We start from the raw sequence: 144,179 nt of genomic DNA on the forward strand, positions 1-144,179 counted from the left end.
GTATTCTACATGTTTCTTCTAGGCAATTAGTTATTTAAGCCAGCACATGCACTAGCTGGTAGAGAGTTTCTTAGTCAGGAAATTTGCTTCCATTTTTTCTGAATATCTTGGCTACTGATAGGAATCATAGAGTGGTATTGGAAGAATGGTATAGAGCTAACATCAACCTTGGGGCCCAGAGTTACTCTTGGAGTTATTGATTTGAAGTTTATTTATTGCTGTCTTCATTTGGAGAGCTAGAAAATTTTCTTCTATGCTAAACTTTTTTGTTTTGTAGAAGGCTTCTCTTCCCTGCTTTTCCCTTTCCTTTCATTGCTTTCCTTTTCAGTTTTCTCTCTGTCTGTCACACACACACCCCCCTCACTCACACACACAAGGCTTCCTCTTACACTATAAAAATATCCTTCTAGATTATTTCACCATTGTTACAGAGTCTATCTTCCAAATCTGAATGGATGAGTTTATGACGGTGAGGTGGACGTTTATGTTAAAGCCATTAAAATGAAAATGTTGCGAACAGACGTTTCTTTGAGCAACAGGAAATGAGCCAGATTGTGATTGGATTTGAAGTTTATATTATTTCCAGGGATAAGGAGACTCTGATGAGTACAAACTGATTTGACTGCAGGTTTCCTTGTCAATTCTTCACATCCGTGAGTTATGAAGCTTTATTCTGACAGCGGAAAATTAATTCACTCTGCTGTCTTGATTGCTTTCCCACAGTGCTCCCACCATGACTCTGTGCACCAAGAAGAGTGAGAGTGGTTTTGCTTCCTGGTGGGTTGGCCCAGTCCCCATGAGGATGAGGAATCTGAGATGGGGAAGGCTAGTCAGAAGAGAAACATTTCTCATTACTTCAGTAGTCAATGGCAAAATTTAAGGTGAGAGATTTATCCATACAGAGATGTGGTGGGTTTTGCTTCCTTTACCCAGCATAAGAGAGAAAGGCTAAGCAGTTTCTGAACATTTTATTGCTAATTAAAGTTTAAGTTAAAGTCATTTCCTTCTTATAGAGGCCAGTGGAAACATTTATGATAGGAAGTCTTGGGCCCACAGCCCAGGGTGAGATGTAGTACAGAAATATTTTCCAGTGTTTGGTGTATTTGGTGGACATGAAACAAACACTGGGATGCAATCCTGATTTCAAAATGAAATGCCTGGGAAGGTGAGATTTCTTTTTTAACTCTAAATAATGTACTGTTATTCACATACTCAGGAAGATTACAAAGGACTTAGGCTCACCAGGAGCTAGGAATATCTATGAAGAAGAAGCACAGATGGTTTGGGAGTAATGGTTCTCACAGCTTATAATTTCTGAAAGTTTTGGTTGTTTTGATAAATTTCCCAATAGTTTATAAGTGTCATACACATAATAACTAAGTAATTAAAGAATTTTATTGTCTTTTGAAAGCTTTGTAATATAATTAAAGAGTCCTCTCCACTCCCCTGCTGTATAACATGAAAAGTCTTGATCTGGGGCTAATTGTTGATTCAAAATAAAACCATTAAGATCTAGAGGTGGTGGTGCATGCCTGTAGCTCCACCTACTCTGGAGGCTGAGGCAGGAGAACTGCCTAAGCCCAGGAGTTCTGTGTGTGTGTGTGTGTGTGTGTATTTCCCATCTAATTCCCTTTAATGGGGGAGGTAAGGGAAAGTCCCTTTCCTAGAATCTGGGCACTTAACCTGAAACAATTAATTCCAGTCACATAATTTCATAGAAGTCTCAGATTATCTGAAAATTTTACAGTTTTGCATTCTTTTGTGTTATATGTCTCAGTTGATTTTTGATTAAAAATGATTACTTATTACCAGAAGATCAACTAAATTTTCTTACTTGATCATTGACTTTTTTCAATTACCCAATCACTTGATATGGATATGTACGTGTATGGATGTGTTGTACATGCATGTGCTGTATACACATAGCATGAGATACATATTTTTGTCTTTAATCACTAGTCTTTCACAAAAAATACACATTTGTTTCATGTAAGAAAGAATTGTGCTTGTTTTAGACAGATTTTATTTTAAAAACAATGGCAAGGTATCAGCAGGTCTTAAGAAGAATTATGCTGTCAGACATGCTAAATGGAAAATGAGTTGAACATAGATAAGGGGAGAAACAGGGATACCAGCTAGGAGGCAATTGCCAAAGTTCAAGTAAGAGAAAGAGTAAACTGGACTAAGATGCTATAGAGTTCAGACAGAGAGAAATGAGCAAGTTATACTCTCAATACGAAGACAGTTTGACTTGCTGATGAGTTGGATGTGGGATTTAGGGAAAGAGAGGAATCACAGATGACTCTTTGGATTTTGGTGTGAGCACTTGCATAGGTTGGGGTGTTATTATCATTCCCTAGATCTTAAGGTCTTTCTTTGGCTCTTAAATAACTAGAAATTAACACCAGGCCAAATAGAAGTTTTTCTCTGGTGAGGTTTTAATATCCTTGTGTCTCAGATAGCACGAAGGGACAGCATACAGGAAAGGGATCCTGATGCTAGCTCCCTGAGCGGCCTGGCTCTTGGCTCCTGTCACTTCCAGGAAATTGAGACAGAAAAATGTAAAACGCAGGTACGACTGGGTGGGGCTTTTCCTGTGCCTGCGCATTGAGGCCTCACATACTAACAGGCATCCCATGTACAGAAAATGGCATGTAAGCCCTACTCTGGGAAGAGATTTTAGTATTATATTGAGATTATAATGAGGAAAAAGTCCTTGAAAACTACAGGAGTCCATCTTGTCACCAGCCAGCTGTATCTGGTCAGATTCTTAGCAGGAATGTTACAGTCCTGGTTCAGCAGCCTTGAAAGACATAACTAAAGGAGATAAATGGCTAAGTTCTTCCTTTTATGGCTAGGAATTTGTTCTGGTCTGCTAAATTAGGAAGGTCCCCACCCTCTGTTATGTGAAGTGGGTCAGTTTCTTCAGGGAGACAAGAAGGTAAGGGAGGGAATATGTCCAGACATGTTAGGCCCATTGGGATTTTGGTTACCATGTCTCTTGTCTGCCACGACCAAGTCTCTTTCTTATACTGTCTTAGGGCCATTTACTGAGATGGGAAAAGCAGGGAAGAAATGGCTTAAGACGGAGGAAAAAAAGAACCTTGTTTTTGCTGCTAAATTTGAGGTGTCTATTTTACATTTTAAATTAAAATCATTAAGTAACAGCTAGATATATAAGTGTGGACCTTGGTGTAGAGATAGGGACTTAAGATATGATTTTACCAGTCATCTATATTTACATTATATTTAAAACTACAGTAGTGGGTGAGATATGTATAGAGAAGAGCAAACGTATAAGACACAACCTAAGGAGTATGTGTAAGTACAGAAAACTATAAGACCAAGTTCTTGGCCATTCTAACATTTAAGTTGGAAAAAAAGAGTTAACACACAAGACTGGAGAAGGAACACTTAATATGTCAGAAAACAAACCAGGAAAGTATGATTTTGCAGAAGCCTAGAGAGAAGTTTTGAAGAAGTAACAATCAACTGTGAAAATCTAAGAGTGAATCATTTGAGAAATATGAGCACATAAACACATTTCACTGATTTTGCAAGATGGAGGTCATTGTTTACCAGGATAAGAATGTTGGGGTTCAGGAGAGTGTGGGAGGGGAGGAAGTACACTAAGTACTTGCAACTAGTTTAGAAACTCAACAGACAAATGAGCCAGTAAAGGAAGATAAATATGTGGTCCAAAGAAGGATTTCTAACATGGGAAATAATGCAGGCTGCTTGCTTCCTGATGAGAGTGATTCTGCAGAAAGAAAATAATGATGCAGGCAGGAGCTGGTGACTGCATGAAAGTTATTAGATGAGTAATTGGTGTCGGGAACATGAATTCTTGTCTTATTATTTTCATTTTCTCTATTAATTAAAAGGTGAGATTATCCGCGAATGAGAGAAAGCAGGGGTGTTGGGGTTTTGAGGAGAGAGATATGAAGTAGTCTGAATAGGAAAAGGAAAATTTAATTAATAGAGAAAAGTATTCATGGTAGGGATGCTAGGTATGCTGATAGAACCTTGGCATTCTGGATATAATGGTCAGGGTTTCAAGGATTTTAGGATATATTAGATCATTTTGAAAAACTATGAATTTGAGCCACATACTAAAGATTTTTTGTTTAAATTAATGATTAAAAAAAACTGTTCTTCTTTTAAATTACTGCTACAAAGAAAGCCTAGTGTTGAGGTTGAAAATCAAGCAAATCTCCAGTAGTCTAAATGATTGATAGTTCTTGTTCAGATAACAGAAGTTTTCTGTACATTAAAAAACAAAATGCATATTTTTGCAAAGATTTGGAACAGTGATATGAACAAGCATACTCCACTCTCTGTGGAAACAAGATAAAGTATGACTGGAATGTTTTATTCTATGCTCCAATTACTCACATGAGGATATTCTCAGGAAACGTGGCTTGACTGAAATGTGATTTGAGAGAAAACCAAGAGCCTCGACAAATATTTCTAGTGAGCAGAATCACAAAGGTCTTGGAATGTATCCCTCACTAGCAACCAGAGTCTACTTCACCCTCCAGCCCATGGTTTTCATGCCCCTCTTGCTTCCAGTTATATTACAAGATATTCTGCAATCGCCTTGCAGATACTGGTGATAATCAATGCATTACTCTCTCATTATCATTCTTTATAAGTAGAAAAAATGATTGTTTCCTTTCTACAGCATTTAATGTATTTAAGTATAATAAACAATATTTGTTTTATTCTTTCCATTTAAAAATTACTTTCAAATTTATGTCATGTGGTCCTTAAATCAACTCCATTAAATACATATTATTTCAATAAAGTTCAAAAGATTTTGTGATTTATCAGTGCTCATACAGCTGAGGAAGAGGCTAAAACTGAATCAGCAAGCAAGTTTGCAGATACTAAAACTGCCTACTGGTTCTCATAGCATGAAGCCTTTCAAAATATTGAAGTGTATTAAATCTTGCATTTTCTATTATGCTTTTGCCAGACCCGAGGTTTCTCAGCTACATTTTGTGCTTAATTGCAATATTTTCCTGTTTTAGATCTTATTTTGTGTGTGATAAAATAAAAATTTGTAACTGAGGACATATCCAGAAATAATAAATGATAAAGAAATATAATTTAGCTCTGGAAGAGACCCTTACAAGTCATCTGGTGATTCCTCATCCCTTTACATATGAGAAAACTGAGTTCTAGAAAAATTGAGACTTGCTTGCTTAAGGTCGTTCAATTTGTCAATGGGATTATAACTGGGATTAACTCTCATGACAACTATCTCAATGTGTTTTCTATTTTGTTACACTGTCTATAGAAATTTAACTGCAAAAACCACCAAATTTGAGAGCTGCAAAGGACCCTAGAGATTGAGCTTTAACCCTCTTGTTTTATGAAGGAGGAAATACAGATCCAGAAAATTAAATTGTTTCTGCAAAGTTATATAGTGAGTGTTAATAGGAAGTTAGCATGGGACTGTGCCTGTCTCAGGTTTCAACTGAGGTACCACAAAAAAGTATCAGATAGCAGAGGATGTGCCAGACACCCCCATCTCCATGTGCTGACATTCAAAGAAAATGACACAAAAACATGGCTCTTGCACCTCTGCCAGGTTAAGTGCATAAAAACATATCAGAGACAGTGGAAAGGAAAAGAGATAGGTAAGGAAATTTCTTTGGAGAAAGCTCTTGATTTGATTTGTGCCTCCAAACTTTAGGGGGAAAGTTTGGGGTATGCTAACTTCTAAACATAAGCTTAATGAAGAGAGCTTCAAGAGAACCACTTGATAGGCCATACCCATACCTTGGTGGTAGTGTCAAAAAAGTGCTGCATTGAGATTGCATAAACATCCAGAGTTGGCAAAGAAAATGTCACCATTTGCTGTGGGTCAGATGTGGGCCATGTAAAGTCAAAGAGTCAACGTAGGACTTTGGATCCTGTGTCATAAGGCCACCTCAAGGGGCATCAGCAGAAGGAAGAAGATGCAATGTGGAATGCCCAGCAGCTGAAGATGCAGCATTCAGCCATCACTTAGAATAGAGGTTCATTCTCCTTTTTTTTTCATGAGATGAGGGATTATCAGAGAACCTCTGCAGAGCTCAAAAGGGACAAGAAAAACAGTTGAATTTTACCATCCCTCAAGGCCAGCAAGGACAGTCAATTTGGGAGGCGCCAGTCAAAGTAAAAACCATTTAATCATTACAGGTCAAGACAATTACAACAAGAGGGAGACAAAATTGAAGTTGCATTTTGTTCTCAGTCCAAGGGTCAAAATCTTCAGCATACGTGTTACAGGAATTTTTCACAGAAGTTCTTCTAGGACTTCCTCCACTGCACTCTGCTGTCTCAAAATAAAAGATGTGAGAATTGAAAGAAGAATCAATGTATTTGGGTTTTACCTATTTGCTGTTTGCCACAAAAATAAAATATTCTTGTCATCTTGGAGGGCTTTTACAAAAATCTTATTGCATAGTAGTTTTCATCTAATGTTTGTTGAATGAGTGAATGGATGAAATAAAACACTACCATTACTGGGAGGCACATGATAGGGAATCATTAGCTTCGGAGAGCAGGAACAGCTGCAGACACTAATGCCAATCAGAAGGGAGGCTAACATCTAGGGCACCAATGGAAGAAAGACAAACACCATGCTGTCTGCCAGGACTGGCCACTAGGCTCATCCTGATTGTTTGGAACACCAGCAGTGAAATGTAAACATGGATTGGTTGAGTTATTTTACTTAGATCAAGCTATGTACACAATGTGTGCTCACACTTTCTATTGAGAAAAGAAAGCATGGAGGTTGCTGGCCTGTTTTTAAGGCCATGAAACTTGCAATAAATCTTGTTATTTTCATCTCAGAAGGATCAAGAGGGGAAGCAGGAGCCCTGCCTTTTTCCCACACTGGCTGTAACATATGCTCAAAATCATCATCCCTGCCTTGTATCTCCATAACTGGACTTCACCCACCAGTGGGGCTCCTACCAGAGTTAGTGTACAATTATAGCACTTCCGGGAATCTGAAGGCATAGAGTTTTAAAATATGTGACTTTTAGCAAAGGTCCAAGGGATTCCAGACAGTTCTGTCTCACACACTGGATGAAGAACCTGGTTATGGATGCAGGCTTTTATTCTTAGGCTAATATCAATGTCCTGGCAACAGGCAACATTAATGCCACATCCCCAGAGCTATATCATGCATCTCTCAATGGTAAAACTAGGCAAAAACATACAGAAAAGATAGGACAAAGACTTATCAAAAGGGCAACTGACCATATTGTTGAAATTGCACTCAGGACATTAGAAAGGGAAACTTCTTATTTGTAGAGATTAAGCACCAGATGCTTGATGTTATAGCACAAGATCTTCAGTCTCAAAAACAAAGGGAAATTTAAAAAATAGGTTTTTAAGTTGGTGTTTTTAGACTTTGGTAGAAACTCTACAATCACATGGATTGCTTGTGGAAGTAATGTTTGGTTTCTGTCCTTGATTAAATTAGTCCTCCTGTAACATATTTTGGGTATCCTCTTAGCTAATCTAACCGCAGGTAGACAATGCTCCTATTTCTCATATTACAGGTCATTTCAGGGTTTTCTGTTTATTTGCCTTTTTTTTTCTTAATTTTTTTTTTGATGTAGGCGCTTTCTCTGTCACCAGGCTGGAGTGCAGTAGCGCCATCATGGCTCACTCACTGCAACCAAAACCTCCTGGGCTCAAGCATTCTGCCTGCCTCAGCCTCCCAAAGGGCTGGGATTGTAGGCATGAGTCATTATGCCCCTCCCAGTTCAGGTTTCATTATATAAAATCACATAACACCATAAAGTACATATAATGAAAAAAATGGAAATCTACAGTGCTATCTTAAAAATTTATTTAATCCTCTGTCATGGTAGCTTGCAAAAATGGCCACAATTCTTCACTAGTTCCTGTGTTCATGGTCTTGGCAATGCAGTTTGACAGCATGTGGTTCCCCATTTCCTAAATCTGGTTTGGCCATGTGTCTTTCTTTGCCCAATAGAATGCAGAGTAAGTAAGTCATGTTGTGCCCAGGGCTTGGGATTTTCCTAGGTCTCCTCACTATCTTGGAACTTTATGATCAAAGAGGATGAGAGACATACAATGTAGTCATTTCTATCACCCTGGCCAATAATATACACACTGCACACATCTGAGAAGGCCTTCCTAGATTAGAGCATGCCTGACCCATTAGCAACTGTAAGAACATAAACGAGGCCAGTGGAAATCAGATGACTATCTGCCAGACCCAAAGAGCTTTGAATCAAAAAACAAAAAAGATTATTTCTTTAAATCACTAAGAGTCGGATGTCTTACTATGTAGTATAATTAATTGGTACAGCAGGTTGTATTATTTATGGATTTTTTTTTCTTTTCTTGTTCTTACAAGTTTACATGCCATGGCTGGAAAACTCTAAAACTGTCTAAAGACTTACAGTTGGAAGAGACCACAGCCAATGGCAGAAATTATTTCTATAAGCCATTGCTCTGATTCACCGTAACTTTGGGAAACCTCTGCCTCATAAATATTACTATTTTTAGCTGCACATGGTAGTAAATGCAATCCTGTAATCCCAGCACTTTGGGAGGCCAAGTTGGGACAATAGCTTGAGGCCAGGATTTTGAGACCAGCCTGAACAACATAGTGAGACCCCATCTCTACAAAAATAAAAGTTAAACAAAGCAAAACAAAACAAAAAAAATTAGCTGGATACTGTGGCTCGCAATTGTAGTCCTACCTACTTGGGAGGCTGAGGTGGGAGGATCACTTGAGCCTAGAAGTTTGAAGCAGCATTGAGCAATAGTCACACCACTGCACTCCTGCGAGATCCTGTCTCACCACAGCCCACCCTGCCCCAAAAGTTGTTGTTTTCATGAACACACAGAAAAAGAAAAAAGAAAGGAGTGGAAAAGCATTCCCTGTTTCACTATTTTCCAACTGTAATATCACCATCCATCTGATTTTGGTTCATGAGACTTGAGGGTAGAACCTGTGTCTTATTCAACTTTGTATACTACATAGCCCTTACAGTACTGTATTAACACACAATAGTGGCTCAAATACAATTATCTGAAATTAAATCAAATTGATTTGAACCACTAACCATCATAAGGGAAGACCTAACACTTTCTTTTCTAGCAGTTGCATTCAGGCTTCACATGTACTACACAGCCTTCTTTTAAAAACTATTTTATTATTATTATTATTATTTTATCATGTAATTGATGATGGGAGAACAGCCTTCTGTACAGTCTTGAAGTACTTAGGACTGCCTAAAAGATTGGGTTAGGACTGTGTAAAATTTATCAGCTGTCATGGAATATTCAACCTAAGTTTAGGAAGATCTCTAAGATCCAAAAGAATTATATCTGCAAGTCATCTAGACAGACCTAAATGAAACTTTGGGGGTCCTGGATGGGCCTGGACTGAAGAAGAAACCTCCTATCCGGTATTTATTTTCTTAAGCTCTAAATTCATGAACTAAATTTCTTTGGATACAGGCTGTGGCTTGAAAACTTTCTCCTCAGGCCTTATTAAGTGAATTGAATATCCTAGAGAGCAGACAACTTTTCCAGGCTAGCACATTCTATCACACTCTAGTAGAATCATCAATATGTTTTTCCAGGAAATTGTCCATCAGCTTCCCCTTGATGAGACCACTGCTTACCTCATTATTTATCCTGCCCCCTGAATACACACACATCAACTGTCCTGAGCACATCTTCTGTTCCCTGCTTTCATGCATTGCATATCTTATTTTTCCTGCCTGGACTACACTTCTCTTGCATGTTTTTCTGGTGATCACATTTCAACATTTAAAGCTCAACTCGAGCACATCCTCTTTTATAAACCCTTTCCCATTGCAACTCCCTCCCCGTAGGTAGACATCTCAGCATCATCTCTACTTTGTGTGTGTGTGTGTGTATGTGTGTGTGTGCATATAATGCACACAGTATTTTGTTGTCTTTATGAGGAAGTTTTACCACTAGTTGTTTATTACCAGACTGTTACCTCATCACCTAATTTTTTTATATCCAGCTTACTGACTAGTAATGAATGTCTACTGAAAAAAAACTGGGTAAACTAATGCTATTGTATTGTCTAACATTCTACTTTTGAGAAGAAGAACTTAGGAAATTGTGCTAAATGTATGATTTGTCTTATCCAAGTTCTGTGGGTTTGTAGGAATGTTATTTCATTATGATTTGTTACTTAACATCTCCACAGTGGAAGGACAACTCTCATGAGAGGTAGTATCCTGTAATATCTAAGAGAAATATATTTTCCTTTTTAGCCAGAGGTTTGTGCTTTAAGCCAATAATGAAACAGATGATCATTTACATTGCCGATTCATGCTTTATGTGCTTAGAATCTTTACGAATGGAATGGAATTCTAGATATAAGTAATTATGAGCAATATGCAAGCAATGTACATAGTTATGCATATGTATAAAACTAATGAGTAGGTATAAATAATACTTTTTATATGTGGGAAAATGAATTTATTTAAGAGGCACACTGAATCAGGAAGAAATATACCATATGGCTTGTATTAGCAAGTGACTATATCATTTTGACCAGATTTAAATTCTCTTCATTTTATTTTGTTTTAATGTAAAAAATGAGGACAATAATACATAACTGTTTATTCCTCTAGAGATTATAAATAAAAATAGTAAAATAGAGTAAGCATTTTTATCACTTTAGAAAAATAGCAAGGAACACATATAGGAGATATATATGTAGCTATCATAGTGTAAATAATGTATTTCAATTTGAAAATGTGTAACGAATTGAACTTACATGATACCATTAATATTTCAGAATATTTCACAGCCTCTCATAAATATAACTCATATAATATAAAATGTTACTCATTCTCATTTGTTGGCAAACTTGAGGAATGTGCCATATCTTAAAGAAAAAATGATATTCCTCAAATATTTTAGCAGTTAGAGCTTGCTCATGAGAAGAAAGAAAATTCTTGTGTCTGAATTATTTATTATTTCATCATTGGTATGATTTCTTGAACAACATTTCAACTACGTACTACATTGTTATTTATACTATATCAACATAAAGGTTTAGCCAATGGGCAGCACTGGGGGTAAAATTGAGGGTAGGAAGACAGAGAAACTGGGTTATTCTTTCCCTTTTTTCCAGCATCAGGAGGCTGTCATGCAATATCTACATTATCCTTTGGTTCCCTCTGGACCAAATTAGCTGCCACCTTCAAAGTTCCAGCTTCCAGTGGAAAATCAATGGTATATGTAATCGCTGTGAGAGCTTTTCTTGATTCACTGGCATTACATAGGAAACAAAACAATTTCGCCTCTTTCAAACAAAGCACGCTCTGCTGCCCTTCAAGCTGGCAAAAACTCTATCTACAGTTGATGGGGCATATTCTCAGGAAAAATTACAAGACTATTTCTGGCTTTTGCCACATATATCATAATAAATTCCATATAAATCAGTATGATTTCATTTAAACAAAATTTAATTATAATGTCTGCTATGTCATTTGAATTGAAAGAAGAGCAACCTTCAGTTAATTACTAAAATTCCACAGGATCTTGGATATTGGCTTTTAAATATATCCAAAAGATACTCAGAGCCACTAAGACATTTTGAATGTGATGCCTTTCTTCTATCTCCAGTGCTGCTCCTTTCAACAATGGAAAATTTCACAATCCCTGTAGTTTCTCTTTAAAGTTTGGTGGAGATTGAGTGCTCCATTCAGGCACACTTCTTTCACAGAGTGGCCTTTTACATACAACGAAAACTTCAGCCTGGCATGGTGGCTCACCCCTGTAATCCCAATACTTCAGGAGGCAGAGGCAGGAGGGTCACTCAAGCCAAGGAGTTTGAGACCTGCCTAGGCAACACAGTGAAACTCTACCAAAAATTACTAAAATTAGCTGCGAATGGTGGCCCGTGCTTGTAATTCATTTTAAAAATTCTTTTTCTTTACTTTTGTCTGATTGGGTTAATTAGAAAGCCTTGTCTTAGAGCTCTGAAATTGTTTCTTCTACCTATTCTAGTCTATTGTTAAAACTTTCCATTGTGGCCGGGCGCAGTGGCTCGAGCCTGTAATCCCAGCACTTTGGGAGGTCGAGGAGGGAGGATCACGAGGTCAGGAGACCGAGACCATCCTTACTAACATGGTGAAACCCCATCTCTACTAAAAATACAAAAAATTAGCCAGGCGTGGTGGTGGGCGCCTGTAGTCCCAGCTACTCAGGAGGCTGAGGCAGGAGAATGGCGTGAACCCGGGAGGTGGAGCTTGCAGTGAGCTGAGATGATGCCACTGCACTCCAGCCTGGGCCACAGAGCGAGACTCCATCTCAAAAAAAAAAAAAAAAAAAAAAAAAAATTCCATTGCATTTTGTGATTCCCTAAGTGTGTTTTTCAGTTTCAGAAGTTCTGATTGGCTTTTCTTTAAAATATCTATCTCTTTAGAAAAAGTTTCATATATATCCTGAACTGTTCTAATAATTTCTTTAGGTTGGTTTTTATTTTTCTCTGGTATTGCCTCGAGTAGCTCAATAACCCACCTTTTGAATTTTTTTATCTGGTATTTTAAAGATTTCATTATGGTTTGAGTTCATTGGTGAAGAGCTAGTGTGATCTTTTGGGGATATTATGGAACCCTGTTTTGTCATTTTACCAGAATTATTTCTTCTACTTTCTTCTTATTTGGGTAGTCTATTCCTTCTAATCATTTTTGAATTTATTTTTGATTTGACTAAGTTTTCTTTTTTTAAGTTTTTTTTCTTCCCCTTAGGGATGTGACTTTAATGTTTACAATTTACTGTAGCCTAATTTGGCTCTTGGTGCTTTCAGGAGTGAAGACTCTGCATAAATTCCTTGGTTAAACAGAGTCTTTGTATGATGGCTTTCTCAGATGCTGGTTTTAGCAGCAATGTGCTCAGTGTGTGAGCAAGTTCACTGTCTTCTATGGGGTTGGAGTGGCAGAGGTCACTAGAAGCTTATCTCATTCCCCTGTAGTGTTTGTTTGTTTGTTTATTTCCCAATATTTTATTTGCTGGGTTGAATAGTTTAGGCTTCAGGCCAGTAGGAGAGGTGTCCTTGGGTAGAAACCAGTTGTGGCTAAAGCAGGTGGGTAAATGCAATACTTAACAGTGGACAGAGGTCTCAGCTTTGACAGAAGTAGCTGGGGGAGGTCTCAGTGAAATGCAGAGGTCTTATCAAGAGGAAGGGTGGAAACCACCTCAACTCTCCTACCAGCCCAGCAGGAACGATCCACTTCCCAGACATACTCCTGACCCAGTGTTCTGGTTATTCAGATCAGACAGGCACCTCTTTCCATCTGCAGGAATGTTGATGTTTCAAATAGAGAGGAACTGTGACTCCACCTTTGTGCAAACCTGAACTGAAAGGCGCTCCTCTCGTGGAGATGCAGTCACCCTGAAATGTTCCAGAAACACTGTCTATAGGTGCACCCACACTGAACTCCTGTGTTAGAAGCCCCAGTTGTGTCTGCAGTGGTGGACAAGCGGGGAAAAGAAGTGCTCTTCTCCAGGACCTTTCACAAGCACCAGGGCTGCCTGACTGTTAAGACAGAGCTGCAGTTGTTTCCCACTGAGCCCAGCACTGCAACTGGGCTTCTCCTGAAACAAACTTCCCACTAGTGGAAAGATCTGGGACTCAAGGTCTGTCATTTGAATTCTTTTGTTCAATGGGGTGTTCCCTTCATGTGGTCACTCCCTTTTCCCCTAAGACTAGGAGTCCCTGAGGGCCAGACTACTGTGAATGCTGTTTGTTCTCCAGTTCTAGCTGCCCAGTGTGGCTGCCACACTTCAGGCTGGTGCTGGGCATTGTCTGTAAGGGATCCAATGATGTCAACTGTCATCAAGGCTCCTGGCAGCAGGGACCAGCACCAGCTCTGATGGGGGTGGCAGAGGAGTGACATTCATTGGTTTAAGATTTCTTGGTTATAAATAGCCTTGGTGTGTTGGCTTTCTCAAATGCCAGTTGTATAAGTAATCATCAGGCTATATGCACAGACTCAGGACTTCCTGGTTAGCCAGGGGGGTGCAGTTAATTGTAATAGCTTAGGTCATGTACAAATTTTCTCCGTCCTGGGCACAGAGTTATTCTACCTGCAGATGCTGTAATGGAATGTCAGTTGGCCTCTAGCCAGGAGGTGGCACGTGCAAAAGAGCACCAGCTATGGTAGAGTGGTGGGATTTCTGCTTGCCTTATGTTACCATGGGGAGCTACTCTGGTTTCTCAGGTGATGGGTGGGGCCACAGAGCTCCCAAAAGTTTCTGTCCTTTGTGTTAAGCTACTGGAGGAGGGGATAGGGTAAAGCCATTCGGGGGCTAGGTCAGCAGGTCTGTGCTCTGGCTCTCCATGTGTGGGGCAAGCAGTGGCCCCTGTGGGGGTTGGGGGACAGTTCTCTGGCCACTGGATAATGTTCCAGGGATGAATGTAGTGACCTCTGCTGCATAGAAGAGTTCACACAGGGAGTAGGGATTAGCAGGTGGCAGTTAGATCCACTCAGCTCCCATGCATTTGGCAAGGCAGACCTCTCATCTGTGCTGTTCCACTAGCAGCAGCTAATTTCCAGGCAGACTATGGTCAGAACCCAAAACTGCCCCAGGCCATAAGTCTTCCCAGCAGAGACAGCAACTGCAGTTTTCAGGCACCATTCTTCGCAGCTATCCTACAAAGCCAGGGTGCCCAGCTTTGTGCTTGTGACTGTAGCCCACTTCCCATACAGCCCCTGGTTTCGGCCAAGGGAGTTTGTCCCCACTGAAGATTACATTGCAAATTTCAGTTGGGAGCTACTTTCAACATGTGACCACTGCCTGAGTTAGTTGGTAGATTTCCACGAGGTCCCCTGTGAGGTATGATTTCCCTCAATCTGTGCTGGAGACTGGAAATGAGTGCCAGGATCTTCCTGCTGCTGCTCCTACTTTTATATTCCCCACCACACCTTGCCACTCCCTAAATCTGTTTCAGGGTTGGGTAGGGTTAAGACTTTGCCCCGTGGCCTACATTGCCAGGTTCTTCAGTGGGAGCACTTCCTGGAGGTAGTCTTTCCCTCTCTCACACTTTGGGGACTTACAGCTTTTTTTGTCAGGCTCATGGTGTAGACTGCAGCCTCCTGGGTTTTTTTTTTTTTTTTTTTTTTTAAGAATCTGTGGATTATTTCAGTTTTCCAGTTAAGTTTTTGCATGGCTTCTTGGAAAAAAGTTCACAGTGTGAATCTCTACACACTATTTGTCTTTCTAAGTGGGAGACGCATGCTAACACCACCTCCAATCCACCATGTTGGAAAAAAAAAGAAACATCTGTTTTCTTTCTCCTCCCATTTATTCATTCTAAATCTCTCCAAAGGGTTTACTTAAAATTTTAGAGATAGAGACGCATATGACTTCTATATACTGCTTTTGAAAGAAGAGTAAAATCTTGTTTAATAATAGGGAGATCACTATAAAACTTTGTACTTTAAAGCTTTTTACACATTCTCCATCTAGAAAAAAATACAGGTAGCACCGAGGTCTCTGCAATAAAATGAAGGGAACGCACCAATATTTAGAATAGATTTTGTTTGTTTCAACTCACGAAGCATTTCTCTGCAGTCTTACTTGGTCTTCCAGCATGTTGAATGTTGCTCATGAGGAGAGTGATCTCACTTGTATGTTTGAGAAACCAAGTCATGTTGCTTTTACTGATAACAATAGACAAAGATATGGCAAACATCATGGGGATTTGATGTAGTTTTGCATCAACTTTTTATCATTATTATTATTATTATTATACTTTAAGTTTTAGGGTACATGTGCATAATGTGCAGGTTAGTTTCATATGTATACATGTGCCATGCTGGTGTGCTGCACCCATTAACTCGCCATTTAGCATTAGGTATATCTCCTAATGCTATCCCTCCCCCCTCCCCCCACCCCACAACAGTCCCCAGAGTGTGATGTTCCCCTTCCTGTGTCCATGTGTTCTCATTGTTCAATTCCTATCTATGAGTGAGAACATGCGGTGTTTGGTTTTTTGTCCTTGCGATAGTTTACTGAGAATGATGGTTTCCAGCTTCATCCATGTCCCTACAAAGGACATGAACTCATCCTTTTTTATGGCTGCATAGTATTCCGTGGTGTATATGTGCCACATTTTCTTAATCCAGTCTATCATTGTGGGACATTTGGGTTGGTTCCAAGTCTTTGCTATTGTGAATAGTGCCACAGTAAACATACGTGTGCATGTGTCTTTATAGCAGCATGATTTATAGTCCTTTGGGTGTATACCCAGTAATGGGATGGCTGGGTCAAATGGTATTTCTAGTTCTAGATCCCTGAGGAATCACCACACTGACTTCCACAATGGTTGAACTAGTTTACAGTCCCACCAACAGTGTAAAAGTGTTCCTATTTCTCCACATCCTCTCCAGCACCTGTTGTTTCCTGACTTTATAATGATCGCCATTCTAACTGGTGTGAGATGGTATCTCATTGTGGTTTTGATTTGCATTTCTCTGATGGCCAGTGATGATGAGCATTTTTTCATGTGTCTTTTGGCTGCATAAATGTCTTCTTTCGAGAAGTGTCTGTTCATATCCTTCGCCCACTTTTTGATGGGGTTGTTTGTTTTTTTCTTGTAAATTTGTTTGAGTTCTTGTAGATTCTGGATATTAGCCCTTTGTCAGATGAGTAGGTTGTGAAAATTTTCTCCCATTTTGTAGGTTGCCTGTTCACTCTGATGGTAGTTTCTTTTGCTGTGCAGAAGCTCTTGAGTTTAATTAGATCCCATTTGTCAATTTTGGCTTTTGTTGCCATTGCTTTTGGTGTTTTAGACATGAAGTCCTTACCCATACCTATGTCCTGAATGGTAATGCCTAGGTTTTCTTCTAGGGTTTTTATGGTTTTAGGTCTAACGTTTAAGTCTTTAATCCATCTTGAATTAATTTTTGTGTAAGGTGTAAGGAAGGGATCCAGTTTCAGCTTTCTACATATGGCTAGCCAGTTTTCCCAGCACCATTTATTAAATAGGGAATCCTTTCCCCATTGCTTGTTTTTCTCAGGTTTGTCAAAGATCAGATAGTTGTAGATATGTGGCGTTATTTCTGAGGGCTCTGTTATGTTCCATTGATCTATATCTCTGTTTTGGTACCAGTACCATGCTGTTTTGGTTACTGTAGCCTTGTAGTATAGTTTGAAGTCAGGTAGTGTGATGCCTCCAGCTTTGTTCTTTTGGCTTAGGATTGACTTGGCAATGTGGGCTCTTTTTTGGTTCCATATGAACTTTAAAGTAGTTTTTTCCAATTCTGTGAAGAAAGTCATTGGTAGCTTGATGGGCATGGCATTGAATCTATAAATTACCTTGGGCAGTATGGCCATTTTCACGATATTGATTCTTCCTACCTATGAGCATGGAATGTTTTTCCATTTGTTTGTATCCTCTTTTATTTCATTGAGCAGTGGTTTGTAGTTCTCCTTGAAGAGGTCCTTCAAGTCCCTTGTAAGTTGGATTCCTAAGTATTTTATTCTCTTTGAAGCAATTGTGAATGGGAGTTCACTCATGATTTGGCTCTCTGTTTGTCTGTTATTGGTGTATAAGAATGCTTGTGATTTTTGTACATTGATTTTGTATCCTGAGACTTTTCTGAAGTTGCTTAGCAGCTTAAGGAGATTTTGAGCTGAGACAATGGGTTTTTCTAGTTATACGATCATGTCGTCTGCTATTGCATAGATCATACAGCTGTTCCATACTCTTTCTCTCAGGGAAGAAAGTAAAACTTAGCTAGGGAAAGAAAACAAAACAAAAAAACAACAACTAGAAGAAACATTGCCGTGTAACAATGGTTTTCCCTGATGACTTTTAAAATACATTTATTTCAAAGATTTAAAACCACAGCAACATGATTTTCTTTTTAGACATACCAAAGGTAGTAATTTAAAACTAGTTTCAAAATGTGGTTCACTGATCTCTCCTTTCCCCAAGATTATCATATCTTTCTTGGATATATTATTCTGGTTTGATGAATGAGAGCACTGGAATATGTCAATGCTAAAGAGCAGTTCTTATCATAACTAATAGGTCATACTGAGGCAGGATAGAATTATTCCCTCCTCGGCCTGCCTATCCTAAAACTAACCTAGTGATTGAAGTTGATTGAAGTAGTAAGTGGAATATATAAAAACAGCAAGCATCCTACATATTATGCTTTTATTTTATTTATGCCTTTAGGAAATGTGCAGGTATTCCTTCCTCCAATGAATTCTTCCCCCAGTACCACATTGAATTTTATAGGGAGATACACTTTTTTTTTTTTGGTGGGAGGGAGAGTTTGCAATATGAGTTCCTTAAATTTTATTAGTATTAATTTCTGGCTGTTTATAGCAAAAAAAAACATGCTTTAAAATATGTACAAGTTACAATCAAATTGATGAAGGTTGGCAGCAACAGTTGAATATTAAAAAGTATTTATTAGTAACAATGAGGAATCTGGGATATCACCATGGAGATGGCTTTATCTTCATTGAGATCAAAGATTTTAGTCTATTGGTTTATTCATAAGAAAGACTTTGCAGGTAAACAGGAGGCAGCATCAATTTGGATTAACCTTTTGTGTCCATTTCACAGTCTTGGGTATATGAGCATGGACTATTTTAGCATATGATCTGGTATATAACTACTTTATATGATGGGTATGTATTAAATAGTAAAGGAGATGTGATAGTACAATTATATGGTATTGCACCAAAGTCTGTACCAGAAATCATTTTAAGAATGGGAAAAATGAGACTTACGCATCTATAGAAAATAAACAAATGTTCTTAATCTAATGCTACTTACCCAGACTAAAATAGAAATACATATTTCACATTGAAAACATTAGGAATACAGTTTTTAAGTAATATTTCTTGTAGATCTTTTAAACTAGGAGGAGTCTTTAGACTTTTGATATTGTCATCAAAATCATAGTAATGCAACCAAAATTTAATGGTGAAATCTAAAAGAACAAAAACAATTATATTTTTCATTTAATAATCAAAGTCTTACAATTACATTTAGAAGCAAAAGATTATGTTAAACGTCTCACGTTATTATCAGTTTTCCAAATATCATTAAGGAGCTTTAGTAAAGAAATTATTAAAATTAGCATGAAAATTTAGTTTAAAAATCACATTTTATTATTTGTGAATCATTATTTTGATACACAGCATAAAATAATTATGTACTGACATATTTTATTATAAAAATAATGCTTCTTTTTTCATATCACCCAGACTTTACATCTACCATCCATCACTGTCAACTTACTGTATTATCACAACTAATTGCTACATTGCCACTTTCTTGTTAATTCATTTTGAAATCTATACTCATTCCAGAGACTAAATGTCCACTGATGTTGCTGGCTGGAAGAAATGTTTCAGATTCTGCTTTATAATAGTATTGTATTGTGTTATGCAAATAAGATAGACTTGCCTCATTTTAATCACCAAAAGCTGCTCTTTCCAATTTTGTAACCATTAGCCATGTGTGTCGGTTTACATTTACATTTAATTAAAATAAAATCAAGATTTTATTTCCTCTGTCCTACTAACTACATTTCAGGGGCTCAATAGCCACATGCAGTTATTGACTACCATACTGGATAATAAAAAATGTTTCCATTATTGCAGAAAGTTCTATTGCAATGTTCTATTGCAGAGCACTATAAAGTGTCTATTGGCAAGCTCTTTTGGACATGCCTAGTAGAACTTTGTGCTATTTTTATAAGTAGAAAAGTATAACATTTTCATAAACAGAATTTTTTTTTTCTGCATAGAAACCCTTTAACAAACCTAGACATCCCAAACATGAAAGATACAGCAATAAACTAGAATGACATAATGTTTGGAGAACAAATACAATTTTCTTTCTTTATCTTTCTGACTTTCCAGTATTTTCCCTCCCTCCTATATCCACAATGATTTGATAACCCAGCCTTATGTTATTTGGCCATTTACTGTTTTCAGCATTTTTTATTTGTTTGTTTGTTTTGAGATGGGGGTTTTTCTATGTTGCCCAGGCTTGGGTGCAGTGACTATTCACAGGTGTGGTCACATTATACTCATTATACTACTCAGACTCCTGGACTCAAGTGATACTCTTGCCTCTGTTTCCAGAGTAGTTGGGACCACAGGAACACACCACTGTGCCTGGCTCAGAATTCTTCTTTTAAATTCATCGTTTAAGCTGCATCTCCTTTGTGGACAACACTGACTTCCATCCAACCAAAAAACAAAGTTTATACCCTATCTGATCCTGGACTTCTGATGACATATACAGAGTCTATGCTTATTTTTTATTTTTTAATTAACTCAAATTATTATGTAACACTGTGTTTCAGAAAATGTATTGGACACTGAGAAAACTGCTGAGCAAAATAGAAAAACTTGCTTTTTATAATTTAGATTATATTGTGTATATGTGAATGTGTGTATGCTGGAGGAATGTGGAGCTCACGTTTAAGTGGGGTAAATACTGACTTGCAGATTTCTTTCTTTACTACAGCCATAAATTATACAATCAAAAGTTTTTAATGATGCAAATTTATATTATTTCTGTAATTTACATAAAAGACAACATAGTAAATCTTATAAAAATGGAAAAAAGAAGCATATAAGTTCATAATAAGCATGTATTTCTTTAATCAAAATGTACATTTATTTTCCATTGTATATACATACAAAAAATAAATTAAATTCAAGGGAAAATAAGACAGAAGAGAAAGCATATATACATTTACTTATACATATGCACTTATGTTTTTTTGTGTATGTATACTTTTTAACATATCTTTTTCTCTCAAGGATACAAAGCTGGTCAGCGTAGTTTGCTTAATTAACCTTAAAGGTTTTAAAATTAAAATATTATAAATGTACCATCAAAGGATTCTAATAAATGTAATTATTTTATTCTTTTATTCAACACCTTTATTGAGCATTTATTCACCATGTATTATTACAGCTAAATATTAAGGACTAGTTTTGTCATTTGGGGTTCAACAATAACCTCCACACAGGTCTAAAATTATTTAAATTAAGTAATATAAAGAATTAGAAGAAAGATTAGGAAAAAACATATTTCTGCTTTGGTTTGCTTCTTCACAATTTTATCTATGAAATAATAAAATATCTTAAGTTATCCTTTTTCTAATGAAATAGGGCCAGATTTCAGCTTTCTGTTATCATGCACACTTACCTGTTAAAGCTCTTCAGCCTAAGTTTTAAAAATCTTGCTTGAAAATGACACAGGCATTTAATGAGTGTCTATTATTTCATTTAACATAACTTTAAGATTTCAAATTACATGAAAATTTTATTATAAATGTTTATTCCATTTAAATTGACTGAATTTGTTTAGTTTTAACAATTACCCTTAGATTACTTATGAAAACTGATATATTAGACCTAACTAGTCATCATTTCAAGTTATTTCTCTGTTAACCATTTTTATAGACAATAAATATCAGGTGTTCACTTAAGTTAAGAACCTTGAAGTTAAACATATGGGTATTTTACCAATAACTCAGAAGATAGAGTTGTTTTTATTAAATCAATACTAAATTAGTCCTACTTATCAAAGAGTTACATGAACAAAGATTGTTCTGTTTTAAGTTGGGTTCACAGTTTTACAACTTTAAAAAGTTTAGCAGAGACAAATATAAAACTGTTCCATCATTAACTCCAGACAAAAATGTATGCTGACAATTTGTAAACGTTTCTATTTTTATTTTACCAATACTTTAAAAACAAGCTATTTATTAAAGGTTTACTTAAGTCATGTGAAGTACAACAGAATTGAGAGAATTACTGTATAATTTACATTAGCACTAATTAAGCCAATCTGAATAGAACTTTCTAAGGGATTTCTGGCCAACTATGCCAAAATTTACTGCATAGACAAATCATACAGCATAACATATGTACTTATGTGTCAACACATCCAACATATATACACACACAAAGATCTTATTGCTTTAATTTAGGATTTTAGTAATGAGATAGTAATAAAAACTCAGTTTATAAAAGACTATTGAATCTAAATTATATTTCTGGCTAAAAGAGACATGTTTATATGGCTCAACTTTATTTTCTCTGATATGTCATCTAATGAAAGCTGTGGACTAAAATTTTGGGTAAAGCCGTTTGGTTTAAAAAAATCTCTTTCATCAGGTCATGGTGGTTCATGCCTATAATCTAGCACTTTGGGAGGCCAAGTTAGGTAGATCGCTTGAGCCCAGAAGTTTGATACCAGCCTGGGAAATACGGTGAGATCCTGCTTCTGCAAAAAATAAAAAGTTAGCTGGGCATGGTGATGTGCATCTGTAGTCCCAGCTACCCAACAAGCTGAGGTGGGAGGATCACTTGAGTCTGGGAGGCTGAAGCTGTAGTGAGTCATGATAGTGCCACTGCATTTCACCCTGGGCGAAAGAGCAAGACCCTGTCTCAAAAAACAGAGAACAACAACAACAAAAAAAAAACCTCTTTCACTTTTTCTGTCCTTTTTCTTTCAGTTTCAGATGAATTTAGAGTTAAAATTTCAATGTTTACATTTTAGGTAGGAGTGGCTGAATTATATAAAAAAAGCCAAAATATCGAAGTAGCCTTAATAATACATCTATCTATATAACTCTATCTTTTGTCAGTTTGGTTTGCTTGACTAGTCAACATGGGCAAGGAAGCACTGTAGCAGGTTTTTAGGATTTTCCCCCCTAAAAATCCTGCAGACAAAGCAATTTTTATGTTGGACAGGGACACCTTATATTATTGCTCTGAGTCCAAGATTTTGACCTGTTTGGTCTGAGAGCCTAACTTTTATAAACATTTATTCAGTTCTTTTAAGACTATTAATCCTTTAATTAACTCACTCTAATTAATTGTTAGTCTGGCAAACATAAATTTACATCGAAAGGGATGACTCCTAGGCCTAAGTTATTGGCTACCATGGAGCTGTTGTCATTTATAAAGTCATTAATTTGAAAGCCTTTTAAGCCTTTTTTTAAAAAGAAAAAAAAAAAAAACCCTTGGTTGGAACGCCATAAGCAGTGACTTTTATTTCAACACCTCCAGAAAAGTCAGCAGATTAAAAGTAGGCAGAAAAAATAGAGAGATAGAGAACTTATAAGACTCTACATGTTAACTGTATAGTTGTACTTTCCTAATTTGATACTAAGAAAAAACAAGCTTGGGAAACTCAGATGATCCCTATGATGGCCACTGATCCAAAAATGTGCATGAAGGAAAAGCTTTGTAGCAAGCTGGAGTCTCAGAAAACCTGGTATGCCTTAATGTTTGAGAATCTCATTTCATTTTTTATTGATCTCCTAAAAGCAAAGAAAATCCTACAAATCCTGTCAGACTGTCAGGAGTTTGAACTGGTGTTTTAAATGGTGATGACTGCCTTCATGTCTTTTAGCTGCATCTACCATTTAAAATGCTTATTTTTGCTCTCAGAAGAGTTTCAGAAACAAACAAGGGAAAAAAGCCAAATCCTGTATAGGCATGTGCTACCAAATCAAAATCAGAATGCCACAATTTTAACTCAGGCATGCAGAACAAAGAAAATATTAAATTAGGCATGCAGAAAGAACCAAAAGTAAATTCACCAAAAAAGACATTCATCAGAGACAGAATGTAAATTCTGTAGCAACCAGAGTATTAAAGTTATAAGGACACTTGTTTTTATACAAGAAAGGACTTACCAGAAAAATCAAAAAGTATTTTATCATCCAGGAGGAAGGCAACTGATAGTGGCAGGAGACAGACAAAATCCCTATGCAGAGAAGGACAGGTCCCCAGTAAAACCCCATCTTCAAGCCAAAAACAGCCCAAAGCTTGAAAACTAGGCTGCTGGTTCAGGATGAAGCCTGTGATACAGAGTGAGAAGTTCTATTCCTGTTGGCTTACTCTTTCCTGATTGGTTCTTTCTGAATAATGCTTTTTAACCAATTGAATGTTGCCTTTTTCAATACTACCTATGGCTTGGAACACCCCCATTTTATGCCTATAAAAACCCCAGACTCAGCCACACTTTGAAATACTACCCAACTTTGGGCAGGGGGCTGCCCAACTCAGGTCCCCCTCTTCACTGACAGCTGTTTCAGCGCTCAATAAAATTCTTTGCCTTGCTTACCAGCCAGCTGTCAGCATAACCTCATTCTTCTTGGATGTGGGACAAGAACTCGGGACCCTCCAAATGGTGAGTGTGAACGGAGCTGTAACCCTGTAGCACTCCCTTCCTGCTCACCAAGAATGGGAGAGGGAGCTGCTGGAAGCCACACACCCCCATGTGTCAGGCTGTGGACAGTGGGACTGAAATAGATGTTAACACACTGTAACACCCACTTTGGGGCTCTGGGGTCGCCGATGTCTGCAAGTTTTTTGGATGCTACTGTGTTCCCCTCATCTAGATGCCAGCGTCCAAGGCAGAAGCAGGTTGTGGCTTACCCCACCAAGCCACAGGCTGAGCGTGGATACTATGGTGAGTGAAGGATCTGGGCTGGAGCACAGACCAAGTGCAGCCTGTCAGGCTGAGTGAGCGGAGTGCTTTCTGTGGCAAGCCTGGAACTGAGTGAGGCCCTGGGCAGGGGGGTTGCCAGTGGCATAGGTCTCTGGCTGGTGAAGCGGCACCAAAAAAATCCTGCCACACAAGGTTCTTTATTAAGTTTGCCTTACAACTAAAACAAATCTCAAAGTTAAAAAAAAAAAAGCCTCTACCAAAAAATAAGGAGGCTCAGCCTGAAAGAAGACTAACCAGGGCAGAAGAGGTGAAATGTGGAAGCAGAGAGCTCAAAGAGCTCAAGTGAATATTGCACATCAATTCTAAAAATTGCTGATTCCTTCCCAAGTGATTTGTTTCACATCATTCTCTGGGCACCATTTATGTCAACCTAAATAACAATAGACAGAAGCTCTTTGGAAGAAAATTGTGTTTATTCAGGAATAGGTTATTGCAACGGGAATACGCATGCCATAGTAAACTGTGTGTTTTCAGAGAAGTAAAGGAAAACAAGGTTTTAAAGAAAAAAATGAGGCTTATGTAAATGTTTTGAGTATAATTATCTTTGGCTAAAAAGAATCAATAGCAAGGATGGCAACAGCCTGGGGTTAGACAGGCATTTGTTGGGCACATGTTCTCACAGAAGTAATTTTTGTGTAAGGTTGTAATGGCCTTTGTGCATGATTTTGGTTTTTGCAGTCTTTTTGATAATCCTTGTAATCAAGCATTTGTTCATGAGAGCCCTCTCTTTATAGTCTTCCAAGCTCTATTAGTCAGGGTTATTTATTATTATTATTATTTTTTAATACAAATGACTATTTTAATTCTGACAGTTTTCACAGACTTTATGTTTATTTGAATTCTTACAGCAATTGAGGATGATTGTTTTAGTTGCCACCTCCTCAGTCATTACTAGATTTTTGTTGTTATATTTTATTTAGATTGTGTAACCACTCTTTCTTCTCACTCCCATATTTAATGTCACCTTTTAGGCTCCAATCAATTGATGAATTATGGTAGGAGTATTTTCCTCATATACAATTTCTTCTTTCCACCTAGCATTTTATTTAATATTAAAATTAAATAATTAAATATTTATTTAATATTAAAATTATAATTTTTCTTCTTTAGTTTTTAGTGTGATCACTTACGTTGACTCATTTTGAAAATTAAACTATTCTTGCTTTCTTGTTCCAAACCTCACTTGATTTGGGTGAATTTTCTTTCTTATGAATTTTTGAATTTGCTTTCCTGGTATTTTTCTAAGCATTTTTTTCTCTATTTCTTGATGGCGATTGTCTTTTTTTTTTACTGTCCTTGTCAGATTGTTTGCCTCATAAAACAAGTTAGGAAGTATTACTTCCTTTTAGATTTTCCAAAAAAAGTTCAGAATTTGTATTATTTCTTCATTACATATCTGGTAGAATAGACTAGTGAAACTGTTGCTGAATTTTTCTTTCAGGGAAGATTTTACGTTGTTTATGGTAAGTTGCTATCTCAAAGGATTTGCTGAATTTTTTGGCATAAAAACATAAATTTATTGGCATAAAAATTTTCATAATATTTCCTTATCCTTTTATTGTCTTTAAGATTTGTGATAATGACACCTCTATTAACTTGATAATGGCAATTTGTGTTTTTTTCTTTCTTTTGGTTAATCTGCCTAGGTGTTTATAAATTTAATCTTTTCAAACAACCACCTTTTGATTTGTTAGTTTTTCTCTCTAGTTTATCTATTTTCAGTTTTATTGTTTTTCCCTGTTATCTTTATTTATTACCATTGTGTTACTTTAATCTCTTTTAAACTAGCCTCTTAAGATGGAAGCCTAAGACATTGATTTTAAACCTTTTTTCTTCCCTAATATAGAATTTTAAGGTATAATTTTTTTCTCTATGTCCTACTTTAGTGACCTTTCATCATTTTTGATATGTTGCATTTGTATTATCACTCAATGCAAAATCTAATTTCTGTTGTGTTTTCTTCATTGACTTTTGGCTTTAGAAATGTGTTGCATATTTCCAAATATTTGAAGATTCTATTATTGTTATCAAAGTCTGATTCAATTGTATTGTTTCTTTGTATTTCAATACATTATATATATATACTAGATATTGCAAATTATACACTGCAGAGTTTTTTTTTTTTAATTTCACCCTTGATATAAGATCCCTCCAGGAAATTATTGGCTAGATATTTGTAGAGGCAGACAGTCAGGAGCATAACCTAGTATTCATTACAGGCTCCCCTAAAAAAAGACATATTTTTGCCTCGGGTTTACTCAGCTCATCTATGCCCTCAGTTTTATTTTATTCTGGTACCCTTCACCTAACTTTATTAATCTAAGACTCTTCTCCCATAATCCCAGAGTGGATCTATTGAAGCTTTTTCCTTTGACGTACAATTTCAGATAAAATTCAAGGAGTAAGTCTCTCTTTTTTATATGGCTATACATATGTGTGTGTGTGTGTATGTGTGTGTGTGTGTATCCAGTCTTGCAACTTATTTAACATTCCCTAAGTCATGGTCCATTATTTCTTTTCCATGCATGAATTGGGCACAGATGACTCCTACGATTAGCAATAGTTTTTTTTTCTTAGTATTTCCTGTATATTCTAGGCAGAATTTGTATTTCTCTAAAGCCAGATATAATTTCCCATCAACCAAACCCTCAACCATACTCTTCTCACAAATTCTGCTGAAACCTGGTTTACAAAATGCAGCTAGCTTTATGTGTACTATTAGATAGTAGCCATACCTGAAAGTACTGCTTACTGAATCCTAGATGCCCACGAGATCTTACTGAACAAAGAACTAGAGGATTTTCTGTAGTTAATGAAACTTTTCTAGAAATTCTGAAAAAGAATTCTCTGGTTAGGATTGGAGCCATAAAGGAGAAGCATCATATTTATTTGTCCTTATCACAGAGATGTGTTCAACTAAACCATTTTTAGATTTATTGAATAATGTAGTTTTATCTATTTTTTGCTCGATATGATTATTTTTAGCACTCGTCTGACCACTTTAAAATTAGTGTAGTTTTTACCATACTGTAAGTATTTTTAATCACTCTTATACACTGGAAATCTTTTCTGGAACAAGATAGCTATATAAATAAATACATTTACTTAACCTCTCTCAGCTTCAGTCATATTCCCTATGTAATAGGGAGAATAATTTCTATTTCATATGACTTTTATGAAGATTAAATGAGAAAACATACATTAAAAACATCTAGTAAAGTGTTCAGGCCATAGTAATTATTTAATACATATCGGCTTTCTTCCCTGCTCCATTTAACTTTTTCTTTTGGTCATATATATGGGTTCTAGTAGTATTTCTACTCTCCATATTAGTAGACTAAATGATGCTAAGGAAAGTTTTAATACCTAAAGTCTATGATTTTTAACTAGTTTCATTTATTTAATTATTTTTGTCCTAAGCCCTTAAAAATACAATGTCATTTTTCTTTCTAAGAAGTTCTTTTACTTTACTCAGAAATACCTGATGGAAAACGGTTAGGGAAGTTGATTTTTATATAAATTTACAAATTTAATGTTTTATTCTTTTGCTGCCGTTTTCCAACCTGTCAAACACATCTGTTTTGCTTTTGCCTCAGTGAGTTCTCTGCAGGAGCCTACTTTTTGACATGATTATCCCAGGAATATCATTTTCAGCTTCTACATTGGCAGCTACCTCCTGAAATGCTTTAAGATATTTTACAGATTTTTCTCTTAGTGACCCTTGAGAGCTAGTTTTTCTTCAGGGGCAGGGTAAGAATCTTGAATTATCTGCTTGAGTGTCTTTATAATCGCTACGTTCAGCCTCGTCCTTAAATGAATAATGTATATTCTGTGGTTCCTGTCTGAAAGAAGGTACAAACTTCCATCTCCCTTCAGGAGAGAACTCTGAGGATTCCAAACTCTTGGAAGTTTAGCTGCTGATACCACTAAGCTGTAATGCATCAGCAAATATGTTATGGCCTTGGGGTGTCTTTTAGACAGTGATAAAATGTCAATTTCCCTTTGGGTTTGAGAATTTCCACAAGAGAATGCAATCTCTCTCCATCGAGACGTTTTCCTCCAGAAACCAAGAATTTCTGACTCACAGTTGTTTTACCACCTGCAAGTGTCACCTTTCCTATCAATTATTATCCTAGGTGACACATGACATCTCCAACTTCAGAACAACTTCACCACATTTTCTCCTCCATCAATATAATGCCATTCAGAGTGGCAGTCATTCACTTTGATAATCCTACTGAATTATAAGTTTCCTATAGCCTGTGACTTTTTCTTTGAACCCAACCTTTCCCCTGTCAGAATCAACAACATTGTCTTCTGTGTTCTCCAAGTATATTACACACACTTCCGTTTCTTTAAAACGGAAGTGATCTAATGCTTATCTTTAGCTTCTGCCATAGTTAAAATTCTCATCATGACATAACTGGATATAACTACTTCCTAACTTTTTTCTTCTGCCTCCTAGCTCTCCCCTTCACCAATTCATCCTCTCCACTGACACCAACCCAGCTTTTTAATATGTATAGCTAATTATGTTATTTCCTTTAAAAAATCCTTAAGTAGATCCTTTTTACTTTGTTACTGTATCCACATTGATAAAGGATTTGCTTCTTGATATGCCATAAAGTATTTGCAATCTGGCTTTTACATACCCTTTGGACTTTATCTTCTGTCACTTACAAAAATGTATAGTTCACTCATCGTTTAAAATCATAATGCTCTTCTGTGTTCTCCGGCTTTATTTATTGTGCTGCCTCTCTCTGGAGTGCCACATTTTTGCAATCTCCTAATTCTACCTTTACGGTCAGTTCAAATGCTAATCCTCATGACACCTCATCCACATCCATCTTCCCTCTAATAAATTCCCTTTACTGTTGATGTAGGATTTTTCTTCTTGGTCACTTTGTAAGCCGGGGACCCCTGGCCACAACACCTCACCAGGGCCTCAGTTGGTCACGCTGGCATGCCCCAGCTCACCTGTGTTATAGTTTGAACCTGCATTTGGCAGTTCCTAAGCTCTTATATTGCACCCAAGAAGAATGAGGATACGGGGGACATTGAAGGATGAGGAGGCAGACAAGAATTTTATTGAGTGATGAAAACAGCTTTCAGCGGAGAGAGGATGTGGAGTTGGTTTCCTTACCCAAAGGCAGGAAAGTCACCCACGTGGTTGGGTTCTGGGGCCTTTTATGAACTTAGAATGGAGAGTGCATGCTGATTGGTATGTGAGTATGCAAAAAAGTTTAAAACGAAGACACCACTCAAAGGTGGGCATGACAATGCAGAAAACCAATTAGGAAAGGGTAGGTATGTGTAAAATAGGTGAAGGATGAGGACCAATCAAAGGAAAACACTCCAAACAGGAAGACAAGCTCTTAAGCCTGTCTGAGGATTTAACTTGTAGCTTGGCTTTTAGGCTTTAAACTGCCTTCAGCTTGGAGGTGGGGTTTCACTGGGGACCTGTCCCTATCTGCCCAGACATTTGGTTGCCTCCTGCCACTCTCACTGTGTTTCTGAAGCTCTTTTTACACTGTCTATTAACAAGTTGCACAACTACTTGCATTTATATTTCTCTCTAAATTAAAGAAAGTGACTTGAAATAACTTTTAAAAGATAGCATGTGTTTTTGTCACTAATGCATAGCACAAATTCAACTACACAGCAAATATTTGCTGAATCAATGACTGGAAAAGAGACCATGTAATAAAAAAATGTGATATATTAGTTTGGAAAGCTACAATATATTTTATAAACAGATTAAAAACAGAGCACAATGGGTATCTGGGAAGAAAATAAGGTTGAAAAATAGAAGAAACCTATAAAAGCAAAACCTGGAGAGAAGTATGTGTGGGAACTTAGGAAGAATAAAACAAGGAACAAAATAAGGAAAAGTTTCAGTTTTGTATGGATGTGTCTAACGAGGCCTGTAGCCTAAGATTTTAAGGCTTGTTCTATCTCACTGTATCTGTTTCCTTAGAGAAAATTAAATTCGTTTAGCCAGATAGCTGCTTTGCTGAGACTCTTCTGGAATTCTTAATTAATGTAAAGTATATCAAGGACTCAATGAAGGTGTAGGTTTACTCTACTAGTATCATGTTTGAGTTGGCTAAGGGTCAGAACATTCAAACAGTCTGCTACTTATGAGTCTGCTCTACGAAAAAGGGCAAATCATGCAAAGAGTGGGGGAAAAATAGTGTTAACAGATGTTACTGATGGCTTAAAAGAGAGTGGAGAAAAGAAGGCAGAAAGGAGCAAAATAGCACACATTGTGGTAGAAAACTATCAAACATGGAGTCAGAAGCGCTGGGTTATATCCAGACTTTGCCAGTATTTATTTAGGGTACCTCGGGCAAATAATTTAATCTCTTCCGTTATCATCAGTAAAACTAAGATGTTAATACTAACTTATACGGTGGTTATAATTATTAAACTATGTTATGCGTGTAAAAGTAATCTGCAAATTTTAGCATACTATATCAATATAAATACTTTTTTCACAACTCTGCCCACTATAACTCTTTCTTTTTGAAATGTTAAAAAGAGCACACTTTAAGTGTATAATGATAAAAAACAAAGATACCGCTATCACTGTGGCTTTAGAAGTTTAAAAGACAGCAAGCAATTTTATTCACAATGTAAAATAAAATGAGTAAAAGCTTAGGCTTTCCCTCTAGTTTAGGAATTACTTTAATTTCTCTTTGGTCTCATGCTTTCCCACAGGCAATTTAGAATGTCACATACATTTAGAGTAGACACATTATACAGTGAAATTGTGCAAAACGTTTATGACAATCCTCATCTGAGACATAAACACTTCTTGTTTCCTGCTCGTGTTTTCAATAAAGCCATATTATTTCAAGCAAAATTAGTTGGAATATGACTAGCCACATGCTCTGTGAGACAACATATAATGGAGGCACTTCCTTGAAAAAGAAAAGCATGAAAAAGAGAGAGAGAAAATGGATCCTGTGAGCCTCTTTATTTAATTGACTATCTTTGGGGTCTTCCTGCTTTCTTCTCTTTATTTCCATTTAAGATGTCCAAGATGCCTACCTTCTTTCCAATAATAATTTCCTTTCTTATTCGTTCTCTCAATTGTTCATTTTTCTTGTCTCCTCCATTAAGAGAGAGAATCCACAAAGCAAGTTGTTTGGCAAGTCATACTCAGGCCAGGAGAAACATTTTTTAATTTTTCTTCTCAAATTAATGGAGTAATATAACCTTGAATTTTTTTTTTTTTTTTTTGAGATGAAGTCTCACTCTGTCACCCAGGCTGGAGTGCAGTGGCACAATCTCGGCTCACTGCAACATTCACCTCCTGGGTTCAAGCAATTCTCCTGCCTCAGCCTCCCAAGTAGCTGGGACTACAAGTGCATACCACCACACCCGGCTAATTTTTTTTTGTATTTTTAGTAGAGACGGGGTTTCATCATGTTAGCCAGGATGGTCTCGATTTCCTGACCTCGTGATCTGCCCGCCTCTGCCTCCCAAAGTGCTGGGATTACAGGCGTGAGCCACCGCGCCTGGCCACCTTGACTATTTTTATCTCCTCTTGGTCCCCAATGTATAAGGAGGCTTGAAAAGATTCCTCACCTTTTGGACATGTTTATACCTATTCACAGAGGAATGCATTTCCTAACGTATCAACAAGAAAAATATACTCCTTTCTATCCGTTTTAATATATATTACTCAAAAGTTTAACTTTTGAAATGTTTATTATCATTAAATTTATGTGCAACATGGGCATTCTTTAATGGTCAGTAGCTACAGGTGTCTGGTTTGGTAAATCACACATATTTACAAACAAGATTTTAAGTTCCTTTTAGAGAGGGTCCATGTTTTACTCTTCTGGTTATCTCAAAGTTCCAAGAATGTATAATAAAATTTTCGTAAATATACACCCAGTTGAATTAAATTTAACATATCTTCTAACTTGAGACAAAAATGTGAATCATAGAAATGTTATCTACTTTTGAAGAGAGTTTGCAATGGTCTGAAGAAACAGCAAAGACATTAGCATATTATCATCCTGTTGAAAGTATAATTGATAGGTGGCTCTCAAGATCATAGGCCAAAAGAGTAACATAACTGTGGCAAACAGGTCAATATGCATTTCTACTCACCTTCATCTTTTTCTGTCTAACTTGGGATTTTGATAGAAGCAAAAGCAGAAACATCACAATAGTTACATGTGTTTATCTTATGGAATTTTGTTACTTATTGCTATGCAACAAAAAATGTGTCAGACAGCCAAGTCTCTGCCATCTCTACTATATTCTTGATATAACTGAAAGTAATATTTAGCTTTACAATAACTCCTTAAGTTTTTTGCTTTTGTTTTGCTTTCTTCTTTATTATTTTATTTTTGTTGTCTAACTTATCACACACTATTTTCCACAAAGTGACAATCTTTTGGGAAGAGTATAATGCTGATTCTTGCTTTGGTGCCATTTGGGTCTATGCCATTGCTATACATTTCAGCCAGTAACACATTACGCAGTTAACATCACGTCAATACACAGCCCATACAAATGAGATAGAGTTATGTAATATTGCCTGAAAGTTTTAAGCAGATGGCAAGTTACTGTGACAAACACTTTTTAGTTGAAAACAAAACAAAAAAATCCTTTTTGGGTAAATGATGTGTGTTGCACAGTTAGATTTCAGCATGATTTTACCAGGGTCTAGCTAGAGAAAAGATGTGCAACTACATGAATTACACTTATTGAGCATTCCAATCCTTTGTACCTCATTGCAAATCCCCACTCCCTTCATACCACAGCTGCTGCTTGTTTCCACCACTGAGTTTTAAATAATTCAGTGAAATTCTTGAGAAGTGGAGAATGTTTTGCATAATTTTGAAGCTTGATTACTATTTGCACCAAATGTTGCTGATCAGCCAGATTGCCTCAATGAGACTAGTGAAGATTTCCTTTGAATTGAGATTCAAAACATATTCATTTTACTAAGTGCTTGAAAAGAGGAGAATCATGAAAATATCATTTCACATATACTGTAGTAAAATTATGAAGGTAGATCACAATACAATGTGCTTTTTCCTAAACCTTTAAAAAGAAATAACATTTATTTTTTGCAGCTATATTAAAATTTACCATTTCTTTTTTTGATAGTACTGTTTGTTCATTCTTGGGACTTTTTCTCTTTCTCTATTCCACCCCAAGAATGATTATTAATATTAAAGAGTCCATTATGATACCAAAAGTGGTAAACCTCACGTTTGAATTCTGTTTGTATAAATTTTTATTTGTAGTTTAACAGAACCCAATTCTTTAAAGGACATGAAAGGCAATTAGACCACAAGACTCATAAGAGATACAGAGGAGCACTTGGATTAGAATAGATTATATCCACTATAAAAATGATTATATTTTGGAGTATATTGACTAAGAAGATACCTCAGGTCCAGAAATAAAAGGAAAGGAAAGTGAACTGAAGTCATATGCAAGTTAGTTGAGAAGAAATATCTCTAAGCATCTTCCTTCATTGACTTAGGATGAACTAAATGTCTCATACACAGAGTCCCAGAAGACTGAGTCTGGATTTGACGATGGTGCAAAAGAAGTTCCTAGACTCAATTAGTTCTACTCACAAGCATTATCAAGGAGGGAGAGTACATGTCCAGTTCTGAGGAACTCTGAACAAATGGCTACCCTCATAGTGAAACCAACCCAATTGTCCTAGAGAACTGATGTTTACAATCTTTTAAAACAAACATAGAAATTGACCCTCCTGGTCTTAAAGCTTTAAACTGATATTTGTCTTATCTGAGTACCTTCCTCAGGAAACTGGCCCTCAGGCCTCCCAGATAATATCAAGGGACTGAAACTCACCAGATCACAATATCCAGACAAGGAGAAGTCAGACCCTTTATCCCTCATGATTTACTTATTCTTTCCTATTTCCTGTTTACCTACTTGTATTTACATTCCTTCCCACTGTATAAATCCCAATTTTAGTTGGTCAGGAAGATGGATTTGAGACTGATCTCCTATTTCATAAGCTGCAGCAACTGATTAATGCCTTCTTCCCTGGCAATACTCGTTGTCTCAGTGATTGTCTTTCTGTATGGTGAACAGCACACCTAGACCAAATACCTGGCGTTTTGGTAACAGATTTTGGTTCCTTGACTGGGAACATGTTGCTTTTAGCTTGGCTGCCATGGGACAGAAGATTCAGAAGCCCTCTTAAGCAGCTACCTGACCCTTTTTTGGCTGGAGGTGGGTTTTGTTTTCTTTCTCGTCCTGCCACTCCCATCCCCAACCACGTTCCTGATTGCCTAGCAAGAACAGCCTTTGGAATTTGTCATCTGCATCTGGTCTGGTGAATGTCACTTGTGGGTACCAGACAGTAGGATCTGCTTCTCTCCATTTGGGAAATTCTCCATTTGCAGGTTGAACAAGCCCAACCAATTGAGAGAGGAAAGCACCCCAATTGTTTCAGTTTGGACCTTCTTGGTGCTTGTTGGTTACTGCAGCAGTTGGATTGTGTTTTGGTGATTGTTTATGTGTCAATATAGTCAAGGGAACTCAAAATTTGATAAACTGATAATATTTTGTAATACTGTTTGGCTTTGTATTCTTTGCAATCTGCAGAAGTATGGCCTCTCCATGGGTCTCATTTTGCTACCAAATGAGAAAATGGATAGAATTTGTTTATCCTGTCTTTTATGCTGCTGTTCAGAATGGGTTGGGCCTGATTAACACAAGATGCTCTTCTGTGGTGTTGTCTGGCACGAGTGTTCTTTGGAGCCTTGGGAGGTTTGGCCTTAAAAAATCAAACTGCCATGGAAACTGCTTTACCCAAAATTTTGATTCACAGCTTTCTTTGGATTACCTATGGAGGCAAAGTTTAGCCACGTGAGCATGTTCATCGTCTGGTGAGTTTGTATTGCTATCTCATGGCTAGAGTTCCAAGGCAAGAGCTATTGGATCTGTGTGGGTGTATACCTATTTAGATGTATTTTTGTTTACGTACATTTATTATATGTTGTGACTACCAAATTAACTTATAAATAAAAAAACACTCATAAATTCAGTAAATAATCCAGGCAATTTGGTAAGATAAAAATAGGAATGTTTTCAGAATCATCAGTATACATACATGGTTTAGATTTGTCTCTGCTAGATATTTTGAAGTGTGAGAGTTTGGCATAGAAGGTTATAAAACTATAAACCCAGCCAAAACAAAATGACCTTTGTGTGACTTTTTTTTTCATAAATAAGACTAATTTAATGTTGTTGGCTTAATGAGAACAGCAGAATCTTCTGTGTTATTGGTGAAAATACGCAGGTAGTTAAATTTCACGTTCTTACTTAGGTGAACATCTGATATTCACAGGTTATAAAATGGTTAACAAGGAAATGATAACCAGCTTTGTCTAATATGTCAGTTCTCTTATGTAATCTAGATAAGCTGCTAAATATGAATGATATGTAGATGGTATAAATGCAATTTAAAATTTTTAAATTACTTTTGATGTTCCTTGGATATCTGGGTCATTTTCAAAATTGTGGAATGCTCTTATATATAAAATGCTAATATCTGATAGTTCAGGATTTCTTGCTTCCTAGGTTTATGGAAAATTTAAGGTTACTAAGAACAAGAATTGTAGTTAATGTATAACTTGGTATGTAAAATGTGCCAAAAAGATGTGTTCTTCTTGAGAAAAAGACTAATTTTGTCTACTTCAAATGTTATCTAAATATTAACTCAAATTATGGACTTGGAAAAGTCATTTATGAAATAAGGTAGAAAGGAACCAGTAAGTAGGGGGAAGAGATGTGAAGAAAATTATAAATATGCAGATGTACTTTTTGTAAAGAAGATTATTTAAAAAGGAGAATAATTGTGTATGAGAAACTTGTATGGTAAATTTTTGTCCTAGGACAAAACAGAAAGTCCAAGCATGTTATAGATGGTGTGTGTAAGGCATATGTACTTTTTCTTTTCTGTTTTTCTGTGTCTGTCTTCAGGCACATACAGAGAAAATAGAAAATTGCACACGTTTAAATAGTAAAATATTCTTTAAAAGCTGATAGAAAATTAAAGAAATTTGCTAGTTACCATTGTTCATAGTTAAAGCACTTAATCTTGATAAAAGTAAAATAAATATTGTAAAGACATAAACTGGCAATTTGGCAATTCTAATACAGTTAAGCATGAAGCCAGATTTAACGTGGATCCAAATTTCACATAAGTGCTTGCATTGCTTTGTTTCACACTCTATCTGCTATTTCACGTAGATAGTACTAGCAGTGAAGTACTTACTGATCAGATGCCTGAAGTGAATTTCATAATTGCACAAAATGTATAGTGGTATTAGTGGACTTAAGGATATTAATTTGTATACCAGGAACAAAATATTCACCTTGTGCTTTTTTAAAGGCTCTTGATAGTAGTGTAGCCTCCAAGGTAAACTCAGTAGGAGAAAATTTTGGGGTTTGTTTCCTGTTTGTTTGTGCTTCTAATTTTCATTTATTTGTTGTTTGTTCTTCTTTAAATTTTACATATACATATATATATATATATCCACTAATTTTTTACTTTCTAATGGAATGCTTGTATTTGATTCTATGAGTATTTTGTTTCCTATGCATTTCCAATAATTAATTATTTGCTCTATTTGTGTAAAATTCTTAAGCTACCTTTCAAGCCTCCGAACATGATAGAGCATAACAGTCATTTAAAATTGGATTGATATTACTTATCTCTGATAATTAAGAGAGCTATAAGAGCTTTGAGATTTCTGGCCAAAAAATTAAACTTATTTTTACAAATTTTAAACAGAGATAGTACATTATTCATTTTGCTATTCTGAAATGTAAATGAGAGTAGAAATGTTTAAATGGTGTTTATTTCCAAGGTAATTCAATTCAATTGAAATTTAATTGGAAAAAATCTTTTTAGGCAATGAGAAAAATTATGATATGGGCACAAAGTTCTAATATACCCATGAAAGTTTAAAGGAAAGGATCTTTTCCTTTAGGTAATGAGGAAAAAAACATGATATGGCTACAAGGTTCTAATGTTCAGGAACGATTGGCCTTGTTCTTAAGAAAATTATATTGACTGGAATTTCTTTCAAACTACTTTAGTTGTGTCTACCATTATTAAAATTAAGTGACATTCACTTGGATTAAATCATATTATAAAAAGTTAGACTTACTAATGATTTTTATCCTGAGTCTCTTGTCACAGATGGGCCTTCATGTGTACACTTTTGTAAACAAAATATGTACAAGTGTTACACTGGTTTGAAGGTTCTAGTGGTAAAAATAAACTAAGAAGTTTTCAATACTATATCTGGAAACCAATCTTGGAATTGTGGGATAAAACTTTTTTAAGTAGCTGTAAAGAAAGTATTGTGTGCTTTTCCTTACTCTGTTCCCATTTTGTTGTGTAGTATTTAAGCAAAAGTAGGCTATTTATCCTCATACTGAATTTCCCAATCTGGTACTTGCATTTACCATTTTTTATGAAAAGAAAATTTAATTGTCTTACTTTAATAGGATGGGAGTGGTGGGTCATGCCTGTAATGCCAGCACTTTGGGTAGCTGAGGCGGGTGGATTGCTTGAGCTCAGAAGTTCAAGACCAGCCTGGGCAACATGGCAAAACTCCATCTCTACAAAAAATACAAAAATTAGCTGGGTGTGGTGATGCACACCTGCAGTCCCAGCTTCTCCAGAGTATGGGATGGGAGGATGGCTTGAGCCCATGAGGCAGAGATTGCAGTGAGCCTAGATTGTGCCACTGTATTCCAGCCTGGGTTATAGAGCCAGACCCTATCTAAAGTAATAATAATAATAATGATAGAGTTTGGTATATAACCCATCATAGTTTTGATGCTTTTGGTCACAGTTCTGTCACTAGAATGCTAGCAATTGGACATAAGTAAGAAATAATCTAACCATTTTATAACAGTGTTTTGAAGTGTGCAGGCAGTAACCACTAGACACCAAATGACAGTGTTTTAATTTGAGATGTATTAGAGAGAATGATAGGACTTTCTGCAGTGTAAATGTTATGCGGTTAAGTTATAGGACTTCACTCCTGGGTCTGAAAAAGGCACAGACTCCAGCAAAATCTTGAATATTGGCATTCCAAGCCTCGTTTTCAGACTCAGGAGAAGGTGACAATCAAAATGAACTGCTTTCATGAGACACAGGGCCAGAAATTAAAATCATTTAATTCCTCTAGGCTCATAGAAGAGGTGGGTGTGTGAGACTGTAAGGGCCAATTCTGAGGGACAAAATCAGTTATGTAAGTTATTTTGTAGTGGTTGTTTGCAATCTTACATAGACCTTAAAAACAGCTCACCATTCTATATCAGTGCCAAAGATATAACACTGCTTCGGGGCCTGGAGAGCTAGGCCTCCCAGGCCAGGGGGTGGCCTCTTAAGTGGCAAAGGAAATTCCTTTGAATCACAAGCAATTCTGTAACCTTAGTCTGTGGCTTTTAGTTTTAGGGTCTATGTTACTTAAAAGGTTTTAAGGGTTCATGAAAGTCCATCCACCTCCATTCATGTCTGGTCTAGAATGTTTAATTGGCTATAAGTCTTTTGATTTAAGTCCCTTGGCTGTGGGGTCCCACCAAACGACAGGATGGACCTGCAGCAGGTAGCCATACCAACCCAGACATGGTATGACGCAAAATACAATCCTAAGCCCTCCACCAATTGAATATGCCCACTTGTGGCCAAGGGACCCCAGTTGCCAAGAGACAAATCTTACCTGGGAAAAGGTCTTGTCCCATTCCCTGCTGAGGATACAGGTAGCCCTCAGAAGTGGGTTGGCTTTAGCCCATTTAAAATGTTGTACAGAAGACCATTTCTCCAAATCCCTAAACACCCTGACATTTGAGGACCTTTTTCTTCTCTTGAAACAGAAGCTAGATCATACATAAAAAATTAGGAGATATATTAACTACTCTCTCTGAGTTTGTTTCCAACAGGCTCTAGTTTCCTACCAATGTGCCTCTTCACTCTTTGAAACTGGGGGACCAAGTCTTGCTGAAGACCTGGATATCCCACCAGGCTGAAGACCAACTGCATCCACAAGAGGTCAGCTCTGTTTAAGGTGCTGCTGACCACCCACTCATCTGTCAAGTTAGCTGATGTTGGGCCGTGGATTAACCATACTTGGGTAAAATCAGTCTCTCTGGGGTTCCCTCCAGGGGAAACAATCGTGGTTTTGTGAATCCTCAGTTGGTTTTAAGTTAATATTCATAGCCCAGCCAAAGACCTTAGATAAGAAGTTATAAAGGGAACATGTGGCGTTCAGGATTATTCTCTTAGATTCCCCAGGGGATTCAGTCTATATCCTTTGGTATTTTTAATTTCAAGTTATCTATATTATTAATCATCCTAGTCAATGTGGCTTAAAATGTTGTTCTAAAATCAGTAATAAAAGTACCCAGCTTACAGTGCTCAACAAGCCAGATGTCGACCAGGCACCTGGGAGTACTTTCAATTATAGGGGTGACATTTTTATTCATCAATATTATTCCATGATGCCCCTTCTGAGCATGAAGCCGTCAAAAAGAGATATGACCAGATTTACCATGACCGAGGGATTGATAAATCGAAAGGAGGTGCTGAAACTAACCCAATTGTCTTATAGAACTGATTTTACAGTCTTAAAGCTTGCAACTTGCATTTGTCTTATCTCAGTTCCTTCCTCAGACTACTGATCCTCAGGCCTCCCAGGTAGTATCAAGGGACTAAAACTAACCAGATCCACTATATCCAGACAAGGAGAAGCCAGACCCTTCATCCCTCATGATTTACTTACTCCCCCCTAATTCCTGTTTACCCACGTGTAGTTACATTCCTTCCCCACTATGTAATATTGAGCTGTGGATTAACCATATTTGGGTTAAACCAATCTCTCTAGCATTCCCTTCAGGGGAAATAGTAATGTTCTTGTGAACTCTCAAATGGCCTTAAGCTAATATTCAAAGCCCAGCCAAAGACCCTAGATAAGAAATCATAATTTTAATCAGTCAGAGAGATGGATTTGAGACTGGTCTTTCATCTCCTAAGTTGCAGCACCTGATTAATGCCTTCTTCCCTGGCAATACTCATTGTCTCAGTGATTGGCATTCTGTGCAGTGAACAGCAGGACCTAGACCAAACCCCTGGTGTTCAGTAACAGCATCAGCTGGAATGGTCAAGTCATCACACATGACAAACACAGACACACACATACACACACACACACACAAGTAGGTCACATAAGTTGATAATTCTGCTCTTCCAGGAAGTTCTGTCAAAGAGTCCTACATTTCCAGGGGTTTTTAAGACCTGAAATTATTGATACAACATATTTATGCAATCTTTGTTTTGTTGCTTCTGAAAGAGTCTTTATGCCAACTCTCATTATCTACACCTACTCTTCAATCCTCGCCAATAGAAATTTTCTATCTATGCTACGTAGGTACTTTTCTAGCAACAACAAGGCTACATCTAACTGTACCATCTTTTTGGCAGTATATGATTTATTAATTTTATCCCACATAAATCTGTTATTCTATGTGAATAATCCATGAAGGGAGGAAGGATCTTTGTTTTATTCCCAAATAAAATTTGGATTTATTAGTAATTAATCCCAAGCAATCTCTGAATAGATTAGGCCCTCAAAAATTTTTGTTGAATGACATAATACAAGAATGGATGTATTATTTCATTAAAAACATACAAGTAGATATAAGTAATATCATAAAATGAGTTTTCAACAATGAGATAATTTTGGCTTTTGCATAAAAATAAAGAAGATAATTTTTTTTTTGAGATGAAGTCTCATTCTTGTCACCCAAGCTGGAGTGCAATGGCGTTATCTAAGCTCATTGAAGCCTTTCCCTCCTGGGTTCAAACTATTCTCCTGCCTCAGTCACCTGAGTAGCTGAAATTAAAGGTGCCTGCTACCACACCCAGCTAATTTTTGTATTTTTAGTAGAGACATGATTTCACCATGTTGGCCAGGCTGGTCTCAAACTCTTGACCTCAGGCAATCTGCCCGCCTTGGCCTCCCAAAGTGCTGGGATTACAGATGTGAGCCACCGCACCCAGCTGAAGATAATTTCTATTAAAGGCAGAAGTCCTTCTGTTAGTGTATGGTCATTTACATATTCAACATCTAAGTACTCAAAAGTCACAAATCATGTGCTTCAATAAGAAATTAATGAATTTGTAACAGGTGAAATTGTAATTCAGGTAATATTAAGATGATGCATTTGTCAGGAGGAACCAGAAGATGGTTCAAAATTTCCCTTAAGGAGAGAATCTATGTTTTGTCCTCTTATCATTTAAATTGTTAAATAGGGTGAATAGTATCTGTCAATATTTGAAACTTTAATTTGTAGAGTTTATGGAATAAAAGTGATCTTGTTCCTCCCTGTCTTTATATTGGGTAATCATATATTAATTGACAGACTCCATAGAAAATACCTTACCTGAGTAATTTTGATATGGACAGGAGGCAGGGAAGTACTAGGCAGAATAGGGTGGGGTCCCTGGTGAAGTCCCACCCTCAAGCCTGGACCCGTGGCCCTAAGTGAGAACATGCATTCCTGTTTTCCCATCCTAATGTTGCCTTTTCCAAAACCACCCTGGAACACTCCAACCCCCATCCTGTACTCATAAAAACCCCAGGCTCTACTGGCAGAGTGGTAGAGTAGCAGAGAAGGAGAGAAGAGAAGAAGCAGCTGGACATTGGAGACAAGCAGCTTGAATTCAGAGGGATGGTTTGATGGCAGGACCTTGGAAAAGAGTTTGGCTGGGGATGGTCCAACTCCAGAGTAAGACCAACTTCCCACTCCATCCCCTTTCTACCTCCCCATCCCCCTGGGAACCACTTTCATTGGCAATCAAATCCTCTATATTTACCATCTTCAATTCATTTGTGCAAACTGATTCCTCCTGAACACTGGACAAGGACCCAGGTGCAGGTGCAACAGGCTGTCAAACTGACCCTCCACTGAGCTGTCTAACACTTGAGCCATCCACAAATGGCTGAAGTGAAAAAGCACACTGTAACACACACCCTGTAGGGCTTGAGGGGCTGGGGAAAACCCCTAGATGCTGCTGCAGGCCCACAGGGAGCTCTACTGCTGTTGGGTGCTCAGAAGTATTCATACTGGCCTCTGCCCTGGCTCACCTCTGTGCTCCCCATCCCATGTGGGGTTGAGAGTTGAGGGCTGAGTAAATGAGTCAACCTTTACAGAAGTCTCTTGAAGGGGTCAAGGGAACCATTCTGTTTCAATTTTTTTCCCAACTTGAGACTGAATTACACTAATACATTATTTGAGGCTACTTTTCATCCCACTTGGGATAAATGACTGACTACAAAGGCTTTGTATACTGAAGTTGGATTCGGAGACTGCTGCTTCTGTGTTTTAGGAACACTTTTAACCTACTTGCTTGCTTCTGGAAAGAACTCAATGTGGTGAATGGGTGAGTGGTCCCCATTGTGAGCCCCATGAAAGTATTTATGCAATTCAATGGACCTGTATTTAATAAGCATATTCATAAACTAGTAAACAGTAATGAATAGAAAGCAATTAGGGCAGCCCTGGACTCCTATAGCTTCTTTAGCTTTCCAGGGAGCACATAGGAAATTTTAAAAAAATGAACTAATTTTTCATCTACCCTATACTGTGGGAACATGTGCTGGGCTCTGGGATACCAAGGACTTATGCCAAATCCTCATTTTTTTCTTCTTTACCTGATATTAAGGGTATACTTGTTGTAGAAACAAGGAAAATACATGACAATTTATCACTTGGAGAAGGACTTTATTTAGAATTTATAATGGTAGCTCTTTTCAAAATAAGTGACATGAAAATTCTGTCTCTACTTGTTTCAAATCACATCTGAAAGTAAATTCTGGGTGTTAGAACACTGCGATAATGAACGTACATTCAAAAGAGGTGGAAAAAACAACTAGAGATGGGAATAATATGTACTTCTAAATGTATCATATAAATATACTACATATGTTATGCATATACAAGTCAGCACACTAATAATTTTCTAATCAATTTATATTCAGAAGAAAAGAATTTGGACCAGATCATGAAGCAATATGAAAAGGAAAAAAATGCCATACATGCTAATTCTAGGTCTGCCATCAACTAACTCTGATGTAAAGCAAATATCAAATTACCTGAGATTCAATACTTTTATTTATAAGATATGAGAAGTAACACCTGACTCAAACTGGGATATCGAATGAGATGAGACATGTGGATGCTTTTGAAATGCACGTGCAATCAAGAGTGACATAGATTATAAAAAAGATAAAAAAGAATAGAAGGAAAAGAAGAAAAAGAAATTCTAGGAAAACGACTGTTCTCAATGTCATGGTCTCTAATTTCTTCATAATATATCATTTTTCCCTGGTCATTAAGACCATGAAATTAGCCAATCACAGTTTTCAGGGAATTTTATGAATTGTATTTTTAGAGAAGTCCCAAAGGCTTGAGATTCAGTGGCTTCTATGGTGTAAGTTTAAATGTCTTGACTTTAAGAAAAAAGCCAAGTTGGTTCAGACTGCACTCTGTAGAAAATAAAATTTTTAGTAAATAGAAAAAAAATCATTCCTTAAATAATTAAGAATGTCTGCAATAAATTACACAATGAATCCCAAGTCATTAAAATGAGTTAATAATCCAATTACATTTTATCATCAAGGAATGTCAGTATTGTACAATCAGAATATTTAATCAGTAGAAGAAACAAAATTACCCTAAATAATCTCATTAGTGCCTATGAAGTAGTCAATAAAGAAGAAGCTCTTCTGTTTAACATTTATCCAGCTTTCTGATCCTGATTGTCCAATTAAGAAACTTGAATCATTAATTCAAGTGATCAATACACTTTTTAAATGTAAAGAAGATAATCAACTGTAGCCGATTCTTGCATTTTTAAAAATGACAATGTCAAAATATGCCAATATTTGCAGAGGTGACTAGAAGAGTTTGCTATATAAGATTTCTTTATAAACATCCTCCCTAATGTATTTCATTGCTATTTGCCTTCTCAGTCCATACGGAGATACACAGAGCTGGTTGAAGTGCATATGTTGAAAAACAAAAATGCCAAAATGAATGAGCTTTATTGAGACTTCACTGAATAGATTTTTTTGGATGTTCAGATGCTATTTTCTTATATAGGTGAAAGTACACACCTATATCAGCAAAGCATTTAAAAAGTAAATTATGTAGGCCACTGCTTGCTATAAAGGGCAGAATGATACCCAGACTTTGATAACACATAAATGGAGTCTAAGGTCAGGCCACCTCCTAGTTTAGCATGGTTCCATGGCCATTCAGACACCCAAGAGAACTAGTTGCAGAGAGCATAAGAAGTTGAAGACCCAGTTGCCACCTCCCTGTTTCCATCATTGCATTTTTCGTTTGTTTTTTCAGAGTCATACTTTCCCCAGGCCTCTCCATGACAATGATCCTTGTGCAGGCTCATTTCTGAAAGCCACATGACTCCTGTAATGGGTGACATTTGAGATTCCTTGTCTTTTAAGATTTAAAGATTCTTTTGATGATGAGACACAACACAGGGACATTCAGAGTACTGGCCTCTCCAGAGGTACTGGCCTCCCTGCCAAATGAAACATTTTCTGGGAACTATCTATGATATTTCTTAGGTACCATTGAATGATTACTATGTATGTTTTATTTCAGTAATCATTAAATTTTTAGACAAAAAATTACTTAAACATTCTTTTGCTTGTACAATGTACTGAAAGTGTCTGGCAATTTAATTTAATTTACTAAAATAATAAACCTTGTTTAGATATATTATTAATTACTGACATCTCAGTTGTTTGTTTGCATTTGTAAAGTGTGCCACATTTTCACCAAGCTTTAGTTATTTTGCATTGATCTATGCAGCAACCTCATTAGGTAGTTTCGTTGTTTTCCTTCAATCACATGAGAAAATTAAAAGTAGAACTCTAGGAATGCTGGTAAAATATTTTATTTGCAAAGTCTAGAAATTTAAGTTCTATTTTTGTTTTATTTTTTAAATAAGTTACTGTTTTTTATTCTTACTGTTTCACTTTTACCAAAGTACTTAGATGTGGACATGGATAGGGGTAATCCACTTCTATTTTTTTTTCTGGAAAAAGCTGGAGGAAAGTTTGTATGTATTCCTTAATGTTTGGTTATAGTTTCTAATTCTAATTTATCTGAGCATCGGAGGTCACCTAAGCAGTTTGAAATATATGAGAAGGAATTAAAACCAAAACAACACTAGAACCTACTGAATAAATCTGTGATAAAGTAACCTATTTACAGGATAAATATTTATCAATTAAAATTGCTTTTTTGATGATTTATATGAAAGAAGTTAGTATAGATATTATTAAGACCTCTAATAATTTCCTAGTAGGCAGACACATTCTCTCAAGCGAGACAAAAACAGGCTTTTTCAGAGCTCTTCAAGTTCATATGTCTGAGGGGACCATTTTGTCTGGTTCAGGTCTAGATTCACTTGGCTGCTATCACTTCTCACTAGGTGAGAAGTAATAGGAGGGGGATGGATAACTCAGTGCATTCTTCCAAGGTCAAAATTTTCCTAGATCCTCATCCCAAAAATCTACACCAATTTTAAGATTATTAGAATTTTACTAGCCAACTACGGAGAGGTTATGTAACTTTTCTTGTTTCATTTTCTGGTTCATCCAATTCAAACTTTGTGTAACTTTAAATATACAGCCATGCACATGTAACAATGTTTTGGTCAATGACAGACAGCGTGTGCGACAGTGGTCCCGTAAGATTATAACACCATATTTTTACTGTGCCTTTTCTATTTTTGGATACTAAAATATCTACCATTGTGTTACAATTGTCTATAGTATTCAGTATAGAAACATGCTGTATGGGTTTGTAGCCTAGGAGCAATAGGCTATATCATATAGCCTAGGTGTGTAATAGGCTTTACCACCTAGATTTTTGTAAGTACACTCCATGACATTCACATAACAACAAAATTGGATAAAGATGTATTTCTCAGAATGTATCTCCATTGTTTAGCAACATATGACTACATTAATTCCATTTTGTTCTTAAATTTATAACTACGCATCTACAAAATTCTTAAGTTCAAGTATATGTATGTGCCTAGGTACAGCATACTTAAGAACTTGACACACATGTAAACATACACATGTAGTGCTCCAAAATATAGCTTTAAATAGGTTTACATATGCATATTTGTTTGAGACAGGGTCTCACTCTGTTGCCCAGGCTGGAGTGCAGTGGCATAATCATGCCTCACTGCAGCCTTGACCTCCGGGGCTCAGGTGATCCTCCCATCTCAGCCTCCCAGGTAGCTGGGACTACAGGTGCATGCCACCATTCCTGGCTAATTTTTAAAATCTTTTGTAGAGACCTGGTTTTGTCATGTTGCCCAGGCTGGTCTTGAAATCACAGGCCCAAGTGATCTGCCTGAGTTGGTCTCCCAAAGTGCTGGGATTACAGGAGTGAGCCACGATGGCTGGCCCATAATATTTGTTTTGTTTGTTGATATGGATATATGTTAGCAATTTTTTAAATATACAAAATGGCTAGAGGGAAAAATGATATGTTTGAAATGGGTGTGGGTTAATTTAAACAATAGGATTTTATGACAGTTTTAAGGCCACATAATACATTTTACTGTTATAGCTAATTTCCTTTAATATCCAGGTGGTATGAATTATATTATTTGTAAAAAACACATATTAATTTTATTTGTGAGAAATACATAAAATTGGAGAAATACCATGCTAAATTAAGGTCATGAACATGTGTTTCTCCTTTAAAGGGCATTTGATGGCATTTAGGCTTTATGTAGTTAAATATTTCTTACAAAAATTTACCATAGAAAAAATGGCATTGAAATTAAATTCAGACAGAGAAAACTCATAACTTGATTTAATAACTTAGTTAAGACTGTAGTTTGAGCCAAGTGAAAAGGAACTGCATAAAAATTTCTATACTATATGAAATAGAGAGAAGTACACATTAAATATTAGTGCAATGAAACATCATTAGAGTGTGATTACAGTCAGTGCAAATTCAAAGATGACAGGGTTTCTTGTGGGCATTTACACAGATTTTTAATCTTGTATGTGTATAACTACACAGAATAGGCAGAGTCAAAGAAAGGGAAACTGAAATAGATATTACCAAATAGAAACAGAAAAGATTGGGTATGTAATAATTCAATAACTTCCCCACACTCAAATAAGCAAGTAAACTAAACTAAAAATAACCAGCAAAAACCTGGTCATACTGATTATTCCATTGTTATTTTCCAAACACATAAGTCCCACAATTTTCTTATTATAAAACAATAGAAATTATTTCCATTGTGTTACTAAAATATGGTTAAATTTCCCTAAACATAATAAAACTCTAGAAAAGCTATAACATGTCCCTGTATTATTATAGACTATTTTTTTCATTTATATAAGTAAAGCTTAATAGGAATGCTTCAAGCCGAACTTTGAATGTAATTTCAAATTATTTCTCAAAAGTTTAAATATAATTATCTTAACCATTCCATGATCTTTGCCCTTGAATGAAGACTTATATACTCTCCAATTGATTTAAATTTCTTTTCCCCCAAATGAAGTCATTTATACCAAGAGGTTGAAAAAATGCTCACAAATCAAGTTAGAGCCCTATTTAATATGCTAATGTAAAATGCTGAGCTACGTAAGGGCTAGCAGGCAATAAATGCTCCCATACAAACATTAGTTCATGGCACTGCTAATGAGTTCACCTCTATTATCTTTCAGACTGCAGCTCCATTAGCAGTGTTGTAATACTAAAGATAATTAGTGCAGGCTTGTCAACTTGAGTTTTGCTAACATTATGGCTTTTATTTTGTACTATATTTTTTAAGGGTCCCTGTGAGAGTCTGTGGATCACTTATTGGCCAGGGAGAAGCTATTTATTCTGGCCTAACAAAAGCACAGTTTAATTAAGCAGCATTCTGCCATTTATTGTGTACTCCCGACTACAATTTTGATGTTGGTCTCTAAATGCTATGATTTGTCAGATTCAATTTCTCTGTTCTAATTTCCTATCAGAGAAAATGTGATACCAGGCATGGATCCAATTTCCCTTTTCTATTAGCATTTATATTGACAGAGTTAATGATTTTATTATCATCTTTGGTTTGTTGCTAAACGGCAGACATCATATCCCTCCTTGTGGATGGTTACATATATATATATATATATATATATTATAAACTCATTGTCCCAAGGGGAATTGAAACTCATTCTATTACGTTTATCTTAAGGTGGCCAAGTTAAGTGTTAGGTAAGAAATTGGAAGAACATTAGGAAAATGATAGTATTCTCAAGTAAGAAGTAAGATTAATATTTTTTCTGTATGAATAATATACCCAAGTGGATAGGCTGGCAAAGACTCTGTAAGACTCTCCCAGTAGGTTGAAATGTAATGCCTGTGATTCCTGATACTGCTCTGGAAATGGAATGTTTGAGAAAGTGTAAATCCTATGTATTTGTATTATTTAAGAAATATTCCAGTGGCTCCATAGCTCAGGGGTTAGAGCACTGGTCTTGGAGAAATATTCTAATGGGACTATGACTCTCTTTAGGATTTGAAACAAAATTAAACATATCAAGAGGCAGTATACTTCTGCATTTACTTCTTACCTTTTGGAACTGAAATTCCTCAATAACTAAGATATTCCTCTAATTTAGCTGTTTTTAAAATATTAATTTATTTCCAAAATATTCAAGTTGGGGTGAGTTTTAAATCCCTATTCATGAATAACTTACCCATTAGTTAAGTGCAAATAAATTTTTTGTACAGTTTTATGAAAAAAAAAACACATGATGTGGCACTTCTGTTTAATGTTTGTTCTTTTTTTTCAGGTTATTACCACATACCTCTTTATGGTTCTTTCCTTAAGATTTCCTGGAGGCATCGGTGTTCTCAGTGCATACAGTAGTCATATATAAAAGCTCTTACATCAAGATAACGGCAGAATATTTTATTGTAAAATTTTATTTTACTTTTTACCTAATTAATTGAAAAACATATTTAAATATATTTTTCCACCATTTGTAGGAATGCAACATTTAAAAAGAGACTAGGTTTTGTGTGTGTGTTCAAATCAGTGTAAGAATAATCATTTTCTTGCCGCAAGTAAAGTGAAATGGGAATATATTAATGGAATGCAATTAAATATATTTAGTATCCAAATACTGTCTATATGCAAATTACATGTCAACATTTTAAAAATTATATTCACCCTCTGAGACACATATGACTAAAATGATTTCAGAGTGCTGAACCAAATTAATCACTCCAGATATTTTTAAATGAATTTCTAAAGATATTGAAAAGCAGAGTCATGTTTTTTCACATTCATGGCTTATAATTTAAAATAAAAATAACAGAATATAGTTGGCAGAAGTAAATATAACAAGGAAGATATCAGCTGAGCAGATAGTAATTTTATGAGAAGAGAGGGAGACAGACTGAGAAAGGAAAAGGGAAGGAGAAGGAGAAAAAGAGAAAGAAAATGAGAAAGAGAAAGCAAAGAGAAAGAGAAAGAAAGGGAGCATGAGTGAACGCATATTATAAAGGTGGCCCTCTTAAATAAAAAAGAAAACCAATAATTCAGATATTACACTTTGGATGAACTGTGCCTAATCAAAATCAAATGCTCCAAATTGTCTGCTGCATACAGAGATGGTGTAGGTTAAAGGACTCATGGCTTAGAGTCAGAAGATGCAGACTCTAGTTCATTCTCATTTCAATATATTAATTATTCTGAAATGAATAGCACAGTGTGCTCAGAAAACTTGGGTTTCAACACAGCCTACCTCTATGCCCTTAACCTATTTGAAAGCCACTTTTCTTATCTGCAAAGCAGTAATAATAATATATGCACAGTATTGAGGGAGAATCAAACATGAAATTACAGTGTAAATTATAATGTGCTACACAAATGTGTTAGTGATAATACTGTGATTAAATTAAATTAATGTGTATTGATACTCATTCTCATATTCAGGTTATTATATCCTTAAAATTCATTTGCCATGCATTGATATCCACAGTATTATATTCCATTTAGCAGAGATGAGGTTAGTGGGTGGGTAAAATGATACACCTATTTGGTGTTTGATTCTACCTGACAGTAGTGTATCTTGGGAGGATGTCAGCCAGCTTAGAATTTTTCATTTGAATAATCATTCGGTTTGGTTGGCCATTCTTGTAGTCGTGTGTAAGTAAAAGACAATAGGGTTATTGCATCAGCATGAAAAAGGTACAGAATGAAAAAAAGAATACACATTAAAAAAACCTTTTAATTATTTCATAGGAGTTGAGTGGAGCTAAAAGAGATTCTTGCTCTACCACTTGGGCACAAGAGATGATCTTTGAGAAAGAACCATTTAGGTAATCTATTACATATTCAGAAAGTGGTATTGAAGTCACTTAGGACAGAAATTATTCCTACCTGCTGGGGTCCAGAGGAAACGTTGTGGACTGAGAGTTAGAAGGCCTCTGCTATGATTTGAATTTGTTCCCCCAAAGTTCATGTGTTAAAAGCTTGGCTGCCATTGTGGCAGTGTTGAGAAGTGGAGCCTTTGGGAAGCAATTGGGTCATGAGGGTTCTGTCCTCATGAATGGATGAATGCCATTGTCACTGGAGTGGGTTAGTTTTTGCAGGAGTGACTTGTGTAAAAGCAAGCTTTCTCTCCCATGTGCACTTTCTTGCCCTCTTGCTTTCCACCTTCTTGCCATGCCAGATTCCACTGCAATGCTCTTGGACTTCCCAGACCCCAGAACCAGGAACCAAATACACTTTTTTTCCTTATAATTGACCCTACCTGTGATATTCTGTAACAGCAACAGAAAAGGAACTAAGACAGCCTCTCTCCAGACTTGTAAGCCTCCATCCACAGGAGTCAAGGGGAGCCTCTTAGATATAATATTGGCCCTTCTCTAGTTACTGTTTTTCCTGTTACAAGAAAAGACAGGAGGCTCCTGGCCTAAACTACTCTTAAATGTTTCTACAAGAATCTTGGCCTTGCCTCTTCTCTCTAACTTGAGACCAACAGAAGTAATACCAACATGCCTTTATCCTGATTATGCCAGTGACCATAAGAATCCCCAGACTCCCAGGGCATTCTCCTCTTCTATATTTAATTTCACTGAAGACTGTGCACAATACCAATTCTCTATCTCTTAGCCATCTCAAACTTCTGAAAGCTTTCCACTGAGTCCTTTGGAACACATAGCACATTACTCATGGAAAAGAGAAACCTTCCCATACATTAAACCTTTTTCTGAGTGCTCCCTTTACCTCTGGCTCTAACATAAATTCAAGTCTTCCTTGAGGATACTGCTTTCCCATAGTCCTCTCTCCGTACCACTAGCCTAAATCTGGTTTGAGCATCCTCCTCCTCTGAATTGTTTTTTCTAGACTGTTCTTGCTCCTGCTTCCCTAAGACTCCTTAGCTTTGAATTTCATGTATCAGGTTATGGTGTCCATTACCTTCTATGTTGCAATAATATACCTACCACTGGGTTATAATCTCCCCTTTCAATCCAATTGCATCCTGTATCTTGAAAGCTTTTGCTTCTGATTCTCTGTCACTCTGAAATCATATATTTGTGATTTTGGTGTCCACATGGCTGACACTTCCAAAACACTGGCTTCTCAGTTCCCTGAACTTCATGTTTATCTCACCTAAACTTTCATTCTTTGGATTGTATCCTAGACCTGTCAGAATTAATATCTATGATACCATCAGAAATCTCAATCTCAAGCATCCTTCTGGCAACCACTTTGTCCTTTTAACTCACTGTAATTAGTAAATCCAACGATTCTGCTCCTTAACCCCTTCATCTGATTCTACCTCATCTTCATTTTGTTTTATTCTCTTCTCATCCTAATTTCTCTCCTTCCCAGTTTATACTTCTTAGCCAATCATTATATTCATTTCCTTGTATCCACCCTCAAATTTCTTGCCCCTTAATTCTGACAGTCATTATATCTTCTCCATCCACTCTCCCATTCCTTATTTATTCCTCTCTTCTCAAAATCTAACACTACCCATCTCTTTTCATTTCACACTTTCAGCTGATGACCATCTTTCCAATTATATGAGAAAACTCAAAGTCAGAAGAGATGTTTCATAATCTCCAGCCACCATTTCTACCTATCTACTAGCAATAGTGCCCATATTTGCTGTCTAACCAGAGACACTCACAGTGCAGAACTCTGGAAATCTTTAGAGTGTCCCCTGAATGTTCAGTTGAGTACTGATCAGCATATGTACATGAGAACACTAACACTACTTAGGGCCAGAGAACATAATTCTAAAAGAATTAGGGTAAAATAGCATCCAGGAAATAAAAGTTTGAGAATAATTCCTGTTATAATGAGAAAAAGTGGGAACTCATAATTTAAGGAGCATTGTTGTTTGCATACATAATGGAACAAAATAAGACCTGGAAAAAATACTTTCCTGGTCCTATCTGACAAAACTTGAAAGTATCACTCAAGGAGATAAAACTCTGCAAGTAATGTGAGTGAGTCTCAGGGTGAAAATCAAGAATATTTGTAAATAAGAAAACAAAAATACTCAGCACCCAACATGGTAAATTTTACAATATCTGACATCCAATCAAAAGCCACAAGGCAGGCAAAGAATCAGAAAAATATAAATCATAATGAAGAGAATGATCAATCAAACTATCCAGAAGTAAAATAAAATTAGTAGATAAGGATATTTAGACATTTATTATGGCAATATGTCACATATTCAAAAAACCAGAAAAAAGATTGAACATATTAGTAAGAGACATGGGAGGTGTTTTTAGAAGATTCAAATAGAACTTCTAAAGGTGAAAATGACAGGGTCTGAGATGAAAAATTCATGGTATGGGATTAACAGTAGATAAAAAATGGCAGGAAAAAAATTACTAAACCTGAAGAAATAACAATAGAAACTTTACAAAATGAGGCACAGAGAAAGGGTGAAAAAAAGAAACCATAGCATCAGTGAACTCTGAGACAGCTTCAAATGGACCAGTATACATGTAATTGAAGTCCTAGAAAGAGAGAAGAAAGAGAGAAAAATAATTTGAAGAAAAATTTCCAAATTTGTTATGCATGATAAATCATAGATCCAAGAAGCTCAGTGAACCAAAGCTCAAGTGTGCCAAACATGAAGAAAAGTTCACCAAGGCACATCGTAATAAAATTGTTTGAAATCAATGACAAACAGAAAATCTTAAAAGCAGCCAGAGAAAAAGGATACATTACATTCAGAGAAACAAAGGTAAGGATGTCCAGCAGCAGATTTCTCACCACTAAAAAGCCAAGTTTATGCTATAAGTAAAATGATAGTAAATTGCACAAAGGTAGACTGTGATAAGTTAAAGATTTCTAACATATACCCACTAAAATGACACAACTAAAAGTTAACACAAATAAGCCAATAAAGGAGATAAAGTGGTAATATAAAAATTGTCAGTTGATCCAAAACAAAGTAGAAAAAGAGGAAGTAGAAAACAAAGAAGAAATGAGACAAATGGAACAAAACTAGCAATTATCAGCCAATAACCAACTTGACCTAAGTGACATTTATAGAGAATTCCATACAACAATAGCAGAATATCTAATGTTTCAAGTGTACATAGAACACATGCCAAGAGAGACCATATTCTAGGTCATAAAACATAATTCCCACATGTCATGGTAGAGATCCAGTGGGAGGTAGTTGAATCATGGGTCTTTCTCATGCTGTTCTTATGATAGTGAGTAAATCTCATGATATCTGATGGTTTTACAAAGTGGAGTTCCCCTGCACATGCTCTCTTGCCTGTTGCCATGTAAGATGTGCCTTTGCTTCACCTTCTGCCATAGTCGTGAGGCTTCTGCAGCCATGTGGAACCATGAGTCCATTAAACCTCTTTTTCTTTATAAATTACCCAGTGACAAAGCATTACTCATGTATTTGTGGTAATGCTGGTATAAATAAAGCTACTGTACTGCCAGTCATACAAAACTATCGCAATACAGTTATATACAGTTCATAATACTTGATAATGGTAACAAAGAACTATGTTACTAGTTTATGTATTTACTATATATTTTATCATTATAGTGTACTCCTATGTAAAAAAAAAAAAAGTTAACTTTAAAACAGCCTCAGGCCAGTCCTTCTGGAGATATTCCAGAAGAAGTCATTGATATGACATGAGAAGACAACTCTATGCATGTTATTGCCCCTGAAGACCTTCCACTGGGACAAAATGTGGAGGTGGAAGACAGTGATAGAGTGATCCTGACCCTGTGTGGGCCTAGGATAATGTGTGTGTTCATGTCTTAGTTTTTAGCCAAAATATTTAAAAGTAAAGAAAAATTAAAAAAAATGAAATACCTGATAGATTAAGGATATAAAGAAAAAAAATTGTACATCTGTACTATGTGTTTGTGTTTTGAGTTAAGTGTTATTACAGGAGTCAAAAAGTTAATAAATTTTAAAAAGTTTATAAAGTAATAAAGTTAAATCAGGCTAAGGTTAGTTTATTATTGAAGAAAGAAAAAAGGATTAAATTGAATGTAGCATAAGTATACAGTGTTTGTAAAGTGTATAGTAGTGTACAGTAATATCTTAGGACATCACATTTTCTCTCCACTCACCCACTGATTCACCTACAGCAATTTCCATTCCTGCAAGATCCATTCATGGTAAGTGCCCCATGCAGGGGTACCTTTTAAAATCTTTTATATTTCTGTCTCATGGATCTGTCTAATGTTGACAGTGGGGTGTTAAAATCTCCCATTATTATTGTGTGGGAGTCTAAGTCTGTTTGTAGGTCTCTAAGGACTTGCTTTATGAAGCTGGGTGCTCCTGTATTGGGTGCATATATATTTAGGATAGTTAGCTCTTCTTGTTGAATTGAGCCCTTTACCTTGTCTCTTTTGATCTTTGTTGGTTTAAAGTCTGTTTTATCAGAGACTAGGATTGCAACCCCTGCCTTTTTTTGTTTTCCATTTGCTTGGGAAATCTTCCTCCATCCGTTTATTTTGAGCCTATGTGTGTCTCTGCACATGAGATGGGTTTCCTGAATACAGCACACTGATGGGTCTTGACTCTTTATTTGTGAGTATGTGTCTTTTAATTGGAGCATTTAGCCCATTTACATTTAAGGTTAATATTGTTATGTATGAATTTGATCCTGTCATTATGATGTTAGCTGGTTATTTTGCTCATTAGTTGATACAGTTTCTTCCTAGCCTCGATGGTCTTTACAATTTGGCATGTTTTTGCAGTGGCTCGTACCAGTTGTTCCTTTCCATGTTTAGTGCTTCCTTCAGGAGCTCTTGTAGGGCAGGCCTGGTGGTGACAAAATCTCTCAGCATTTGTTTGTCTGTAAAGGATTTTATTTCTCCTTCACTCATGAAGCTTAGTTTGGCTGGATGTGAAATTGTGGGTTGAAAATTCTTTTCTTTAAGAATGTTGAATATTGGCCCCCACTCTCTTCTGGCTTGTAGAGTTTCTGCTGAGAGATCAGCTGTTAGTCTGATGGGCTTCCCTTTGTGGGTAACCCAACCTTTGTCTCTGGCTGCCCTTAACATTTTTTTCCTTCATTTCAACTTTGGTGAATCTGACAATTATGTGTCTTGGAGTTGCTCTTCTCGAGGAGTATCTTTGTGGCATTCTCTGTATTTCCTGAATTTGAATGTTGGCCTGCCTTGCTAGATTGGGGAAGTTCTCCTGGATAATATCCTGCAGAGTGATTTCCAACTTGGTTCCATTCTCCCCGTCACTTTCAGGTACACCAATCCGACGTAGATTTGGTCTTTTCACATAGTCCCATATTTCTTGGAGGCTTTGTTCATTTCTTTTTGTTCTTTTATCTCTAAACTTCTCTTCTTGCTTCATTTCATTCATTTGATCTTCAATCACTAATACCATTTCTTCCAGATGACCGAGTCAGCTACTGAAGCTTGTGCATTTGTCACACAGTTCTCGTGCCATGGTTTTCAGCTCCATCAGGTCATTTAAGGCCTTCTCTACATTGGTTATACTAGTTAGCCATTCGTCTAATCTTTCTTCAAGGTTTTTAACTTCTTTGCGATGGGTTCGAACTTCCTCCTTTACCTCAGAGAAGTTTGATCATCTGAAGCCTTCGTCTCTTGACTCATCAAAGTCGTTTTCCATTCAGCTTTGTTCTGTTGCCAGTGAGGAGCTGCATTCCTTGGAGGAGGAGAGGTGCTCTGATTTTTAGAATTTTCAGTTTTTCTGCTCTGTTTTTTCCTCATCTTTGTGGTTTTATCTACCTCTGGTCTTTGATGATGGTGATGTACAGATGGGGTTTTGGTGTGGATGTCCTTTCTGTTTGTTAGTTTTCATTGTAATAGTCAGGACCCTCAGCTGCAGGTCTGTTGGAGTTTGCTGGAGGTCCACTCCAGACCCTGTTTGCCTGGGTGTCAGCAATGGAGGCTGCAGAACAGCAAATATTGCTGAACAGCAAATGTTGCTGTCTGATCATTCCTCTGGAAGTTTTGTCTTAGAGGGGTACCCGTCCTTGTGAGGTGTCATTCTGCCCCTACTGGGGGGTGCCTCCCAGTTAGGCTACTCTAGGATACCCATGAGACAGAAAGTTATCAAGCATATCCAGGAATTGAACTCAGTTCTGCATCAAGCAGACCTAATATACGTCTACAGAACTCTCCACCTCAAATCAAAAGAATATACATTCTTCTCAGCACCACATTGCAGTTGTTCCAAAATTGACCACATAAATGGAAGTAAAGCACTCCTCAGCAAATGTAAAAGAACAGAAATTACAACAAACTGTCCCTCGGACCACAGTGCAATCAAACTAAAACTCAGGATTAAGAAACTCACTTAAAACCACTCAACTACATGGAAACTGAACAACCTGCTGCTGAATGACTACTGGGTACATAACAAAATGAAGGCAGAAATCAAGATGTTCTTTGAAACCAATGAGAACAAAGACACAACATACCAGAATCTCTGGGACACAGTTAAAGCAGTGTATAGAGGGAAATTTGTAGTACTAAATGCCCAGAAGAGAAAGCATGAAATATCTAAAATTAACTCCCTAACATCACAATTAAAAGAACTAGAGAAGCAAGAGCAAACACACTCAAAAGCTAGCAGAAGGCAAGAAATAACTAAGATCAGAGCAGAACTGAAGGAGACAGAGACACAAAAAAAACCCTTCAAGAAAAATCAATGAATCCAGGAGCTGTTTTTTCAAAAAGATCAACAAAATTGATAGACCGCTAGCAAGACTAATAAAGAAGACAAGAGAGAAGAATCAAATAGATGCAATAAAAAAATGATAAGGGGGATATCACCACCGATCCCACAGAAATACAAACTACCATCCCAGAATACTATAAACACCTCTACACAAATAAACTAGAAAATCTAGAAGAAATGGATAAATTCCTCGACACATACACCCTCCCAAGACTAAAGCAGGAAGAAGTTGAATCTCTGAATAGATCAATAACAGGTTCTGAAATTGAGGGATTAATTAATAGCCTACCAACAAAAAAAGTCCAGGACCAGATGGATTCACAGCTGAATTCAACCAGAGGTACAAGGAGGAGATGGTACCATTTCTTCTGAAAATATCCCTATCAATAGAAAAAGAGGGAACCCTCCCTAACTCATTTTATGAGGTCAGCATCATCCTGATACCAAAGCCTGGCAGAGACACAACAAAAAAAGAGAATTTTAGACCAATATCCCTGATGAACATCAATGCAAAATCCTCAATAAAATCCAGCAAACTGAATGCAGCAGCACATCAAAAAGCTTATCCACTATGGTCCACTGGGCTTCATCCCTGGGATGCAAGGCTGGTTCAACATACACAAATCAATAAATTTAATCCATCATATAAACAGAACCAAAGACAAAAAAAACACATGATTATCTCAATAGACGCAGAAAAGGCCTTTGACAAAATTCAACAGCCCTTCATGCTAAAAACTCTCAATAAATTAGGTACTGATGGGACGTATCTCAAAATAATAAGAGCTATTTATGACACACCCACAACCAATATCAAACTGAATGGGCAAAAACTGGAAGCATTCACTTTGAAAACTGACACAAGACAGGGATGCCCTGTCTCACCACTCCTATTCAACATAGTGTTGGAAATTCTGGCCAGCACAATCCGGCAAGAGAAAGAAATAAAAGGTATTCAATCAGGAAAAGAGGAAGTCAAATTGTCCCTGTTTGCAGATGACACGATTGTATATCTAGAAAACCCCATCGACTCAGCCCAAAATCTCCTTAAGCTGATAAGGAACTTCAGCAAAGTCTCAGGATACAAAATCAATGTGCCAAAATCACAAGCATTCTTATACACCAATAACAGACAGAGAGCCAAATCATGAGTGAACTCCCATTCACAATTGCTTCAAAGAGAATAAAATACCTAGGAATCCAAATTACCAGGGATGTGAAGGACCTCTTCAAGGAGAACTACAAACTACTGCTCAATGAAATAAAAGAGCATGTAAACAAATGGAAGAACATTCCATGCTCATGGGTAGGAAGAATCAATATCATGAAAATGGCCATACTGCCCAAGGTAATTTTTAGATTCAATGCCATCCCCATCAAGCTACCAATGACTTTCTTCACAGAATTGGAAAAAACTACTTTAAAGTTCATATGGAACCAAAGAAGAGCCTGCATTGCCAAGTCAATCCTAAGCCAAAAGAACAAAGCTGGAGGCTTCTCGCTACCTGACTTCAAACTATACTACAAGGCTACAGTCACCAAAACAGCATGATACTGGTACCAAAACAGAGATACAGACCAATGGAACAGAACAGAGCCCTCAGAAATAATACCACACATCTACAACTATCTGATCTTTGACAAACCTGAGAAAAACAAGCAATGGGGAAGGGATTCCCTATTTAACAAATGGTGCTGGGAAAACTGGCTAGGCATATGTAGAAAGCTGAAACTGGATCCCTGCCTTATACCTTATACAAAAATTAACTCAAGATGGATTAAAAACTTAAATGTTAGACCTAAAACCATAAAAACTGTGGAAGAAAACCTAGGCAATACCATTCAGGATATAGGCATGGGCAAGGACTTCATGTCTAAAACACCAAAACAATAGCAACAAAAGCCAAAATTGACAAATGGAATCTAATTAAACTAAAGAGCTTCTGCACAGCAAAAGAAACTACCATCAGAGTGAACAGGCAACCTACAGAATGGGAGAAAATTTTTGCAATCTCCTCATCTGACAAAAGGCTAATATCCAGAAAGTACAAAACACTCAAACAAATTTACAAGAAAAAAACAAACCCAACAAGTGGGCAAATGATATGAGCAGACATTTCTCAACACAAGACATTTATGCAGCCAAAAGACACATGAAAAAATGCTCATCATCACTGGCCATCAGAGAAATGCAAATCAAATCCACAATGAGATACCATCTCACACCAGTTACAATGGCGATCACTAAAAAGTCAGGAAACAACAGGTGCTGGAGAGGATGTGGAGAAATAGGAACACTTTTACACTGTTGGTGGGACTGTAAACTAATTCAACCATTGTGGAAGTCAGTGTGGCAATTCCTCAAGGATCTAGAACTAGAAATACCATTTGATCCAGCCATCCCATTACTGAGTATATACCCAAAGGACTATAAATCATGCTGCTATAAAGACACATGCACATGTATGTTTATTGCAGCACTATTCACAATAGCAAAGACTAGGAACCAACCCAAATGTCCAACAACGATAGACTGGATTAAGAAAATGTGGCACATATACACCATGGAATACTATGCAGCCATAAAAAATGTTGAGTTCATGTCCTTTGTAGGGACATGAATGAAGCTGCAAACCATCATTCTCAGCAAACTATTTCAAGGACAAAAAACCAAACACCGCGTGTTCTCATGTTCTCACTCATAGGTGAGAATTGAACAATGAGAACACATGGAAACAGGAAGGGTAACATCACACACCCCCTGTTGTGGGGTGGTGGTATGGGGGAGGGATAGCATTAGGAGATATACCTAATGTAAATGATGAGTTAATGGGTGCAGCACACCAACATGGCACATGTATACATATGTAACAAACCTGCATGTTGTGCACATGTACCCTAGAACTTAAAGTATAATAAAAATATATGTAAAAGAAAAAAATAAAATAAAATCTTTTATATTATATTTTTACTGTAACTCTTCCACTGTATTGGTTTGTAGACTAGAATCAATAGCCTATACCATATAACCTAGGTATATAGTAGGTCATATCATGTAGATTTGGGTAAGTAACACTGTATAATGTAAGGAATCAATTTCATTTCTTTTGCATTCCACACCTAGTTTTTATTCATATAAGTTTTTTACTTTCTATTGAGCTATGTACCTTTTATTGACTGTCTCTCACCACTAGAAGTTAAGCTCATAGATTCAATTTTTGGTTTGGTTTTTGTCTATTGATAGAATAATATACACTTAAGATTTCTCCTATGTCTTTTCATGGCTTATGGCTTTTCATTTATTTTTAGCTCTCAATAATATTCCACTATATAGATGTAACAGAGTTCATTTATTTATTAATATATTGAAGGAGATTGTGCTCACTTCCAACTCTTGGCAATTGTGAATAAAGCTGTAAATATTTCTGTGCAGGTTTTTGTGTATACCCAAGTTTTTAACTTATTTGGGTAAATGCCAAGGAGCATGATTGCTGGATCACAGGTTAAGAGTATGTTTAGTTTTTTTAAAAACTGCCAAACTATCTTTCAACATCATTAAGTTATCATTTTGCGTTCCCACTAACAATAAACAAGTTTCTGTTGCTCCGTATTCTCATCAGGATTGGCATTGTCTGTGCTTTGGATTTTCATCCATCATTGTAACCAAGGTGTAGAGTGTGCATATGTTTTCAATTGGTCAATTATTTGTATTTCTTTATTATCCTAGTTATTTATCACCTTTTACACTTATAAATGAAGAGATAAATAATATTGAGTATTTAGAATACTTTTCTTTTAGGCAGAAAAAAACATAAATTTTTTCTTCCACTCTCAAGTTTATCTGGTCAACCATGAACAGCATTTTCATATTTTACATTTATTTATACATTCCAGGATAACACCATCAATGTCAGAACAGTTTGACTTCTATAGGATGTCCAAATTAATTTTTTCAATATTTTTTATTCTACCTTGAGGTTTTCCTTGTGGTTTGTACAATTCAGGACATTTTCGAAGGCTTTTACTTTTAGTGACCTGGGTCTTTAAATGGCTCCACACACCAAAGGGAAGAATAGGGTGTCCAGAGAGCCAGGCTTAGCCAGCCTTTGGACTTCTAATGTCAGTTTCAAAGAGGCTGTCACTTTTTCCTAATGCGGATTTAAATTTAAACCTCTTTTGCTTGTAATCTGAAAAGTGATGCAGTCTTGCATTCATTATAATTTCTTTACATACTTTTTGTGATATTTTATAACATTTACTATAGTTTTCTTTATATTTCAGGCTATGTTAAGGCATCAGTCATTTCAGATGATTTCTAGCAAGTGACTTACAGCTTCATAGGATTTTGCATCTTCTTAGTGGGAGACTTAGAATCTTTTCATTTAAAAAAGATTTTCTATTGTGATACCAGTATGACAGTTCCATGTATTGGAAAGGACATCGATTTTAGAGTCACATTCATCTAGGTTCATTTCCAGGTTGGGTTCATACTGGCTAAGTGACCTTGGATGAGTTACTTAAATTTTATGATTCTTATTTTCCTTATCTGGGAAATAGGTTGCTAATACTTAATTGCTGTATAATTGTAAGCAATATAAAAAATAGTTAAAATTTTGAAGCATTCAACAAACAGTAGCTTCATTTTACTAAAGAATTTACACATTTAAAATGATTAACCTTAGATTGCTGGATTTAGTGTGTAATGACTGAATAGATGTATTGGTAAAGCCCTTGCTTTTTTTAGTGGGCTTATGTTTAAATATAGTTATGCAAATCACCAAGAAACATAATGTAATTGTAAAAAAGGTGAAACTAAATTAATTGAATCATTAAGTATAAACGCAATTAAAAATAAAAGCAACTATAAATCAAATATATCAATTGACACATTTAGTAGGTCACAGCAATCACGAAATGGTTGAATTCTGGTATTAGAAAGAAATAAGGAAGAAAATTAACATGCATACAATAAAAATGGAAATACAATTCTAAAGACGTGAAAAGAATCCTGCTGAAATATTAGAATAATGTTAAGGCAACACTAACAACTTTTAAATAAGCACAGGAAAAGCAATTTTAATATTTTTGAGATGAAAGTTAAAAAGTAGAGGGTAGCAGTCTAATAAATTATTAAAAGCATGAATCTGGGTTTATCTGTTTCTTGAACAGCACATCCTGGATTAAATTATATTTAATCAATTATATTGATTTCTTTTCTTTTTTGCTGTTTTTTCTGAGACACTGTCTTATACTGTCGCTCAGGCTGGCGTGCAGTGGTGCCTCAGCCTCCTGAGTAGCTGGGGCTACAGGCATGCTCCACCACATCTGGCTAACTTTTGTGTTTTATTTTTAGTAAAGAAGAGATCTCATTATGTCTCCCAGATGAGTCTCGAATGCTTGGTCTCAGGTGATCCTCTTACCTTGGCCTCCTACAGTGCTGTGATTACAAGTATTAGCCACGGTGCCAGGTCTATGTCTCAGTTTCTTTATACATAAAATGGAAATAATAATATCTATTGCTCGGATATATTATAAAAAATAAAATATATCTAACTATATTAGCATAGTATCTGACATTCTAGTCATGCAAATCATTTAATGGTAGTAGTATTGTTGTTATTTCTAATTTCTGAGACTAAACTAATGTAGCCTATCCTACATTAGCATAACAATGGCAATTACTGTTCCTGCTGCCATATGCTTCTAAAAAAGCTGAAAATACTAGAATTGAAGGGTGTGATAATTTCAGAAAATTGGACTTCTCAACAAGTTTCATGCAAGGCGAAACCCACCTCTGAAACATGCAGGCAGAATGACTTTAGGATAATTTGATTGTCTAGCATTTATTCCCAAGACTAAATGAAGGCAGACAAATCATCACAAAGGTAACATACCTAACAGCCATAGACCACGCCCCAATCATATGCAGTAACCAGTAAGCAATCATTCCCTTCATTAGATGGTAAGTAGAAGACAATGGGCATTTTGGGTGGTAATGAGAGACAATCTTGAAAAAATATAGGAGCCCAGCTGGGCACTGTGGCTCACGTCTATAATCCCAGCACTTTGGGAGGCCAAGGCAGGAGGATAGCTTGAGATCAGGAGTTTGAGACCAGCCTGGCCAACATGGCAAAACCCTGTTTCTACTAAAAAATACAAAAAATAGCTGGGTGTGGTGGCTCACGCCTTTTTAATCCCAGCTCTTCTGGAGGCTGAGGCATGAGAATTGCTTGAGCCTGGAAGGTGGAGGCTGCAGTAAGGTGAGATAGCACCACTGCACTCCAGCTTTGGTGACAGAGTGAGACCCTGTTAAAAAATATATATATATATATATATGTATTTATTTATCTATATTTATATTTATATATATAGGAGCCAGTTGATAGAAGGCCTTGGTCTTGATAAATGTATGTAGAAAGATTTCATTTCCTAACCAGATGTATGTTGCATCTGGAAGTAGTTATGTCTCTCCAAGAGAGGTTCATATTCAACACGCCATCGTGTAACATTAGGAAAGAAATTTTTTTCAGCGTGAATTTAGTGATACAAATTGACTGCAATATTTTTTCAGTCAATACAGAATAACTCATCATTTTAGATATCCTTATGATACCATAATAAATTGTCCTTTCTTTGCTTTTACATTTATTTGAATCACCAAGCACAAAAGATTTAAAAACCAAATAGCAATATTGACAAACCGTTTAGTGTTTATACATCTGAGAAATTTCAAACAGTACTGTCATTTCAGGCCACACTAGTACTATATCAGAATTTTTAATTCTTAGAAAAATGGATCTGCAAATGGAAAACTAGGGCTATAACAACAAATTTAGGGCTTTGGGCTCAATCGGTGATATTTAAATAATAAGAATATTCAAGAATTAAATCTTTCTGACATCACATCTGCAACAGCAGAAATAAAGTTTTTCACCTTAAATCTATAGAACTCATTATTGTGAGAATACACAGTTATATTTGAAAAGTTTTCAGATGCTTATCAATTTTTCAAAATTTAGAACACTTCAATATTTGTATAATCATAATTTTAATTTCCAGGCAGATGCCTAATGAGTGATTTTTTTAAAGGATGATGACCTCAACAGCCAAGGAATAGGTTCATGGGATAGAAGCGTTGTCGAACAGCACATCTGTTGGTTTTATGTTCTGGATACGTTACACTTGTCCTTAGTTTTCATCTGTCAGACTCAAATTTATTGCAAGTAGGATTCTAGCAGAAGGCAGGTGCTGTTTTTGTATTCTTATGTAATATTTTATGTCTTTAGGGAATAAAATAATATAATATGGCATCTCATTGAAATGCATGTGGTATATGTTCCTGAGATCATTTTGTACCTGTTGCCCGTTGCATATGATGCCTTAGAGATTTTCAGGGAACACACTTGAATACTTGCTTTTATTTTTATTTTTTATAAAAGCTTTCGTAGCCCATTTGGTTTTGACCAACTTTTAAGCTAGTCTAAATTATTTTCTTACCTATGTAACAGATTTTGAAGACTACATTTTAAGCAGATCTTTAGTTTAAATGAATCACTGCTCTGTTCACATTACATGGAACTGCCATTATTTCATAAACTCTTTGAGGGCAGAGGTCTAGGCCTAGCATTTAGTGCTGTTTATGGCAAATAGTCATTTACTTAATGATTAAATAGCTTTATTGACCAAATCAATGGAGTTTGCAAATTCAATGCTAATTGTTATTACATAGTTTATATTGAGAATACATTAAAATATACAATATATAACCTAGATGAATGCCTGGAAGTAAAATTGTAATACATTTTCAATAGAAACTTTAGCTGTTTTCTATTGAAAGTTATAGAGGAATTTTTAAAAATCTCTATAAATTCATTAGCAATTCCTTTTCATGTTTGTGATTTGAATTGTGGCTTCGGCAAAGGCTACAAAGAGTTCTGTTACAGTATTCTGTATTTTATAAGAAAATAGAAAATAACTTGTTATTCCTTTTATTGCAAGTGTGCTACAATCAACCTATGATGTACAATTGTCCTTAACTGGTAGTTCCTTAATTGCTGAAATTCTTCATTTTCTAATAAGTAGAATTCTTTCTAGAATATTATCTTTTACCCATCCACAATTATAAATGATCATACATTTTATAGAATTATACTTTGTTTACATTCTGACCTAAGAAAACTGAAATATGTTTTTCACTGCCATTAGCAAACATGGAGATAGTCTTAAAAGAAATTAGACAAGTGCATGCTTGTCAATACTACTTTTAATTTCTTTATATTAATTTTCCTTTATTCTTTTTAAATTAATCTTACTGCATTGATCATACATTCCACGTAGTCTGTATTTATAGTAAAATATCAAAAGAAATCTCAAATTCATTATAGTTAGCTGATCAATTAAGTTTGTTAACATTTTCTAGGTTTAAATTTTTAAAATCTTGGCTAACAATCCAGAATGCTGAACTTCTTATGTGCTGTTTAACTGACAACAAATAAATATGTGGGAAAGTGCTTAAATCTGATTGTCTTGTGTCTCCGTGAACTTTAAAATTTCCATGGGTCTCTGATTTATGTCATTTCCCTGCAATATGCTAAATAGAAAATTTTAATATAACCAAATAAAATATTTAGTTATGGGGAAAGCATTTTAGCCATTGAAGGACTGTAATGCTGTGTGCTAATAAAAAAGCAAGAGACAAACAACAGCCTTTTATTGTCTGAAAATCTACTCATAAATCACTGTAGCAAAAAAAGATGGAAACTCCAAATTATCATAATGAAATACTGAACCATCACTCCCCATGCTGTACCTAACAAATGCTACCAAAATACTATTATCATACAAAAGAGTAAAGGAGTAATGGTTTTATATTTTACTGTGCTTTCCTCTTTTTGCCTTCTCTCGTTTTAGTCCCCTCAAGGTATCCATGTGCCAGAGAAGAGAACTTTAGTACAAAATAAACAATAGACAAAATAAAACCTAGTAAAATGTGATTTTCATATTCAAATCTGGGTTATAAGACTGGATAAGAGATTTTCAAGCTAGCATACTGCTATGGGACTTAATGCTTCTGTTTCCCCAAAGGTTCATGTGTTAATACTCTCATCCCCAATATAATGGTATGGGCCTTTTGGAGGTGATTAGGTCTTGGGTGGAACCCTCATAAATGGGATTAGTGCCCTTATAAAAAGAAACAAAGAGAGCTTGTTTTATCTCTCTCTGTTGTCTACCATATGAGAAGACAACCATCTGCAAACCAGGGAACAAGTCCTCACCAGACACCTCCAGATCTTCTGGCACCTTGGTCTTGGAATCCCTAGCCTCCAGAATTGTAAGAAATGAATGTTTGCTGTTTAAGCAGCAGTATATTTTTTACAGCAGCAAAAATTGACTAAGACAGGTACCATCTAAAGAAATCTCCCTCCCATTTTTTATCTCTCTATCGGAGTTTAAAGAGACCGGTGTCCATGATTAAGGCATCTGACTGAAAGAGAATTTGAATGCAAGAGCAATAGACTGACATTTGTTTTTATTTGGTTCTGTTCCTAGTAAACAGTGACTGATCTTCATTTTTGGTTTCTTCAAGAATGATGTTATCAAGTGCCAGATGGAACAAGGAAAGACATTGCCCACAACAGAGTTTTTTAAAAGGCAGAAAAGCAAAGTGATTACGTGCGTGTCCCAGTTTTGCTCCATCCAAGATGCCAGAATACTGTTAGATAAGTGTGGGTGATGTGAAGGTTGAAGGCTTGGGTTCCTACTCAATTTTAAGGACTCAAAGGATATGATCTCAAAGCCACCGACTGTATCAGCTTCAGGTGTGAGATTACCACCTTAATGGTGCATTGTTGATAACAGCGGGAGACTTTGAGGCTTAGCAGTGCCCTGCCTCTTTTCATTCCTCAGGTCTTAGACAAAGAGTTGTAGATATTTTGGCAAATAATATTCCAAGTAAGTCTGCAATGGTGGTATGAAATGGCTCTGTACCTACAACAGATCATGCGAGCTGGGAGACATAAGTCACAGCCAGATTCCAGGGCCCTATAGCACCAACAACAGCTGGTGCCTAGGAAAGTCACCTGGCTTTCATTGTCAAAGAACATAACTAGGTCAGAATTACATCAGCTACAGATTCAGTCACAAGGAGCAACTGAGTTAGACCAGGGATTGTAGGAGGAGATGGGAAGACAGAGGTCCCTGATTCTCTTGCTGCAAAGAGGATGAATAAACTTCCTCTACTTCCTACTTCCATTTTCCATTTAGAGGAGACAAGCAGGGCAGAGTGAGGCTATGTAAGAAAGACACTAAGCAGCAGAATATTTATTTTCTATATCACACTGAACAATGTCTTTTAGAAGTTTTTCAGTTACAAGATTGAGCCACATTTAAAACAGAGGATTAAGTTTTATTTTGTTTTTTCCTTTTCTAGTAAATCATGGCAAAAACTTCTGAAGATGATCAAATTAGCTACATATACTTGAAATATTATTTTGTCTGCATCTCTGAATTGTTGTTTGAAGTTTATACCAGTGCTTTGCATTAAAAGATTAAACTGCGTGTTTTTATTGAAAAACAAAATCTTGTAGTTTAGTCATATTTGTCACAAATATTATCTGCATATAAAGTGTCAGATGCTCCTTTTCAGAAAAAAACTTTTCTTGATAGAGCAGGGCTCTAGAGTTTTAACCAGTTCTCATCCTTAGCAAGCATTAAATATAGGTTTTAAATCTACAAGGTTTTCATAGAAGCCATACTGCTTGTCTATTTACATGCACTTCTTTCACTGCTGATTTTTTAGATGCACTTGCTCACTTACACTCATTGAGATCTCACAAGTTGAGAGTAGATCCTTCTCTAGATGGATACTGCAACTAGGTTTCCAACTATATTGCAACTAGCTTCACAACTATATTGCTTTACTTTTTTAATATAATTTAAGTTTTAGGGTACATGTGCACAACATGCAGGTTTGTTACTTATGTATACATGTGCCATGTTGGTGTGCTGCACCCAGTAACTCATCATTTAACATTAAGTATATCTCCTAATGTTATCCCTCCCCCTCCCATCATCCCACAACAGGCCCCAGTGCGTGATGTTCCCCTTCCTGTGTCCATGTGTTCTCATTGTTCAATTCCCACCTATGAGTGAGCACATGCGGTGTTTTGTTTTTTGTTGTTGTGATAGTTTGCTAAGAATGATGGTTTCCAGCTTCATCCATGTCCCTACAAAGGACATGAACTCATCATTTTTATGGCTGCATAGTATTCCATGGTGTATATGTGCCACATTTTCTTAATCCAGTCTATCATTGTTGGACATTTGGGTTTGTTCCAAGTCTTTGCTATTGTGAATAGTGCCACAATAAACATACATGTGCATGTGTGTTTATAACAGCATGTTTTATAACCCTTTGGGTATATACCCAGTAATGAGATGGCTGGGTCAAATGGTATTTCTAGTTCTAGATCCCTGAGGAATCACCACAGTGACTTCCACAATGGTTGAACTAGTTTACAGTCCCACCAACAGTGTAAAAGTGTTCCTATTTCTCCACATCCTCTCCAGCACCTGTTGTTTCCTGACTTTTTAATGATCGCCATTGTAACTGGTGTGAGATAGCATCTCATTGTGGTTTGGATTTACATTTCTCTGATGGCCAGTGATGATGAGCATTTTTTCATGTGTCTTTTGGCTGCATAAATGTCTTCTTTGAGAAGTGTCTGTTCATATCCTTCACCCACTTGTTGATGGGTTTGTTTTTTTCTTGTAAATTTGTTTGAGTTCATTGTAGATTCTGGATATTAGCCCTTTGTCAGATGAGTAGATTCCAAAAATATTCTCCCATTCTGTAGGTTGCCTGTTCAATTTGACGACAGTTTCTTTTGCTGTGCAGAAGCTCTTGAGTTTAATTAGATCCCATTTGTCAATTTTGGCTTTTGTTGCCATTGCTTTTGGTATTCTAGACATGAAGTCCTTGACCATGCCTACGTCCTGCATGGTGTTGCCTAGATTTTCTTCTAGGGTTTTTATGTTAGGTCTTAAATGTTAGGTCTAACATTTAAGTCTTTAATCCATCTTTAATTAATTTTTGTATGAGGTGTAAGGAAGGTATCCAGTTTCAGCTTTCTACATATGGCTAGCCAGTTTTCCCAACATCATTTATTAAATAGGGAATCCTTTCCCCATTTCTTGTTTTGGTCAGGTTTGTCAAAGATCAGATAGTTGTAGATATGTGGCATTATTTCTGAGGGCTCTGTTCTGTTCCATTGGTCTGTATCTCCGCTTTTGGTGACTGTAGCCTTGTAGTATAGTTTGAAGTCAGGTAATGAGATGCCTCCAGCTTTATTCTTTTGGCTTAGGATTGACTTGACAATGCGGGGTTTTTTGGTTCCATATGAACTTTAAAGTAGTTTTTTCCAATTCTGTGAAGAAAGTCATTGGTAGCTTGATGGGGATGGCATTGAATCTGTAAATTACCTTGGGCAGTATGGCCATTTTCATGATATTGATTCTTCCTACCCACGAGCATGGAATGCTCTTCCATTTCTTTGTATCCTCTTTTATTTCATAGCAGTGGTTTGTAGTTCTCCTTGAAGAAGTCCTTTACATCCCTCTTAAGTTGGATTCCTAGGTATTTTATTCTCTTTGAAGCAATTGTGAATGGGAGTTCACTCATGATTTGGCTCTCTGTCTGTTATTGGGTGTATAAGAATGCTTGTGATTTTGGCACATTGATTTTGTATCCTGAGACTTTGCTGAAGTCGCTTATCAGCTTAAGGAGATTTTGGGCTGAGACTATGGAGTTTTCTAGATATACAATCATGTCATCTGCAAACCGGGACAATTTGACCTCCTCTTTTCCTAATTGAATACCCTTTATTTCCTTCTCCTGCCTAATTGCCCTGGCCATAACTTCCAACACTATGTTAAATAGGAGTGGTGAGAGAGGGCATCCCTGTCTTGTGCCAGTTTTCAAAGGGAATGCTTCCAGTTTTTGCTCATTCAGTATGATATTGGCTGTGGGTTTGTCATCAATAGCTCTTATTATTTTGAGATACATCCCATTAATACTTAATTTATTGAGAGTTTTTAGCATGAAGGGCTGTTGAATTTTGTCAAAGGCCTTTTCTGCATCTATTGAGATAATCATATGGCTTTTGTCTTTGGTTCTGTTTATATGCTGGATTACATCTATTGATTTGTGTATGTTGAACCAGCCTTGCATCCCAGGGATGAAGCCCACTTGATCATAGTGGATAAGCTTTTTGGTGTGCTGCTGGATTCAGTTTGCCAGTATTTTATTAAGGATTTTTGTATCAATGTTCATCAGGGATATTGGTCTAAAATTCTCTTTTTTTGTTCTGTCTCTGCCACGCTTTGGTATCAGGATGATGCTGGCCTCATAAAATGAGTTAGGGAGGGTTCTCTCTTTGTCTATTGATTGGACTATTTTCAGAAGGAATGGTACCAGCTCCTCCTTGTACCTCTGGTAGAATTTGGCTGTGAATCCATTTGGTCCTGGACTTTTTGGTTGGTAAGCTATTAATTATTGCCTCAATTTCAGAGTCTGTTATTGGTCTATTCAGAGATTCAACTTCTTCCTGGTTTAGTCTTGGGAGGGTGTATGTGTCAAGGAATTTATCCATTTCTTCCAGATATTCTAGTTTATTTTTGTAGAGGTATATATAGTATTCTGTGATGGTCGTTTGTATTTCTGTGGGATCAGTGGTGATATCCCCTTTATCATCTTTTATTGCATCTATTTGATTCTTCTCTCTTTTCTTCTTTTTTAGTCTTGCTAGTGGTCTATCAATTTTGTTGATTTTTCAAAAAATGAGCTCCTAGGGCTGAATAGGGACAGCTCCAGTCTACAGCTCCCAGTGTGAGTGACACATAAGATGAATGATTTCTGCATTTCCAACTGAGGTACTGGGTGCATCTCACTGGCTATTGTTGGGCAGTGGGTGCAGGACAGTGGGTGCAGTGCAAAGAGCCTGAGCCAAAGAAGGGCAAGGCATCACCTCAACTGGAAGTGCACAGGGTCAGGGAATTCCCTTTCCTAGCCAAGGAAAGGGGTGACCCACGGTACCTGGAAAATCGGGTCACTCCCACCCTAATGCTGTGCTTTTCCGATGGTCTTAGCAAATGGCACACCAGGAGATTATATCCTGCACCTGGCTCGGAGTGTCCTATGCCCATGGAGCCTCGCTCTTTGCTAGCGCAGCAGTCTGAGATCAAACTGTAAGGCAGCAGCGAGGCTGGGGGAGGGCCGCCCGCCATTGCTGAGGCTTGAGTAGGTAAACAAAGTGGCCAGGAAGCTCAAACTCGGTGGAGCCCACCACAGCTCAAGGAGTCCTGCCGGCCTCAGTAGGCTACACTTCTGGGGGCAGGGCATAGCCAAATGAAAGGCAGCAGAAACCTCTGCAGACTTAAATGTCCCTGTCTGAAAGCTTTGAAGAGAGTAGTCATTCTCCCAGCACGCAACTGGAGATCTGAGAATGGACAGACTGCCTCCTCAAGTGGGTCCCTGACCCCTGAGAAGCCTAACTGGGAGGCATCCCCCAGTAGGGGCAGACTGACACCTCACATGGCCAGGTACTCCTCTGAGACAAAACTTCCATAGGAAAGATCAAGCAGCAACATTTGATGTTCACCAATATCCACTGTTCTCCAGCCTCCGATGCTGATACGCAGGCAAACAGCATCTGAAGAGGACCTCCAGCAAGCTCCGACAGACCTGCAGCTGAGGATCCTGACTGTTAGAAGGAAAACTATCAAACAGAAGGGACACCCACACCGAAACCCCATCTGTACGTCAGTGTCATCAAAGACCAAAAGTAGGTAAAACCACAAAGATGGGAAAAAAACAGAGCAGAAAAACTGGAAACTCTAAAAATCAGAGCACCTTTCCTCCTCCAAAGGAATGCAGCTCCTCACCAGCAATGGAACAAAGCTGGATGGAGAATGACTTTGATGAGTTGAGAGAAGAAGGCTTCAGACAATCAAACTACTCCGAACTAAAGGAGGAAGTTCGAACCCACAGCAAAGAAGTTAAAAACCTTGAAAAAGGATTAGACGAATGGCTAACTAGAATAACCCATGTAGAGAAGTCCTTAAAGGACTTGATGGAGCTGAAAACCATGGCACGAGAACAACGTGATGAATGCACAAGCCTCAGTAGCCTATTCAATCAACCGGAAGAAAGGGTATCAGTGATGGAAGATCAAATGAATTGAATGAAGTGAGAAGAGAAGTTTACAGAAAAAAGAATAAAAAGAAATGAACAAAGCCTCCAGGAAACATAGGACTATGTGAAAAGACCAAATCTACATCTGATTGGTGTATGTGAAAGTGAGAGGGGAGAATGGAACCAAGTTGGAAAACACTCTGCAGGGTATTATCCAGGAGAACTTCCCCAATCTAGCAAGGCAGGCCAACATTCAAATTCAGGAAATACAGAGAATGCCACAAAGATACTCCTCCAGAAGAGCAACTCCAAGACACATAATTGTCAGATTCACCAAAGTTGAAATGAAGGAAAAAATGTTAAGGGCAGCCAGAGAGAAAGGTCGGGTTACCCACAAAGGGAAGCCCATCAGACTAACAGCTGATCTCTCGGCAGAAACTCTACAAGCCGGAAGAGAGTGGGGGCCAATATTCAACATTCTTAAAGAAAAGAATTTTCAACCCAGAATTTCATATACAGCCAAACTAAGCTTCATGAGTGAAGGAGAAATAAAATCCTTTACAGACAAACAAATGCTGAGAGATTTTGTCACCACCAGGCCTGCCCTACAAGAGCTCCTGAAGGAAGCACTAAACATGGAAAGGAACAACTGGTACGAGCCACTGCAAAAACATGCCAAATTGTAAAGACCATCAAGGCTAGGAAGAAACTGCATCAACTAATGAGCAAAATAACCAGCTAACATCATAATGACAGGATCAAATTCACACATAACAATATTAACCTTAAATGTAAATGGCCTAATGCTCCAATTAAAAGACACATACTGGCAAATTGGATAAAGAGTCAAGACCCATCAGTGTGCTGTATTCAGGAAACCCATCTCACGTGCAGAGACACACATAGGCTCAAAATAAATGGATGGAGGAAGATCTCTCAAGCAAATGGAAAACAAAAAAGGCAGGGGTTGCAATCCTAGTCTCTGATAAAACAGACTTTAAACCAACAAAGATCAAAAGAGACAAAGAAGGCCATTACATAATGGTAAAGGATCAATTCAACAAGAAGAGCTAACTATCGTAAATATATATGCACCCAATACAAGAGCACCCAGATTCATAAAGCAAGTCCTTAGAGACCTAAAAAGAGACTTAGACTCCCACACAATAATAATGGGAGACTTTAACACCCCACTGTCAACATTAGACAGATCAATGAGACAGAAAGTTAACAAGGATATCCAGGAATTGAACTCAGCTCTGCACCAAGCAGACCTAATAGACATCTACAGAACTCTCCACCCCAAATCAACAGAATATACATTCTTTTCAGCACCACACCTATTCGAAAATTGGTCATATAGCTTGAAGTATAGCACTCCTCAGCAAATGCAAAACAACAGAAATTATAACAAACTGTCTCTCAGCCCACAGTGCAATCAAACTAAAACTCAGGATTAAGAAATTCACTCAAAACCGCTCAACTACATGGAAGCAAAACAACCTGCTCCTGAATGACTACTGGCTACATAACAAAATGAAGGCAGAAATAAAGATGTTCTTTGAAACCAACGAGAACAAAGACACAACACACCAGAATCTCTGGGACACATCCAAAGCAGTGTGTAGAGGGAAATTTATAGTACTAAATGCCCACAAGAGAAAGCAGGAAAGATCTAAAATTGACAACCTAACATCACAATTAAAAGAACTAGAAAAGCAAGAGCAAACACATTCAGAAGCTCGCAGAAAGCAAGAAATAACTAAGATCAGAGCAGAACTGAAGGAAATAGGGATACAAAAAACCCTTCAAAAATCAATGAATCCAGGAGTTCTTTTTGTTTGTTTGCTTGTTTGTTTGTTTTTTATTATACTTTAAGTTTTAGGGTACATGTGCATAACGTGTAGGTTTGTTACATATATATACACATATATATACACATATATATACACATATATATACATATATATATACATATATATATATATATATATGCCGTGTTGGTGTGCTGCACCATTAACTCGTCATTTAATATTAGGCATATCTGCTAATGCAATCCCTCCCACTCCCCCCACCCCACAACAGGCCCCAGTGTGTGATGTTCCCCTTCCTGTGTCCATGTGTTCTCATTGTTCAATTCCTACCTATGAGTGAGAACATGCGGTGTTTGGTTTTTTGTCCTTGTGATAGTTTGCTGAGAATGATGGTTTCCAGCTTCATCCATGTCCCTACAAAGAACATGAACTCATCCTTTTTTATGGCTGCATAGTATTCCATGGTGTATATGTGCCATATTTTCTTAATCCAATCTATCATTGTTGGACATTTGGGTTGGTTCCAAGTCTTCGCTATTGTGAATAGTGCCACAATAAACATACTTGTGCATGTGTGTTTATAGCAGCATGTTTATAATCCTTTGGGTTTATACCCAGTAATGAGATGGCTGGGTCAAATGGTATTTCTAGTTCTAGATCCCTGAGGAATCACCACACTGACTTCCACAATGGTTGAACTAGCTTACAGTCCCACCAACAGTGTAAAAGTGTTCCTATTTCTCCACATCCTCTCCAGCACCTGTTGTTTCCTGACTTTTTAATGATTGCCATTCCAACTGGTGTGAGATAGTATCTCATTGTGGTTTGGATTTGCATTTCTCTGATGGCCAGTGATGATGAGCATTTTTTCATGTGTCTTTTGGCTGCATAAATGTCTGATATGAACAGAAAGAAATGTCTGTTCATATCCTTTGCCCAATTTTTTATAGGGTTGTTTGTTTTTTTCTTGTAAATTTGTTTGAGTTAATTGTAGATTCTGGATATTAGCCCTTTGTCAGATGAGTAGATTGCAAAAATTTGTTTACCTACTCAAGCCTAGGCAATGGTGGGCACCCCTCCCCCAGCCTTGCTGCTGCCTTGCAGTTTGATCTCAGACTGCTGTGCTAGAAATGAGAGAGGCTCTGTGGGCATAGGACCCTCCAAGCTAGTCACAGGATACAATCTCCTGGTGTGCCGTTTGCTAAGACCATTGGAAAAGCACAGTATTAGAGTGGGAGTGACCCAATTTTCCAGGTGCCATCTGTCACCCATTTCTTTGACTAGGAAAGGGAATTCCCTGACCCCTTGCACTTCCCGGGTGAGGCGATTCCTCACCCTGCTTCAGCTCACACTCAGTGCACTGCACCCATTGTCCTGCACCCACTGTCTGACACTCCCCAGTGAGATGAACCCAGTACCTCAGTTGGAAATGCAGAAATCACCCATCTTTTGCATCACTCATGCTGGGAGCTATAGACTGGAGCGGTTACTATTCGGCCATCTTGGCTTCACCTTGCCAGTGTTGTTATATTGCTTTTCTAAACACTACTCAGGGATCTATCTTCTCGTGTAAAACACACACACATGCACAGTCTATTCTTAAATTTGTGTAAATTATTATAAAACATAGTTATATTTTAGAGATAAACCCTTTAAACATTAGAGGAAAAATATCATGTAATTTGAAAAAATAATATAAAGATTTATTTAGAAAAAATGGATTTACACTAAAAAATTATGAAAGCAATTTTATTAATTGAAAAGTGTGCTTTTTTATAGAATAGATTTTTTTGCAATTTTTATAAAGGAAAAATATCAGGTTTAGCTCTTAAATCTATTTGAAATGCAGTTTTGATGGCTTTCTTGTTTTCTGCTGTGACACATAGCATGCTCACCATGGGCATTTCCTAACTCAGATTTGGCATCACACAACTTTTTAAGGATTATGATTCTTATTAGGAAAAATATTGCCTCGATGGACTTTTCAGTGGTCTGAGCTACAAGATATGCATATTTTTAGAGAAAATATGTTATGAGTTCTTAGTAATACTTCTAAGTCAAATTAAGGGCCAGAAATATGTTATTAAACTCATCCATCTTACAATTATATTCTCCCTTTTCTAGTTCTCAATGACACTGGCACAATTATTTATTCAGTTTATCCCACAGCACACGCATGCACACACACACACACACACGCACACAGAGTAGACTTAAAATAAAACTAACATCACCACCAGAAAAAAGAAGCTACAGAGAACAGTTTAATATTTTTTGAAGTTCTTTTTCTTGTTAGGGCATAGCTACAGTCAAATCCCTGTGTTTTAAAGTCATTGTGCAAGTATGCCACTAACTTGATATGCAATTTGATTCATTTGTTTCACTTTGCTTTTAATATTTATGAATAGCTTTTTAAAAATATAATTTTTATGTGTTTAAGGTTCCAAGTCAAATTGGCATACCTAGTATATGCAGAGAATTCCAGCTTCTATTTGTTTTCTTTCCTGTTTCTCCATATGTACCATACACCTCCTCCAACAACTGTAGGTAACTCTTAATTTTAATGGATTTTGTCCCATCTATTTATGAAAAATATATATTTTGGGATAATTTCAATTTACAAAGTATTTAGGAACTGCCTACCACCTACCCAGAGAGCTCCATTCATGGTGTGTCAGTTACCTACGACTATCACAATGCTCTCAATCTTGGATAATGGAGTGCATACTGTTATGCCTTGGTCGTTTCCGAGGTCCTCAGCTTTACTTGAATCTATTGACCTTGGCATTTTTGAATATACGATCCAGTCCTTTTGTAGAATATCGCTCCATTTATATTTGTCTGATGTTTCCCCATGCATAGCCTCGGTTTATCAATTTTGGGCAACAAGAGCATGAAATTTGATGCTGTATTCTCAGGTGGCAAAGAATGTGGATTTAATTAAAAAAGATGGTCAAGTTTCTCCAGCACAAAATACGTTAGTTTATTTGTTATTTGTCTTCATTGTTACTAATAATTTGTGGAAAGATAGCTTGTGATTATGGAAATATTTATTATATTATTAAATATTGAATATGTTTTATGGAATTCATTTATTTAAATGATTTTATTGAAGGTTTTGAAATAATTATTTCTGTGGTGGTTACCATATGAAGGTTATATAATTCCATCATTCTCTCTGCATATATCTTTGACATTCTCTATAAACATGGGCTTTCCCTACCCCTTTCATTCTTATTTGCTATTTGTTTCATCTGTATGAACACATGAAATTATACTGTTTTCATTAAATTAGAATACATCTCTGTTCATTTACCAATTTTAAGCATGCCTTTAGATGAAGTTTGGTAAGTTTGTTATGTATTTCGATGATCTACTTGTTCCAGACTTGGCTGGGAACCCCTTCGTGCTGGCTTCTATATTGTTTTGATATGTACCATTGCCCTTTGAGCCTTTCCTTAATTTCTGGTACAACAAGATGTTCCAGAGTCATCTAACACTTTTTCCATCTCAACTTAGATCAGCCATTTCTTCCAGAAGCTCTTGTTCTTTCTAATAGATGGTGAAATTTGGATTCCAAGACATTGGTTTTTAGAAATCAAGTTGTCCTCATTGATACCAGTGTGTTCAGCATTGATGTATCAGTAGAGGGAGCTAGAAAATCTGTGTATGTATATATATATATACATATATGTATGTATTATATATATGCATGTGTGTGGATACATACACACATATTATGTATGAAATATATATATGTATATGTACATTTGCATCTGTATTTATTTCTATAAGTATTTTTACACATTTCTAACCAGAGGTCACAACAATGTCTATAATTTCTAGCCATTTCACTAGGTTCATTCCAGCCTTTCCTTTTCCATATTCTCTGTCATTGAGAGATCTGTTTTTCATTATTCTTAATATATTTACACATTTGCTCTGCTACTTGTAGGTAGTTGATCTCCCACTTCACCTGCATACCATTAGTGTCTCTTCAATCTAACCATACCAATTGACACTCTGCTATCTTGGCCATAATTATTACGACCACTATATTAATTCCCTTTGAATGGGCCTGGCACACATTTACTGTCCCATTTGTCTTGTCTGGTGTCTATCCATAGAATTATTTTGGAATGAAGGAAAAAATAATACTGAAGAGAAAAAATATTTTAAAGGCCAAGAAGAAAGGAAGAGAAAGAAAGTAATATCCACATTTTAAAATATAGGCAATTAAGTAGAGGTTACCACCTTTTTAAAGGTGAAGAATAGCAATTATTTAGACTCTTATTGATGCCAGAGGTCATTTTAATAGCGAGGTCAATGGCATAAACCTTAAAAAAAGAGTATAATGCCTCAGAAAAAGGGAATCTAGCTTTGTAGAGTATTCATAAACTTGTTTCTTGACTCTGTAAGGATCTCATGGGACATGTATTATGGCTCTTTAGAAAAACATAAACAATAGGATAAGATTTATTATAAGGAATTGGTGTACATGATTATGGAGGCTTAGAAGTTCCACAATCTACCATCTACAAACTGGAGACTCAGGAAAACCAATGGCATAATTCTAAGGCCTGATTGCTGGAGAGCTGAAGTGTAGATTTTAGTCCTGGCCTGAAGGCCTGAGAACTAGAGTTGCAGAGTATGCAAGATCAACCTCCAAGCTCAGACAGGCAGAGAGTGAATTCAACCTTCCTCTGCCTTTTTTTGTTTTATTCAGGTCCTCAAGGGACTAGATGATGTCTGCCACACTGGGGAGGGCCATCTACTTTACTCAGTCCACCAGTTCAAGTGTTAATTTCTTCTAGAAACACTCTCATAGTCATACCCATAAATAATACTTAAGCAGATAACTGGGCATCCTGAGCCCAGTCAAGTTGACCCATCCCATACAATTAATCCTCACAGGGTACCTATTCAAAATTGCATCACGGGTGATCATAAAAATTACATTCATTATTTTAAATAGTAAATATAGTATAAATTGGCGGGTCATAGTTATGATGATGGAAAATTTATATTTTGCATATACTAGCTCCTGAATAAATATGAACTCAATTGATACAATCATAACATTTGCATCTTAGGCTAACATTTTGTGTGTTTAATCTTATATAGTATTTACATAAAGATTTCATTTTAAATAAGTAAAAAAGTAATCAATAGAAATCTCTCCATTATCTTTATTACTTCATGTTTTGAAGAAAAGCAAATATATCATCACTTTAGAAAGCAAGCAAGTATCAAAGAGTTTATGACAATATCTTCTGTTTTTCACTTTAGTTATAAAGGGCTCAAACTTTCTCTAGCAAAATAAAATAGAAGTCAAAATATATACACCAATGATAAATGAATATTTCTGGTTGAAATTACGTATTATTGACTAAAGATCTCATCTTTAATAAGAACATTGAAAGTATAAGTAACAGACTTGATTTTGCAAATTTAAAGAATTTTTTCCCTTGAAGATATTATTAATTACATAACACTTTGTGCCAAATACTATTATACACTATTAAAATATATTTAATTCTTTATTTTTGACAATAGCCTTGTGAGGTAAGTACTATTATTTTGTCCATTTAAAGATAAAGAAACTGAAACCCAGAAAAGTCTAGTAACTTGCTCAGGGTCATACTGCTAAGTGGGAGAACCAGGAAATGACCTGGCAGCATCGGTTGCAAGACTCTCCTCAACACACGCTACTATAGTGCTTTATAAGTTATAAATTAATAAATTATTGTTCGCCAAATATTATTGTAGTTTCTTGTGTCCCTCAAAACAATATCATATTTTATCTGAAAAATACTTTCATGCAGTGACTTCAGAAATACATTTTTAAAGATAAAATGTAACATTTCAGCTTACCATATGAATTTTTATAGCTGAAGATCAGATATTATTTTAAGGTTTTATTTATTTTTAAACTTTTCATTTTAATTTTTGTAGGTACATAGTAGGTGTATATATTTATGGGTTATATGAGATGTTTCAATACAGTCATGCAATGCATAATTTTGCTTCATAATCTGCATAGGGGTTCTAAGTGGCAAGAAATTTGGATTCCCTTTTGAGGTAGTACCTAATCTTTGTAGGTAGCCCTTTTATTTTTTGGTAAGTTGTAAAATAAATTGGCTGTAACTCAAAAGGGAGAGAATGACTATGGATAAGTAAAAAGAAAGTAGACAAAGTGACTACTGTGGCCTGGCTCAGATTCATCCCCTCTGTTACTATAGTAAGCATTCTCCATATTAAAGATTTGGATGGTTAAACACTGTGATAAAATTGTATTCTTTATAAAATGCATTAATTTTAATGATCAAATCTGCCTATAGTGACAAAGCTTTTGGATAGCTGCCTATCTATTTATTTTGCCTAATAACAAACAAGTGCGGTTACTATCATCTATCCTAGATGCTATGGTATGTAAGAATACATCTTTTGAAGCAGAAAATAAAAAGTATGTGGCACAGCATGTCATATATTTGTATTCTGAATGAAGATATGCTTTGAGATAGTCAAGGTATTAGAATAAATAACACCAAAGCATCTTTTAGATATTCAAACTGGGTTTGGTTCATTGCCTGCTCAAGGGCAAGGAAGAAAGGATGAAAGAGATTTATAAATATATGCCCTAAAGGTAGAATGTCAGTTAATTGAGCCCTCCTATTTAACTTTGTAACTTTTAATGCTTAAAAACCCATTTTTACTGGAATTTTTTAATATTGAAAATATGGCCATGTTTTAAAACAATATAAACATTTCTGTGAAAAAGGAACAAAAGAAAACCTGCAGCAGGAATCAAAAAGTACCTGGACCTGGGGCATAAATGGCCATCGATTATCAAGATTCTATTCCTATGTATTAACAGGGACAAAAGCTCCTCTGATATGGTGGGAGACACCCCACCATAAAGCCACACTCAGCTGCTGAAACCAGGACCTGAGGAGCTTCTGTACTCAGGCTGGGAGGATAAAATAAACTGAAACCACTACAGAGTGTCGTGGCCCCCACTGATCTACTTCTATGGCTGGCATGAGGAAACAGAAACATGGTGCCATATAACAGAATCTGGGCAAGGCCACATCAGGGTTCTTGAGGGAACCTGCCTTATTTTATAGATGAATACTCTCAAGTTACCAATATTAGACCTAGATCTGAACTGCAGACCATGTTAGGCTAGATGAAGAATTGTGAAACCACGAAACTGGAAAGCTCATGCATAGGGAGAGAGGAAAAAGCACATCCGTGTCTACATTTATAGAAACATTTAAAATAGAAGCACACTACTGGAGATAACTGTTCAAACTAAAGTTCCAGAGCGAGTGGAGGAATGTTAGTTTTGTGAAGGATAGGCAATAAATAAATAAAGACAAAGGTTAAGCAGTAAAGCCATAGAATAGTTGTTTTACTGGACTTAGTTGAAGAAATAGATAGGTAATAGGAAGGTTGTATTGAGACATCGACACAAAATTCTGCAAAGAAAATGTAGAAAATAAGAGAATGCTAAAAGAATGAAGCTAGCACTAGAATATCAATATCTAATGAAGTAGAATTTAACATGGAAAACCTTTATGCTGAAAAAGGTACTATATAATAAAAAAAGTAAAAAGTAGAAAAATACTCCTAAGAAGATGACTGATCAGAGGCACCCAGCACTCACCGCCTTAACAAAGAATGCTAAAACAACAAATAGATAACCAAATGTGAAACAGAACATCCCTTCAACAGAGTCATCGAGGTGGGGTGGCTGCTAGCCGCTCTGAGCTCATCCCAGGCCCCTAGGTCTTGGGGTCATTCCCATTCTGACTGCAATCACCAAAACACAAGGAGGACCCAAGGCCCAGTGTTCAGTCCAGGACACACTTGAGTCCATGTCCAGCCGAACACCAGCCCACGACCCCACTCCCCAGACTTGGTCTGACCCTTCCAGCCCTGAGGTCCAAGTGCCTTGCATCCCAGTCCCCCAAGCCTCGCCCTGTCCCTCTTTCCCTCCACTCACCCCTCCTGCTGTCCGTCCACAGCCCCCGTCCCTGCAGAGTCAAGGCACAGGGAAGTGCTCTGAAGCAAGGCCATAGGACTGTTTGGGGCTTCAGGACCCTGGAGTGCATAGAGGGGCTCCCAGAGCCAGAGAAGTGGTTTCCTGCAGGGACAGCAGCTGCTGACCCTATCCCTGTGGCCTCATCCAGCCTCTGGCTTCAGTGGTCCTACTTCATTTCCTTTGGGTTTCTTAGTAAAGTTCCTTTTCACACACACACAAGCCCCCTGCTGCCAAAAAGAAAAGAAAAGAAAAGAAAAGAAAAGAAAAGAAAAGAAAAGAAAAGAAAAGAGAAAAGAAAAGAAAAGAACACTGGAATTGAGCAAGAAAGTAACATAGACCCTCTGAGGCATGGAAACTTGAGATGGCAGCATGGAGAGAGAAGCAAGGCGGCCAAGCAGAGATCAGCTCAGAGAAAAGAGGGGTCCCCATTGTGGGGCAGGGGTAAGCAAAAGATCCCCAGCAGTTCGCATTGCCATCCCAGATACTTGTGATTCTGACCACAGAAGAACCATTCAGTCCTCATAGGCCCTTAGCTTATCATGGGGAGCTGCTAGACTTCATTGGCTGCATTGCACCAGGCAGAGAATCCATGCTGGGTCCCCCTCAACCTCTGAAGATTCAGACTGCTGCAGCATGGTGTCATTTCTGAGAATGCAGCCACAGCCAAACTATATCCTCCCCTCAGGACCAATAGCCCTTGCATCTCTACATCTTTGAAGCCCCACTGACATCCTCTGTCATCTACCAAGAGGGTTGCAGTGTTGTAACACCAGCTAGACCCAGTAGTGCAGTCGTGTTTCTGCCGCTCAAGCTCATGTAGTGCCCTATGCCCCAGGAAATAGACAGTCTAGCACATCAAGGAGGCTTCTCTCAGGACACAGAGAGACAAAATGATACCCAGATTACTGCTATTTACCCCATCATTTGCAGAGGTGGAACCATTGCATGCCAGTGTGTACCAGCCAGGGACTCAAGGATCAGTTCTCCATGGGGCCTGCTGCCATCATGATTGGTGTGCATGTGCCACCCTGGGGCCTGAAAAACAGTACACCTGAGACCCACTGTTCACTTCAGTGATGGGGCTTTTGTGCAACCGCATGTGCTTCCTAAGGGCCGAAAGACTGGCCTGCTCAGAATCCTCATGCAAGGAAGACCATCCCACAGCCTCCACAAACAATTGTAGTCTAAGCCACTGGGGAACTTGCAGGCACCACTGATGTTGACAACAGCCAAAACAACAACAACAACAACAAAAAACCCTCATATTGAGAATGCACAACTGTGCCTGCCTTGAACCAAAGCCAAAGCACCCACCCAACTGACTCTCTAGATATATCTGCAGGAAAATGTCTTTCCCTATGAAAGCTACTTGATAAAATTAAAAGAAGTGACTTTTAATTTGCAGATATCAATGCAGGGACACAGAAACATGATAAAGCAAGGAAATGTGACACATCCAAAGGAACACAAAAATTCTCCAGTAACAGAATCCCCAAAAAAAGGAAATAAATAAAATGACTGAAATTGAATTAAAAGTAACAATATTAAGGAAACTCAGTGAGATACAAGAGAACACATATAAGCAATACAAAGAAATCAGGAAAACAGTTCATCCTCTGAATTAGAAATTCAGTATAGTCCTCGTTAGACTCAACTAGACATTTATTTTCTTTTAAGTTCTGGGATACATGTGTAGCATGTATAGGTTTGTTACACAGGTAAACGTGTGCCGTGGTGGTTTGCTGCACCTATCAACCCATCACTTAGGTATTAAGCGTCACCTGCATTACCTATTGATTCTGATGCTCTCTCTCCTCCTGCAATCCCCCCACTCTGACAGGGCCCAGTATGTGTTGTTCCCCTCCCTGTGTATATGTGTTCTCATTGTTCAGCTTCCACTTATCAGTAAGAACATGTGGTGTTTGGTTTTCTGTTCCTGCATTAGTTTGATGAGGATAAGGGCTTTGAGCTCCATCCATGTCCCTGCAAAGTACATGATCTCATTCCTTTTTATGGCAGCATAGTATTTAATGGTGTATATGTACCACATTTTCTTTATTCAGTCTATCGTTGATGGGCATTTGAGTTGATTCCATGTCTTTGCTATTATGAATACTGCTGCAATGAACATACACATGCATGAATCTTTATAATATAATGATGTATATTCCTTTGGTTATATACCCAGTAATGAGATTGATGGGTCAAATGGTATTTCTGGTTCTAGGTCTTTGAGGAATTGCTACACTGTCTTCCACAATAGTTGTACTAATTTACATTCCCACCAACAGTGTAAAAGCATTTCTACTTCTCCACACAGCCTTGCCAGCATCTGTTGTTTCTTGACTTTTTAATAACCACCATTCTGACTGGCATGAGATGGTATCTGAATGTGGTTTTGATTTGCATTTCTCTAATAATTAATGATGTTGAGCTTTTTTTCATATGTTTGTTGGCTGCATAAATGTCTTCTTTTGAGAAGTGTCTGTTCCTGTCCTTTGCCCACTTTCTAATTGGTTCTTTCTTGTAAATTTATTGAAGTTCCTTGTAGATTCTGGATATTAGACCTTTGTCAAATGGATAGATTGCAAAATTTTTCTCCCATTCTGTAGCTTGTCGATTCACTCTGATGATAGTTTCTTTTGTTGCACAGAAGCTCTTTAGTTTAATTAGGTCCCATTTGTCAATTTTGGCTTTTGTTGCAATCGTTTTTGGCATTTTTGTCATGAAACCTTTGCCCATGCCTATGTCATGAATGGTATTGCCTACATTTTCTTCAAGGGTTTTGATAGCTTGGAGTTTTACATTTAAGTCTTTAACCCATCCTTATACATTTGGATTAGGTGTAAGGAAGGGAACTGTTTCAATTTTCTGCATATGGCTAGCCAGTTCTCCCAGTGCCATTTATTAAATAGGGAATCCTTTCCTCATTGCTTTTGTCACATTTGTTGAAGATCTAATGGTTGTAGACGTGCAGTCTTATTTCTGAGATCTCTATTCTGTTCCATTGGTCTATGTGTTTGTTTTTGTACTAGTACCATGCTGTTTTGGTTACTATAGTCTTGTAGTACAGTTTGAAGTTGGGTAGCATGATGCCTCCAACTTTGTTCTTTTTGCTTAGGATTGTCTTGGCTATATGGGGTTTTTTTGGTTCTATATGAATTTTAAAGTAGTTTTTTTTCTAATTCTGTAAAGAATGTTGTTTTAATTTGATAGGAATAGCATTGAATCTGTGAATGGCTTTGTGCAGTATAGCCATCTTAATGATATATGTTGACACATAAAATACTTCTGATTTTTGTACATTGATTTTATATACTGAAACTTTGCTGAAGTTATTTGTCAGATCTAGGAGCTTTTGGGTATAGACTTTGGGGTTTTCTAGGTATGGAATTATATTATCTGCATACAGAGATAGTTTGACTTCCTTTCTTCCTGTCTGGATGTCTTTTATTTCTTTCTCTTACCTAATTGCTCGGGCTAGGGCTTCCAGTATTATGTTGAATAAGAGACATGAGTCAACATCCTTGTCTCGTTTTGGTTCTCAAGGGGAATGCCATCTTTTGCCCATTCAGCAGATTGTTGGCTGTGGTTTTGTTACAGATGGCCTTTTATTGTTTTGAGGTATGTTTCTTCAATGCCTAGTTTGTTGAGGATTTTTAGATGAAAGCATGTTGAATTTAACTGAAAGCTTTTTCTGCATTTATTGAGATGACCATGTAGTTTTTGTTTTTAGTTCCATTTATGTAGTGAATAACATTTATTGATTTATGTGTGTTGAACCAACCTTGCATCCAGGTATAAAACCCGCTTGATCATAGTGGATTAGTCTTTTGATGGGCTGCAAGATTCGGTTTGCTAGTATTTTGTTGAGGATTTTTGTCTCTATATTCATGAAGAATATTGGCCTGAAGTTTTCCTTTTTGTTATATCTTTGCCAGGATTTAACAACTGGCTGGTGCTGGACTCATAGAAAGAGTTATGGATGAATACCACCTCCTCAGTTTTTTGGAATAGTTTCAGTAGGAACGATACCAGCTCTTCTTTATATGTCTTGTAGCATTTGGCTGTGAATCCATCTGGACCTGTCATTTTTCTGATTGGTAGGCTTTTTATTACTGATTCAGTTTTGAAACTCGTTATTGATCTGTTTAGGGTTTGAATTTCTTTCTGTTCAGTCGTAGGAGGTTGTTTGTTTCCAGAAATTTATTCATTCTTCAGAAATTAAGGAGAAATAAAGTCTTTTCCAGACAAGCGAAAACTGGGGAAATTTATTAACACTAGATTGGCCCTACTAGAAATACTTTAGGCAGTCCTACCTCTAGAAGTGAAGGATAATATTTATCCGGAAAATACACAAGAATATAAAGGTCACTGGTGGAGCAGATACACAAATGAGAAAGGAAAATGAATAAAATGTGATTACTACAGAAGAACACCAAACCATAAAAATAAATGATAATAGAGGGAGAAAGGAAAATGGATATATAAAATAATCAGAAAACAATGAAAAAGATAAGAGGATTAAAAATTCTTATTTATCAATAGGAACCTTGCATATAAATTAATTAAATTTCCTAATTAAATTTATAGACTGGCTGTATGTATTTTAAAAAAAACACAATATTATATGCTGCTTACTACAAACTCACTAAATCTGTAAAACCTCACATTGGCTGCAAGCAAAGAGATGAAAAAATGTATTTCATGCCAATAAAACCAAAAGTGTACATGAGTAGTTATATCACACAAAATAGACATTAAGTCAGTAAAAAAGAGACAAAAAAGGTCATTCTATAAATATAAAGGTATCAGTTCAGCAAGAAGATATAACAATTATAAATATGTGTGCACCCAACACCAGGAGAAAGTGAAACCCTTTTATTTGTGGCATCATGAATGAGCCTGGAAGACATTATGTTAAGCGAAATAAGTCAGACCCAGCTTGATCAATAATGCATGTTCTTGCTCATAGGTGAAAGCTAAAAACAGTTTAGCTCATATAAGTAGAGAGTAGAATTGTGGTTATTAGAGATGGGGAAGTGTAGAGGGGAAGGGTGAATAGGGAGAAGTTTGTTAATGGATACAAAGTTATAGCTAGATAGGAGGAATAACTTCTAGTGCTCTATAGGACTATAGGCTGAATATGTTTAACAATAATTTACTGTATATTTTCAAAAATCTAACAGAGGATTTTGAATGTTCCCAGCACAAAAAATGATAAATGTTTGAGATGGTAGATATGGTATTACCCTGATTTGATCATTGCACATTGTATATGTGTGTTGAAATCTCACTATGTCATAAATATGTAAAATTAATGTGCCAAATAAAAATAAAATAAAAAATATATATCCCAAATATATCTGACTAAAAATCATATATTCATTAAATATAAAGAAAATCAGAAATTTAGTAATCAAAAGTTTTTAAATAGTAATCCTTGATGACATTAAAGCACAATAGATAAGTTTGACCTAATAAATATATAAAGACTATGTATAATATATATTCCATACTAATCTATAGAGAAATATTAACATTAAAACAATCAATGTAACACAGATTGTATTTTCCAGTCAATTAGCAATTAGATTAGAAATGAATGACAAAGTAATAATTAAAAATACACACCAAGTACATTCGAATTTAAAAAGAAAAATTGTATGTGATTCATCTATTTAAACAAATAACACAAGGCATATCTGTCTTAGAGACATAGATCTGTAATGTTTAAGGACTTTCCAAACCCAAGGTAAGAATAATTTTAAAAACCCACCGCCCTTCTGAAATCCTGAATTATGGATAAAAAGAGAATGTTTTAAATAGTTCAGTTCAAAAAAGAATCAGTTTATTATGATAATTCTCTTCTGCGACTTTGGAAACTGTATGATGGTACAATATCTGCAGACTACTGTTAGAAAATACCTGTCTTAAAAAAATTATACACCTAGTCAAGATAAGCTCACATTCTATATGTTTTAAATATGCAAACATTTTTAATGTGTTTCATGTGCTACATCTTAACTCTTTGAGACAGCTCATTTTATTTTCCCCAATTTACAAATGAAGAAACTGAGGTGCAGTTCAAAGTGTCACAGGAAGCCGTAGAATCTAGTTTCAGATTCAACATTAAATATATTGGCTTTTGTTTAAAAAAAATCACTCATGAAACAGTGCAAAAGAAAGATGAGCACAAATTAATAGAAAACCACCTTAGCTATGGAAAAGAATTGAAGGATCACTCTAAACAAATGTAAATTTAGTAGCCAATAGTAAACCTTGACTATTTTACTGGAATAGTCAATGTTAAATTTATTTATTTATTTAATTTCCAACTTTAATTTTAAGTTCAGGGGTACGTGTGCAGGATGTGCAGTTTTGTTACATAGGTAAATGTATGCCATGGTGGTTTGCTGCATAGATCATCCCATGACCCAGGTATTAAGCCCAACATCCATTAGCTGTTCTTCCTGATCCTCTCCCTACTCCCTCCCCCCACTCTCCACAGGACTCGGTTTGTATTGTTCCCCACCATGTGTCCACGTGTTCTCATCGTCAGTGTTAAATGTACAGGGATGATAATATTGTGACTAGACTTTTTGCTTTTGAGGATAAAGATTTTTGAAACATTTCTGCTAATTCCTTATCAAAGAATGGTCAATCTATCTGCAGCTACTTGAGCCCAAATAGCTATTTCTGCTCTTCTGGAGTTGTTTCATTTGTTCACAAACTGGCTTCAGGTGTTCTCAGGTTGGGAAAGTTGATGATTCCCTCCCTCTATGTGTGTGTTTGTTCCTTCTAATAGGCTAGTCTTTGAGAAAATGGCTAAGCATCTGTTTGTATCACACTACGCTCTTGAGACAAGGCTGCTCCCCCTGTGCTCTAAGGGGGAAAACATGCTCCCCCTATGCTCTAAGGTAGCTTTCAGCTCCATCATGGGCACAGACACTTTGAACACACTAGATAGACTCTGAGGAAAGAAAGCCTGTGAAGGGGAAGAGGAAAGCAGGAGACAAGTACTCAGAACTGAGTCAACCTGTAAGACAAGGTGTCCTCTAAATGCCAGAAGTCAAGGTAAAGCAGAAGTACAATCTCCAACTTATTTTCAACTTCACAATGGTGTGAAAGCAATAGGAAATCATACTTGAAGTACTCATACAACCATTCTGTTTTTCACTTTTAGTACAGTATTCAATATATTATATGAGATATTCAACATTTTATTATAAAATAGGCTGTGTATTAGAAGGTTTTGACCCACAGTAGGTTAACGTAAATGTTCTGAGCATATTTAAGGTAGGCTAGGCTAAGCTTTGATGTTCAGTATGTTAGGCATATTAAAGGCATATTTGACTCATGATATTTTTAACTTATAATGGGTTTATTGGAACACAACCCCATCCTAAGTTAAGGAGCATCTGTATATACTTTTGACTGGGTAATTATGAAAAGCAAGAAAATATGAAAAAGTGAAGTAATTTGTAGAAGTTTCTTTCCCTAGAATATATCTGGGACTTCTAGGTGTCCTGACCTGGGTTGATAACATAGAATGAAGCACAAGAATACATTCAGAGTGAAGGCGTCAAGGGACCAGAAGGCCAGAGGATGTCCTTCACCATTGTTATAAATGCAGGCTGTTATCTAAACAGAGCATGTTTTAGGTTGAGTTATTTGTCTATCACCTGAGTTGCGCCAATGATGTATTGCTAAGAGAGAAAATCAAGTTAACAAGTAATGTCTATAGTATTAATACGTTTTCCTAAAAGGATATATACATATCCTTGTATATATATACTTGTATACTTTTAGAGTAGGGAAAAGACAATATTAATGATCTATTGGGGAGAGAGATTGCAATGAAAAAGGTTTGGGGAGAGCATATATTAACTGTCATATACCCTTGCATTATTTTACTAGTTCTTATGTGGAAGTATTATTTTTGGTAATTTTGGAAAAGCAATTTAATTTAAAAAATAAAAGAGTGGTATATCTTTATGCCTTTTGAAGGGTGGTAGAATATGTACCCCGAATATGCTAATCTGGCATGAGGATTATTTTGAGCTAAAGACACTTGGAAAACAGCAGATATGAAAGGGACACTTTATCTTCCCTGTACCAGGAGAGAAGAAACATTCTTATCACCAGCTGGGGAGTCACAGCTGAGAAGAATCCATACAAATAGGTCTTGTTAACATAACTCTTATCTTCCTTTATCCTCTTCATACATTTTAGTTAGTCTTCCATAATTGCCACTCTTTGTTCAATCTACTACATAAGAATTTAAATTTTGCCACTTCTTTGGGCTTTCATTTTTTTATGGGGCTCTGATACACATTTAAAATTGTGTATGCTTTTTTCCTGTTATTCTCTCTTGTGTCAATTTAATTCTCAGGCCTAGCCAGAGACTCTAAGAGGATAAAATTTTGCCTCTCCTACATTTTTCACACATAGAAGGAACAGCATGATGATCAATGGTTGAAACTATGCTGAAAGAACTCCCTCTCCTGTTTTAGTTGTATGCAGTAGAAACAACATATAATAAAATGAATAAAAAGCAAACCAAACCTTTGCATCAGTTTAGACTTTATCTTGTTCATGCAGTTAAACTATCCAAATTTTGTTTCCTTTACCTGTCATGGGAGAAGGGTACTTTAGTGAACCTACTGTGAGGAACAAAGGAAATGCTACATTGTTCTGAAATTAGATTTTAAGCCGGATAATCTTATTACAATATTTTCAAGATGGTAAAAATGATTTCGTATTTTATTTCCAATTAGACTATACACAAGGGAAAGTATGGGTGAGGTGGAAGGCATTGCTTTTGAAGAGACTAGAAATCAACTACCGTTATAATTTTAAAGGGTTGCATAAATACCTTCTCAACAACCATGTTGTGTAGTGCACATATTTATCTAGCCACATAGACATGTAAATAAAAAGTTAAATCAAAATACTGTCTTTTCTGTAGGTAAAGTCCTTCAGAATAAAGAAAATACTGATGTCTAAAAATAAAAATATGTTAAAATATGAAAAAAGTTTTTTGGGATATATAGTTTCATATAATATTTATTTCCATGGAACATGTGCATCTCTGGAGAAAGTTTCTGCCCTTTAAGACTATAGGAAATTGAAAGAAACAAAAGAAAAGAGAGGTCTGAAAAAGCATAGCATGCTGGTCAGTCCCACCATTTCAGGCACTGCTTAACAATCTGTTGAGAAAGCAACTTGAACCAAACAAGCAGCCACATTTTACTCGCTTTCCAAGAGCGACAGGTGCAAAGAAGCTTGAGAAAAAAAAGCATTCATTATGGGCAAGGTTAAAATTAGGTACTTAAAAATCGTCATCTAATTTAGGTCATTTATCATTCTCCTCAAAGCCCCTTTTGTACAATTGAATACTGAAGTGCTTAGTTTACTATTAGATCATCACAGCTGCTACAGTATCACTCAAAGCAGATGTTTCACAGACAGAAAGAGTCCAGCTAATTTTAACAGAAACATGGTAACTGCAAGTCACTTTTTGGCAGTTCCAACAGTGAATGTGAATATACCATGCAGGTGCAACTGTATATAGTGAATTGTAGGAGAAATGCTTTGAGAAAGGGAAAGTGATATTGGTGAGAGACCCCCAAAGGGTTTTATTCCTGATGGATTAGAAATCTAGAGCTGTAGACTGTGATACACTGTGATGCAATTCAAACTATTTGTTTCCTTTTATAGAGAAAGAACAAAGCAAAATGCTTGGGCTAATTATAGTGTATTCTCTCAATCATTTTCCAAATTAATTTGCTCTTGGAAATAAGATAGTGAGGGAATTTCTTACACATAAATTATTAGCTCACACATTAATTTACTCTCAACTTTTACCTCTAGTGATATCAGGATTTGAATTTGTGTTTCTACATATTTAAATGTATGTATATGTGTATACAAAGATCAGAATAAAAAGGTGACACTCTGAAATACAGGTCACATATCACAAATTCCTTACTCAATTCCTTACTATTATAATTAATGGCAGGAAATTTCTGACAAAGAGAAAAAGTTGTTTCCAATTACAAAAATATGGTAGAGATACCTGTGATAAGAGGCTAATTTAATTTTTAGTGTTTTCAAGACAATTAAATGTACTTGAGCAAAATGGGAGATAATCCCTTTCTTGATTATTTTTTATTAAAATATGAATTGCAACCATTACTTTTCAATTCTTACTGAATCACTGTCCTTGAAATAGGTATATGTATGTAATAGTCCCCAAATACACATTTCCAGAAAAGGTGTGTGCTAATTTTTAGAAGTTATTGTAGCTGTGAAAACCTAGGACATTGTATTAATTTCCCAAAGCTGCTGTGAAAATTTACCACAAACGGGGTGGTTTGAACAATAGACATTTATGTTTGTATAGTACTAGAGATTGGCTCTAGAGGTGCAACCTTTCTTGCCTTTCCTAGCTTCTGCTGGCTCTAGGAGTTCCTTGACTTACGGTCGCATAACTCCAATATCTGCCTCTGTCCTCACAAGGTATTCTCCAATTTCTCCCTGTGTCACATTTTCTGTCTCATATAAAAATACTTGACATTGGATTCAGGGTCCACCCAGATAATCCAGAGTGACACCATCTCAATATACATATTTTTAAATTCTTTTTTTAAATTTTACTTTAAGTTCTGGGATACATGTGCTGAATGTGCAGGTTTGTTACATAGATATACATGTGCCATGATGATTTGCCGCACCCATTAACTCGTCATCTAGGTTTTAAGCCCCACATGCGTTAGGTATTTGTTCTAATGCTCTCCCTCCCATTCCTCCCATACCCCACCAGGCCCCGGTGTGTGATGTTCTCTCCCTGTGCCCATGTGTTCTCATTGTTCAATTCCCACTTATGAGTGAGAAACTGCGGTGTTTGGTTTTCTGTTCCTGTGTTAGTTTGCTGAGGATGATGGTTTCCAGCTTCATCCGTGTCCCTGCAAAGGACATGAACTCATTCTTTTTTATGGCTGCATAGTATTGATGGTGTGTATGTACTACATTTTCTTTATCCAGTCTATCATTGATGGGCATTTGGGTTGGTTCCAAGTCTTTGCTATTGTGAATAGCGCCACAATAAACACATGTGTGCATGTGTCTTTATAGTAGAATGATTTATAATCCTTTGGGTATATACCCAGTAATGGGATTGCTGGGACAAATGGTATTTCTGGTTCTAGATCCTTAAGGAATCACCACAGTGTCTTCCACGATGGTTGAACTAATTTACACTCCCACCAACAGTGTAAAAGCGTTCCTATTTCTCTGCATCCTCTCCACCATCTGTTGTTTCCAGACTTTTTAATGATTGCCATTTTAACTGGTGTGAGATGGTATCTCATTGTGGTTTTGATTTGCATTTCTCTAATGACTCTAATGACCAGTGATGATGAGCTTTTTTTTCATATGTTTGTTGGCTGCATAAATGTCTTCTTTTGAGAAGTGTCTGTTCATATCCTTCCCCCACTTTTTGATGATGTTGTTGTTTTTCTTCTTGTAAATTTGTTTCAGTTTCTTGTAGATTCTGGATATTAGACCTTTGTCAGGTGGATAGATTGCAAAACTTTTCTCCCATTCTGTAGGTTGCGTGTTCACTCTGATGATAGTTTCTTTTGCTGTGCAGAAGCTCTTTAGTTTAATTAGATCGCATTTGCCAATTTTGGCTTTTGTTGCCATTGCTTTTGGTGTTTTAGTCATGAAGTCTTTGCCCACGCCTATGTCCTGAATGATATTTTAATTATACCTGTAAAAATCTCTTCCCCAAATAAAGTCAAATTTGCAGGTTGAGGGTTAGGATGGGAACATAACTTTTTGGGGGCCATTATTGAACCCATATATAAAGATTCATTCATATATGTAAATGAACACTTTTAGCAGTGCTACTCAAAATCTAACTCTCAGATGGCTGCCAAATTCATGAACTGTTTGTTACTGATCCATGATGAAATAAGGAACTTGCCCCAGAATGTAAATTAATTTCATTACGAAGTACACTATTAGATTCAACTGACATTCTTTTGGAAAGACTTTTTTTGATGAAGAAAACAGCACATTAATTTATTTTCTAGGGCAAGCTCCTTATTTCATCATGGACCAGCACTTTTTGAGTTGTACAGTTTTAAAATATAATGACCAAATTGATGTTACGTTTGTGTATCTAATGTAGTCCTGTTGGAATATGAGTCCAATATAATCTCTATGGAAACATTTTGGTCGTTGAGAATGGGGTAGGTAGATAAGATTCCTGATCATCACAAGAATCACTGATTTATTAGTTCAAAGGGCAAGTACCAAATATCCTCTGGCATGGAGCAATGTGATGTAATTAAAATGGAGAAAAATGAACATCAAGTGTTTGGCAACACGCTATTGCCTAAACATGCATGTATCTGTTTTCCCTTGTTTACTTATATTGCATATTTTGCATAAATAGTAAATATAATATGCAATACAGTTTGTAAAGTTACTTTTTATTGTTGTTACATAAAACATATGCTGTTAGAATCTCAGCCACTGGATTTTCACCTCACCTACAAAACCGATGTCTGTCACCATCTCCACAGCATTATTTGTGAGCACCATCGGCAGGATCTTTCAAATTCATAGGATTCTCTCCCCTCAGTTCCAGTCTGGCTTTTGAAGCATCACTATCATTTACCAGGATTTTCCTATTTGAAAGGATATACCAACTTCATGAAAGCTTTCCTCACTGAATCCATCTTTCACAGATTTCTCCAGAAAAGACCAGTTTCTGTTGGCTAAGAAAATTTAATTTGTCCTCAGTGTGTGCAAAGCCTTCCTCCCTTGGATTATTTTGAAATCTGACATGCTTCTTAAAGTTTTATAGCTAAGATAATTATCAGAAACTGCAGTAGTATTTCTCCATGTGATGCCATATTTACTATTCTGTATCAATCATCAGTTTTTATTTCCAAGTATCTATTGCTTTTGCTAGCCAGAATGACTCAGAGACATCTCTCTGTTCCACTGGTTCTTCAGCTTCACTCATTTACGTTGTGCATTTCTGTATTTATCTTATGACATTTTGTTTTTATTTTCAAAGTTAAGAGTAGAAAATAGTATTTCCCAAGGATAAAAGGGTCTAAATAAATTTCTCTAAAATATATTCTGAGAGTACCATTAAGTGTGACATCTAGCCTTATTGCACTGCTAAACTACCATTTGTTGAATTGGGAAGTTAAGATGTTAATGTCCGTCTAAATCACAAAATTAAAGTCTTTGGTCATCACAGTCCATTCAGAATCGTCACTTGAGTATACAGTATATAGCATGTCCTTGTAAAAATCCCAACATATTTGATAAATAATTTCCTCTCTTTTTTCTCTGTCCCTAGAGAACAGTTTTAAGCAAAGTGTTTCCATATGGAAAGAGTGAGGAGATTTAACGGGCTGTATAGCATCACTCATGAATAGTATTTAAGCCTCAAGAGCATACCTGGGACCTGAAGATTAGGGTTTATACAAGCATTTCATTACCGATTATGTTCATATGTTGTCAGTCCAGGAAACTCCACAAACACAAAGATAAACAACCCCTAAAGTCATGTAATCAAGCCTACCATTACACGATCTTGTTAGACCATGAGTATTCCATTATAATGCTAAAAAGGAAATCAACACAGGAGCTTTCTGGGCAGTTACTTTTTTGACAGTCAGGGCAGAACATGTATTTTAACATTAATACTTTCACAAGTTGAAAAGAACAGCCTGGCAAAGATAACCATTTTTATCATTAACAATGCAATATCATTTCTAGATTATTGAAATCAGAAAGAATGTAATTCCCTTCTATGGCTTTCTATGAACTCAAAGGCAGGCAGTGGTTTGTAGGTCTGAGTGCATAGGTGGCATGAGGCAGCTGATGAGCTTTAACAATATCATATTCTCAGGCTCCATGCCCACCCAAGATTTGGATTCATTTGGTTCAACTTTTTTGAAGCTCTCAGGTTATTTGAATGTGTTAGTAGTTTGGAGAAGCAAAGACTGGTTCAGGAGCAGTGATAACTAAATTCTAGAATATAAGAATCACCTAGGAATTCATAAAACACATATACTGGTGCCAAACTTCCAAAGATTTTGATAGAGTAGGGTAAAGTAGAGGTTCCATAACCACATGTTTTGTAAGCATCCCAGGGGTTCCTATGTGCATGGTCCATGTACTTGCACAGTTGGGTATAAGTGAGGCAGAATCCTTAGGGAGATGGTCTACAATTCAAACACTACTTTATATAACAGTGTTATCTTGGATTATGTAATCACATTCATGCTTAGTTTCCATTTCTGGTTGGGAAGCATATTATATGAAAACCCAAATTTTACAGATGAAGAAACCTAGTCACAGAGTGTTGAAATGGCTTCCCATGTCACACCTAGGATTAATTCTGGTTTATTGTTTGATCAGCCTACCTAAGCATATCAAAGATACTTGAGAATTTGAGTAACCATATTTACACACTTAAAGTTTCAGGTTAGCTAATATCCAAAGAAGGTTATAATTGCCTAGTCAGATCAAAAACTGAGGATAAAATAGGTAACCTAATATGATACTGAAAGATATGTTAACATAAAAACTTTACACCTCTCTGAGAGGCAGAATATGTAATGGATGAGATCATGGGCTCTGGACTCAGAATGCAGGGTGAATCCTGGCTCTGCCACTCACCAGTTGTGTGATTCTAGGCAAGTTATTTAATCTCTCAGTGGCTCAGTTTCCTTATCTGTCACACAGTGATAACTCCTCCCATAGGTAGTTCCTACCTAGGATTTTTGCAAAGGTAAATAGATTACTTTCTGTAAAAAAAGTGCTGTATAGTTGTGAATATTGTATAATTGGCTATTACTATTTAATAGATAGTAATGGATTTTTTTGTAGGGTCTGTATTTGGATGAGGTGCTGTGATCAAGGCCACATGGATAAAGTTACAGTTTTGTTTTTAGTTAAATTTTTATCAAATTTTCAGTTGTATTTGATCACAAGATACGTTGAAAATATCTTTCCATTTAATCAAATGAGTTGAAATTGCATATTAGTAATTTATTCCTGAAATTGTTGAGGCATTGGTTCTACTGTTAGAGCATTTTCCCTACTCCTTCTCCAAAAAAGGAAAAAAAAAGAAAAAACCTCTTTTTATTTATGCAGCAATATTAAGAATAAAGGCTTGAACCTGGGAGGCGGAGGTTGCAGTGAGCCGAGATTGCGCTATTGCGCTCGAGACAAGAGCTTGGGGACAAGAGCAAGACTGCATCTAAAAAGAAAAAAAAAAAGAGTAAAGCCTAACAGACATAAAAACACAAAGATCCCATCTCCACCAAAGGAAAAAGAAATATTTTCAGGCCCATTGGTAAAAGCTTGGGGTTCTGAGCTGAATTTTGTGCAATTACTCTGTTTGCAACACCTTCAGACACAAAAACTGTGGGTTCTAGGAGGCAAGCCAATTTTAGGAGATGCGTTCCTTACATAGTTCCAAAGAGTAAAATGAGTCAATCATTTTAGGCCACCCTCCTACACTCAGTCCTAAAAGCTATACTGACATTCCTCATCAGCAGGGACACCCAAGAGCAACATCCAATCATCTTGACAAACAAAGACTCTAATGACATCGAATGGTGGTCACAAAGAGTGGAAACACAGTCAGTGTGATGAACAGTTTTGAAATGATGATAATTAAGGTCCTGTGAGTCTGAGAAGAAAGGTTTTAGAGCCTATTTTTAGTCTCATCTAATGGTCATCACTTTTAGCAACTTCACTGGACCACCTGGTATGGCTTATTGGGCCTGTTTTATAATTTTCTTTTTTTTATTTTCTGTTCAACCTAAGTCACTCAACTATACACTCAATTTTTTAAGTGTGTGTATTATGTATGTATACCTGCGTGTATTTGTGTGTTCGTCACTCTGGAACAAAGCACAGTATAAAAATATATAAAGGAACAAATATATTAAGAGGAATGAAAGAGGAGAATTTTGGCAATAGTGTCTGGACATGAAATATCTTGGTGCCACATTTTATACTGCTGACGGTTTGATGATTTGCCCTGTAACAGTGAAACTAATTTAGAAAATACATATCTATAGTTGCAAATTTCCAGAGGTAACATTATTTTTTTATCCACAAATAATTCTGTCCTTACTGAGACGGGGAATAAATACTGTTACCTGTTGTTCTCATAGGGTAAATAATTTATATTTTCTTCTTCACAAAAAGAAAGTTTTGTTTTGGCTCAGTGTTGGCTATTTTATTTACTTTTGTTTTTGTTATTGTAGTTGCTTTATGAGAACAATAAGGATTTGTAGCATCAACTTAATAAAATTACATCCTGAACATTGGGTTGGCAAAATAAGCCAACTCTGTATATTTAGGAACAAGTGGCACATACCTCATTATTTGTCATCATTCCTTTCCACTCATTTCAAATTCTGCTTATATGTTGCCAGGTGTTTTATTCTTCCAAGTGTTTACTGCATGGGTTGATGGAAACACTAGCTGATCTAACACTGCTTGTAATACTAATAAATGTTTTAAAGTAATGTTGTGTTCATCCTTTAAATAAAAATAAAAAGCAAAGGCAAATAGCAGCCCACTAAGCAATTTTTAGTGTGTTGTCCATTTCTTTTCTCTTTTTTCCTGCTTTCTTTTTGCTGTATCTCTGTTCATATTCGTGAAACCCTGGCTTCTTTTACCTGTCCTCTGTCCAGAAGACTATGTGTGGAAAGAAACATTTAAAAATGAGTATTTTTAAGGTTAGGAAATATCTGTTTCAATTCTAATCCTCAAGTTCTGTTAAAAAAAGAAATGGATTTTCCCTAAGAATTGGGGACCTTAATGATAAACACTGACACACGTTTTAAATTAAACACACTACTTTTTATTGATTACCTTTAAAGTCTAACTCACTGTGGTTTTATTTGTAGAGCAAAGCATTCTCCAACCCAGTCCCGCTCCTCCCGTACGGGTTCTACGGCCACTTGGTGGCGATGTTGTAGAGGGGATTCATCAGTGGGCTGGGGGTTAGAAACCCGAGGCCCTTTCCAATCTCTGGGCTAGCACCATGATTTACTGAATCACAGCCCTCTAGTTATGTCTTAATTATTTAGAGGGCCTCATAGCACAGCGACTGGCTCAAATTTCCAATGACAGAGTGATAAAACATGTTACATATACTTACTTTTAACAAAAATAGCTACCATACAAATGTACCAAAAGCTAGCAGAATTAAAGAAAATACTTCAATTTTTTTATTTTTTTTCAAAGTAACTACAAAGCACATGAAATGTAAAATAAATGTTTGAACAAAAAAAGAAATCCAAAGACAAAAACAAAACTGAGTTCATCTCATGTAAACAAAGGTTATGACATACCAAGTCCTATGAAGTCTGGATCTAATTTACCACCACAGCTTTGTATGGTATTCAATTTTCCCTATGAACATAATATTGAAGCCCAGTGAACTCATTTTCCCCTGCAGATTCTATGTCTTTTAACACCTCCATTTCTATGTTTATGTTGCTTCCTCTAACCAGAATACCCTCCCATCCATAGTCCCCCAAACCGCTACGAGTCTCCCCATCTTTAGATAGCTATCCCTAGTCTTCATCTGTTACTTACTCCTCAACAGAACATTGCAAGTGTACTTTAATCAACTGCATGCACATCTGTTTTCCTAATAAAATATGAGTTTCTTAAGGGGAGGAACCATTTTCATTCTTGTTGCTTGCTTTGTTTCTTTCCTTCCTCCTTCTCCTCTCCCCTACTCCATAACTATGACACGGCTATAGCAGATCTGAAATTGTGCAGGTATTGCAGGTATGATAAGTACAATATGGTACCTAATCTTATGGTGTTTACAATCTAGTAAGAAACACAGTCAAGCAAATAAACAATTATCTGTATGTGCTTTGTTGGGGGACAAGCATATGGCACAGTAATTCAGGGCATGGAAATAATGATAAAAGTTAAATATACTAAGTAGTCACTGTGACACAAACACTTTTTAAAGATTTTACATGTGTTAACTTTTTAATCTTGATAACAGTCCATGTAGTAGATGCAATTATTATGCTGATTTTACATGTGATGATTTAGAGGCCTAGAGAGGCGAAAATCATTTATTCTGAGAAAAACAGCTGGATTTCAACTAAGGTGCTTTGGCTCCAGAGTGTATACTTTCAGCCACTGTATATAGCACCGTTCATTTTCTATATATATACAGTAGAAATATGGATTAATTAATTAATTATTGAAACAATTTTTATGGTATATATGAAAATCAGTTTCTAATTAACTAGTCATAATATGACATATTATTCTCAGATTAAATAACATTTTTTATTTTATATACATATGATACTTTAATCTGTATTCCATGTACTTATTTTTTCTCTGAATTATGCTTATGTTTTTATAATTCCAGTTACAATGCAAATTTTTGCAAAACACAGATGTCATCTAAGATTTTTTTTCTTCAAATTCTAGCATAGTACTGAACACACAAAAAGTTTACAATAGAGACTTAACTAGTAATTGTTGTCTTTCCAATGTGATTTAAGCTTAACAAACCTTTTTCAAATTCATTCTTTATTGAATTGTTTTTAACAAAGACTGTAAATCAAAATTATCTGCAGATTTTTTTAACAATACACATAATTAAGCTTAATACCAAGATTCTCATTGGTAATAAGTACAGCCTTGGATCCAAATACTCAATTAAGAATAACTGGGTCTTTCTGCAAGAATTGAGGCTTGAGGAATCAGCTCAAGAAAATACTGACACTCTTGCTATTGCTATTACTGTGAATTATAATGCACTTTATCTCTGGCCTAGGAGTTTCATATTTTCTGCCAGCATCTATGAAATCGTGGCAGGTTAACTTGTTAACTTGAAAGTAGGGTAAATCTTTCACAGTTATTGATATAACTTTTTCTGGGAGAGGCTCATCAGTAAGAAATGAACATTCACATCTGATTTTAATTTTAACAAGGCCCATATTGAGATTTCATTTAGAATGTAAAGACTGGCTGATCTATAATTAGTCTGCCTTCTGAGTTAGCATTTTACTCAAGGAAATCTCCTATTCCAACAACTCTATCGTTCAATATTTGACATCAACAGTTAATCTATGGAATAGACCTTTTTGATCTGCAATTCTCTCTCATAATATTGTTACCCAGCCCCAGCAGCTTGTCCATTCCTTAACTCCTTTCTTGGACATCATATCCAATTGTATTAGTCAGTTCTTGCACTGCTGTAAAGAATACCTGAGACTAGATAATTTATCAAGAAAAGCCTGTAGCTTACGGTTCCACAGGCTGTACGGGAAGCATGATGCTGGCCATCTGTTTGGCTTCTGGGGAGGCCTCAGAAAATTTAAAATCATAGCAGACAGCGAAGGGGAAGCAGGCACGTCTTACCTGGCCAAAGCGGGAGGAGGAGAGAGACGGGGGAGGTGCTACACACATTTAAACAACCAGGTCTCATGAGAATGCTACCATTAGAACACCACCAAAGGGATGGTGCTAAACCATTTATGAAGGATCCACCCCCATGACTCAATTACCTCCCACCAGGACCCACCTACAACATTGGAGATTACAACAGAACATGAGATTCTGGTGGGGACACAGGCCCAAACCATATAACCCCTGTTCTCACAAGCCTTCCCTTCTAGTGACTAACCAACATTCCACCTGAAACTTTCAAAAAATACCGAAAAAGTTTTATTTTCTCTTCATCTCTATTTTTTTTTTTTTTTGTGAGGGGTTAAGAGTGGGAATTTCAGAACATTATTTTTTTCTTTATATATATTTATTATACTTTAAGTTCTAGGGTACATGTGCACAATGTGCGGGTTTGTTACATATGTATACATGTGCCATGTTGGTGTGCTGCACCCATTAACTCATCATTTACATTAGGTATATCTCCTAATGCTATCCCTCCTGCCTCCCCCCACCCCACAACAGACCCCAGTGTGTGATGTTCCCATTCCCACGTCCAAGTGTTCTCATTGTTCAATTCCCACCTATGAGTGAGAACATGCGGTGTTTGGTTTTTTGTCCTTGCAATAGTTTGCGGAGAATGATGGTTTCCAGCTTCATCCATGTCCCTAAAAAGGATATGAACTCATCATTTTTTATGGCTGCATAATATTCCATGTGCCACATTTTCTTAATCCAGTCAGAGCATTATTATTTGCACAGTAGTTACTATTATGCTTTCTCCCTCTTTAAATTTCAATCTCTTTAAGAACAGCAATGCAATTTTAATCATTTTAATGCTGTCTCCGATAGCCTAGCATAGTGACTTGAATTTAATTATTAGTAAATTTTTAAAATTAATTATTATTATTTAGAGATAGGGTTTCACTCTGTCACCCACGTTGAAGTGCAGTGGCCTAGTCATAGCTCACTGTGGATTTGAACTCTGGGGCTTAATTGATCCTCCCACCTCAGCCTCCTGAGTGGCTGGGACTACAGATATGTGTCACCACTCCTGGTTATTTCTTTCCATTTTTTCACAGGGACAGGGTCTCTCTAGGTTGCCCAAGGTGGTCTCTAACTCCCGGCCTCAAGCAATCTTCCTGCCTTGGTCTCCCAAAATGTTAGGTTTATAGGCATGAGCCACTGTACCTGGCAGTAAATTTTTTTGAATGAAAGAATTTTGAGTATATAATTAACATATATTTATTGCTTGTTCACCAAGTGTGCAATATGATTTCGGTATAGCATTTTATTACTTTTTATATGCCAAAAAAAATAGACTATTGGTTATGTACCAAATTGACTAGAAAAGAGTTTTGTCTACTTAAAACAGAATAAAATACCAATAGGTCTTTAATATAATGCCACATGTATCTATTTAGTTTATTTATTTTAAAAGCTCCATGAAAAGTAAAATGAATACATACACATCACAGTTAACCAGACTCAATTATGTCTTATTAAAGATATGCTCTTAGACTAAAGCTTTCAGTCGATGACTCACAAATGTTTGTGTTCCATTAATCATCAGAGTTATTTGAAATCAGTGGTAGTTGCACTCACTTGTTAAAGGCTTCAATAACAAGATATCAAATATATCAAAGAAGTAAGCAGGATGTATTTAAGAAGGGTTTTCTTAGTGAGTTCCATACATCCTAACTTTATTATACATTTCCATGTCTATGTGAGATCTTAGCTTTTCTGAATGTTACTCAAGATATTAGAACAGGGACCCAAAACGTCTGAATTCATGTGTCTATCCCAAATGTGATATACATGAATTTAGACAGTTCTGTAGATTAGTGGCTGAAGAAATGACACTTCATCTTTTAGAGCTATGCTTACTAATTTTATCTTCAAATATGAATTATGTAACTAAAATTGAAAAAACACATTATTAAGGCTCATTAAATCCTATTTTTGTTATTCCATGGCAATATTTTCTTCTTAGACAATGTGTAATTATATAATTTTATGTGATATGGAAGATGTTCTGCCTTCTTGGAACATAAAGTAAATCAATAACAAAGAAGGTGATTCATAAAACATCTTAGACTGGCCCATCACAGTGGCTCTCACACCTGTAACCCCAGCACTTTGGGAGGCCGGGGCAGGTAGATCACTTGAGGTCAGGAGTTCGAGACCAACCTGGCCAACATGGTGGAACCCCATCTCTACTAAAACTATAAGTATTAGCTGGTTGTGGTGGCACAAACCTGTAGTCTCAGCTACTCTGGAGGCTGAAGCATGAGAATGGTTTGGACCTGGGAGGTGGACGTTGAACCTGGTGAGCCGAGATGGTGCCACTGCACTCCAGCCTGGGTGACAAAGTGAGATTCTGTCTCAAACAAAACAAAACAAAACCCTTAGACTTAGGGAGACAAATATTTGTAATAGAAATGGGATTAAATTTTTAGTCTGAAGATCTGAATTTGAATCTTAGCTCTGTAAGCAATGTATAATCAATGAAAGATGTAATATTGTATGACATATTTTATGAAAAAATAACTTTCTAGGTTATGTGGATGATATTTTGGTGGGATAAATGATTGCTGGCAAGAGGATAGTTTGATAGCTGTTAGATGTGAACAGGACAAGCTATTGTATAAGTTGTAGGAAAAAAAATTAAATCAAAAAAAGAAATAAAACTACAGACAAGAATGATTCTCAAGTCTCTAGTTTGACAACTGGTTGGGTAGAGTTACTGGAATGCTACATAAATTTTCTTAAATTTGCAAATAGTAACACTTACATATAAAGAAAATCATAATAAATCACTATCATCATGTGATGGGAGAGCATAGTGGAGGGGACAGGATGGAAATAATATTTCCCTGAATATTACTTGTTATTCAGGATTGACCGTGGAATAATAAAGTTTTTTAAACACTCAAAACTAAAATGCAATGGAAAAGAAAAATCTATTGAAAAAAATTCCTAAAAGTGAAAAGCCAACTGAACAAATGTATCTATTTTTCCAGTTGTTGACATAATACATAAAGATAAATGTATAAATGCATAAAGATAAAGACTTCAGGTGGGTTTTTTTCAGCTTATAAACAATAGAAATTTATTTTTCATAGCTCTGGAGGCAGGGAAGTTCAAAATCAGGCTCCAGCAGATTTGATGTCTGTTTAGAGCCTGTTTCCAGTTCATAGATGGCACCTTTTCACTGAGTCCTCACATGGCAGAAGGCACAAGTGCTTTGTAAAATAGATTTGGGTTTCCATATTAATGGGATGTATTCCAAAAGCAAATAAAAAACTTACAAATGCCTTCAGGAGACTTATTACCAGTTACAATATGGGTATTATTATTTGGAAAATATTCTGTATATGTTGAGAATAAAGTAAATAAGTAATTACAGGTTTATAAATATTGTTAGGAACCATAATTCATAATGTATAAAAAGAGATATAATTATAAAATCAAAACGTTAAGACTCTAGGATAGTAATATGAAATGGAAACACCAGCATGATCTCATAATCAATATAGTTTTTTAAGTTAAATCATTCCAAATTCTGTATACTGACAAAGTTCAGATTATGTTTTATAACAACAATTTTCCACTAAATAGAATGAGGACTTCTGAGCAGTAACTATTAATAATATGAGGTCCAGAAATATGCAAATAAAAGGTCAAAGCAGTTTGAAAGAGGTGGAAAGAAAAGAGTCTTAGACCTATTGGTTTTGAGTTCCTCTAGGACATGAAATTATTAGGGATTGTTAGAGTTCTGATTTTGGGGTCTAGGTCTGATATTGAGTAAGTATTCATTAAATTTCTGTAACTTTAAAGAATGGAATCTAATAAGCTTTAGGATACTGGTAGTTCTCAAAATTTATATGATTCAATATTTTCCACTTAAAGGTAAGTGACTTTAAGTAAAGTGACTTTATTTAAGAAAACTCAGAGCTAGAACACTGGTGCTTGATTAGAGACACTGGCATAATCTCTCAAAATTAACAGGATTCTGTCATTTCCAGAGTCACTTTGCTGAATGAGTGATTTATATTTAGGAGGTTAAAAAAGTTTATTTAGTAAAACTAGTACTGCCTCCCTCCCTTTCACCATTTTTCATAATTTAAAATTAGTTTGAATTGAATGCTTTATTGTTTATTTTGGGCTTGTGTTATTGCATGTAAAAATAAGCAAGTCAAACCGAAAAATAATTGTGTATTCCATTATTTTATATTCCACATTTAAAATGTGTATTAAAATTTCTTGAATCTTTACAGTCAATAATTTCACTTTACCTTTAGCTTTTCTATTTAGACTTCCTTCCCAAGTATTTGTGATTCTTTTTATGAAAAAGTATTTCCTGACATCTGTCTTGAATTTCCGTTTTCCCCCAGTCCCATTCATGAACTCTCATCTTGTTATCTTCTTTAAGAGGAAAATAGTCTGCTTGACATTATTTCTATCATGTTCAGTTCTGTGTATTTCAGTGAAATCTTTCTTAATTATGTTCTTCCCAAGAGAGCACTTAATCTTTTTTAGCCTGTCTTTATAGATTTTTACCTGTTGGCCCCAGGATAAACCCCATAGCTTTCTAAAGTAACTTTGATAGTTTCAAAGTCTTGGGTACTTTATTAAAAGAAGGCCCATTAAAACAATATGCACAAAATATCAAAACTAAATTTTCATGCTTTGGAAGAATTTGTTTTCTTTGACAATAAGCAGAACATCCAGAGAACAAAGTAGCATCAAATACAGTGCAGTCGCTTGTACATTTTGATTTCATCTCTTTCCCTTTTGTTTATTACCTTTAGTACCTTAAGGGTTCACATTGAATGATGAAACAATATTTTTAAGTGTTCATTTTCCTTTAATGTTTTTACTTTATACCCAACAGAGCAGAAAGATCTAATACCTAGAAGACATTAAAATTAAATTAATCTTTCCACGTAAGTTATTTCCTGTATTTATTAACCTCAGGTCAAAATGATAAAAGGGACAAGTGAAAAAAAAGATGCATTACAATAAAATGCAAAACCAATTGGTACTCTCATTTAAATGAACAATTAAGATAATAGCTCAAAATTCACAATGGGGTGAAACATAAGAGACAATATATGTTTTGTCAATTAATATTATTCTACTAACATAATGTAAATTAATGACTCTATATAAACAAGAAAGAAAAAAGCTTATTTTTACTTTGTGTAGTGCTAAGTATTTTCTATATTAAGACATTCCCAGTTAAATCAATATTTTAAGTGAATAAACACATTGAAGCAATATTCAGAGTACATAACAGTTGGCAATTTATCAAAGATTATCAAACTCTTTGTAGTTTTCTGTATAAATGACAGAACAAGTACACTGAATAGAATTAATAATCTTTAAAATTTGAGCATCAAATATATTTTAGTGAATGCTTTGTGTGACTAGCTGTTATAATAGGTATGTAAATTGGTAAACTTTACCAATTATCTCTATCAATAATATCATTAGGCATTCAATAGAACTTGTAATACTGGTCACACAGTCAAGCAAAGCAATTCTAGAAATTGGAGCTTTTATTTCTTTTCCCAGGAGAATTGAATTCAGCTAAGAAATCTGACAAACTCAAAGGAGATTGTTGCAGTTATTTTGGATCTATAAGTTATGCAGGGAAAAAGTAAAACTGGCTTTTAGATGACAACAAAAACAGACTATTCACTAAATGCTTCTCTGTAAAATAGAGAATTTATGTTCCACTTTATGAAATGGCTTCTGAACACACGTATACATGAATGTTCTTGCTATCTCTGTGTAGGTAAAAAAATGAAGAAGATAGATGCATTATGTCATAAAGCTATGGTTAACAGTTTTCTCCAAGTTTCCTAAGCAATGATCAAAAAGTCTAATTAGATATTACTAAGAAGTACAATAGAAAGTAAAGTTGTGGATCCTTAGTAGGTTATAAAGCAAAGAAGAACCATCCTTTTCCCAACTTTCAATGTAGAATAATTGGTTTAAAAATATATCAATCAACTATTTGTTTGTATCATAAAATATGAGTTTTACTTTTTAAACAATCTATTAGCGAGTTACTCATTCTGGGCTATTTGCATCTTTTCAATACAGAATATTATACTTTATAAATTTTTATCTATGTCTGCAGTAGCAAAAATGTAAACCACTCACTGTTCTTTATTATAAATCTTGCATTGAAAAAAATGTTATGAAAACTAGAACTTTGGGCTGTGTCATTGCTCTATCAAGAAAATAAACCAGAAAAAAATAGTATACTGCCAAATATTGCAAAGGAAAAATAAATAAAAGTGAATTCTAGTCTTTCTGCATTTTCTTGAACAGTAGATTACAGTAATAACAACAGCTACCTGAGTAACCCTTTACATTTAACAGGGGACCGTCTCTACTTCTGCTGCAGTCTGAGTCACCAATAATTAGTACGTTCCTTCTGCCATAATCATAGTCAACTATATAATTTATTTACAAGATTTAATACAAAGTCAGATACGTTTCAGATGTGAATTTAAGTCTCTTAAAGCTCAAATTTCCCTTAGTATTGAGATAGGCACAAAATATTATTTCTAATTATTAAGCTTTCTATATATGCTTTTACTATTTTTAGTTTAAATTGAGCTGGATGTGGGCAGATAGCTATATACTTATATTTTTATAATCAGAAATATAAATTATTTATTTTTTCTACCTAGGTTTACCTTTGAAAAATCTGAAAACAACCTCTCAGCCCTAAAATTCACTCAAAAGACAATTTTAAAAAAAGAGCTAGTTTTATAAGTTCTTTGCCCTACCCTCTGAGTAAATTATTTCTCTTCTAGGGAAATAACTTGTCACTTGGAAATTATTTAGCTCTAGTTCAGCTCAATCCATTAAAAACATGAAATGACAAGGCAAAAATGGAAACTTCAGTGATTAGTTTTTGAGTTGCTCTTCCAGTGCTGAGCACCGTAAGTCAGAAGGCCCTTCTGGACACATCAAATAAAAGTCAGCCCACATGCAAGACAACTCGGCATAGACATATCCTTAATTTTAAACAGTCAAAAATAAAAGCGGACAATATAAAGCTAGACTTTGGCTTCCTCCTTCCTATTCCTTATGTTTCTTTCCCAGGTTATTATTCCATTAAACAATTTCCTTATCCCACTAAATCCTTTTAAATCCCAGTTCTCTTCACACATCTTTCAAACTGAACCAATCTGTTTTCTCAGGCATGAATTTCTTTAAGCTTCTGTCATTGTTGACAATTCCTTTTATGTAATCTTTTCTGATTTTTTATGCATATCAATTAGCCTCTTATTTTCAAATAGGATGTTAATATGTTAAAGTGGCTTTTAAAATTCTCCAGGGTGAAATATATAAAAATTATGTTCCTATGATATTGAAAGGCATAACCTCAGAACTGCTTTTTAATGTCTATTGAAACTTTGAACAAATAATTTAACTTTTTTTAACCCTCCTTATCTTCATGTGTAGAGTAAGGTCTCCTTTACCGAGTATATGAAAACATTTTTTCAACTACTGTTACTATGCAAATATTAACTATTCTTATTCTTATCTTTCCTATATGCCTTCTCTCCGAATCAACCATTAAAATTAGCATTGACTACAGGAAAGGTGCCAACTAAAAACAAACATGAAATTAATCTATTTTGTTTTTTATTTTTCTTCCAAAACTAAGTTAATAATACTACGTATGCATAGTGACCTTGATTTGTAATCTTTCTACAGCTATAAAATTATCAGAGAGCAACTTGAGCAGCTGAGGTTTATATTTAAAGTCAGCTTGACAGATACATACTCTTGTAGGAAAATAGCCAGAGTTATCAAAGTGCAATGACACAATTTTGTAAGAGAATCCAGTTCCCTTTATTTCAGTTTTTATTCATCATGTACTTTATGACATTAGCTAATTTCACAAGTGATTTCTCAATCGCCAATAGAAAGTTTACTGGCTATGTTGCATTTCCTTATATACTCTTGATTCCCCTTGTTCAGTACTAGTTACAAAATAGATTTTTGTAATCTATAATGTTGATAGTAGATGAAATACTAAGAAGTTGATTCTTTTTTTTAATACAATAATGAAAAAATAGTCTGATTCAATTTTATCATTAGTGTCTAGAAAGAGATAATTAAAGACAAGATCAACCCTTCAAAACCTTTACTATATTTTGGATGTGCTATTAAGATCTGGCTACAAAATTGATTGCCACATGTTGACCTTACAAACGATCAATTCAATTGAATATGAGGTCCACCTCTATTTTCCCTGTAAGTGTGTTATCACCCCAGTGAATAAGCTCTGACTCACTCTCTTGGCTGAGACTCAAACACTCAAACATAAATATATTTAATCAGGTAAAATTATAAAATGCTTTATGAATGCACTTAGTATACCAGAGACTATATCTGAGGCTAGTGAATATAAATCAGGGATAGTTTTAATATCCCCTTAGAATAGCCAATTTCAACAGATGTCCCAAAGATTTCATGGTGCTTTTGACTCCCACAGCACTTTGAGATTTGTGAAGGACCAGTAACCTCGTGTTATCAACCTGATTTGAATGTCCTTTCTATTTCTTGTCCTTATGGAAATTTGACTGTTCATTGAGGACAATTCCTCTGCAGCTTTCTCAAGTGGAGCTTTGTTTTTGTTTTTGTTTTTGTTTTTTTCTCTCTCCCTTTCACATGTTACCTCAGGTCCTAGGGATAAGTGATATGCTTTTGGCTTTCATTTGCTCTTTTTCAGACAAGTTCTACATTGTCTTCTACAGATACTCAGTTTTTCTAAAGTACAAGCTATCAGACTAAACCTTTTTATTGAAGTCATCTACTTATATCCACATCAGTTGCCACCTTCACACCACATTTATGCAAAGCTTTCATGTCTAGATCACTGTGTTCCTCTTCATCACTACTCTTACCTTGATTTTGGTGTCTTCTGTAAGTATGTAATTATTTGACCAAAACATTGACCCCTCTGTTACTTGTCTTCCACTCCACTTTTTTACCACTCTCAAGGACTAACTCAAAATATTTTCATTAACAATAATTATATTGCAGCTCGCATCTCAAATTTAGCCATTCTACTCTAATTACCTACTTTCAGCTCACTTATACTTTTAAAGCACTGGACAATTTTTCTGCCTCCAAATGCAGAATTCATTGATTTCATCATCTTTTCACTGTGTAATTTCCATTTTGTTTCCTTTCTTATGAGGCTAATAAACTGTGATATGCTACCAAAATGTGATGGAGAACAACTTTTGCTGCTGTGCTCTTCCCTTCCTTCCACCTTATGCTCTGTATCTCTCCACAGAAGACTCTCGATCCTATTTTAGAATGTCTACAGTTATGCAAAGTGCCTACTGAATGTGGAAATTCTTCATGCAGGAGAAAAAGTGAATATTTCAGGAACAAATTCTTAGAATAGGTCAGAGGTGATAGAAAACAGAATCTGTTGCATAAGTGAGCATTTGGCCCAATAGGTTATAAACACTCCATCCATTAAAATAGGCATCTTTAGCTAGTGAATATAAATTAAGAGAAATATGAGCAAAGGTGTTATGGACATATTCACAGAATGGTTATAACAATGGGCCATGGAATCTAAATTAAGAAGGTAAGTGAGAACGTGAAGTGAGATATGGTGAGTATGTGATATGTGAACTGGAGATCCAGGCAAGTTGAAAAATGTTTAGTGTAAGAGCATTACGGTTGTCATGCTAGGAGGAGAAAAGTCAAATAATTAGATGGCAATTTCAAGGGATTGGATGCATGAAATCAAAATTTTGATGATGGAACAATTATTAATAATAAGGTCTAGGTACAATTATAAGAGATAATTTGTGAATGAACACATTCATGTTGATTAAAAAACTTGCCTTATGAGAGTTTTCTTCTATAAGAAATAATGTCATAATTTACATGCTGTTTTATAATCAGATAAAAAATTATTTCTTAACACTTAAAGGTACCCTTAGGTTCAGTCATCTACTAATCTAGATTCTAGAATAACTGCACTTATAATATCCTCAACTTGTTTCCTTAAGCCATGAGAATCTGATCAAACCAATATAAACTTTTCCCAGAAAATATGCTTACGTGTTAAATAAGGACATACACAAAATTTCAGATGACTCATATTCCTTCTGAAATTTATCATGAGATCTCTTAAAGATAAATGTTAACTGTAGAAGTGTTTGGGGTCACATTTTTAGTATGTGTAACTGCTGATGAACTTGCCATTTTGAATGGTAAGCATCACATGTAAGATGACAAAGGCACTCTAGTGGTGAAAACCATCAAAGTAGCTAAATTGCTATAGTTAAGCCATATTTTACTGACGAGAATTCTCCTTAAATAGAGACAGGTGCATACTAAAACAGATTTTTCTTCTTTGTTCCACATCATGGGATCCCAAAATAAACTGAACTGTTGAACATAGAAAATACCACTGTCATATCCAAGAGGGTTCATTTTGCCTAACTAAAGATATTTGGAATCTTTATACTTCAAATCCAAGGTATATATTTTCTTTAGTTCTAGGCTAAGCTATCCATGGGTCCTTCTCTATCTTCTGTGGGGGCTTATAAAGCAGGCCACTTACTTAAAAATGCTCTAGGCTATGGCCTAAGAGATCTAATTTTTAACACTAAGTCTTTGGTTTTGTGGTGTGTTTCTGTATGTGTGTGATGTGGGCAACTTATATATTTTGATTTATTTACAGCTGATATCATGTGAATGTTTTTCCTTTCTGAAACTCCTGTTGAAACTTAATCCCCAATGTAAGTGTCTTAAGAGTTGGGGCCTTTAAGACATGAATGAGTCACGAGGGCTCTGCCCTCATGAACTGATTAATCTATTCACGGATTAATGCATTATCATGGGAGTGGGTTAGTTATCATGAGAGTGAGTCCCTTGTAAAAGCCAACTTGGATGTCTTTCATGTGCCTCTCTTGTGCTATGATGGTTTCCACTGTGTTATAAGGCAACATGAGACCTTCACCAGAAAGTGACCAGATGCAGCCTCTTGACCTTAGAGTTTCCAGCTTCCAGAACTATAAGAAATAAATTTCTTCTATTTGTAAATTACCCAGTCTCAGGTATTCAGTTATAGCGTCAGAAAACAGACTCAGACAATAGCATACTACCTATCTTACCTAGTGAGTGTGAACGGTAATCAATGTGAATATTCATTCACAATATAAAATGCTATGCAGAAGCAGAAAAAATAATGTTGTATAATCTATCCTAACATAGTAACATGTCAAATAGCCTTCTTGAGAACATAACATTTAGGGCCTGTATGTCATAAATAAAATGTGAGAATATTATCAATGACACTCATATTGATAATCCAAACAATTCCAATAAATAATCTATTTAACTCCAGAAGCAGATAATTTGCAAATGAGTAGCACAATCTACTTCTGTAATTGTATGTGACTAACATTAAAAAATCAAATTTAATAAATCTGTGGATACATTTATTAGGTACTTATGATGCATTAAATGCTACACTTTGTAGACACAAAGGGTAATAAAGACTGGAAAAAAATTCAGTGTCCTCAAGAAGTATATGGTCTATTTGAAAATAAAAAAATATATAAAATTTATATTTTTAAATTTATTTAAAAAGACATTTTAGGAAATTGTTTTAAATTTATTTTTTTATTTTTATATTTTGGTGTATAGTCCTTCTTTATGTTTTTTTATTATACTTTAAGTTTTAGGGTACATGTGCACAACATGCAGGTTTGTTACATATGTATACAAGTGTCATGTTGGTGTGCTGCACCCATTAACTAGTCATTTACATTAGGTATATCTCCTAATGCTATCCCTCTCCCCTCCCCCCACCCACAACAGGCCCCGGTGTGTGATGTTCCCCTTCCTGTGTCCAGGTGTTCTCATTGTTCAATTCCCACCTATGAGTGAGAACATGCAGTCTTTTGTTTTTTGTCCCTGCAGTGTTTGTTTTTTTGTTTGCTGAGAATGATGGTTTCCAGCTTCATCCATGTCCCTACAAAGGACATGAACTCATCATTTTTATGGCTGCATAGTATTCCATGGTGTATGTGTGCCACATTTTCTTAATCCATTCTATCATTGATGGACATTTGGGCTGATTCCAAGTCTTTGCTATTGTGAATAGTGCCACAATAAACATACGTGGGCATGTGACTTTAAAAGACACATGATTTATAATCTTTTGGGTATATGCCCAGTAATGGGATCACTGGGTCAAATGGTATTTCTAGTTCTAGATCCTTGAGGAATTGTCACACTGTCTTCCACAATGGTTGAACTAGTTTCCAGTCCCACCAACAGTGTAAAAGTGTTCCTATTTCTCCACATCCTCTCCAGCACCTGTTGTTTCCTGACTTTTTTAATGATCGCCATTCTAACTGGTGTGAGGTGGTATCTCATTGTGGTTTGGATTTGCATTTCTCTGATGGCCAGTGATGATGAACATTTTTTCATGTGTGTTTTGGCTGCATAAATGTCTTCTTTTGAGAAGTGTCTGTTCATATCCTTTGCCCACTTTTTGATGGGGTTGTTTGTTTTTTTCTTATAAATTTGTTTGAGTTCATTGTAGATTCTGGATATTAGCCCTTTGTCAGATGAGTAGATTGCAAAAATGTTCTCCCATTCTGTAGGTTGCCTGTTCACTTTGATGATAGTTTCTTTTGGTGTGCAGAAGCTCTTTAGTTTAATTAGATCCTATTTGTCAATTTTGGCTTTTGTTGCCATTGCTTTTGGTGTTTTAGACATGAAGTCCTTGCCCATGCCTATGTCCTGAATGGTAATGCCTAGGTCTTCTTCTAGGGTTTTTATGGTTTTAGGTCTAACGTTTAAGTCTTTAATCCATCTTGAATTAATTTTTGCATAAGGTGTAAGGAAGGGATCCAGTTTCAGCTTTCTACATATGGCTAGCCAGTTTTCCCAGCACCATTTATTAAATAGGGAATCCTTTCCCCATTGCTTGTTTTTCTCAGGTTTGTCAAAGATCAGATAGTTGTAGATATGTGGCATTATTTCTGAGGGCTCTGTTCTGTTCCATTGGTCTATATCTCTGTTTTGGTACCAGCACCATGCTGTTTTGGTTACTGTAGCCTTGTAGTATAGTTTGAAGTCAGGTAGTGAGATGCCTCCAGCTTTGTTCTTTTGGCTTAGGATTGACTTGGCAATGTGGGCTCTTTTTTGGTTCCATATGAACTTTAAAGTAGTTTTTTCCAATTCTGTGAAGAAAGTCATTGGTAGCTTGATGGGGATGGCATTGAATCTATAAATTATCTTGGGCAGTATGGCCATTTTCACAATATTGATTCTTCCTACCCATGAGCATGAAATGTTCTTCCATTTGTTTGTATCCTCTTTTATTTCATTGAGCAGTGGTTTGTAGTTTTCTTTAAAGAGGTCCTTCACATCCCTTGTAAGTTGGATTCCTAGGTACTTTATTCTCTTTGAAGCAATTGTGAATGGGAGTTCACTCATGATTTGGCTCTCTGTTTGTCTGTTATTGGTGTATAAGAATGCTTGTGATTTTGGCACTTGATTTTGTATCCTGAGACTTTGCTGAAGTTGCTTATCAGCTTAAGGAGATTTTGGGCTGAGACGATGGGGTTTTCTAGATAAGCAGTCATGTCGCTTGCAAACAGGGACAATTTGACTTCCTCTTTTCCTAATTTAATACCCTTTATTTCCTTCTCCTGCCTGATTGCCCTGGCCAGAACTTGCAACATTATGTTGAATAGGAGTGGTGAGAGAGGGCATCCCTGTCTTGTGACAGTTTTCAAAGGGAACGCTTCCAGTTATTTCTCATTCAGTATGATATTGGCTGTGGGTTTGTCATAGATAGCTCTGATTATTTTGAGATACGTCCCTTCAATACCTAATTTATTGAGAGTTTTTAGCATGAAGAGCTGTTGAATTTTGTCAAAGGCCTTTTCTGCATCTATTGAGATAATCATGTGGTTTTTGTCACTGGTTCTGTTTATATGCTGGATTACATTTATTGATTTCTGTATGTTGAACCAGCCTTGCATCCCAGGGATGAAGCCCACTTGATCATGGTGGATAAGCTTTTTGATGTGCTGCTGGATTCAGTTTGCCTTTATTTTATTGAGGATTTTTGCATCAATGTTCATCAGGGATATTGGTCTAAAATTCTCTTTTTTTTGTTGTGTCTGTGACTGGCTTTGGTATCAGGATGATGCTGGCCTCATAAAATGAGTTAGGGAGGATTCTCTCTTTTTCTATTGATTGGAATAGTTTCAGAAGGAATGGTACCAGCTCCTCCTTGTACCACTGGTAGAATTCGGCTGTGAATCCATCTGGTCCTGGACTTTTTTTGGTTGGTAAGCTATTAATTATTGCCTCAATTTCAGAGCCTGTTATTGGTCTATTCAGAGATTCAACTTCTTCCTGGTTTAGTCTTGGGAGGGTGTATGTGTCAAGGAATTTATCCATTTCTTCTAGATTTTCTAGTTTATTTGTGTAGAGGTGTTTGTAGTATTCTCTGATGGTAGTTTGTGTTTCTGTGGGAACGGTGGTGATATCTCCTTTATCATTTTTTATTGCATCTATTTGATTCTTCTCTCTGTTCTTCTTTGTCTTGCTAGTGGTCTATCAATTTTGTTGATCTTTTCAAAAAACCAGCTCCTGGATTCATTAATTTTTTGAAGGGTTTTTTGTGTCTCTATTTCCTTCAGTTCTGTTCTGATCTTAGTTATTTCTTGCCTTCTGCTAGCTTTTGAACGTGTTTGCTCTTGCTTCTCTAGTTCTTTTAATTGTGATGTTAAGGTGTCAATTTTAGATCTTTCCTGCTTTCTCTTGTGGGCATTTAGTGCTATAAATTTCCCTGTACATACTGCTTTGAATGTGTGCCAGAGATTCTGGTGTGTTGTGTCTTTGTTCTCATTGGTTTCAAAGAACATCTTTATTTCTGCCTTCATTGCATTATGTACCCAGTAGTCATTCAGGAGCAGGTTGTTCAGTTTCCATGTAGTTGAGCGGTTTTGAGTGAGTTTGTTAATCCTGAGTTTTAGTTTGATTGCACTGTGGTCTGAGAGACAGTTTGTTATAATTTCTGTTGTTTTACATTTGCTGAGGAGTGCTTTACTTCCAACTATGTGGTCAATTTTGGAACAGGTGTGGTGTAGTGCTGAAAAGAATGTATATTCTGTTGATTTGGGTGGAGAGTTCTGTAGATGTCTATTAGGTCCACTTGGTGCAGAGCTGAGTTCAATTCCTGGATATCCTTGTTAACTTTCTGTCTCGTTGATCTGTCTAATGTTGACAGTGGGGTGTTAAAGTCTCCCATTATTATTGTGTGGGAGTCTAAGTCTCTTTGTAGCTCTCTAAGGACTTGCTTTATGAATCTGGGTGCTCCTGTATTGGGTGCATATATATTTATGATAGTTAGCTCTTCTTGTTGAATTGATCTCTTTACCATTATGTAATGGCCTTCTTTGTCTCTTTTGATCTTTGTTGGTTTAAAGTCTGTTTTATCAGAGACTAGGATTGCAACCCCTGCCTTTTTTTGTTTTCCATTTGCTTGGTAGATCTTCCTGTATCCCTTTATTCTGAGCCTATGTGTCTCTCTGTATGTGAGATGGGTTTCCTGAATACAGCACACTGATGGGCCTTGACTCTTTATCCAATTTGCCAGTCTGTATCTTTTAATTGGAATATTTAGCCCATTTACATTTAAGGTTAATATTGTTATGTGTGAATTTGATCCTGTCATTATGATGTTAGCTGGTTATTTTGCTCATTAGTTTATGCAGTTTCTTCCTAGCCTCCATGGTCTTTGCAATTTGGGATGTTTTTGCAGTGGCTGGTACCAGGTGTTCCTTTCCATGTTTAGTGCTTCCTTCAGGAGCTCTTGTAGGGCAGGCCTGGTAGTGACAAAATCTCTCAGCATTTGTTTGTCTGTAAAGGATTTTATTTCTCCTTCACTCATGAAGCTTAGTTTGGCTGGATATGAAATTCTGGGTTGAAAATTCTTTTCTTTAAGAATGTTGAATATTGGCCCCCACTCTCTTCTGGCTTGTAGAGTTTCTGATGAGAGATCAGCTGTTAGTCTGATGGGCTTCCCTTTGTGGGTAACCTGACCTTTCTCTCTGGCTGCCCTTAACATGTTTTCGTTCATTTCAATTTTGGTGAATCTGACAGTTATGTGTCTTGGAGTTGCTCTTCTGGAGGAGTATCTTTGTGGCGTTCTCTGTATTTCCTGTATTTGAATGTTGGCCTGCCTTGCTAGATTGGGTAAGTTCTCCTGGTAAATATCCTGCAGAGTGTTTTCTAACTTGGTTCCATTCTCCCTGTCACTTTCAGGAACACCAATCAGATGTACATTTGGTCTTTTCACATAGTCCCATATTTCTTGGAGGCTTTGTTCATTTCTTTTTATTCTTTTATCTCTAAACTTCTCTTCTTGCTTCATTTCATTCATTTGATCTTCCATCACTGATATCCTTTCTTCCAGATGATTGAATTGGCTACTGAGGCTTGTGCATTCGTTGCGTAGTTCTCGTGCCATGGTTTTCAGCTCCATCAAGTCCTTTAAGGACTTCTCTACATTGGTTATTCTAGTTAGCCATTCACCTAATCTTCTTTCAAAGTTTTTAACTTCTTTGCCATGGGTTCGAACTTCCTCCTTTAGCTCGGAGTAGTTTGATCATCTGAAGCCTTCTTCTCTCAAATTGTCAAAGTCATTCTCCATCCAGCTTTGTTCCGTTGCAGGTGAGAAGCTGCGTTCTTTGGAGGAGGAGAGATGCTCTGATTTTTACAATTTTCAGTTTTTCTGCTCTGTTTTTCCCCATCTTTGTGTTTTTATCTACTTTTGGTCTTTGATGATGGTGACATACAGATGGGGTTTTGATGTGGATGTCCTTTCTGTTTGTTAGTTTTCCTTCTAGCAGTCAGGACCCTCAGCTGCAGGTCTGTTGGAGTTTGCTGGAGGTCCACTCCAGACCCTGTTTTCCTGGGTATCAGCAGCGGAGGTTGCAGAACAGTGGGTATTGGTGAACATCAAATGTTGTTTCCTGATCGTTCCTCCATAAGTTTTGTCTCAGAGGAGTACCTGGCCGTGTGAGGTGTCAGTCTGCCCCTACTGGGGGGTTCCTCCCAGTTAGGCTACTCAGGGGTCAGGGACCCACTTGAGGAGGCAATCTGTCCATTCTCAGATCTCAAGCTGCATGCTGGGTGAACCACTACTCTCTTCAAAGCTGTCAGACAGGGACATTTAAGTCTGCAGAGGTTTCTGCTGCCTTTCATTTGGCTATGCCCTGCCCCCAGAGGTGGAGTCTACAGATGCAGGCAGTCCTCCTTGAGCTATGGTGGGCTCTACCTAGCTTGAGCTTCCTGGATGCTTTCTTTAGCTACTTAAGCCTCAGCAATGGTGGGCGCCCCTCCCCCAGCCTTGCTGCCACTTTGCAGTTTGATCTCAGACTGCTGTGCTAGCAATGAGTAAGGTTCCATGGGCATAGGATCCTCTGAGCCAGGTGAGGGATATAATCTCCTGATGTACCATTTGCTAAGACCACTGGAAAAGCACAGTATTAGGGTGGGAGTGACCTGATTTTCCAGGTGCCATCTGTCACCCCCTTCCTGGGCTAGGAAAGGGAATTTCCTGACCCTTTGTGCTTCCCGGGTGAGGCAATGCCTCTCCCTGCTTTGGCTCATGCTCGGTGTGCTGCACCCACTGTCCTGCACCCACTGTCCGACACGCCCCAGTGAGATGAACCCAGTACCTCAGTTGGAAATGCAGAAATCACCTGTCTTCTGTGTTGCTTACGCTGGGAGCTGTAGACTGGAGCTGTTGACTGGAGCTGTTCCTATTCAGACATTTTGGCTCCACTGTGTTTTAAATTTAATTATACAGATTATATATGCCATACTAGGTTATGAGAAGAAATTCCTTTAGTTTATAGTAGTTCTACTAAATCCATTAGTTTATTTATTACTTTAAATTGTTTTAATTGAGCACCTATTATATGTTAGATATTTTGCTAGTCTTATGTGAAAATCAAAAGTGAATAAGAAACACACGGTCAATAACAATGAAGAATCTGATATTTTTACCCTGTTTGCAAGTTAACAAGTCAGCTTGGCATTTTTACGGATAGTGGTAGAGGATAAGAGACTCCTGAGTCTAAGATAAAGGCCTTTATACTTATGGCACATCAAGAAGTAGGAGCTTCAATCTGCTTGCCCTTTGTGCTGGAGGAAGACATTTATTACACTGCTCAATGATCAAACCTGCCCTCAAGTTTTCAGAGAAATACTAATATTCCAAGGCTATTTGCCATGTTGTCATTCAGGATAAGATAGCCCAAAACAAAAACCATCAGAGCCTGTATTAGTTCTCTGTTTCTATGCAACAAATCATGATGCATTTAGTGGATTAAAACAATGTATTTATAATCTCATAGTTCCTGTGAGTCAGCAGTCTGGGCATTATAACAGAGTCCTCTGTTTTTAATCTTATGAGTCCAAATTTAAGATGTCAGCTAGGTTGAATTCTTTTCTAGAGTGCAGAATCTTCTTCCAGTGTCAGTTGGTGGTTAGTAGAATTTAGGTTCTGGGGATTGCAGAAATGAGAACTCCCTTTTCTTTCTGTTTTTCATCTGGGAGCCATGCTCACCTCCTAAATGTTACCCATAGTTCTTTGCTGTATTGCTCTCTCAAAGGCCTTTTCACAATATGGCAGCTCATTTTCTTTTTAAAGCCAACAGGAGAGTCTCTCACTCCGGTCTGCTGAAATAGTCCATACAAAACCGTGGGAGTAACTAGCTCACCATCTCTGCCATATAATGTAAGTTAGTAAAGGGATTGAGTATTCTACACTTTTGCCATATTCTGTTGTCTAGAAGGAAGTCAAAAGTTTCTTTCGCCCTCAGCAGAAGGAGACTATGTTGGAGTGTGACTCACTGGAGGTTACATTACGATGCTTCTGATCATAAGACATGCAGAAAAATGAAAGATGAATGGAAAATTATCTCCCAAAAAACATAGGCCTTGATAAAGGGAAGCTTATGGTTTATAGATCTTCCTGGTCTTCCTATACATAGATTATATATATTCATAAGTAAACACATATATAAATTTAGTAATTAAGGAGTGTGATAAGTGATAAGAAATAAACAGTGTGTAATAGAATAATAGAACCATTATTTTGGAGATTTAAGAGATTCTTTGAGAATGTTATGCTTTAGATAAATAATGAATTGGGAGAGGATTGTAATTGGAATAGTACACAGAAAAGAGAAAGAAAATTACAAGATTTCAAGGGTGCTCACAATGAGTGCTCAAGTTAAAATGAAGCATAACCATTGAAATGATAAGCAGTTACAATAAGGATGGGGATATTTCTAAACGACAGAGCAAAATGTTTTGATTTTATTGTATAGGCAGTAAGAGAATTAGGGAAGCTGGAATGGAGGGAGGAAGAGTGATTGAGAGAGTGATATTTAAACATTTACACATAGGCTCTGTTTTGTAGGATAGTAAGATAACCAACTGGAAAATATTCAGCAAGTAATTAGAAATGAGAGATGGTAACTCTGAAAGAAAGTAAAGTGTAGATTTGAACACTAGGTGAAGAGTGGAGATTTCTGATGTCATGGGATTGGTGGAGCTACATAGAGAAATGTATAAAGAGAGAGAAATAGAAAGCTAGCAGCTAACCTGCTGACCACAGGAGGAAGACGAGTAAGCAAAACTGATGAAGGTACTAGGAGGACCAGGATAATGTGTCATAAAATAAGAAAACAAATGAAAAAAACTAAAATATTTGGAGAATCTGTGATTATTTTTTAAAGCATTTTTTAAGTTTAGAACTTTTTTCTTGTATAAATTTAGGAGGTATGTGTGCAGACTGAGATTTCAGTGTACCCATCACCCCAATAGTGTACATTGTAAGAATAGGGTATAATTTTTATTAGAGACACTTCAAAAAAGAGTAGGCTGAGGAAATTGCAACAGTAGAAATAGACTACTTTTTAAAGAAAATTTTCAGGGACTTGAAGACAATGTTTGGCAGGTAGATGGCACCACTGAGATCAGTATGATTTTGGCTGGGCCTAAAATATTCAGAGCACTTTAAAGTGCTTTGTAGATATAAACCTATTTCTAGTATTTCATAAACAGGATATTGTGCATAACTTGTTACCCTTGGATGGGTGGTAATAGAAAACTACCTATTGTATAGCCCCCAATCCCATGGCATCAGAAAGCTCCACTTCTCACTTAGCATTAGAATCTACATTTTACTTTCTTTCAGAATTCCCATCACTCATTTCTAATTACTTGCTGAATATTTTCCATTTGATTATTTTACTACCCTACAAAACAGAGCTTATGTATAAATGTTTAAATATCATTCTCTTAATCATACTTCCTCCCTTCATTCCAGCTTCCCTAACTCTCTTACTACCTATACAACAGGTGGATGGAAATAGAAAACATCTAGTGTTACCGGTCCTAAAATAACTAATCTTTCTGGGAACTGTCTGGGAAAGGGTGACATGAAGCACATCACAGACACTTAATGGAAAATTACTGGCCTTATTTGCATCCAGGTACAACCATACAGACCAATTCTGGTTCCCTTTTGAGTCCACATAGCAAAACTATGTGTCCATGCAAGGGAATGTGATTAGATAATATTATCCCCACTCCAAAATACCTTTATGCATATTTTCTGTGATGATATTATAGTTACCACAGGATGCAAATTTGAGGTATGGATGTAGCCTGCTTTAAACAATGCAAAATTTGGGGTATTTGCTTTCAAATTTGCCTAATCTCTGATTTGCAAATTTCCCTGTTTTATATGGATATAATAACTTCCAGGAATAAGGTAAAATTGCTTTGAAAGTACCTCTAAAGTTATTGATGAATATCTAAATGTGAAAATGGAATAATACTGTGTATGTTAATACCAAATAGGATAGTGTCTTTTATCAGTTTATTCTTATGGAACCCGTATAGTAAAGTGGAAGAAAAAAAAAAAAAACAGGCCTTCAGATATTGTCTATTGACCATTTCTATTTAAAAATTTTGAAGTTTTGCCTACTATTGATATTACTTCTTTTTAGTCTCTGATATTTAAATTAATTTTGAAATGTTGGATAAATATAACATGGAGGTACTGAATACAAGAATTTATCCAAAGATCTTAATAAAATTACAGCCCATTTTTAACACACACACACACACACACAATTTAAACCAAGTCAAGAAACAGTAAGTATGAATTTATTTTTGTAAAAATTGAATACTTGAATATAAACATGCACATACTCACATGCATATTTGTACTTATATTGAAAATGTCTGTAAGGTTATGAACATGGTTACATCTTATGGAACATTGGATGAGGAGGATTTTTCTTTATCAGCTTTATATTTAATAATAAGTATAATAATCCCAAATAAATACATTAGTAAAAATAACTTTGAATTGAAGTCATACTATTAATATTAATAAAAAAAAAGAATGAAATGACAAGGATCTGAATTAGAATAGAATGTTATGCAGATTGAAGGAGAGTTGACGAAGAGACATTTTTTGATACCGATACTTAGGAAGTGGAGTTGGCAGGATTTGGTGCCTCTGTAGACAAGATAGGCAAGGAAGATTTAGAGTTCATGGCATGACTAATTTGCCTGGTTAAAATATATTTCACCCTAAACAATCAGGCTATTGTTATTAATAAAGATTAATCAATAATCAAACACTCTGTAACACCCTCTTATTGAATGCAAGAAAAGTACATGACCTAAACATTTCTACACTGTTATTGAGCTAACACTTTTTTTTTTACTTTGACAAAAGAAACTGGCATTAGCTTAAATTAGTTTGGAAATAATATTGATGACTGTGATTTTAATCTATAATCTCCGCTAGAAAACTAGAGTAGAAGGGATTTCTGATTACCTAAGACTGAGCTTTTTTCTTTTTTTCTAATCTGCTCTATATGCCAGGATCAGAGTTAGAAGTTCCGTGGGGATAAGACCAATTTAGTCAACATTAAATCCAGTTAAGATAAGATACCTCCTATTTGATATAGGTATGTATTTACTCTCTTAGAGACTATTTTTTTCTAATCAAGAATAAGCAGGATATAGTTATTCTAGGCAGTAATAAAGCGATTTCAGTAAGAAACATCTACTCTTCTATCAAGTACCTTCAACTATTAAGTTTTTCAGTGCTCAGAAACTTATTTTAATTTTTGAACTGAATATCTTTGATCCATAGTTTTTGCTGAATTCTATGGCTAGAAAGATCTAAGAAATAAAGATCTTTATTTTAAAAACATATTTATAATGTGCATATTTAATTGTAGTTGATTAGCCATATCTTTTTTTTTTTTTCTTTTGAGATGGAGTTTTGCTCGTGTCACCCAGGCTGGAGTGCAATGGCGTGATCTCGGCTCACTGCAACCTCTGCCTCCTGGGTTCAAGCAATTCTCCTGCCTCAGCCTCCTGAGTAGCTGGGACTACAGGCACCCGCCAACTCTCTTGGCTAATTTTTGTATTTTTACAGGGATGAGGTTTCACTCTGCTGGCCAGGTTGGTCTCAAACTCCTGACCTCAGGTGATCCGCCCCCGTCGGCCTCCCAAAGTGCTGGGATTACAGGCATGAGCCCCCACACCCAGCCATATCTTAAGAAATCTATTACTTGCTTATGAAAGCCTAGCTGACATTTATGACTAGGTACAATTTGTCTTGCTTTTTAAAAAAATTTGTAATATGTAGCCCATGGAATATAAATATTTGAAAATAATTTTGAGTTTACCTACTGGAAAAATGGAAAAAGTAAGGGAAATATTGTTGGCTTAACTTTACCCATTAAAAAAAATTGTGGAAAATTGATAGCAGATTTGAGAGTGCATGTAACATGTGTTTTTATATTAATTTGTATGTGATTCTGAATGTTTTATGATAAAGTCTCTTTTGGGTCAAATGTGCGGTAGCCTTGTTTTAAATTAAAGATGAGAGGGAGTTCTCATATGACTTTATATTTGTTTCTGAAGAACATCTTTTATTCATTTTCTATAACACATAATTATAGTGCATGTCCCATAGTTACTTTCAGAAGTGTAGGAGTGTATTAAAAAGTTCATCTTTAGAAAACTCACTGTTCTAGTTTCAAATATCCACTGCTAATATGCAACCTTATCTTCAATTGCATTGTCTTGTAATAATAACCATTTGTTTGTGAAGAGAAAATTAATGTATTCAAAATTTCCAGGTGATTTATAGTTCTGTAAAAATAATTCTAAAGCAGAATTGGAAAATTCGCATACATTTCAGGATAAAAGTTAAAACCATTGTTTTAGTCTTTTAAAACATGTAAGGACTTGGAAGTTAAAAAACTATAAAAATTATAAAATCAACATAAACATAGATAATACATGCTTATTGCTTAAAATATGCTTTCTATAACAAGCACAGGTTTTGAGTAACCAAAGTGTTTCTTCTTTCTTGAAGAAGCAAATCAATTTTATGATTACATTATTTGCTTATTTTCTTGCAGATTTTGTTTCATGGGCATTTTCCAATAATCTTTAAAGGAGAAATTCACTCCTTCAATTTTAGCAGAACCAACTAATTTTCCTTCTATGAATGTTTAGAAGCCATTTATCCTTAACACCTGCAATAAGTAGTGCATGGTGGCGAAGAGTTCAGATTCTGGATTCAGAGTACCCATGTTGTAGCCCACTCTCTCTATAGCTATGTGACCTTGGGCAAATATGTAAACTGCTCTGTGACTCCCAGTGCTTTCATGTTTAAAATCTAATCATTAATAATACTACTGAGATTGAAGGTTTGTTGTAAGGATTAAATGACACATAAAGAGATAAACATAATTCCTAGAATATTTCAATTGTTCAATTAATAGCTGGGATTATTTTTGAAATGTTTGAAATGCATAAAATAATCAAATGCTATGAAAAAGTTTAGTAAATTATCAATTGTCATATATTTATATATCTAATGATAGAATTCAAGTCCATTTACCCAAGTTCAAGCTCCTTCACCAGTTGCCAAATGAACGTATCTTCTTGGGTGGATTTCATCACAATGAACTTAACAGACACCAAAGCAAATATACACTTCCTATCCTAAATTAGTGCTTCTTACCAAATATCCTCCCTCTATTAAGTTCCCAGTCACTTACGGGTTATATCTTGGATTAATTTTTCACTTATTTATTTTCTTTATTTAATATTTCAGGAGAGATTTGTGGTCTATCTTTTCCAATGGGACCACACTACACCTAGCATTATTTGCCTCTTTTGTTTTAACAACATAACTGTTTTTTGTTGTTGTTGTTGTTCCGTCTTTTAATATATTGCTCTCCCTGGCCTGCCTCTAAAATTTTACCATTTTTCATGACTCTTATTGGCACACTCTGTCATTAGTCCCATCTATGCTTTACTTTTCCTTGCAAACACATTCAACCCTGAGGCTTCAGCTCCCACTAAGATTTGTATCTCTGTCTCCAATTTCTGTTCTGCATTTTGGCTCCATATATCCAATACCTACTAGATTTTAACAGAGATTGTGGCTTCAAACATATTTGGCACAAATGTATAATTTTTTCTAACCCCCAAAAGGTTTGATAAGGTAGAGGTTTTCTTTTCATCTAGTTTTTTAAGTTAGAAATGTCCTGAGTCATTTCTTCCCAACTTTATCTCCTCTCATTCTTGAAATACAATTAATTAGTTTTCAAATCTTATTGATCCTATTTCCTACATCTCTCTAGCCTTCACGTCTACTGCTGCTACAGAGATTTAGAGGTCCTTCAACTCAGACTCTTCCAATTGTGTGATAATTGTTCTTCTCTTTGTACCTTTCTTGTCCCTTTCTAATTCCTGATCAACACGCTGGCCGGATTTCTTGAGTACATGTCATGTTAGGTAACTTCCTTTCTGGGATTCTAATTTTGAGGCATGGATGATGATTCATATATATATATGTATATATAAAGTAACCACACTAGCACTTTGGGAGGCCAAGGCAAGCGGATCATTTGAGGCCAAGAGTTTGGGACCAGCCTGGCCAACATAGTGAAACCTCATCTCTGCTACTAATACAAAAAATTAGCTGAGCGTGGTGGCACATGCCTGTAATCCCAGCTACTTGGGGAGGCTGAAGCAGGAGAATCGCTTGAACCAAGGAGGCAGAGGTTGCAGTGAGCTGAGATCATGACACTGTACTCCAGCCTGAGCAACAGAGCAAAACTCTGTCTCAAAAAAAAAAAAAAAAAGTAACCACAGAATTGGTTCTTAATATCATTACACAGTTAACATTAACTTTTATCTAATTTGAAGTTATTATTTTCTTAAGAACACTACATATTTCAAACTACTTCTGTGTGAATATGTAAAGGACAATTGAGGAAAAGAGCATGTATCATTAAATAGTAAATTGATGAGAAGGAACAATATTTTTGTATGATAAATCTAATAGACCTGAGATTCATTGCCAAAAGGAATAAATCATCAGACAAAAAGCCAAAGTTGTAGTCACCAACAAATTAAAATATATAAACCATTGATAGATTTGACAGATATTTCCTAACAAATCTGAAATGTTTACATTTTGGTACAAGCCCAACATCTCTTTTGAAACACATATATAAAATGGATAATTTTTAATTTTGAAGTTTTTCCTGTATATTGTATCTTTAACATATTTTATTAAAGGCAAACTTTTCTATATTCATTTAAGATAAATATGGATTCAATCATATAGATTCACAATTTTAAGCAGATATTTATGGGGATCATCTACATGATCACTCATCACTATCACTATAAAAATTAAAATATGAACAACCTTGTTAATTAGAAACATCACATTTCTGTCTCATGAAATTATTTTTATTTATAAACTTGGTTACAGGGTTAGTTTTAATCTATTCTTTCTAAATACCTAGAACAAAGTTACTTTTTGCTTATTTAAGAACTTGTAGTTTTTCTTCATTTTTAACTAAACTATTGACATATTTGCCTGTTTTATTGTATCCATGACCTATAGTTTGTATTGTGAATCTTGCTGTAATTGTGTGAAAGTATGAAATATTCTTAATGTTTTTACTTATACATCCTTTAAAGCAGTTATACACTTTTATCTTAGCATAAATTATAATAATGTGATTTTTTATTTTATCTGAGTTGTAGTGTTTCTATGTAAGCTATTCTATAAATTTTCCAATATAACTTAGAGTACTGAAATGTTTTTATTTGATAATATCTTAGGATAGAATTTTCTCATCAGTGGTCCAATATTTTTTAAACATTTATTTTTTGCTTACTTATTACATGTATATCTATGCAACCACAATATTGAAAATTACATTTAAGTTAAAATATGGATCTACTTCCTTTCAATTTAATAAAAATTTGGAAATAAAATTATTAATAAAAACCTTACTTCTAATTATAAATAATTGGACTAAAGTCAATGGGACAAAATTTGACCAAAGGAATACTTATTTTTATACACAAAACAGTAGTAATCCGAATTTCTAACCCATAGCACAACCACCTTTCCTGTGCAGAAGCTTTTTGGCTTGATGTAATTTCATTTGTCTATTTTTGCTTTTGTTGCCTAAGCTTCTGAGGTCTTATTAAAAAATCCTTGCCAGGACCAATGTTCTAAAACATTCCCTCAATTTTTTATTCGAATAGTTTTATAGTTTATGGTATTATACTTAAGTCTTTAATACATTTTGAGTTGATTTTCATAAATGTCTTTAATACATTTTGAGTTGATTTTCGTAAATGGTGAAAAATTAGAGTCTAATTTCATTCTTCTGAATGTGGATATTCAATTTTCCCAGTGCCATTTATTGAAGCAACTGTACTTTCCCCAATGTGCATCCTTGGCATCTTTGTTGAAGATCAGTTGGCTGTAAATATATAGATTTATATACATGTTTAATGTTTTAATATGTGTTTGTTTTTCTGGTCTATTTTTCTATGTGTCTGTTTTTATGCCAGTACCCTACTGTTTTGGTTGCTATTGCTTTGTAGTATATTTTAAAGTCAGTGTGATGCCTCTCACTTTGTTCTTTTTGCTCAAGATTTCTGTGGCTATTTGAAGTCTTTCGTGGTTAATTTTAACATTGTTTTTTCTACTTCTGTGAAGAATGTCATCAGTATTTTGATGAAGATTGCACAAAATTTGTAATTGCTTTGGGAATTATGGACATTTTAGCAATATAAATTCTTCTAATTTATGGACATAGGATATCTTCTAATTTATATCTATTCTCTTCCATTTCTTTCACCAATGTTTTGTAGTTTCATTGTGGAGATCTTTTATCTGCTTGGTTAAATTTATTGCTAGGTATTTGATTTGTAGCTGTTGTAAACGGGGTTACTTTCTTGATTTCTTATTCAGTTTTTCACTGTGAGTATCTAGAAATGCTACTGATTTTTGCATGTTGGCTTTGTATCCTGCAAATTTACTGAATTTATGTATTAGTTCTAATAGTTTTTAATGTATTATTTTAGCATTTTCTGTATATAATTTAATCTGCCAATGGAACAATTTGACTTTAAAAATGACTATTTGGGATGAATAGATAGTAAAGATGTAGACAATTGCAATGACTCTCACCACTGACAATAGAGATTGTATTGTATAGGTTTGGAAACAGTAGAGCATATTTGTGTGACATATCTATGACACAGGGATGTATCTGACAGGAGGTTGAAGATCTAAATGTATGAGTCTTTACAAAATTGTCAAATGAAAACACTTTTGCATGAAAAAAAATGGACTATGCCAGCCACATGATTTTTCTAGCCTTCTCAAATCTGCATCATATTCTTCTATACTTGTTCTTTGTGCTGCAGATTTTAAAAAATAATTAAAATAATTATTGTTAACCTTTTTATCACTGTCTATGAACTCCGTGCTGTAATTACCACATAATGTGTTGAATACTCACATCCTTATGGAGTAGGTATCATTATTATTATTTGCATTATATGAAAGAGAAAACTGAATCACAAATAATTTAAATAGATTATCCAAAGTCACATAGCCATGAAGAGGCATAGAAGGATTTCTTTAAACTTGTATTTCAGGTTCAGGGATACATTTGCAGTTTTGGTAAATCAATAAACTGTGTGTCATGGGGGTTTGATGTAGAAGTTATTTTGTCACCCGGGTAATAAGCATAGTACCTGACAGACAGTCATTTGATGCTCTCCCTCTTCCAAACTTGCACCTTCAAGTAGGCCCTGGTGTTTGGTATTCTTTTCTTTTTGTCCATGTATACGCAAAGTTTAGCTCCCATTTGTAAGTGAGAACATGTGGTATTTGGTTTTCTGTCCCTGCAGTAGTTCACTTAGGATTATGTCCTCCAGCTCCATTCATGTTGTGGCAAAGAACACGATCTTATTCTTTGCCTGTATAGCATTCCATGATGTCCATATACCACATTTTCTTTATCCTGTCTATCATTGATGGGTATTTAAGTTAATTCCATGTTTTTGCTAGTGTGAATAGTGCAGTGATGAACATACAACTGCATGTGTCTTTATGGTAGAGTGATTTATATTGCTTTGGGTGTATACCCAATAATGGATTGCTGGGTCAAGTGGTACTTCTGTTTTAAGTTTTTTGAAAAGTTGCCACACTGTTTTCCACAGTGGATGACCTAATTTACACTCTCACCAACAGTGTACAAGCATTCTCATTTCACCACAGCCTCACCTGCATCTGTTATTTTTTGACTTTTTAGTAATATCCATTCTGACTTGTGTGAGATGGTATCTCATTGTGGTTTTGATTTGAATTTCTTTAATGATTAATGATGTTGAGGTTTTTTCATATGCTTGTTGGCTGTGTGTACGTCTTCTTTATTAAGTGTCTGTTTATGTCTGTTGCCCATTTTTTAATAGGGTTATATGTTACTTGCTTGTTAATTTAAGTTCCTTATACATTCTGGATATTAGACTTTTGTCAGATGCATAGTTTGCAAACATTTTCTCCCTTTTTGTGGGTTGTCTCTGTACTCTGTTGATAGTTTATTTTGCTGTGCAGAAGTTCTTTAGTTTACAGCTCATTTGTCAATTTTCATTTTTGTTACAATTGCTTTTGGTTTCTTCATCCCAAAGTCTTTGCCAGGGCCTCTGTCCAGATGGTATTTTCTGGGTTATCTTTCATGGTTTTTATAGTGTGAGGTTTTGCATTTAAGTTTTAAATCCATCTTAAGTTGATTTTTGTGTATGGTGTTAGGAAGGGACCCAGTTTCAGTCTTCTGCATATAGCTAGGCAGTTATCCCAGCATATTTACTGAATATGGAGTCCTTTCTCCATTGCTTTTTTGGTCAAATTTGTCAAAAATCAGATGGCTATAGGTGTGCAGCTATAGTTCTGGTCTCTCTATTCTGTTCCCTTGGTTTGTATGTCTATTTTTGTACCAGTACCATGCTCTTTTGGTTACTGTAGTCTTGTAGCATACTTGGTTATTTGGGCTCCTTTTTTGGTTCCATATTTATTTTAGAATAGTTTTTTTTTCTAATTTTGTGAAGACTGTCATTGGTAGTTTGATAGGAATAGCACTTAATCTATAGATTGCTTTGAGCAGAATGGCTATTTTAACAATATTGAGCATAAGGCAAGAGAAAGACAAACAATCAAATAGGCAAAGAGAAAGTAAAACAATTTCTGTTTGTAGATGATATGATTCCATACCAAGAAAATCCGTCCAAAAGGGTGTATGTAGTCTCTGCTCATGGGCTCAATATATTCCATAAGTGTGGAATATTTTTCCATTTGTTTGTTTCATCTCTGATTTTATTGACTAGTTGAATTATTTATAATTAGAATTAGTTATTCTAATTCTTGTTGTAGAGGTCTTTCACCTGCCTGGTTAGCGGCATTCCTAGATATTTTTTCTTTTTGTGACTATTGTTAATAGGATTGCATTCCTGATTTGTTTCTCAGCTTGGATGCTGTTGGTGTATAGAAATGCTACTAACTTTGGTACATTAATTTTGTATAGTGAAACTTGGCTGAAATTGTTTACCAGATCTAAAAGCTTTTGGGCAGAGAATACATACACTCTTTGTATAGTGAAACTTGGCTGAAGTTGTTTACCAGATCTAAAAGCTTTTGGGCAGAGAATACATACACTCTTTTGGATGGGATTTTCTTGGTATAGAATCATATCATCTATAGACAGAAATTTTTTTACTTTCTCTTGTCCTATTTGATTGTGTTTCCTTTCTCTTGCCTCATCATTCTGACTATGACTTCCAGCACTGTGTTGAATAGGAGCGGTGAGAATGGGCATCCTTGTCTTTCTCCGGTTCTCTAGGAGAATGCTTCCAGCTTTTGCCCATTCAGTATGATGTTGGCTGTGGGTTTGCCATTATGATGGCGGTGGCGGCCTTTCTGGAGCAGCCACTGTGGGGATGCCAGCTGCAGCAAAGGAGGTGTGGCCAGGGTTGTGTGCTCTGTGGAGTCAGAGGGGGCCTAGAACACAAAAGAGCCCCTCCCCCTACTGAGTTGGTGGGGCAGGAGCCCCATGCTCCTGGGCACAGCTGCAGCTACCCAGCAGTGGCTCTGGACCCGGGCATTCCTGCATTTTCTGGAGTCTGGAAAAACCCCTGCTCCTGCAGACTCAGAAGTGCTTTCTCCCACTCCCTGGTATCTCCCTGTTCCTGGCACCCATTCCAGTGTGGAGCAAATACGTGGCCAAGCCCAGGCACTATTCAGATCTGGGCAGGTGTGTGCACACATTGGATGGTGCTGACATGCCAGCCCCTGCTGCCTTGACCCCTTCCAGACTTTGGGTGTCAACAAGCAAAAAAAGGGTAAAGGGGGGTGAGGGAAGCTCAGCATGGGCCTGCAGGTGCCCCTCAGCATAAACAGCCTGGGTGCTGTGGATGGCATGTTGATTGTGAGAGGGAGACAAGTTTCTGGAAGGAAAGGATGGGTCACTAGTGAAACCCCACCTTCGAGCCAGGGACAGCCTGAAGCCTGGGAGCTGGGTATAATTTGGCTCTTATTCCATCTGGTCCTGAGCTTTCCCTGGTTGGAAGGCATTTTGTTACTGATTCAATTTTGAAATTCATTATTGGACTGTTCAGGGACTCAATTTCTTTCTGGTTCAAGAAATTTTGGAAGGTTGTGTGTTTCCAAAAATTTATTTGTTTCTTCTAGGTTTTCTTGTTTGTGTGCATAGTAGTCTCTGAAGGGTTTTTTGTATTTCTTTGGGGTCAGTGGTAATGTACCCTTTGTCATTTCTGATTTTGTTTATTTGGGTCTTCTCTGTTTTTTCTCTTTATTAATCTAGCTAGTAATCTAGTAATCTTATTTATTCTTTCAATGGAACAACTCCTAAAATCGTTGCTTTTTTATATGGATTTCTGCATCTCAATTTCCGTAAGTTCAGCTCTAATTTTGGTTATTTATTGTCTTTTGCTAGTTTGGAATTTTTTTTTTTCTTGTGTCTGTAGTTCCTCTAAGTGTGATGTTAGGTTGTTAATCTGAGATCTTTCTTTTTGATGTGGGCTTTTAGTGCTATAAAATTCCCTTTTAACACCACTTTACTTGTGTTCCAGAGATATGGGTATATTGTTTCTCTGAAACTAAAAAGTTTCAAATAATATCTTGATTTCTGGCTCAATTTAATTGTCTACCCAAAAGTCATTTGGGAACAGGTTCTTTAACTTTCATATAAATTTATGGTTTTGATACGGTTTGGCTCTGTGCCCCCACCAAAATCTCACCTTGAATTGTAATAATCCCCATGTCAAGGGCAGGGCCCATTGGAGATAATTGAATCATGAGTGTAGTTTCCCCTTACTGTTCTCATGATAGTGAGTTCTCACAAAAGGTGATTGTTTTGAAAATAGGAATTTCCCTGCACAAGCTCTCTTCTCTTGCCTGCAGCCAGGTGAGACATGCCTTTCACCTTCTGCCATGATTGTGAGGCCTTCCCAGCCACGTGAAAATGTAAGTCCAATAAACCTCCTTCTTTTGTAAATTGCCCAGTCTCAGGTTTGTCTTTATCAGCACTGTGAAAATGAACCAATACAGTAAATTGGTACCAGTAGAGTGGGGTGCTGCTGAAAACATACTCAAAAATGTGGAAGCAACTTTGGACCTGAGTAACAGGTGGAGGTTGGAACAGTTTGGAGGGCTCTGAAAAGGATAGGAAAATGTGGGAAAGTTTGGAACTCCCCAGAGACTTGTTTAATGATTTTGACCATAATAGTGATGATGATATGGACAATGAAATCCAGGCCACATCGGTCTGAGATAGAGATGAGGAACTTGTTGTGAACTGGAGCAAAGGTGACTCTTGTTAGTTTTAACAAAGAGACTGGAGGCATTTTGCCCCTGTCCTAGAGACTTGTGGAACTTTGAACTTGAGAGAGATGATTTAGGATATCTGGTGGAAGAAATTTCTAAGCAGCAAAGCATTCAAGAGGTTTCTTGAGTACTGTTAAACACATTCAATTTTAAAAGGGAAACAGAGCATAAAAGTTCCGAAAATATGCAGCCTGACAATGCAATGGAAAAAAATTCCCATTTTCTGAGGACAAATTTAAGGTGGCTGCAGAAATTTGCATAAGTAATGAGGAGCTAAATGTCAAACCCAATACAATAGAGAAAATGTCTCCTGGGCATGTCAGAGGTCTTTATGGCAGCCCCTCTCATCACAGGCCCAGAGGTCTAGGAGGAAAATGTGGTTTCATGGGCCAGTCCCAGAGTCCCTCTTCTGTGTGCAGTCTAGGGATTTGGTACTCTGCGTTCCAGCTGCTCCAGCCATGGCTAAAAGGGGAAAAGTTGCTGCTTGGGCCATGGCTTCAGAGAGTGCAAGCCCCAAGCCTTGGCAGCTTTCATGTGGTGTTGAGCCTGTGAGTACACAGAAGTTAAGAATTGAGGTTTGGGAACCTCCACCTAGATTTCAGATGTATGGACATGCCTGGATGCATAAGCAGATGTTTGCTGCAGGGGTGGGGCACTCATGGAGAACCTCTGCTAGGACAGTGCAGAAGGGAAGTGTGGGATCAGAGCCTCCACACAGAGTCCCTACTGGGGCACCACCTAGTGGAGCTGTGGGAAGAGGGCCACCGTCCTCCAGACCCCAGAATGGTAGATCCACCGACAGCTTGCACTGTTCACCTGGAAAAGCTGCAGACAGTCAACACCAACCACAAAAGCAGCTGGGAGAGATGCTGTACCCTGAAAAGTCACAGGAGTGGAGCTGCTGAAGACCATGAGAACCCATCTTTTGCATCAGTGTGACCTGGATGTGAGACATGGAGTCAGTCAAAGGAGATCATTTTTGAGCTTTAAGAATTGACTGCCCTGCTGGATTTCAGACTTGCATGGGACCTGCAGCCCCTTTGTTTTGGCCAATTTCTCCCATTGAAATGGCTGTATTTAACCAATGCATGTACTGCAATTGTATCTAGGAAGTAACCTACTTGCTTTTGATTTTACAGGCTCAATAGGCAGAAGGGACTTGCCTTGTCTCAGATGACACCTTGGACTGTGGACTTTTGAGTTAATGCTGAAATGAGTTAAGACTTTGGGGGACTTTTACAAAGGCGTGACTGGATTTGAAATGTGAGGACATGAGACTTGGGAGGGGCCAGGGGTAGAATGATATGGTTTGGCTGCATCTCCACCCAAATCTCATCTAGAACTGTAATAATTCCCACATGTCAAAGACGAGGGCCGGTGGAGAAAATTGAATCATGGGGGAGGTTTCTCCCATACTGTTCTCATGATAGTGAATTCTCACAAAATTTGATGGTTTTATAAACGAGAACTTCCAAGCACAAGCTTTCTTCTTGTTTCTGCTGCCATTTTAGACATGCCTTTCACCTCCCACCATGATTGTGAGGCCTCCCACCCACACGGAGCTGTAAGTCCAATAAACTTTTCTTTTGTGAATTGCCCAGTCTCGGGTATGTCTCCATGAAAACAAACTAATACATGTTTTCAGCAATTTTCTTAGTATTGGTTTTTATTTTTACTGCACAGTGGTCTAAGTGTTTCTGGTATAATTTCTTTCTTTTTTTTTTAATTTGCTGAGGGTTGTTTTATGGCCAGTTGTATGGCTGATTTTAGAATGTATGCCAAGTGCAGATAAGAATATATATTCCATTGTTTTTGATTGGAAAGTTTTATAGATGTCCTTTAGGCCCATTTGATCAAGCATTGAATTCAAGTCCTGAGTATCTTTGTTAGTTTTCTGTCTCAATGATCTGTCTGATATTGTCAGTGAGGTGTTGAAATCTCCCCCTATTCTTGCGTGGTTATTTAAGACTCTTTTAGCTCTCTAAGAACTTGCTTTATGAATCTGAGTGCTCCTGTGTTGCATGTATATATATTTAATATAGTTATGCCTTCTTGTTGAATTAAATCCTTGTAAATCCTTAAAACCATCAGGCAATGCTAATTGTAACAGCCTGTTTGTGAGAAATTAGAATATCAACCCCTTATTTTTTCTGTTTTCCATTTGCTTGATAGATATTTCTCCATCCCTTTTATTTGAGCCTATGGGTGTCATTGCATGTAAAGTGGGTCTCTTGTAGACAGCATACAGTTGAACCTTGCTTCTTTATCCAACTAGCCACTCAGTGCCTTTTAATTGGGGCATTTATCCCTTTTATGTTCAAGGATAATACTGATATGTACATGCTTGATTCTGTCATTGTGCTGTTAGCTGGTTCTTATGAAGACTTGATTGTGTGGTTGCTTTATATTAGCAATGGCCTATGTATTTAAATGTGTCTTTGTGATAACCAATAGGTCTTTTCTTTCCATATTTAGTGTTCCCTTAAGGACCTCTTTTAAGGCAGGTCTGTGGTAACGAATTCCCTTTTTATTTTCTTGTCAGAAAAGGATCTTATTTCTCCTTTGTTTATGAAGCTTAGTTTGGGTGGATATAAAATTTTTGGCTGGAATTTCTTTTCTTTATGAATGTGGAATATAGGCTCAGAATCTCTTCTGGCTAGGGTTTCTGCTGAAAGGTCCATTTTCAGCCTGATGGGGTTCTCTTTTTAGGTAACTTGCCCCTTCTCTTCAGCTACCTTTAACATTTCTCCTTTCATTTTGACCTTGGAGAATCTGATGAATATGTTTCTTGGGGATGGTTGTATTTTATAATATCTTGCAGAAGTTCTCTGCATTTCCTGAATTTGAATGTTGGCCTCTATAGTGAGGTTAGGGAAACTTTTATGGATAATATTTTCAAATAGGTTTCCCAAGTTGCTTGCATGCTCTCCCTCTTTTTCAGAGATACCAATGAGTTGTAGATTTGGTCTCTTTGCGTACTCCCATATTTCTTGGATGTTTTGTTCATTCCTCTTTATTTTTATTTCTTTATTTTTGTCCGACTGAGTTATGTTGGAGAACCAGTCTTTGAACTCTGATATTTCTTCCTCAGCTTGGGCAATTCTGCTGTTGCTACATGCAATTTTACTGTAAAATTCTTGAAGTGAGTTTTTCAGCTCTATCAGTTCAGCTTAGAGCTTTCTTGAAATGGCCATGTTATCTTTTATCTCCTGTATGGTTTTATTGTATTCTTTAGATTCCTTGGCTTAGGTTTCAAGTTTCTCCTTGATGTCAGTGATTTTCATTCATACCCATATTCTGTATTCTATTTCTGCCATTTGAGCCACTTCAGCCTGGCTAAGAACCATTGCTGGGGAACTAGTATGGTCATTTGAAGGTTCTGGATTTTTGAGTTGCTAGCATTCTTGCCTTTTTTTTCCCTCATCTGTGTGGATAGATATTCCTACAATCTTTAAAGTTGCTGTCCTTTGGATTTTTTTTATGCCCCTGGGGATTTCATTGTGGTAAAAGGTGGGTTCAGTAGACTGACTTCAATTCTACTCTACTCCTGGCCCTTGGAGGAGTCCCCTTCAATTACGGTCTTCATCCCTGCATTTCTTTTGTTGAGTGTGCTTGTCCATGGGGCTCCCTCAGGTAGGACCCACAGTTTGCATGTATGCCATATCTTTGCTGGGTCAGCGTAATCTACTGTCTGAGTGCTTCCTGAGAGAACATTGGGTTGTGTCTGTATGCAGAGTTTAGGCAGAAGAGGGATCACTAGGCTACAAGTTTGTCCTACAGGAGTTGCCTGCCTGGCCCCCAATAGAAGGGGTGGGCAGGGTCACCTTCTCTGTCATCTGAGTGTTTCCTGGACAACAGAAGGCTGTGCCTTCTGGTAGAGTTTGCATGGAAGTGGGATTGCTGGGCCAGAAGCTCTAGCAGGCATTGGCTGCCTGGCTACCAGCAGTCGGAGTGGATGGGGTCTCCTGCCCTGCCCTCTGAGTGCTTCCAGGACAGCAGGAGGCTGTGGCTACACCAAGTTCAGACAGAAGTGGTACTGCTGGGCCAGAAGCTCTAGCAAGTGTTGCCTACCTGGTTACCAGTGGCAGGAGTGGGTGAGGTCTCCTTCCCTGCTCTCTGGGTGCTAATGGAAATGCAGGAGACTGTGCCCACTGGCTGAACTCACACAAAAGTGAGACTACTGAGCTGGAAGCTCTTGCAAGTATTGCCTGTCTGGCTACCAGTGGCATGGGTTGATAAGGTCTTCCATCATGCTGTTCATGTGCTTCCTGGGACAGCGGGAAGCTGTGGCTACACCAAGTTCAGGCAGAAGTGGGACAGCTGGGCCAGAAGCTCTAGCAAGCATTGCCCTCCTGGCTACCAGTGGCAAGGGTAGGTCGAATCTCCTGCCCTGCTGTCTGGGTGCTTCCCAGGACAACAAGAGACAGTGCCCACTGGCTGAGTTCACAGAGAAGTGGGACTGCTGGGCTGGAAACTCTAGCAAGCATTGCCCACCTGGCTACCAGTGGTGGGGGTGGGTGGGGCCTATCATTCTGCCATCCAAATGCTTCCCAGGACAACAGGAGGCTGCAACTGCCAACCAAGTTTAGGTCAAAGTGAGACCACTGGGCTGAAAGCTTGTTCAGAGCCCCATTCAGTGAGGGGGCTTGGAGCAATCTTATTCCTCTCAGGCCCTGCAGCTGCAACCTCTACTGGAGCTATGATGCTGGTACTGGTGCTCCAGGGCACACGCTGCATCCACACACATATACATAGATCACATTTCATTAATGACAGGGACACATAGAAAATATACAGAACAAATATTGTATTTTAATCTTATGAGAACACAATCATATATGGTACTTGTCATTGACTGAAAAGTTATGTGGCATTTGACTGTATGTTACACATTTTTAAATGACTGAGATAAAATATAAATAAAAATTATAAAACAAACATCTGTGTATTTACCACCCACTTTTAGAAACAGCTATACTTTGAACCTGGTTTTTCTCTTGTTGATCCCAACAGCTAACAGAACTAACATCAGAATCGTCTGAATCATTGGAATCACCTATTTCAGAAATATCAGATTAGTCAAACGAATCTTTGGCTGTTTGAGAATGATGTTAACACCACACTAAGAATGCTACATTTTCCAGGATTTGACATTTTCAGCAATTGAGAATTATTATATATAGTAAGTGGAGATACCAATACTGAAAGCAGAATGGTATGTATAAAATAATGTCTTTTGTTTGCAAAGTTAATATATTAGAGCAAAGCAAAAATAATAATAAAAGTGAGATATTTTGTGACAGAGTTATCTTGGGGTAAACACTGTAGTCACAAGGACCATGGGCAAGTATTTTTGGGCAGGTGGGAACATATTTATTGTATATGATTAATGTGTACTGTACATTATTTTTTACTTTTTCATGAAGTGCTTTGTTAAATTTGTTGCTCACTCTTTTTAAAAAATTTTGGTCTTGTTTTTAATATTTAGGGTTTCAAAATCTATATCCTAGATATTTGTTTTCCTGTAAGTTTTATGCATTACAAATATTTTCTTATTTTGTGGCTTATCTTTCCATGTTCTTTGTGGTTTTTTTGATTAATAGAAATTCTTAGTTTTAGTTATTCAAATTCATGTCTTTTTCTGTATATTTTGTACTTTTTATGTAGAAAAACTTTCTTTACCACAGTTTACAGTTACATCGCATATTGTTTATAAAAGTTTAATAGTTTTGCTTTTTATACTTGTCCTTAATCCATGGGAAGTTTTTATGGTATGGAAGAGGAATTCATTTTATTCATTCTTTATAAGTTATTATATAGTGACTTCCCCTCGAGCCAATACAATTTGTTGTAATATTAAGATTATTATACCTGCATACTTTTAACTAGAATTTATATGTTTTTCTATATTTCAAAAAGTCTGCCTGTGTCTGTATAATACAGGTATATTTCAGATAATGAACATATTTCCAATTTTTAAAAACATGGTCTTAAATTCTTGTATTTTAACTAAAGAGATTACTCACTTATATTTATAATAATTACTGAAATATTTGATTCATGCCTATTTTATTTTTTGGTTTCCCTTTGTGCTATAGAGTTGTTGATATGGTTTGGCTGTGTCCCCACTCAAATTTTGTCTTGAATTGCAGTTCCCATAATCCCCAGGTATCATGGGAGGGACCTGGTGAGAGGTAATTGAATCATGAAGGCAGTTACTCCCATGCGCTGTTCTCATAATAGTGAGTGAGTTCTCATGAGTTCTGACGGTTTTATAAGGGGTTTTCTTCCCCTTTGTGCAGCACTCATTCTCTTTCCTGCCACAATGTGAAGATGGACATGTTTGCTTGCCCTTCTCCCATGATTGCAAGTTTTCTGAGACCTCCCCAGCCATGAGGAAATGTGAGTCAATTAAATGTCTTTCCTTTATAAATTACCCCATCTCAGGTATTTCCTCACAGCAGTGTGAGAACAAACTATTACAGTAAGTTGGTACTGGGTAATAGGGTGCTTCTGTAAAGATACCTGACAAGGTGGAGGTGACATTGGAACTGGGTAACAGCCAGAGGTTGGAACAGTTTGGAAGGTTCACAAGAAGACAGGACAATATGGGAAAGTGTGAAACTTCTTAGAGACTTGGGGGGCTCAGAAGTCAGGAAGATGTGGGAAAGTTTGGATCTTCCTAGAGACTAGTTGAATGGCTTTGACCAAAATGCTGATAGTGATAGGGACAATGAAGTCCAGCCTGAGGTGGTTTCAGATGGAGATAAGAAACTTTTTGGCAACTGGAATAAAGGTGATTCCTTTTAGGTTTTAGCGAAGAGACTGTGACATTTTGCCCCTGCCTTAGAGACCTGTGGAACTTTGAACTTGAGAGAGATGATTTAGGGAATCTGATGGAAGAAATGTCTAAGTGACAAAGCATTTAAGAGGAAGCAAAGCAGAGCACACAAGTTTTGAAAATTTTCAGACTGATGATGAAATAGAAAAGTTGAAATTCAAGCCGACTATAAGAATTTGCATAAGTAACAAGGAGCCAAATGCTAATCACCAAGACAATGGGGAAAATGTCTCCAGGGCATGTCAGAGACCTTTACAGCAGCCACTCTCAACACAGATGTCAGAGGCATAAGACCAAAAAATGGTTCTGTGGGCCTGGCCTAGGGACCTCTGCTCTGCGCTGCCTCAGGACATGGTGCCCTGCATCTCAGCTGCTTTACCTCCAGCCATGGCTAAATGGGGCCACAGTATATCTCCATGGGTGCAAGTTCTAAGCCTTGGTGACATACACATCATGTTGAGGCTGTGGGTGCATAGAAGTCAAGAATTGAGGTTTGGGAACCTCAGCCTAGATTTCAGAGGATGTATGGAAATGCCTGGATGTCCAGGTAGAAGTTTGCTACAGAGGTGGAGCCCACATGAAGAACCTGTGCTAGGGCAGTGTGGAAGGGAAATGTGGGGCTGGAGCCCCGTCACGGAGTCCCCACTGGGGCACTGCCTAGCAGAGCTGTGAGAAGAGGGCCACCATCCTCCAGACCCCAGAATGGTAGGTCAGCTGACAGCTTGCACTGTGTACCTGGAAAGACTGCAGACACTCAACACCAGCTTGTTAAAGCAGCAAGGAAGGGGCTGTACCCTGCAAAGCCACAGAGGCAGAGCTGACCAAGGTCATGGGAGCCTGCTTCTTGCATTAGAGTGACCTGGATTTGAGACATGGAGTCAAAGGAGGTCACTTTGGAACTTTAAGGTTTGGTGACTGTCCTGTTGGATTTTGGACTTGCACGGGGCCTGTAGCCTCTTAGTTTTGGCTAATTTCTTCCATTTGACTTGGGCGTATTTACCTAATACCTGTACCCTCATTGTATCTGGGAAGTAACAAACTTGCTTTTGAGTTTGCTCGCTCATAGGTGAAAGAGACTTGCCTTGTCTCAGATGAGACTTTGGACTTGGACTTTTGGGTTAATGCTGGAATGAGTTAAGACTTTCGGGAACTGTTGAAAATGCACGATTGTGCTTTGAAATGTGATGACATGAGATTTGGGAGGGGCCGGGGGAAAGATATGCTTTGGCTGTGTCCTCACCCAAATCTCATCTTGAATTGTAGTTTTCCTAATCCCCAGGTGTCATAGGAGGGAACAGAGGGAGATAATTTAATCACTGGGGCAGTTTCCTTGATCCTGCTCTCATGATAGTGAGTGAGTTCTCATAAGATCTGATGGTTTTATAAGAGGCTTTTTCCCATTTACTTTGCACTCATTCTCTTTCCTACCATGATGTGAAGAAGGACAAGCTTGCTTCTCCTTCTGCCATGATTTTAAGTTTCCCAAGGCCTGCCCAGCCATGCTAAACTGTGAGTCAATTAAACATCTTTCCTTTATAAATTACCCAGTCTCGGGTATGTTTTTATTAGCAGCATGAGAACAGATGAATAGAGTTATGCAGTTTTTTTGCTTTATTTTGGATTAATTCTATTATTTCTTTTTTTCTTACATAACTATTTTTCTTCTGCTAATTTGGACATTATATGTGGTATTTGTATTATTTTAAGGAAAAATATTTTATTATGCATAGTAATTTTAACAAAGTATAAATGGAGTTTAGCTTTTCTGTGTGACAATAAAACTATGATAACTTTTCTCCTAATGTGTTTGTTATTCATTAATGTATATATTACCAAATATTATATATACATATATATACACACACACACATTACCAGGGCTTTTTTTCCTCATTATTTTTTCTTGTATCGCAGACTTTCTCTCTTTGTCATTTTACTTCTGCCTTAGTAACAACTTTTAGAATTTTGCTTAGTGAGGTCTTATTTCTGCTAAATCTCTTATTTGTTGTTTGTCTGAAAATGTGTCTATTTTATTCTTGTTCCTGAAAGGTAGTTGTATTAAAAGTATATTCTAGATGCACAACTTTTTTTTTTCTCAGCACCCTTAAAATACTGTTTCACCATCTTCTGTTTTTCATGGTTGTTAACAATTCAGTCTTATTGTTGCTTCTTTACAAATAATTTTTTCTATCTAGCTACTTTTAGAATAGTCCCTTTGTTTTGGTAATAAGCTATTTCAGTCTCAGGTATTCAGATGTAGATTTCTTTGTCTTTGCTGTGATTGAGACACTTTGGGCACTCCGAATCTAAAGACTCATAGTTTTTACGTCAGTTTTGAAATTTCCCCAATATTATTTTTCATCTAACTGTTGCTACCTTATTGATTTATTGTATATAGTATTACAATAAGCCAGAAAGATGAAAAGTTTATAAAATTTAGTGGTGGATGCCTTGTGGAATTTAAGTTTAGGTAAAACATAGAAATTTTTGAAACAGCTAGAGTTGTATTGATAAAATAGGGAAATAAAATAG

The sequence above is a fragment of the Pongo pygmaeus genome, chromosome 2, assembly GCF_028885625.2.
Source record: "Pongo pygmaeus isolate AG05252 chromosome 2, NHGRI_mPonPyg2-v2.0_pri, whole genome shotgun sequence".
NCBI classification, from domain to species: Eukaryota; Metazoa; Chordata; class Mammalia; order Primates; family Hominidae; genus Pongo; species Pongo pygmaeus.